The sequence below is a fragment of the Schistocerca gregaria genome, chromosome 10, assembly GCF_023897955.1.
Source record: "Schistocerca gregaria isolate iqSchGreg1 chromosome 10, iqSchGreg1.2, whole genome shotgun sequence".
NCBI lineage: Eukaryota > Metazoa > Arthropoda > Insecta > Orthoptera > Acrididae > Schistocerca > Schistocerca gregaria.
Genome location: NC_064929.1, coordinates 193,618,664 through 193,762,842, shown reverse-complemented (window position 1 = coordinate 193,762,842; position 144,179 = coordinate 193,618,664). Strand labels below are relative to the sequence as shown.

The following is a 144,179-nucleotide window of genomic DNA, read 5'->3' as shown; positions in this document are numbered from 1 at the left end:
TCCTCCTTACACGAGGCATCACAACAACGTTTCACCAGGCAACGCCGGTCAACTGCTGTTTGTGTATGAGAAATCGGTTGGAAACTTTCGTCATGTCAGCACATTGTAGGTGTCGCCACTGGCGCCAACCTTGTATGAATGCTTTGAAAAGCTAATCATTTACATATCACAGCATCATCTTCCTGTCGGTTAAATTTCGCGTCTGTAGCACGCCATCTTCGTGGTGTAGCAATTTTAATGGCCAGTAGTGTAACATTCCAGTAACATTTTTAGTCAATATTCTCACAAAATACCTACTTTTTTTTAAGTCAAAGCTTAAAAGCGACTAAATTTCAAATTTTGGTCAAGTGATCGAAAACGCTTCGCTATTGGCGGAAGCTCTGGTGACGTCACAGACTAAGACGAAGCTATATGTATCTTTTAGGACAATTAGCAGAAGTTACTAATGTTTTCCGATACTCTTTCTGCAAACAGTTTAGTTATTTAGTGATAGAAAACACATTTACAACCATTAAGTAACAATGGAAAGAAATTTTGTGGAGGCTGGTTGTTGAAACCTTCCGAAAGTTGATGCTTTTATGCTCTCTTCATTTCGGAAATAAGCTCACATTACATCTTAAATTCTTCTCGTGCATGTTAACCCCTTTTTGGCCCAGTTTTTATCACTGTAATAGCATTTTGGCCATATTTGCATAGGAGTGAGGTGAAGATTATATAGAGACAGCGTGTCGTAATGTTTTCTTGGTAGAAAAATGCTGACTAAAAACATAGTTTGGTGACCTCAGAATCCTTGCGATGTCTCTAGAACCCTTGCCATGTTTCCAGTATACCAGTAAATACTACGTTTCCGCCTCATACCGGATATTACGTGTATATTTTACATGCACAACTTTGAACATTCGGATATTGGTAACTGATAATGATGTCGAATAAAGTGTCGAAGATCCCCGAGAATATCTTCTTAGGAACATATGGTAAAAATTGCGACGCTCTGCCTTAAACAGATATGAAAGAAGCGGCTATTCCCACAATAGGTTCTTTCGGTACCAAAGAATCATGCTTTTTGGAGTTTTCTCAGGAACTGCCTACAAACAAGTGCTGCTTTTATAAGCTGCCTTAGGTCCACATAGACTCCCCCTAATTCAAAAGAAACAACCGAAATGCTGAATGTGTGTAAAGTTTAAACTTTGACCTTGCTCTGGTGCGACAGCTACAGCATGCCCGTTCTTCCGATTTTGGGTTGTTTGGGGGAAGAGACCAAACAGCTAGGTCATCGGTCTTATCGGATCAGGGAAGGACGGGGAAGGAAGTCGGCCGTGCCCTTCCAAAGGAACCATCCCGGAATTTGCCTGGAGCGATTTAGGGAAATCACGGAAAACCTAAATCAGGATGGCCGGACGCGGGATTGAATCGTCGTCCTCCCGAATGCGAGTCCAGTGTGCTAGCCACTGCGCCACCTCGCTCTGTTCGTTCTTCCGACCAGTATACAAATGATCAAGGGCTATCCGAAAAAGCTGACCCTTTACCTCTGTGATCAAAAGATCCTGACATGTGATACCCTGTATTGTGGACTGTCGTGAACACTACCGATAATGGGCATTTCCGTCTACTTATGCGCAAAATAATTTATTTGTTGATGTTGAGCGCCAATTGCCACTTCCTGCACCAAGCGAGGATCTTCCGCCAGTCTTCTTGCTTTTCGTAACAGTTTTCTAGTGTTGCGACACCTCTCTATACGCCGGCCGCGGTGGCCGAGCGGTTCTAGGCGCTTCAGTTCAGAACCGCGCAACTGCTACGGTCGCAGGCTCGAATCCTGCCTCGGGCGTGGATGTGTGTGGTGTCCTTAGGTTTAAGCAGTTCTAAGTTCTAGCGGACTGATGACCTCAGATGTTACGTCCCATAGTGATCAGAGCCATTTGAACCATTTTGAACCTCTCTATACAACAGCAACATTAGCTAACAATCATACAGAGTTTTTGTCTGCACGCTGTAAATTATTTTTACTTGTGAAGATTTCTCTCCGTTAAGAATGATGTGTTGCGTGCTACTTGTTACGAACTTTTCAGTCCACTCACACAATTCGTCTGACATTCGGTACGCTCGTATTTTGTTGATTAGGCGGCAGTGCGGAATTGTGTGGAATGCCTTCCGGAAATGAACACGGCTCTACCTGGCCTACGGTGTTCGCTGATTTCCGTGTCTCGTGGACGAACACGGCGATCTGGGTGACACACGATTGATGTTTGCTGAATCAAAAAAAAAAAAAAATGGTTCTCAGCAGTATGGGACTTAACTTCTGAGGTCATCAGTCCCCTAGAACTTAGAACTACTTAAACCTAACTAACCTATGGACGTCACGTACATCCATGCCCGAGGCAGGATTCGAACCTGCGACTGTAGTGGTCGCACGGTTCCAGACTGTAGCGCCTAGAACCGCTCGTCCACAGCGGGCGGCTGCTGAAATAATACTGGCCCCTACGAAATATAATTTCGATTTCCAGAAAGATCATAATACACGAGCATAAAAGATATAATGAAATGCTGCAACAGATTCACGTCATCCATTTAGTCCTGTGGTTCCGTTCGTCTGTAGGACGACTCTTCTTGAAAACGGGAATGAACTGTGCCTTCTCCAATCATCAGCACGCTGATGTCCTCCAGCGACCTACGGTACACTACTGATTCACTGTAAAAAAGAAAGAACGTACCACTTTTACACTGAAGCACCAGAGAAACTGGTATAGGCATGCGTTTTCCAATACAGAGATATGTAAACAGGCAGAACACGGCGCTGCGGTCGGCAACGCCTATATAAGTCAACAGGTGTCTGGCGCAGTTGTTAGACGGTTACTGCTGCTACAATGGCAGGTTATCAAGATTTAAGTGAGTTTGAACGTGGTGTCATAGTCGGCGCACGAGCGATGGGACACAGCATCTCCGAGGTATCTATGAAGTGGGGATTTTCCCGTACAGCAATCTTACGACTATTTCGTGATTATAAGGAATCCGGTAAAACATCAAATCTCTGACTAATCGCTGCGGCCGGAAAAAGATCCTGCACGAACGGGACCAACGGCGACTGAAGACAATCGTTAAAGGTGACGGAAGTTCAACCCTTCCACAGATTCCTGCAAATTTCAGTGCTGGGTCATCAACAAGTGTCAGCGTGCGAACCATTTAACAAAACATGACTGCACGACATGGGCCCGGCAACACAGACATTGGACTGTTGATGACAGATAATATTTTGCCTGGTCGGACGAGTCTCGTTTCAAATTGTATCGAGCGGATGGACGTCTATAAGTATGGATACAACCTCATGAATCCATGGACCCTGCATATCAGCAGAGGCTGTTCAAGCTGGTGGATGTTCTGTAATGGCGTGGGAATTGTGCTGTTGGAGTGATATGGGACCCCTGATACGCCTAGATACGACTCTGCCAAGTGACACGTACCTAAGCATCCTGTCTGATCACTTGCATCCGTTCATGTCCATTGTACATTCCGACGGACTTGGGCAGCTCTAGCAGGACAATGCGACACCCCACACGCCCCGAACTACTACAGAGTGGCTCGAGGAATATACGCTGACCACAAAACTCCCCAGACAAGAACATTATTGAGCATATCTGGGATGCCTTTCAACGTGCTGTTGAGATCTCCACCCCCGCATTGCCGACTTCCCTGTAGGATTCACGGTGTCAGCTCTGTCCATCACTACTTAGCCATTAGTCGAGTCCATGCCACGTCGTGCTGCGGCACTTCCGCGTGCTCGCGGAGGCCCTACACTATATAAGGCAGGTGTGCCAGTTTCTCTGGCTCTTCAGTCAGAAAACTCCGTAATTGTCTCCCACTGACACGCATAAGTATCAAATTAGGCTCAAAGGCGCCAACAACCCAATGGTGAAAAAGCGTGGCGCCCTGTGACGCCACTCTCGATCTAGGCAGAGAGGTGTCAACACCTGCTCAGAAGTTCATGTGACGTATAAGGTGGATTAGGGTTAATTATGTCACTTGGGCACCAGATTTCACCGCAATTCTGTCCAACGCCGCGCTTTTTACACCAAGCGAGGCATCGTTTGGCATTTACCGGCGTGATGTGTGGCTTATGAGCAGCCGCTCGACCATGAAATCCATATTTTCTGCCCTCCCGCCTAACTGTCATAGTACCTGCAGTGGATCCTGATGCAGTTTGGAATTCCTGCGTGATGGTCTGGATAGATGTCTGTCTATTACACATTACGACCCTCTTCAACTGTCGGCGGTCTCTGTCAATCAACAGACGAGGTCGGCCTGTACGCATTTGTGCTGTACGTGTCCCTTCACGTTTCCACTTCACTATCACATCGGAAACAGTGGGCCTATGGATGTTTACGAGAGTGAAAATCTCGGTTACAGACGTACGACACAAGTGACACCCAATCACCTGTCCACGATCGAAGTCTGTGAGTTCTGCAGAGCGCCCCATTCTGCTCTCTCGCGATGTGTAATGACTGCTGAGGTCGCTGATATGGACTACATGGCAGCAGGTGGCAGCACAATGCACCTAATATGAAAAACGTATGTTTTTGGAAGTGTCCGTATACTTTTGATCACAAATATTGTATGTTCTGCACCCCATCTGATAAAGCAAGTAAGTTAGGATCTACATTGTTGATAACTGTGCAGAGACTTGTTAAGGTTGCACTTTAGGTATAACTGAAGGTTATCACCGTATAAATGATAGTTGCAGTGGCAAGTAACAATCGACACATGATTAACATATAATGAGAAAAGTAGTGGGCCCAGCACTGGTCCTTGTGGTACCACTGATACTACATTCTTCCATTGTGGTCTCTTTGTTCCGATGATGACGCACTGTTGGCGGTTTATAATGTACGAGTGGAACCATTGTACAGCACTCGAAGAAACATTTCGACTTTTGACTGTAGCAAGTAGAATAATAAAGTCAACAGTGAATTTTGCGGAAGTCTGGAGGCCTATGGTCATTTAAATCATAAATAGAAACTAGGGGTTCAGCTTCAGACTGAGATTTCCCTATTCCTAGACGTCGCAAATGTTTGCACGAGACGGAGGGCCTATGGAAGCCCTCAATTAGTGAGTGGGTGTAACTGAGTTTTATATTTACCACTGACTGGTTACCTCGGTGGCGTAGTCGCTTGTAGGCGAGACAATCCTCGGTTGTGAGGTGACACTTATATTCCGTATGTGCTGCATGTCTGTTGCTCGTAACGTGTTTGGCTTGATCGGTAAGCGATGGTGCAGATTTGCTTCTCACTAATAAATTTAAAGATAAGCTACTAAAAGCAAATGAATGAACATGTTTAGATCTTGTAACAGGACCGAAAATGTCAACAGCAGCTAATTCTCTTTGTTTCACAGGAATGATCGGAAATAGTGGTGCTCAACGCATAATGCTAGGTGGTTTTGCCTTTTATCGGAGCGTGATATTGGATACTTCATAATTTATGTCAAAAGTTATCTCCTGCCAAGAGATACCATAGGCGCAGCTGTAAGTTCAGACGTGTTCAAGCGCTTAAAACCTCTGAAAGTGTCCACTTGCGGTTTGTTCTTTGGACACTGCAACGAATGTCATGAAAATTACGTGATCAACAGATACGCCAGGTGAAGAGATATGATCAGTGCGAGTTACTGTGTTTGGAGACTTGGTTACGGAAGTATCGTCAGGTAGAAGTGTCTGCTGTATGATGTTGGTCCAAGTGGAAGCAGTGTAAAATACAAGCAGAAAAGTACACGCTTGAATTATGAAACTGAAAAACTGTTGTTTAGAACATTTACAGGGTGATTATAATGGAAGTTAAACTTTCAAATCGCTAAAGGAATAACACCACTGGTCAGAATGACGTCAAATTGCAAATAAATATTATCGGAGAAAGGGGAAAACGTATGGCAGAAGAAAAATAAATAGTTACAAAATGTAGCAATAGAGAGCGCTGTAAGCATCGTAACTTTATAGTGGTCGACTACAATGACATATGAATCACACAACAATGCCTAGGGTGTACGTTTGACGTTAAACAAACTGTACTACTCAGTGTGCATAGGTGTACAGATGTGGTACTGCTAGTTACGTAAGCCCATCCCTCACGGCTAGGTCATATCACATTGGATGGAAAAAAATCAGTTTTTAATTGTCCTGAGGCCAAAGACTACATAAAAAGCATCAATCACATGGGTTTTCAATTGTCCTGAGGCCAAAAACCACATAAAACGCATTACTCACAATCAAATCGGATTATTAATACCCGTGTGACTGGCGCAAAACGTGTTCAATGTGCTGTCCACCGTTTTCTGCGACAAGTTGAAATCGAGAAACAAGCGATCGAAGTGCTCCCGGGGTCACGTCCAGAATGTGTTGCGCAATGCGTGCCTTCAATGCAGCTAAGTTCGCAATCGGAACACTGAACACAATATCTTTCAGATAGCCCGACAGCCAGAAGTCACACGGATTAAAATCAGGTGATTAGGACGGCCAGGCTAAAGGGAAATGGTGGTTGATAATTCTAACATTTCCGAAATGGCACTTCAGCAATGTGCGGAGGTGCGCCGTCTTGCATAAAAATGATCCCATCCACACATCCACGCTTTGCACAAAAGACACTCAAGCGCTTGCCAGTGACGGTACAGCTAACAGCACCGGAAACACCTGTCTCTTGGAAGAAATATGGCCCTATGATAAATGATGCCGTAAATCCGCACCACACAGTGACCTTTTCAGGCTGAAGTGGTACTGGCTGATTTGCGTGTGGATTTTCCGTTGCCCATATTCGACAATTCTATGTATTGACATATAGAAAATGTTGTGGGGAAGGCTAACCAAAGACTGCATTTCATTGGCAGGACACTTAGAAAATGTAACAGACCTACTAAGGAGACTGCCTACACTACGCTTGTCCGTCTTCTTTTAGAATACTGTTGCGAGGTGTGGGATCCTTACCAGATAGGACTGACTGAGTACATCGAAAAAGTTAAAAGAAAGTCAGCACGTTTTGTATTAGCGCGAAATGTGGGAGAGAGTGTCACAGAAATGATACAGGATTTGGGATGGACATCATTAAAAGAAAGGCGTTTTTCGTTGCGACGGAATCCTCTCACGAAATTCCAATCACCAACTTTCCCCTTCGAATGCGAAAATATTTTGTTGACACAGACTTACATAGGGAGGAACGATCACCAAGATAAAATAAGGGATAGCTCGTACGGAAAGATATAGGTGTTCATTCTTTCCGCGCGCTATACGAGATTGGAATAATGAGGAATTGTGAAGGTGGTTCGATGAACCCTCAGGCAGGCACTTAAATGTGATTTGCAGAGTATCCATGTAGATGTAGATGTAGATGGAGGTCCTGTCAGGTGGAACTGGGCTTTGTCCGTCCACAAAATCTTCCACGGCCAATCATTGTCCATTTCCATGAGAGCAAGAAATACTAAAGCGAAGGTTTGTCTTGCTGGCAGGTCAACAGGAAAATGCTCCCACTATCGTCGAATCAATTTGTTTCCTCCCTCTACTAGGTTGCACACCAAAAGAAGCAGTCTTCTCGAATTTCCGAATCATTTTCTCCAGACCCACGGCAGTCATCTGACCAACGCCTTTTTTTCAATCCCTTCAGTGTCCGGGAGCTCCTGCACAGCGACGTGCACACAGTCATCATTCTTGTAATACAGCTTTACAAGCAGAGCGCTATCCTGTATTCAGACAGTAGTCACGGCGAACGTCGCAGACGCGAAAGGAGGGAAAGCCATGTTTATAACAATGGCTCGTGCGCATGACAGGTGTTTTCATTTATACATTTTCTGACACATACAGCGCCATCTATTGATCAATTTTCACACTATTTTTTTTCTTCTGCCATACGTTTTCCCCCTTCTCCGATAATATTCAGTTGCAATTTGACGTCATTCCGACCAGAGATGTTATTTCTACAGCGTTTTGAAAGTTTAACTTTAATTATAATCACATCTCCGGATACAACTGTTATGTTCATACAGGGATTCAAGACCTCGGAGTGCGGATTCAAAGCTGTTGTTTGAAAATTTTGCTAGTATTATGTGCGTCTGATCCGCAAACTGATCACAGTTGTATTGTATTGTATGTTAACCGGGGACCTAGAAACGACGGAGAGGCTCCGTCCCCGCCGCAGCCGCAGTGGTCCACAACCCCACGACGGCTACCGCAGTCCACTTCACCACTCCACCGCCCCACACCGAACCCAAGGTTATTGTGCGGTTCGGCCCCCGGTGGACCCCCCCCCCCCCCCCCCCCCCCAGGGAACGTCTCATACCAGACGAGTGCAACCCCTATGTTTGCGTGGTAGAGTAATGGTTCAAATGGCTCTAAGCACTATGGGACTTAACATCTGAAGTCATCAGTCCCCTAGACTTAGAACTACTTAAACCTAACTAACATAAGGACAGCACAAACATCCATGCCCGAGGTAGGATTCGAACCTGCGTCCGTAGAAGCAGCGCGGTTCCGGACGGAAGGCCACAAGGACCGGCGGTTGAGTAATGGTGGCGCACACGTACGTGGAGAACTTGTTTGCGCAGCAATCGCCGACATAGTGTAGCTGAGGCCGAATAATGGGAACCAGCCCGCATTCGCCGAGGCAGATGGAAAACCGCTTAAAAACCATCCACAGACTGGCCGGCTCACCGCTCGACACAAGTCCGCCGGGAGGATTCGTGTCGGGGACCACGCGCTCCTTCCCACTCCGGAAAGCCGTGCGTTAGACCTCTTTTTTTCGTTGGTGATCGTTGCGTTTGGTCGTTGCGGACGTCACATGATATCCGTTCAAGTTCGTTTGTTGATTTTTCCACTCAGTTTTTTTGTTACAGAGGCCAACCGGCGCTGAGCTATCGTGCCGGCTTTTTTGTTCGCTTTTGTTCGTTGCATCTGCTCGCGGCAGACGTCGTAAGACATCCGTTTAAGTTAGTTGTTGATCGAATAGATCAGATTTTTTTTTTTTTAATATCAGAGGGCAGCTAACCCTCTGACCGAACACGCTGAGCTACCGTGCCGACATCTCTCGGCTAACTTGGCGGGCAACTGATCACAGTTAGTATACAGGGTTCCTGAGGGGCGGTTACGCACTATAAAGGAGACGGCACGAGCGTGGGGTCGGGGATTTGTCCGAAATTTTGTGTGGTGAAAGAGGACCCCTAACACCTCACCTGGTTAAATTATTAGGACGCACTACCCGGAAAATCCCGGGAAAAATCGATCCAATGTTTCTTAGTTGCCGTATGAGTATAAAATGCTAGTCCATTCCCGAGTCGCCGTTTGGCCTACATGTTTAAGCGCTCGGATCCTTACGCCAGAGATCTCGGGTTCGATTCTTCCTCCTGCGCCTTTTTTTTTCCTTCTGTTGCTTGCGAAATTGCAGCGCATTGTTACAGGAGAATTATGAAATTAATTTCCGGGAAGATTGTATAAAAATTCATTCTATAATTCACCAACAATTATCGTCACCAGTATTCTGAGACATGATTCGATATTTCTGGTTTGCCTCAAAAATTATCACAAACTCAAAACATTTTCGTAAATGTTAATGGGGCATGTTTTTGTACACATTTATTGCAAACGCCCTGTGACTGTAAAAAATCGGCTTTTATATGTTGCCCAAGATGTCGCAAAAAATATTACTTTGTTTGTTTTTACGATAATTACCACTGCAGTTCTTGTTTATAATTGTTATATGTATAAAATTAAATGTTTCCCAATCGACTTTCTTATTCTGATTAAAAACACAATGTTTTTTCGTCATATACGTTACAATGAAAAATGGAAAACCCACCGCAATGAATTGTGTTTCCAAAATGAGATTTTCACTCTGCAGCGGAGTGTGCGCTGATATTAAACTACCTGCCAGATTAAAACTGTGTGCCGGACCGAGACTCGAACTCGGAACCTTCGCCTTTCGCGGGCAAGTGCTCTACCAACTGAGCTACCCAAGCACGACTCACGCCCCCTCCTCACAGCTTTTGTTGTTGGACTTAAAGAAAATCATTATTATTCAATAATGTAACTAATTCGTTAAAGATAATGTAGGTTTGGGAAACTTTCTGAATAATCGGTGGAATAACAAAAGAAAATGAAACAGAAGAAAAAAAAGAAAGTGCCAGAGGAGGAATCGAACCCGAGACCTCTGGCGTAATAGTCCGAGCTCTAAACATCTAGGACAGACGGCGGCTCGGCAACTCACTAACATTTTACACTCATATGGCACCTAAGAAACTTTGGATCAATTTTTCCCGGGATTTTCCGGGTAGTGCGTCCTATTACTTTAACCACGTGAGGCGTCAGGGGTCCTCCTCCACCACACAAAATTTCGGACAAATCCCCGACCCCACGCTCGTGCCGTCTCCTTGTAAGACGAGATGACCTCCACATAGGACGGTGGTAGGACGCAGCGGCTCGCGGAGCCCCGATCACCGTGACAAGACGCTTGCATTTTTCGGTCACTGGGGACTGTCTACCGCGTCTTTTAAAAGTTGCGCGACAAGACGCGATAGCGCTTTGGCAGGGTTGTCACGGGTCAGCACTGGCGAGCTTTATCTCCGTCTGCGTCAGCAGTAAAATACATGTCATCCCTGTCACGCGCGATCTCTCGATACTCGAGACAAGGATTTCTCTAGATTGTCGCTCGTGATTCTTCACGTTCCAGACTACTAAAACTGCGTTAAAGGATGAAACCGGCTAATTATTTTACGCGCTTTGTCCACCGTTTGTCTCAGTTGGCAGCACCCCTTAATGAACTTCGGAAAAAAAAAGTAAACAGAGCTGCCACACACAGTGGTTACGGTTACTATAAGCCACACCACAAGTTGGGAAACGGGGCCAAATTTCTAGTAGTTTACTGTCCAGTTGTGATTTTCACAAATGTTTTATTCGTATCTTACAGAAACGAGCAGTACGGCAATAAACAGCCTTTTAAACACGCCGCTAACGGCAATCAAGTAATTTATAGCAATACAACAATTTTAAAAAAATTAAAAAAAGACACAGAAGCTAGCAGTACGGCAATAAACAACCTTTTAAAACACGCCGCTAACGCCAATCAAAGTAATTTATAGCAATACAACAATTTAAAAAAATTTAAAGAACATTAGTAAAAAGGCTACTAAAGTAAATACAGAACTTTGTTAATAAAGTACGGTGAAGTAGTGAAGCTACCAACACAGCCGTAAAAAAAAATTAAACAGATCTCAGCAAACACACGATTAATGGCAATAAAAGGAATTTACAAACTTGGAGGAATGAAAAAGAAATTAACAGAAGTGTCCTGGAATATCATTAGAACATAACAGATATGACGAACCCGTGTAAGGCGGCCACAAATCACCCACTCAGGGATGTTCAGGCTAGACGGAATACTGACCAATTTAAATACGCCCGTAAACAATTGCCACTTTCGGGCTGGTCACTGCACCGACTTTCAGCCAGCGAAAACTTGTTATAAGGTGGCGTAACTTGCTGACAGAATTAGAGCTAACATCGTGCAAGCAAACATTACACCACACAGTCCTGAATGAGCGACCACATGATCAACCAACAAGAAGCACGAATTTACTCATAGCCCAAGGCAGAATAGCGAAACAAACTGCCAAAACTACACCTCCCATCGGACAGTAACGAGAGGAGGAGGAAAGATCATTGTCTTCAATTACACCGGTGCCAGGGACAGGATACCCGGTCGCTGGAGGCCACACAGCTGAAGAGACGCTGGTTACTCAAAATTATTGCTTAATGATGAAACCTTCCACGAACTTAACTTGTAATTATGCACGAACCTCCGATGGCAAGGATCCACATCCGACCGCTCACGCGTCGCCAGCGTACCCAACACGCCACGGTCACGCGACATCACGCTCTGTCACCGGAATTCACGTCTTCTCTGCAACGTTGACGGGTAGTGATAGCTCCTTCATGTTAGGTGTCTCCTTTTAAACTCCAGTGTTGAAACGGAGGGTTTGAAGAAGCTTGTTAACGTCCCACCAAGGCGAAATGGACAGCAACTACTCGTGGGGCGATGCTGTATACAACCAACACGCGGGGAGCTCTTCCGTCAACTCGACCCGCTCGTTACACACAGCCGACATACATCACGTGGCGACTCGGTATAATCGACCATGCCTGGTCCGCGCTGGCGAGCCACACTGCCCTCCCGTGTCCACCACACTGTCTGCGTGCCAACCTCCTTATTACGCGCCACCACACGAGGTTACAACCGGTCAAAGATCTCACGTCCTCCGTAGCACTTTCACGGAAGCAAAAACGCAGATATCGACAGCAGAGGGAAAAAGACAACCAAGCAACCACTTAATGGCTGGTTCAACTGGCTCTGAGCACTATGGGACTTTACCGAGCGAGGTGGCGCAGTGGTTAGACACTGGACTCGCATTCGGGAGGACGACGGTTCAATCCCGCGTCCGGCCATCCTGATTTAGGTTTTCCGTGATTTCCCTAAATCACTCCGGGCAAATGCCGGGATGGTTCCTCTGAAAGGGCACGGCCGACGTCCTTCCCCGTCCTTCCCTAATCCGATGAGACCGATGACCGCGCTGTCTGGTCTCCTTCCCCAAACCAACCAACGAACCTAAGGACATCACACACATCCATGCCCGAGGCAGGATTCGAACCTGCGACCGTAGCGGTCGCTCGGTTCCAGACTGTACCGCCTAGAACCGCACGGCCACTCCGGCCGGCAGCCACTTAATGACAGACAACATATCAAACAAACATGTCAGGGGAAGAAAAGGAAAACCAATGCAATCTAAACACAAGGTGTAGCACGAGTCGATACACGGCTCACTTCCTTTCCGCAGTCTGCACGCCTTACAGGAGAACAATATACAGGGTGTTACAAAAAGGTAAGGCCAAACTTTCAGGAATCGTTCCTCACACACAAATAAAGAAAAGATGTTATGTGGACACGTGTCCGGAAACGCTTAATTTCCATGTTAGAGCTCATTTTAGCTTCGTCAGTATGTACTGCACTTCCTCGATTCACCGCCAGATGGCCCAATTGAAGGAAGGTAATGTTGACTTCGGTGCTTGTGTTGGCATGCGACTCATTGCTCTACAGTACTAGCATCAAGCACATCAGTACGTAGCATCAACAGGTTAGTGTTCCTCACGCTCAGTGGAGCACGTTATCATGATTTCATACGGGATACTCTACCTGTGCTGCTAGAACATGTGCCTTTGCAAGTACGACACAACATGTGGTTCATGCACGATGGAGCTCCTGCACATTTCAGTCGAAGTGTTCGTACGCCTCTCAACAACAGATTCGGTGACCGATGGATTGGTAGAGGCGGACTAATTCCATGGCCTCCACGCTCCCCTGACCTCAACCCTCTTGACTTCCATTTATGGGGGCATTTGAAAGCTCTTGTCTACGCAACCCCGGTACCAAATGTAGAGACTGTTCGCGCTCGTATTGTGGACGGCTGTGATACAATACGCCATTCTCCAGAGCTGCATCAGCGCATCAGGGATTCCATGGACTCATGGATGCCTGTATCCTCGCTAACAGAGGACATTTTGAACATTTCCTGTAACAAAGTGTTTGAAGTCACGCGGGTACGTTCTGTTGCCGCGTGTTTCCATTCCATGATTAATGTGATTTGAAGAGAAGTAATAAAATGAGCTCTAACATGGAAAGTAAGCGTTTCCGGACACATGTCCACATAACATGTGTGTGAGGAATGTTTCCTGAAAGTTTGGCCGTACCTTTTTGTAACACCCTGTATATATACATCCACATGTACATCTACGTAGATACTCCGCAAGCCACGTTACGGTGCGTGGCGGAGGCTGCCCTGTGTCGCTACTTGTCATTCCACTCTCAAACAGAGCGAGGGGAAACGACCGCCTTTGTGGCTCCGCGTGAACCCTGATTCTCGAATCTTATCTTTGTGGTCCTTACTTGCGATGTGTGTTATCGTTAGTAGAATAGTTCGTCTATCAGCTTCAAATCCCGGTTCTAAATTTTCTCAGTAATGTTTCTCTAAAAGAACGCCCATTTGAGTTCTCGAAGCATCTGCGTAACAATTACGTGTTGTTCCGACGTACCGGTAACAAATCTAGGAGCCCACCAATGAATTACTTCCATCGGACCTGGTCCGGATCCTAAACACTCAAGCAGTACTCAAGAAGGTCGCACCAACGTCCTATATGCGGCCTCCTTTACAGGTGAACCACTCTTTCCTAAAATTCTCCTAATAAACCGAAGTCGACCATTCCCTTTCCCTACCAAAGTACTCACATGCTCGTTCTACCTCATATCGCTAGATATTTACACGACTCGACTGTGTGAAACAGGAGACTAGTAATACTGTATACGAATATAACAGGTTTGTTCTTCCTACCCGTCTGCATTTTTCACACTTAGAGCTTGGTGCCATTCATCACACCGACTAGAATTTTTGTCTAAGTCGTCTTGTATGCTCCTTGCCGTATATCATGGCATTATCAGCAAACAACCGCGGATTTCTGGCCTCTCCCTCCGTCGAATTATTTATGTGTGTAGAGAACAAAAGTGGTCCTATCACATTGCCCTAGTGAACTCCTGACGATACCCTTGTGTCTCATGAACATTCGCAATCGACGACGACACACTGGGTTCTGTTACTTAAGAAGTCCTCTAGCCTCTCTCACATGTGTGAACTTATTTCATATGCTCGTACCTTCGCAGTACACAATAGTCATTAATTTTCTTAGGCCTCTCAGTTGTTAACGAACAACAGGAACACATCCTTTATATCTGCACCTTGCCATCCTACAATGATATCACAATACGCACAGTCCAGACACACACAGGGATAGAGCATTTTGGTTCATTTTGAAAAGGGAACGCACATTTCCTGTAAAACCGAAAGGGCTGAAACTAGAAATGGATACCATCAAAGCAGTTGCAATGAGTAGTGTAACTCAATAAAATCAATTGGCAAAATGTTCAGTAAAATACTAACCAACATTTGTAATAGAAACGCTATAGGAAAAACAACTTAAAATGTAATTCCATTAGGAAGTTTGTGCTCCACGACCACAAACAAGTATTGCCAACAACGGAAACTCCAGCATTGATCGTATATATTTGAAACAATTTTTTTACTTCGTATCGAATCATTTTGAATGCTAAAATGAAATGAAAACACACAAAGTCAAACTTAAAAGATCCATACACAAACACCTGTCATTTTACGATAGAGAAAATTAGCTTTTACAAGGTAAAATAGCCAAAGTAAAAGAGCCAAAGAAACTGGTGCACCTATCTAATGTCGGGTAGGGCCCCTGCTAGCACTCAGAAGTGCCGCGACACGATGTGCCATGGACTCGACTAATGTCTGAAGTACATCTTCCCCTACATCTACATGATTACTCTGCTATTCACAATAATGTGCCTGGCAGAGGTTTCAATGAACCACCATCAAAAAATGGTTCAAATGGCTCTGAGCACTATGGGACTTAACTTCTGAGGTCATCAGTCCCCTAGAACTTAGAACTACTTAAACCTAACTAATCTAAAGACATCACACACATCCATGCCCAAGGCAGGATTCAAACCTGCGACCGTAGCGGTCGCGCGGTTCCAGACTGTAGCGCCTAGAACGAACCACCTTAAAGCCGTCTCTCTACTGTTCCTCTCTCTAACGGCGTGCGGGAAAAAACGATCACTTAAATTTTTCTGTACGAGCCCTGATTTCTCTTGTTTTATCGTGATGATCATTTCTCCCTATGTAGGTGGGTGCCAACAGAATGTTTTCGCAATCGGAGGAGAAAACTGGTGATTTCATGAGAAGATCCCGTCGCAACGAAAAACGCTTTTGTTTTAATGATTGCCACTCCAATTCTCGCATCATGTCTGTGGCACTATCTCCCCTGTTTCGCAATAGTACAAAACGAACCGCCCTTCTTTGAACTTTTTCAGTATCATCCGTCAGTCCCACCTGATGCGGATTCCACACCGCACAGCAGTACTCCAGAACAGGGCGGACAAGTGTAGTGTGAGCAGTCTATTTGGTAGATGACTTGCACCTTATAAGTGTATTTGCTTTGCTCTACCCATAACATTATCTAGGTGATCGTTCCAAGTTAGGTTATTTGTAATTGTAATCCGTAAGTTTTTAGTTGAATTTACAGCCTTCACATTTGTGTGACTTATCGTGTAATTGAAATTTAGCGGATTTCTTTCAGTACTCATATGAATAACTTCACACTTTTCCTCATTCAGGGTCAATTGCCACATTTCGCACCATACAGATATCTTATCCAAATCATTTTGCAACACCTTTTGGTCTTCTGATGACTTTACAAGACGGTAAATGACAGTATCAGCTGCAAACAATCTAAGACGGGTACTCATATTGTCTCCTATATTGTTAATATAGATCAGGAACACTAGAGGTCCAATAACACTTCCTTGGGGAAAGCCGGATATTATTTCTGTTTCACTCGATGACTTTCCGGCTATTACTACGAACTGTGACTTTACTTACAGGAAATCACGAATCCAGTCGCACAGCTGAGGTGATATTCCATAGGCACGCAGTTCGGTTACAAGACGCTTGTGAGGAATGGTGTCGAAAGCCTTCTGGAAATCTAAAAATATGGAATCAATTTGACATCCCCTGTGGATACCACTCATTACTTCATGAGTATAAAGAGCTACTAGAGCTGGAGGGAACTCACACTATGAATGCTGCAACCCAGCAACATGTTTTCAGTCATCCACAGTCCAATGTCTGCGTTGACGGACCCAGGTGACGCGTAGAGCTTTCTGTCCTGCAATCATCAAGGGTACGCGAGTGGGCCTTCCGCACCGAAATCTCCTGTCGATGATGTTTCGTTGAATGGTTCGCGCACTGACACTTGTTGATGGCCCAGTATTGAAATCTGCAGCAATTTGCGGAAGGGCTGCACTTTGTCACGTAGCACTCTTCAGTCGATGTTGGTCCCGTTCTTGCAGGATCTTTTTGCGACCGTAGCGATGTCGGAGATTTGATGTTTCAGCGAATTCCTGATATTCACGGTAGACTCGTGAAATGGTCGTACGGAAATATCCCCACATCATCACTACCTCGGAGATACTGTGTCCCATCGCTAGTGAGACAAGTTAAATCTTGATAACCTGGCATTGTAGCAGCGATAACCGATCTAACAACTGCGCCAGACACATGTTATCTTATATAGGCGTTGCCGACCGCAGCGCCGTATTCTGCCTGTAGATAGTTCAGTATTTGAGTATGTATGCCTATACCAGTTTCTTTGGCGCTTCGGTGTACCATTGCAAGAAGAGTTGAGTGGTGGTGTACAAACACTCCCGAACGTTGGACATGTCTGCCATCACAGTGGGAAATTCTACAAAGCATCCTGCTTTGTTATCCAAGCAAAATAACCCATGTTCTGGAGTTGCTTCCTGCTGACCTGCCAACAATACAAGCGTTCGCTTTGGAATTTCTTGTTCACATGGAGGTGGACAATGAACGTCGACGGAACATTCTGTGGACAAATGAACCCCTTTTCCAAGGTCATGTCAATAACAAGAATTGCAGAATATAGGCAAAAGGAAATACGCACGCACATCAACCAGTACCACTTCATCCTGCAAACGTAATTGTGTAGCGCGGTTTAATGGCATCATTGATCTTAAGACCGATTTTTTCGAAGAGATGAATTCTGCAGGTCCTCTTTAGCTGTACCATCACAGGCAAACGCTATGAGAGTCTTCTGCGCGCCAACGTCATTCCAATACTTCAAAAGCCGGCCTTTGTGGCCGAACGGTTCTAGGCGCTACAGTCTGGAACCTCGCGACCGCTACGGCCGCAGGTTCGAATCCTGCCTCGAGCGTGGGTGTGTGTGATGTCCTTAGGTTAGTTAGGTTTAAGTAGTTCTAAGTTCTAGAGGACTGATGACCTCAGGAGTTAAGTCCCATAGTGCTCAGAGCCATTTGAACCAATACTTCAAAAGCTTGCGTGTGGGTAGGATCATTTTTATGCAAGGTGGTATTCCTCCGCACATTGCACGGACAATGAAGTTGCTGCTGCAGAGGCATTTCGGAAACGCTAGCATTATCGGCCGTCATTTCTCTACAACCTGGCCGTCCAGATCAGCTGATCTTAATCCGTGTGTCTTATGGCTCTGGTGTCATCTGTAAAATGCTGTGTCCAGTGTCCCAATTACAAAAGTAGCTGAACTGAATGCATGCATTGCGCAGTGCATTCTGAACGTGATCCCTGAGACACTCCCATCTGTTACAGAAAATGCTGTTTCTCGATTTTAACTTGTGACAGAAAACAGTGCATACCGTAATGAACCTGGCTTGCCCCAGTCTCACGACAATTGGAAACCGATGTTATTTTGCTTTTCATGCGAGTTTTGGCCCCAAGAAAAATAGAAACCGAGGTCATTTTGTCTTTTATGGGGGTTTTGGCGTTAGGACAACTAAAAACGGATTTTTTACCATCCGATATCGTACGTCCTTGTCGTGTGGGTTGGCTTACCCAACTAACAGCACCACATCTGTTGGCTGCAGTTTTATGCAGTTATGATCACTGAACAGTACAGGGTGATGTAATCTGCAACTCAAACCATAGCCGTCGTATTCCGAATCAGCTGTCATTTGTAGCCGACCTCATTTGCATTAACAGGCGACGTTCACGAAACACGAAAAACACGCACTATTTAAAAGATTCAGCAGATTAACAATTTTGAGTATAAGGCAATGACATGTTCTACCATAATTTACATGAAATTAGAACATTTGCTCTTATGCTCCTTGGATTATATATATTTAACTTTCTTCTGAAATTAAAAAAAATTTTTTTCACAAAATTATATATATATAAAGCAATCATAAAGGCCGGGAGAGCGGTGTGCTGACCACACGCCCCTCCTATCTGCATCCTCATCTGAGGATGACACGGCGGTCGGATGGTCCCGATGGGCCACTTGTGGCCTGAAGACTGGGTATTTTGTGAGAAACTATTTAAGAGATTTGTGAATAATTTTCTCTTTTTATCTCTCTCCACATAATAAGCTTCCCTCATGAGGTTTTTGATTATATCGAATAGCAGAATTTTAATAACTTTTTAATTATAATTCTATAATGTTAATATAAAATTCCAGCAAAATTTCAACCACTTTGACCCATATCTCAGCTTAGAATTTCAAACTTTTTGTTTTCAGAACATTTATTTGGTTTGTAGAAAAAAGTGTACAGAATTTCTTAATTCTAGCCTTCATAGATTCTGAATAACATTATTTTCAGGTTCACCATAAGGTTGTTTCTTATGTTACCTCTTCAGGAGGACTCGGATTTGCGCTCAGGATCCTCTTTCCCTTTAAGGCTTCTCTTGCAGTTGATAGTTTCGTGCCTTCTGTCCTTTACCACGTCTTCAGCTGACATTTCAGCTGCAGAGCGGCACTTTATTTCTATTTTTCTTCAGATGTCTTGGGTGAAATTTCCAACCTTAAAGCACATTTCCTCGAATACCTTGTTCCTCCCTACGTTCGCTGGTTTGTTTTGTTTGTAAGATACGGACCAGAGTCACAGCTTGTCTATAAAACCAAAGGGTATGTATCACAACCTTGTTGCAAGTTTGCTTGAATGTAATCCACGGAATCATTGTTCACCGAGTTAGTATTGATGTGTTGCTTCAAATAGTGGTCATGGCAGGAAGGTTGCATCACACATTTAATTATTTTTCAGGCACTTCGGTTGCGAATTCATTACTGAAACTTTGGGAACTTATTGTCCATGAGTTCTATCAATAAATAAAAAAGAAATTGAAAACTGACATTTTCGGTTAATTTCAGCTTACAGCGCCAGCTATTGGTAAAATTTTTGTTGTTTTTCTTTTTTGTTCCATGACGTTTATCTATCGTCAGGAATATGCCCTTCAAATTTGACGTCATTCTGAGCAGTGCCTCTCTTTCTACAGCGTTATCAAACTGGAAATTTAATTATGGGCTACCTGTATATGAAAACGTTTGTTTTTATTTAAAAAGCTTTAAGAGTTTTCACATTAGGAAAATCTTGGGCATTATTTTCCACCATGTCCTCGTAGATGTACCCTCCACCACACACCGTGATGGCGGATAGGGATGGCATAAACCGACCGTTTAAAACCCAAACCGGTATTTTAGTTCTGAATAACAGGTATTTTCCGGCATTTGTTTGGTCTCAGTTACAACAGAAGTTTTTTCTTATTTTTTGCTAATAACCGCGTAAAAAACCGAAATAGGAATTAGCCATCTCATCAGCGTTAAATTTTTTCGTTTTTAAATCAACCTTTTCTAGAAAAGGAGTAATTTTTATTCGTAAAATTTACATTGGTTTGGAATATTGCGTTGCTATGGAAAATGGGAAAAGGGATTAATTCTGTTTTGTTAACAATGTCGACAGAAACGAGCAACAGTAAAAAAAACGAAATAGCGATTAGCCATCTCATCAGTGCTAAAATTTTTCGTTTTAAGAAAAGGAGTAAATTTCATTCGTAAAGTTTGCATTGGTTTGAAATATTGTGTTGTTGTGGGAAATGAGAAAAGCGATTATTGCAGTTTTATTAACAATGTCGACAGTATAGCATAAGAATAGGTACAGCACTGCTGAGACAATAATGTGCCCGTTGCTGTGTGTCGTGGCTTGAGGCATGCGTATAAGCTCTGTGTGTAGAACTTGACCCCTACGTGCTCTATGCGGTAGTTTCTCACTATCGTCGCCGGGCACCCGTTGTACTGCAGAATGGCATCAACCCTAGCTTAGAAATATTGTTAGAAAGTGACGTAGTAATGAAGAACAATGCTTCATTTGCTATAAAAGATGAAACATTTGTTTCCATTTCTATGACATAATAAAAGAGGGACGAAATAATGGTGACAGTAATAATTTAAAAACATAACAATTCATTCATGCTATTGGCTTATAGTAAAAATAGAAAGTAGAGATCTGTTTTCTTTGTGTACATAAGTTGGCTTTGAGTACACAATATGCCTTTATCTGCCTATAGCCCTTGAACAAACAACAAGAAAAATAGGGTCCTTCAACCTTTGTTGTTACCCTTTAGCACTGACCAAACTGTAGCGTGGCCCCTGATTATAACATGATTTTTAGACAGAGTTTCAAAAAATGAGAATTAGTAGGAGAATATCGGCGATTTTTTTTTTGCTGTATTCAAGCGCTTATCACTTTTTGAGAAAAGAAGCGAATGATGAATGGACTAGTTTTCTTGTCTTTGGCTATTTAATATAATATTTTGGTTGTTTGTATCTTGAACCGGAGAGAGTCAAATTTTATCAACCTTTGTGCAATTTCTACGTTTCTTTCAGGAAATAGTAGGAAAAACCTGACATCGGTTATTTTAGAAATCGTTTATTTTGAGCGGCTTTAACAGTCAGGTTGAATTGGCTTGGAGAAAAATTGGTAGAACCGCTAACCGGTTGTTTCAGCGATATCTGTCATCCCTAATGTCGGAGTACAGATGTAAATGTAGCTTTAAATCGGCTAGGAAGTTTCTGAAACTGATTAACACTTGTGACTGTGTAACCGCTCTTTAGAGAGTGGGTATTCAGAAATGAATAGTAGGTTAAATTCTGTAATACGAAATGACCCAAGAGCCAAAAAACGGTAGTTGTATTTCGAAGTAATAGTTAGTTAAAACTTTAAAAAGAGTAGATGTTTGAAATAGAGTAACGCCAAGTAGTACAAAGGGAATCCAAGGAAGAGCTCCGTTTTGTTTTGAATTTAATATACAAACCAATGCGCAGCACTGTTGGATCTTTTGAGTCTGTTTTCAGTGGTGCATGCTCACAGTCTTCCGTGGTACTTGGAAGTTAGGGATTATAAGCCTAATTATATATCACTCTGATAAATGGATCGGACATTGGAGTGGTAGGTAATAGATGATTTTGAGATATTGGGACAGAAAATAGTTGGACATTATCATACTAATATCTTTGACAATCGTTGTCAATTTCCCCACCATGTTATAGTACTGGGTGGAGATTTTAATTTGCCGGATATCGACTGGGAGGCTCAAACGTTCATAAAGGATGGCAGGGACAAAGAATCCGGTGAAATTTTTTAAGTGCTTTATCTGAAAACTACCTAGAGCAGTTAAACAGAGAACCGACTCGTGGCGATAACATATTAGACCTTCTGGTGACAAACAGACCCGAACTATTTGAAACAGTTAACGCAGAACAGGGAATCAGCGATCATAAAGCGGTTACTGCATCGATGATTTCAGCAGTAAATAGAAATATTAAGAAAGGTAGGAAGATTTTTCTGTTTAGCAAAAGTGACAAAAAGCAGATTACAGAGTACCTGACGGCTCAACACAAAAGTTTTGTCTCGAGTATAGACAGTGTTGAGATCAGTGGACAAAGTTCAAAACCATCGTTCAATATGCGTTAGATGAGTATGTGCCAAGCAAGATCGTAAGAGATGGCAAAGAGCCACCGTGGTACAACAACCGAGTTAGAAAACTGCTGCGGAAGCAAAGGGAATTTCACAGCAAACATAAACATAGCCAAAGCCTTGCAGACAAACAAAAATTACGCGAAGCGAAATGTAGTGTGAGGAGGGCTATCCGAGAGGCGGTCAATGATTTCGAAAGTAATGTTCTATATACTGACTTGGCAGAAAATCCTAAGAAATTTTGGTCTTATGTCAAATCAGTAGGTGGATCAAAACAAAATGTCCAGACACTCTGTAACCAAAATGGTACTGAAACAGAGGATGACAGACTAAAGGCGGAAATACCAAATGTCTTTTTCCAAAGCTATTTCAAAGAGGAAGACTACATAGTAGTTCCTTCTCTAGGTTGTCGCACAGATGACAAAATGGTAGATATCGAAATAGACGACAGAGGGATAGAGAAACAATTAAAATCGCTCAAAAGAGGAAAGGCCGCTGGACCTGATGGGATACCACTTCGATTTTACACTGAGTAAGCGAAGGAACTTGCCCCCCCCCCCCCCCCCCCCCCCCTTCTTGCAGCGGTGTACCGTAGGTCTCTAGAAGAGCGAAGCGTAACAAAGGACTGGAAAAGGGCACAGGTCATCCCCGTTTTCAAGAAGGGACGTCGAACAGCGGTCTATAACCTGTATCTCTAACGTCGATCAGTTGTAGAATTTTGGAACACGTATTATGTTAGAGTATAATGACTTTTCTGGAGATTAGAAATCTACTCTGTAGGAATCAGCATGGGTTTCGGAAAAGACGGTCGTGTGAAACCCAGCTCGCGCTATTCGTCCACGAGACTCAGAGGGCCATGACACGGGTTCACAAGTAGATGCCGTGTTTCTTGGCTTCCGCAAGGCGTTCGGTACAGTTCCCCACAGTCGTTTAATGAACAAAGTAAGAGCATATGGACTATCAGACCAATTGTGTGATTGGATTGAAGAGTCCCTAGATAACAGAACGCAGCATGTCATTCTCAATGGAGAGAAGCCTTCCGAAGTAAGAGTGATTTCAGGTGTACCGCAGGGGAGTGTCATAGGACCGTTGCTATTCACAATATACATAAATGACCTTGGGGATGACATAGAAAGTTCACTGAGGCTTTTTGCAGATGATGCTGTGGTGTATCGAGAGGTTGTAACAATGGAAAATTGTACTGAAATGCAGGAGGATCTGCAGCGAATTGACGCATGGTGCAGGGAATGGCAGTTGAATCTCAATGTAGACAAGTGTAATGTGCTGCGAATGCATAGAAAGATTGATCCCTTATCGTTTAGCTACAAAATAGCAGGTCAGCAACTGGAAGCAGTTAATTCCATAAATTATCTGGGAGTACGCATGAGGAGTGATTTAAAATGTAATGATCATATAAAGTTGACCGTCGGTAATGCAGATGCCAGACAGAGATTCATTGGAAGAATCTTAAGGAAATGCAATCCGAAAACAAAGGAAGTAGGTTACACTACGCTTGTTCGCCTACTGCTTGAATACTGCTCAGCAGTGTGGGATCCGTACCAGATAGGGTTGGTAGAAAAGATCCAACGGAGAGCAGCGCGCTTCGTTACAGGATCATTTAGTAATCGCGAAAGCGTTACGGAGATGATAGATAAACTCCAGTGGAAGACTCTGCAGGAGAGACGCTCAGTAGCTCGGTACGGGCTTTTGTTAATGTTTCGAGAACATACCTTCACCGATGAGTCAAGCAGTATATTGCTCCCTCCTACGCATATCTCGCGAAGAGACCATGAGGATAAAATCAGAGAGATTAGAGCCCACACAGAAACATACCGACAATCCTTCTTTCCACGAACAATACGAGACTGGAATAGAAGGCAGAACCGATAGAGGTACTCAAGGTACCCTCCGCCACACACCGTCAGGTGGCTTGCGGAGTATGGATGTAAATGTAGATGTAGATGTCGATGTAGAAGGCGATTCTGCTAATAAACCTGAGATATATAGTGGCCGTGAAAACTCTAAATTTGTGCGGAACAGACATTGAAAGAACTCTTATGAGTAAAATCGTGTCGTGAGAATTAAGAAGCTTAGACATTATAAAGCCAGGGACATATTTATGATTTATCAGATATTAATGGTAAAGGACAGTTTCGTGGGAAATCATGTCTTTGGTGATAGGAACGCGAAGGAATGTGGCACGGACTAACTGTTATTATGCCGAAACAATACACACTAGGATCAACTCCTTCTTCATTAATTCCCTAGTGCAATCTCTCATTAATTTAAGAAGTGAATTTGTCAATAAAAAAGAATAATACGAGACTTTCTCCGAGTTTTCTAAATCCCAAAAATCAGCTAGTACATAGACAATTATATCTGTGAACATTCAAGGATTATTGAGAAAAGCTGATCAACCTGTTACGAACAGATAGTAGGATTTAACGAAGGTACATTGGCTACAAAAGTTGTTGTTGTGGTCTTCATTCCAGAGACTGGTTTGATGCAGCTCTCCATGCTACTCTATCCTGTGCAAGGTTCTTCATCTGCCAATACCTACTGCAACCTACATCCTTCTGAATCTGTCTAATGTATTCATCTCTTGGTGTCCCTCTACGATTTTTACCCTCCACTCTGCCCTCCAATACTAAATTGATGATCCCTTGATGCCTCAGAACATGCCCTACCAATCGATCCCTTCTTCTAGTCAAGTTGTGCCACAAATTTCTTTTCTCCCCAATTCTATTCAATACCTCCTCATCAGTTATGTGATCTACCCATCTAATCTTCAGCATTCTTCTGTAGCACCACATTGTGAAAGCTTCAATTCTCTTCTTGTCCAAACTATTTATCGCCTACGTTTCACTTCCATAAATGGCTACACTCCATACAAATACTTTCAGAAAAGACTCCCTGACACTTAAATCCATACTCGATGTTAACAAATTTCTCTTCTTCAGAAACGCCTTCCTTGCCATTGCGTCTACATTTTATATCCTCTCTACTTCGACCATCATCAGTTGTTTTGCTACCCAAATAGCAAAATTCCTTTACTACTTTAAGTGTCTCATTTATTAATCTAATTCACGCAGGATCACTCGATTTAATTCGACTACATTCCATTATCCTCGTTTTGCTTTTGTTGATGCTCATTTTATATCCTCCTTTCAAAGCACTGTCCATTTCGTTCAGCTGCACTTCCATGTCCTTTGCTGTCTCTGACAGAATTACAATGTCATCAGCGAACCTCAAAGTTTTTATTTCTTGTCCATAGATTTTAATTCCTATTCCGGATTTTATTTTGTTTCCTTCATCGCTTGCTCAAATCAACTTATATGGGGAACAAACATTAGAAAAATTCCCGAGTAATAAACAAAATCACTGTCTTTGGACACGTCGTGGTCGAAAGTGTATGAAATATCTCTGGAAATAGAAAACGAGATCAATTTTCAACTGCTAGTTCACACAATTAGATTCACAACGTAATTCAAAGATCTTTTATGCCCGATCCACACGGCAGGGAATGGTACTTAACTAGCCGAGACAATATACAGGGTGAAAAGTATTTAAACTGACAAACTCTGGGAAGTTGTAGGGGACATCAAAACAAATATTTTTCCCTAATGTCATTTTTTTCCTATGAGGATTATTTAAACCGATTGAGGTCGTATTACGCTCTTCAGTTGTTAGAGGGCGTATTACGCTCTTCAGTTGTAGGCAACTGCTATCCACCAATGTAGTAGTGCACTGTCTCTGTTTACTAATGGAGCGATACAGTTGGAGTGAGTACACTGATATGGTTGGTGCGTACTACGTAGCGCACCACAACGGCCGAGCTGCACAGCGGGTTTATCAACAACAATATCCTAATCGCCGTATCCCGCATCATACGACCTTTTCTGCTGTGTACCAATGTCTGCGTGAGATCGGGTTAGTTTAGCAGATTACCTGGTCAGGGACGCCGTTGCACGGTAAGAACGCTGCGATTTGAGGAAGCTGTGGAGTGGGATCCTTCAATCAACGCTCGTGCAATTGCACTTGACATGGGGACGAAGCAGACGAATGTAAGAACAGCCCTCCGAGAGGAATTGTTACATCCATTTAACTTACAGCGTGTCCACAACGTGGAACCATTTGATTATCCACCCAGAACACAGTTTTCGCAGTAGTACCTGGAACAGTGTGAAATGCATCCTACATTTTCATTCTCTGTGTTGTTTACCGATGCAGCAACGTTCGGGCGTGATGGAATCTTCGGCATGCACAATTCGCATGTTTTGAGTGAGGATAACTCACATGCCACAGTTACTACCGCTCACAAAGTTCGGCTCTTCGTTAATGTGTGGGTCGGTGTGGTTGGGGACTGTTTAATTGGGCCGTATCTGCTACCTAGGCCATTAAGTGGCAGGCACTATTACAATTTTCTCGCCAGAGCATTGCGAGAATTGCTGGAAGACGTCCCGCTCCCTACGAGACAACACATGTGGTTCCAACATGACGGGGCGCCGGAACATTTCAGTCGTCGTGTGCGTCGATTCTTGGACCGACGGTTCCCAGAAATTCGGATTGGCAGAGGTGGTCCTGTACTATGGCCTGCTCGATCACCAGATATGTCCCCTCTGGACTTTTTTTTTGTGTGGAGAGGGATGCGCAACCTTGTTTACGCAACTCCTGTTGCATCAGAAGAGGATCTGGTTGCCCGGATAGTAGCAGCAGCAGAAAACAATTCAGGATACTCCTGGGGTTTTTGCCCATGTCAGACAGAACATTATCTGACGGCCGATGTGACTGAGCGGCTCTCGGCGCTTCAATCTGGAACCGCGAGACCGCTACGGTCGCAGGTTCGAATCCTGCCTTGGGCATGGACGTGAGTGATGTCCTTAGGTTAGTTAGGTTTACGTAGTTCTAAGTTCTAGGGGACTGATGACCTTAGCTGTTGTGTCCCATAGTTCTCAGAGCCATTTGAACTATTTGGTGTAACCTTTGTTTACGTGTCAATAGAGGCATTTCTGAAAATCCACTGTAATTTAAATTGGGTTGCGTTAATGGAAAAGCGCTTGTTGGTTTAATTAATTTGCCGCCAGAGAAATCTTCCTCTGCCGGTTTAGATACTCCTCGTAGGAAAAAATGACATTAGGGACAAATATTTGTTTTGATGTCCCCTGTAACCTCCCGGAGTTTGTCGGTTTAAATACTTTTCACTCTGTATACACAAACTTGTGAGTTCAGCTCCGCTGCCGAAGGGGGTTCAAATGGCTCTGAGCACTATGGGACTAAACATCTGAGGTCATCAGTCCCCTAGAACTTAGAACTACTTAAACGTAACCAACCTAAGGACATCATACACATCCATGTCCGAGGCAGGATTCGAACCTGCGACCGTAGCAGTCACAAGGTTCCGGACTGAGCGCCTTAACCGCGAGACCACCGCGCCCGGCGCCGAAGAGGCGAACGTCGAAGCATCAGGGCAGTTGCGACGACGGTGGGTCGCAAGCAGTTTGTTGTCAACACAAAGTATTTTGGTGACAGGAATGTTAGTGTTATGGCTATGACGGTGTCGCGCTGGCCCAGAGGCCAGGAGTCAGTGGGACGTCACGCGACGTCTCAATTTCGCAGTGGTGTCGCGGAGAGCTGTTTTGATTTGCGCATCATCTGCGCTGTCGTTCGTAATCACGTGGCGCGCCAGGCGCTGGGGGGGACGCTGCGGCCTGTTTAAAATGTGCCGGGAGCTGTGCAGTCCCGAAGTCGCCGTCATGGTGTGTGCGGAGCTTCTGCTGGCCGGCGTTGCCGTGGCGCTTCTGTTGTACCTGGTCAAGGCGGCCTACTCGAGGCCGCACAACTTCCCTCCAGGTGAGCTACGGCGGCCGTGGTCGAGCGACCAGGGTTGCCAAGTTAGCAGAACTTCCGGTAATTTGCCTATCGAAGTCGCGGTGTGCAATCGGCACATATCGAACGTGCGATTGTAAATCGATCATGCGACTCTCTCTTCGCGGGCGTTATGAGTACGTTTACGGTGGTCACTACAGCAACGACAAAAGCAGAGCGTTAAAAAAAAATAATTGTAATTGCAAAGGAGACGACTTACCTCCAGGAAACGTTAGCGACAGCCCCGGACATTTGCACAAGCCCCGCCCATTTACCCCCTCCACGCCTACCCCCTCGCCACATCAACCAAACGCGCATCAATATGATCTTTGGTAGTCCTCATTGCTGTCGTGTTTTCGATCGTCGTTTTTTGTTTTACCGCGGTTGTTCATACTAGCAGTGTTGTGCTGTTAGTACTTCCTAGCAGTTTGTGTAATACTGTCAAAATGAAACATAGGTATGCACTCTCAATAAAGTTATCGTACACAAGGTACCTAATTTTGACTGTTGCGGCCAACTGCTGTCAGAACTGATATCTAACAGACATTAAAGTGCGATAAGATGTGTTGGAGTGACACTGGCGAAATTATGTACATATGTTTAACAATAGTCAGCTCTAAAGCTCTCAAACACTGAAGAAGAACTCAAAGTAATTTTGTGTCTGCTATAAGCAAGCAGGCATAAGAGTTCACAAGTAAAAATACACCCATTACACAGGCAAATATTAATGAAGAAATCTTCAACTTTTGTAGTCCTGTCTTCGTTAAAAATTATCAATATACCGTAATATTAATGAAGAATGTCACTGTATAAGTATCTGACTGCTTGCATTACGAATTTCTACATTATCCAAATCTTATATTCTTAAGTATTAATGAGGTAATCAGAAACAAACCAAGACATCGACTTTGCCTTGTTTATGCACAACATTGACATTAGACAATCGAGATAATGGACAGCATCCTTGGCGATACTACCAATTAATATTTCCCAACAGAATTTCTTACACTACCCGGGTACTGAAATGTAGACATTCACGGCCGGAAAAATCATGTCCATTATAATTATCCGGACTGTTATGCCGTGGTCGGTTGATGAATTCTGTGTCAATTCCCAACGTTTCGTCTCCGACTGCGGGAGACATCTTCAAGGGGGTCCGTAGCTCGATGGAAGGTCCAACGCACCCACTGGCTCGCTACTGACCCCCTTGAAGATGTCTCCCGCAGTCGGAGACGAAACGTTGGGAATTGACACAGAATTCATCAACCGACCACGGCATAACAGCCCGGATAATTATAATGGACATGACTACGCGAGGTGACGGAAATTTGCGCTCACTGCATTTAACAAATATCAGATGTTTTGATATAGTGCAGATGAAAGCTCATGAAATAAAAAAGACAGTGTGGGTACCATTTTCATTTTTCTTTCTTACTGATGATTTTTCAACTCGCATATTCTATGAACATATTTCTGATTCTTTTCACAATGGTACCAGAAAAACTGTATTTCGTGCTAACTACTGATTTTCTCCCTTGTTATGACTGGCATATCTGTGATACGAACAACTTTGACGTTGGAACATGCGGCACACCATGGGCGGAGCTTAGGATATGGATTGGTGTGGAGGGGGGTGAATGGGTGGGACTTGTGCACCGTCCGGGGCTGTCGCTGACGTTACCTTACCTTACTTGTTGTCGGTGTTGTCCTCATGCGAAAGGCCATGTGACGTGTGCGCTACAGGGACAGTTCCCTTTTTGCCATAGGCTGGGTAAACTCTGCCAATATCACGCAAACGCAAGTTGTGTAAATAGAGAATCTGAAACAAATACAGTTCGTCCCTTTGTCCTGGACGCCTTTCTATTTTAATGGAAGACTTTACAAATTTCTTTAGCCGCTCGACATTCTGCGTGTTCACTTTGGGGTCATCCGAAGACACGAACTCTACAGAGTGGTTCACGAATTCGTGGTCGAATCCTTCAACTTTCAGAGTCTTGTAGGACTGATTTCCGTCTGTAACGACTTTAGTACTAGGCAGCATGAAGTGCTTTTCAGATCCACTAATGTGACCTTGTCTCGGGACAATACTCTCACAACGAAACACTTCCTGGACTCTCTCTCTATTCCACTGAATACCCAAATATGATCTATTTCACTCTTTGAAGGTCGTCCTCTCTGGTTCTTCTTCCTTCTATGAGATTCCCCTACTTCCACAATTCTACTCACTCCACCAATTGATACACTGTCACTACCACATAACAGTCTTCTCTGGAAAACCCGAGTTCGTCACACATGGTATTAGCAGATAATTCAGTTTCCGATGCTGCTGCATGCAACGCGTAGTCTCGAATCCAGCAAGACAGAAGAAAATTAGATTAGATTAGATTAGTTTTTCGTTCCATAGATCCGTGCTGAGGAGATCCTCGTGGACGTGTTGTTTATTTTTAAGCTGAAATAACAATACTAATAGTATGAATATATACATCATTTGTTTCTATCAAAACATTCGTCAGTGGAGTAAAAGGAGTTGGCCACTAGTAAGTCTTTCAGGCTTCTTTTAAACTGATCTTTATTTGCAACTAAATTTTTTATGTTTGCTGTCAAATTATTGAAGATGAGTGTTCCTGAGTAGTGGACCCCTTTTGAACTAAAGTAAGTGCTTTTAAGTCCTTGTGCAGATCATTTTTATTCCTGGTATTGTATGTATGAACTGAGCTGTTTGTTGGAAAAAGAGATATATTATTTAGGACAAATTTCATTAAGGAGTAAATATACTGAGAGGCAGTAGTTGGTATACCCAGTTCTTTGAAGAGGTTTTTACAGGACCTCCGTGAATTTACCCCTCAAATAATATGTATTAAACGCTTTTGGACTCTGAAAACTTTTGTTTGACTTGTTACCCCAAAATATTATGCCATATGACATTATGGAATGAAAGCAGGCAAAGTATGCAAGCTTTTTCATTTTTATGTCGCCTATGTCAGCTAACACTCTAATTGCAACTACAGATTTGTTAAGGTATTTCTGGAGTTCTGTGGTGTGCTCCACCCAACTGAATTTATTATCAAGTTGTAATCCCAGGAATTTAAGACTGTCGACCTCTTCTATCTGCTCTTCTTCATACTTTATGCATATGCTGGTGGAAACCTCATACAGGTTCTGAATCGCATATAGTGAGACTTTTCAAGGTTTAATGTCAGTGAGTTGGCTTTAAACCATATATTAATAACCGTGAAAATATCATTAGCAGATCTTTGCAGAACTACATTCAACATACTATTTATTGCAATACTTGTGTCATCTGCAAACAAAACGAACTCTGCTTCTGGCAGTGTAACTGATGAGAGATCATTAATGTACACAAGAAAAAGCTATGGCCCTAAGATGGATCCTTGTGGCACACCACATGTAATTTCTTCCCATTCTGATGATGGCTGATGACTAGTCGTTTGCATTTTGTTTCCTGTTAGTGAGGAATGACTTCAACCATTTTGCAGCACTGCCCGTGAGACCATAGAATTCTAATTTATTGAAAGAAACGTCACGAACACCAGACAGCACACTCGCTATCGACTGAAATCGTCTGGGTTTCCCAAGTGTGGAGGAATCTAATTTAGAGCAACTAAAGGAACGAAGGAAAACAGATGAAAATGACGATCACAAATAATTGATCATAATGTCCGCAATATGACGTGCATGAGCGATTTGCAATCACACGTTCGATATGTGTGGTTTGGACCCTGCGAGTTCGATAGGCAATCATTCTTGTAAATTACCGAGTTTCCGCTAAATTTTACGGATTTTACACTCTGTCAGAGGGTGAAATTTTGCATTTAGCGCTCGACGAATTTGTGGATTTATGTCTGCAACAATATTTTCCAGCCTTCTTTTTTTTTCAATCATATCAACCAACTAGGATCATGTTAACAACTTCAGTTCCTCTTCTTCCTTTGTTGTTGTTTCCTATTTTTGCAGTATTCCCTCATTCTCTCCCCATGAAGTCTCTTCCTTTCTTCTGTCCACGTTGTTCCTGATTTATATTTCTCTTGGTATGAAAGCATTCCAAATTCCGTATTTTATTTTTAAACGGTTTCTGTCTGCTAATTCTGATTCTTTGAAGCTGTTTCTTTCTAGATCTTTCCTTACTTTTGTAATCCCTGCTATTGTTGATTTCTTCTTCCAGAAATGTAGGAGTATTTGTTTCGTTAGTCTATTTCCATCCATTCGGCAGAGGTGTCCGCAAAAGGTTAATCTTCGTTTGGCCATTATTTCAGATTTTTTCTCTATATTTTTGTAGATCTCCTCATTACTTCTTATTTTCCAACCATATTCAGTATTTATTGCACCCATTATTTTTCTAATAATCCCTCTTTCCAGTACCTCTAGTCTGTCCATCTTACAGTTCATCGTTAGGCATGCAGATCCATATAAACATTCTGGTTGTACCAATGTGGTGTAGTTAAATTTTGTTTTTCTATGTATACATTTTCTGTTGTAAATATTTTTGGTCAAACCATATGCTCTTTCCATTTTGTTAATTCTTACAAGTACTGCAGATTTTTTCTTGTCCATTCTGTTGTATAGTCTCTCCAAGATCTTTAATAAATTTATTTACTCTCTCTATGTGACCTATTTGTGTTTCTATGAATTTTGGCGCATTTTTTAAATATATGTCATGAATTTTGTTTTTTCAGCTGAAATTTTGTGACCAATTCTGTTTGCTGTGTTTTCCAGAAGGTTTATCTGAATAACTGCCAGTGTCAGGTTTTCTGAAAGTACTGCAAAATCATCCGCAAAAGCCAAGCAGTTTACCTTAATTCCATTTGTTTTCCTTCCCAAAGTTATTGGTTCAATTTTGTGAATTTTTAGCTCCAAATTCCAGATCCTTACAATTTTTGCTAGAACACAATTAAACAGTAAAGGAGATAAACTGTCACCTTGTCTAACACCACTTTTTATTTCAAATGGCTGAAATTCTTCTGCCATAAATTTGGCTTTATATATTGTACCTGTTAGTGTGTCACAAATTATATTTGCAATTTTGGTTTACCACCAAATTCTCTAATCATCTTATCTCTTGTTTCTCTGCCTATACAATCAAGTGCTTTTTTGGAATCAATAAATGACACTATTATTGTTTTGCTCGTTAATATTCTATGGCGAATTATTGACTTTAAGTTAAAAATTTGTTCTGCACAGTATCTTTCCTTTCGAAAACCACGCTGACATTCTCCCAATGTTTGTCTAAAGTATGTACCACCCTGTTCAGGAGAATTTTTTATAATATTTTGTATGACACTGGCAGAAGTGACACTCCTCTGTAACTATTGACATTTTGTTTGTCTCCCTTTTTATGTAGCGAGTGAATTGTTGCTGTTTTCCATTCAACTGGAATCTTTTCGATTTTCCAAATGTTCTCAAGAAGCAGTTGTAGATTATTTATGATTTTTGGTTCTGACCACTTCAATAATTCTGCAGTAATGGAGTCTTCACCACTTACTTTATTGTTTTTGAGTGTTTTGATAGCCTCGTGAATTTCTGGTTCTGTTGGTGGGAAATCTCCTCTGGGTTTTCAGGTATCACTGGAAATTATAATTGATCTCTTGGAACTGGAAAGCTTAACAGCTCTTCAAAAAAATTTGCTAAAATTTCACAATTTTCTTTGTTGTTTAATCCCATTTTCCCATTTTCATCTTTGAAACAAGTAATTGGTGCCTGATATCCTTTAAATATGTGTTTAAGAGCTTGGTAAACATTTCTAGCATTATTTTCGGTGAAATTTTCTTTTATTTCAATAACATGAGAAATTTCTAATTTTCTTTTGCTTTTCCAGTTTATTTTTGATTTTTAATTTCTTTGTTGTGTGAATCGTTCACGGTCTTCCTCTTTTTTTGAACATCTCCATTTCCTTCATTTTTGAGTCTTTGTATTACTGCTTCTTCACACTCCTCATTCCACCATATTTTTGGCCAATCCTAAGGTTTTCTCTGCTGCTTGAGTTATTTGCATCTGGAGTTCACGCCAATCACCTTCTTCACTTGTCTCAATTTCTTATTTAAATTTTTCTACGTTTTCTTCTGTAATATTAGCTGTAGTGGTGTTGTATTTGATCACTTTCTTGGTCGCATTTTTTGTTTTAGATGGGAGACATTTTATTTTAATCTTAGATAGATAATTATCAGAGTCGAATTCCCCATTTGTGACTATTTTAACATTTTTTAGATATGGATACATGATCCTGTTTAAATTATCCTAGGTTTGGATTAGGATGTCACCAAGTTTTGGTTTTTCTTGGTAGTTTGCAGAAATCTGAAGACATGAGTTTCAACTGGAACATTTTATACATATTCCATTGTACAATTTGAAATTATGTTTAGTGTGAAAAATCCTAAAGTGGCGACAATATGGCTCCAGCTAACTCTTAAAAATCAGATTTTGATATAGTGTTTCTCCTGCCTCAACACAACAAAGCAATCTTTCCCAGTCTTAGTTCATTGCTTTTAGCATTGCAGTTACTGTGGTCCGAAGTCGGTACAGTGCATAGTGTTGAATTGTTAATGTTTATTGTGCAATTAATCGCGTTGTAATCAGTGATTTTCTCTACTTTTTTATTAGTTGTCTCATCAAAATGTGGAAGAAGAAGGACAAAAAACACACCCAAAAGTTTAGAAACAGTGGCTTAACAACAGACAATTGAAAGACTGGCTTGTTCAGATCCCCGTCGATCCTTCTAGTGTGCGGTTTCAATTTTGCCAGTGCAATTTCAATTAGCGCCTTTGGATTTACTGAATCATTCAAAAAGCGTGTAAAAGCTGCGGCACCCTTTCCTGCACTGGGGCAGTTGAAACTAGATACACATGTAGTTAGGCAGTCCAATGAGGTTTCTGTTGCAGAAGCTGCGTTACCGTTATTTGTGGCTAACCATTCCACAGTAAGATCTGTGTCTCACCTCTGCAGCCCTTCAAAAGGTGTTTTATAGGTGCTGGCCATGTCTCTCAGATGTTTTTGCATAGAAGCATGTGTAGTGGTATGATTAAAAACATTATATACCCACATTTCAAGGCCAGTCTGAAAATGGACATAGGAGACGGATATTTCAGTGTAATTTTGGATGAATCTACAGTAATTTGTTAGCTGCGTGTGTGATATACTTTTCTGAGGCCCAAGGTCGCATTGCTTCCACATCCTTGGGAATGTTAGAGTTAGAGGAAGGCAACGCAGTGCCAGTAACAGGTGGTTTGAAATCTTTGCTTAAATTAGTAGGGCTTGAACATTCATTTAATGACAATGAAGCAGTTATGGTAGGCATCAATAATAGTGTGTGTATCAGAATTTGGAAAGAGAAGTTCCCCGTCTTAAATCCTTGCGCCCGCTGGCGGTATCTTCTGCCCCAGCTGAAAATTTGCCTCGGAAATTGGAATTTTTTTTGTCAGAAACGTGTTCTTGGTTTTCCGAGTATTCATCTCGTCAATTTGCTCATACAAAGTTATTCAGTGCAATACATTACGGAGCTAATCCATTGAGAATAGTTCAGAAGTGCAATACACGTTGGATGTCTGTTACAGAGGCTGTTTCTCATGATTTGTCGCAGTGGCTTGAACTAAAAACCAACTTTGAGATATCAGTGCTTCACGAGAAGTGTTATACTGCCCAAGTCCTCCATAATATGTACAGTGATGACGTAAACAAAATTTATCTTACATTTCTGAAACCTTATTTGGAAGAATGTCAGCTGGTAAATAACGAATTTCAGTCAAATTCTGCAGACCAATCACGCCTCCTAAACGATGTTGTTTTACTAATCCGTGGGCTCGTAAGGAGAATTGTTGCGCCAGGGTATAGGGGCGAACTTTAAACAGTAGACGTTCGCAAATATAAGTCGCCAAGACCATACTTAGGTCACGAAGTCGAAGTCTTACTGCAGGATATGAATACTTCCAACAAAATTCGATATTATGTTGAGAATTCCATGAGGAAAAGATGTGAAAAATTGTTTCCTTTGCTTCTGAGCTGCAACGCCGTTTGCCCAAAAATGTAAAAGTGTTGCAAAAAGTATACTTAATTGTTCTAAGATAATGCTTGAAAGTGATAAAAGAACCTATAGCATCGCTGGCTAAGGAAATGGGCTTATCAGACAGTACAGTAACAAAAATTGATGTTCAGTGGTGCAAACTCACTACTGTCCAATGGAAACAAATCAACGGTACTGCGGTGTTCTGAAATGAAATTAGGTCATACAGAGATGCCAGCGGCTTAAATTCTTCCCAAGAACTCTCTGATCTGGCTATTGGCACGGTCCAGAGGTGGAAAGGACTTTGAGCCAACTAAATTTGATAAAAACGTCTCTCCGGAACAGAATAAATACTTTTATGGCTAAAGCCATACTTACAATAGGAGCTGGTCTTAATCGTGTTGGTTAAGTGCTGTCACGAATACGACTGCCAGAGAATGTTCTACAAGAAATCGGCACTATGAGAGCATATGCCCCAGGGACACCTTCACTCAGTCCAGTGCCAGTACTTCAGCAGTCAACCAAATGCAGGGTGAGGAGGGAAATGAAACACTGTGGCTTGAACTACAGTAATGTGGTGAGTGGAATGTGGACTTAGTAAACTTCTTTTTAGTAGTAGTATTAGTAGTAATAATAGTAACAATAATAGCAACAATAATAATAAAATGCCATGACAAGGACAAAAAATTTCTTTGTAAGTTATCAGTGCATTGAAATTTCGTTTTCAGGAGAGTAAATAATAATAATAAGCAGTTAGCGGAATTTTAACTTCAGTTTAGCGGAATAAATTTTTATGTGTTTCCAATGCTGCAAGGGACCCTCACACGTCACTAATATTGTCTGTCCGTCAATTTATTGACCGTCTGAGGGTGTGTATTTGCAGTTCCAGAAATTATTGCAGTAGATGCACCATATGGCTGCTTATAATAAGCAATCTTTATTCACGACAGACTGTTTCGGCTTTATCGCCATTTTCAAGTTCGTCTAGACTGATGTGACATCCATATTACTGTCGTTAGTGGACTGTCTTATAACTGTCACTGTTTTAATAAGATGGTAAATGCTGTCAGTATGTTGAAAATAAACACAGAACGTCGTAAGTGTGGAAATGTCAAACTACTGTCACATCGGAATTAAGGTTATATTTTCAATATATTTACATCATTTACCATCTTAATAAAACAGTGACAGTTACAAGACTGTCTCCTAACGACATAATATGCACGTCACATCAATCTAGACGTACTTGGAAATTTGTGGTAAGTTCCTATGGGACCAAATTGCTGAGGTCATCCAACCCTAGGCTTACAAACTACTTAAACTAACTTACGCTAAGGACAACACACACCCCCTTGTCCGAGAGAGGACTCGAACCTCCGACCTAGACGTACCTGAAAATGACGATAAAGCCAGAACATCCTGTCGTGAATAAAGATTACTTATTATAAGCAGCTCTTTGGTGAATCTACTATAATAATCATGTGCTTATCAGGCATATACACTACTGGCCATTAAAATTGCTGCATCAAGAAGAAATGCAGATGATAAACGGGTATTCATTGGACAAATATATTATAAGAGAACTGTCATGTGATTACATTTTCACGCAATTTGGGTGCATACATCCTGAGAAATCGGTACCGAGAACAACCACCTCTGGCCGAAATAACGGCCTTGATACGCCTTGGCTCGGAGTCAAACAGAGCTTGGATGGCATGTACAGGTACAGCTGCCAATGCAGTTTCAACACGATACCACAGTTCATCAAGGGTAGTGACTGGCGTATTGTGACGAGCCAGTTGCTTGGCCACCATTGACCAGAGGTTTTCAGTTGGTGAGAGATTTGGAGAACGTGCTGGCCAGAGCAGCAGTCGAACATTTTCTGTATCCAGAAAGGCCCGTACAGGACCTGCAACATGCGTGCATTATCCTGCTGAAATGTAGGGTTTCGCAGGGATCGAATGAAGGGTAGAGACACGGGTCGTAACACATCTAAAATGTAACGACCACTGTCCAAAGTGCCGTCAATGCGAACAAGAGGTTACCGAGACGTGTAACCGATGGCACCCCATACCATCACCCCGGGTGATACGCCAGTATGGCGATGACGAATACACGCTTCCAATTTGCGTTCACCGCGATGTCGCCAAACACGGATGCGACCATCATGATGCTGTAAACAGAACCTGCATTCATCCGAAAAAATGACGTTTTGCCATTCGTGCACCCAGGTTCGTCGTCGAGTACACCATCGCAGGCGCACCTGTCTATGATGCAGCGTCAAGGGTAACCGCAGCCACGGTCTCCGAGCTGATAGTCCACGCTGCCGCAAACGTCATCGAACTGTTCGTGCAGATGGTTGTTGTCTTGCAAACGTCCGCATCTGTTGACCCAGGGATCGAGACGTGGCTGCACGATCCGTTACAGCCATGGGGATAAGATGCCTATCAACTCGATTGCTAGTGATGCGAGGCCGTTGAGATCCTGAACCCATCACTTCCATATTCTGCTAACAGTCATTAGATCTCGACTAACGCGAGCAGCAATGTCGCGATACGATAATCCGCAATCGCGATAGGCTACAATCCGACCTTTACCAAAGTCGGAAAGGTGATGGTACGCATTTCTCCTCCGTACACGAGGCATCACAACGTTTCACCAGGCAACGCCGATCAACTGCTGTTTGTGGATGAGAAACCGGTTGTAAACTTCCCTCATGTCAGCACGTTGTAGGTCTCGCCACCGGCCCCAACCTTGTGTGAATGCTCTGAAAAGCTGATCATCTGCATATCACAGCATCTTCTTCCTGTCGGTTAAATTTCACGTCTGTAGCACGTCATCTTCGTTCGTGGTGTAGCAATTGTAATGGCCAATAGTGTATTAAGCTGCTAGCACTAAAACAATGAAATTTTTAAAATGTTACTTAACTAGTTTCGACGCACTGACTCGTTATTTTCAAATGTAATCACAAACCTAGAAGACTGCATTAGTAAATGTAACCATACTTGTTTCAAATATTACGAAAAATACGCTAAAACCATCGTTCTCTTTAGGTTTGTGATTACATTTCAAAACGACGACTGAGTGCGTCGAAACTAGTTAGGTAACCTTTCAAAAATGTAATTGTTCTAGTCACTGTGCCTGGACGTCTGGAATGTCGAATAAACTTTTTAAATGTTGGTTCTGGTAACGAAATCCTAAAATATTTAAACTGGCGGAGATTGAAGCCAACTGAAAAACTGCATCGACGGCTGATGGCCCTCGGAATATTCTCGACATTGGCAGTAAGTACTGAACGTGTGATTTCGAGTATTGACGGTTTGACAGGATTCTTCATGCAGATTCATTTATTCAAGTAGTCATTTACCACAAAAGAATTTTAATAACATGAAACTATATGGATTCAGAAACCTTTTCAAGTCTCAAATATGTACGATGTGTATGCAAACTGAATCGACGAATGAAAATTTGTACCAAAGCCAAGATTCCAACCCGTCTCTCTTTCTCATTAGACAGATGTGCTGACTACTACACCACAGTGGTTTTGCACAAATTGGAATATGAATTTGTATTAAGGAGGGACACGCGCTAGGGTAGTTCGTGCAGTTGCGCAAAGCCACTATACCAGGTGATGTAGTGGCCAGGAGGCACGAGATCGAATCCCGGCCTTGGTAAAAGTTCTTCGCTTCAATCTGCTTATATACAAAATTTTAATAGGCCTGTGCAAGGACAATCTCTGTACACAAAAGGCAATGTCGTGGGTGGCTGACTGACTCGAAGGATAGAAACTCAACATGTGGAGAGGGTGTTGATCTTATACTGTAGGCATCGTCTAAGAAGGAATTCCTCGAAACTCCACTCCTAAGGGACTGAAAAAGGAGATGAAGGGTTTTCCGAAATTATATCGTTATTAAGGCAATTTTGAAGCCAGAACTACGAAGATTGGTATTTGATTTCTCGGTCAGAAATAAAGAAAAAATTTTTTCAAAATTTTTGGCGGTTTAAATACTAAGGGTGTAAAGTAGTGAGTGAAAGTTATTTTTTATTTTTATTTTTTAAAATCATTTTTAAAGTAGTATTTCAGTTCGCTTCAATCTCCGCCAGTTTAAATATTTTAGGATTTCGTTACCACAACCAACATTTAAAAAGGTTGACACTCCAGTCGCCCAGGCACAGTCACTAAAACAATGAAATTTTTAAAAGGTTACATAACTAGTTTCGACGCACTGAGTCGTCGTTTTCAAATGTAATCACAAACTTTGAAAGCTATGGTTTTTGGGTGTTTTTCGTAATATTTGAAAGAAGTATGGTTGCAATTACTAATGCAATTTTCGAGGTTTGTGACTACATGACTATCATTTTCAATTGTAATCACAAACCCAGAAAACTGCATTAATATTTGCAACTACACTTCTTTAAAATATTACGAAAAATATACTGGTTTTAATGTTTTTTTCGTAATATTTGGAAGAAGTGTGCTTGCAATTACTATGCAGTTTGCTAGGTCTGTGATTATATTTGAAAATGACGAGTCAATGCGTCGAAACTAGTTATGTAACATTTTCAAAATTTCATTGTTTTTGTGACTGTGGCTTGATGAGCGTTTGTGGTGTCAAATAAACATTTTAAATTTCGTTCAGTCACACTCCTTGCTGGCAGTTATGTCGAAATACAGAACCAACATTGTTATCCCAGGTTGATGTGGGGGGAGGGGGGGTGGGGGGACAGTGCAACAGGTCATATGGATCGACTGAATTTTAGAATTTCTTAGTCGCTCTATGCAGCTTGATTGACAAAAATAGCGCAACTTCTTTTCTGAATGACTACAGGTTCCACACATACACAATGAGTGATGAAATCACGCCAATGGCGGATCGGTACCACATCGAAATGTTGCGTCTTCCCTGCTTAGAAACGCTGAAAGATAAAACACATGGTAACAATGAATAATGAAATTAAACATGTGGACTGGAGGATGTATCGTAGAACAGGATTTAACTTTCTCAAAATAAGCTAGTATATTCTGAAATCAATAGAACTACAGCTCACAACGCTTACATAAAGGGGGCTGAGAGCAATAAGACAAGTGCGCACACACTAACTTCCACAGATTTTCTAAAAAATTTGAAGGGTGCATCTTCTTTTATTACACAGATGATAGAAATGTTAACTTCGACTCTCTGGTCGGAAAATGTTTCGACAAATTTTTACATAAAATGTAGGTTTCAGAAAAGGCTTATTAGAAGACCTTTCTGCCAGTAATCCTTACTTTCTAATGTGAAAGCTTGCTTAATTTAGTTTCGAGAAAGCAACAGAAACAGTAATGCCTATTTCGGTTGGTCCAAGAATGATTGCCTATCGAAGTCACGGAGTCCAAACGATACATATCGAACTTTCGATCGTAAATCGATATTGCGACTCTGGTGTCGGGCGTTCTGAGTATGTTTACGGTTGGCGCTACAGCGAAGTCAAAAGAAGAGCGTTACAAAAATACTTGTAATTGGAAAGGAGATGACTTAGCTTACTCGGCATCGGTGTTATCATCATGCGAAAGTCCATTACGGTGGTCTGGATGGATAATTTGGAAGAGTCGAACCATGTATTCTTCCTGAAACTCGTTCATTTTCAGCACTACCGCAATGAAATTGTAAACGGTATTTCAGCATCGAAAATATTCCTACGAAGTTTTACACACTTCGCACCACCGTATTCTACATAGTCTCTTCTTTCCTCGTCTCGTGCTACTGCATATCTGCGAAAAAAAAGGTCGAACAATTTTCTTCGCTGGATAAATATGGAATTAGATTTTTGCATGTGAGAGAATCCGCCGAACAAACGTCAAGAACACCAGACATCCTCCGAGCGGTCTAAGGCGCTGCAGTCATAGACTGTGCGGCTGGTCCCGGCGGAGGTTCGAGTCCTCACATACCGCTCACTAACGACATAAATCTTCTGGGATTCCCTAGAAACTCACAAATAATTCGTGGAGGTGTGTAATTTTGAGCAAAACAGATAAAAACGACGATGACAAATAATTGATTACAACGCCCGCCACCAGAGTTGCATAATCGATTTACGATCGCTCGTACGATATGTATCGTTTGGTCCCCGAATTCGATGTCCAATCATTCTAGGAAATTACTCCTATTTCAAATGTCAAAAAATGAATCATACAAAAAAAGACGTAATCGACCATACCTTCGAAAAAGCTGACGATTTTACTCTCCTCAAGTTTCTGAAATGCTGTGAAGTGCGATGGAAGCATGTTAGCTTCTCCACTGTCACAAAAATCTCGGAATGTCGTATGCTTAGAAGAACTTGGGTGAAACGAGCTTTATTACACAAGTAAACAAATACATCACTGTCGGTACCTGTTTTATTACCGCGATCGACAGTTTAACATCTGCGCGTGCTTGTAGGCTGAATAAGGGAAGTAAGCTTGTCTCAGCTTGATGTAATAATTTATTAACGAAACCCTGCGGTCGGAACAGACAATAATGCACTGCAATCGATTACTCGTGCGAAGGCGTGAGAAAATTTCAGTGCGGTAAATTATTGCGTATCTAAAAGACTTGGATTCACGCTTTCGCCAAGGAGTAGAACGTGGAACAGCAATCAACAATCAAAGAGTAAATCACAGAACTAATGTCGCTTGTGTATAGCGTCTCTCGCGTCCAGCGGAAAAGTTTCGCGGCGCGGAGCTGTACTTTCAAACACCCGCGCATGTCACAGCGCTGGACGATGGCAGAAGACGCAACAACCACTGTACACAAAACACGGCATAGTTACAGAACATTATATGCAAAAATATATACACCGATCTTCAGTTTTTTTCTACATACGTGCGTACATTTACCGGGTGATCGAAAAGTCAGTATGAATTTGAAAACTTAATAAACCACAGAATAATGCAGATAGAGATGTAAAAATTGACACACATGCTTGGAAGGACATGGGTTTTATTAAAACAAAACAAAAAAAAAAACAAAGTTCACAAAATGTACGACAGATGGCTCTGGACAGCAAAACGTCAGTGACTGCGCATGACAATCGTGTATAAAAGGAGCTGTAATGAGAGAGAGAATCAAATGCGCCAGCAGTCGCAGCATGTTGACGTTACCTAAAAAGGCGCTTTTAGTGAAGCTATATTATCAGAATGGGGAATGTGCTAGTTCAGCAGGGATATAATCGCTAATGTGTGGCAAATTCGGTGTTTTTTCGGACACTTGCAAAAGTACTAGCGTACTGTCGAGTCGTTTTGCAAGACTATCACTGCAAAAATGTACGTCAGGCTCTGTAATACTATAAAGTGCCTTATCATACAGAAAACTACCAAAAATCGAGTGCATCTGAACTGTGACACCTATCGCAAAGAAGCAGAATGCAGTATCACTTGCCCTTAAAACTTACATAGCTGGTTTATTCCCGCTATCAAATGGATACTGTTAAAATGTCTGCCCACTATAAATAAATAACCCACGACACGTACGAAAAGAATCGGCCTGTACTAGGGATGTAGGGAAATTCGAAATAAAGAGGGCGCTATATCGGCAAACACACGACGTCCCGAGAACACGTGACCAGGTCGGCAGTGTATGTTGACAACATAAAATCGGTTCAGCGCATGTGATGTTCACTCCAGAGATATTTACTCTGTGGTTGTGCCATTGTTAGATAAATCTCATGACTAGCTCTATATAACCTAATAATTTACAGTAGGAGTGACTAACAAGGTATACATTGATACCTCTTTTGGTTCAGAAAGGTTTCGAAATTTTTTGATACAAATCTATGAGTAGCTTGATACCGAAACGATATTCTAAACAAAACTATCTTACACACACACACACACACACACACACACACACACACACACGCGCGCGCGCGCGCGCACAGAAACTATGAGACGAATGCTTTCACAGGTAGGTAACACTATAGTCCGGCAAAACTCACACAACCTACACAGAAAACACAAGAATAATTGTAAAAAATGTGCTGGATTTTTAAACATGGAGGTATAATAAATAACCGGTTAAGAAACCCCTTTATCAGTTGTCATAGCAGCGGTGGTGAAATTTTGGGTCTTTAGGTAAAACCCTTTAAACGCATAATGTTGGTTTGTAAAATTCCCATTTATGAACAGACTGGACAATAAATGTTGGCCATTGTACTGATTCATTACTGAAATTCTATTGTCATGTAATTGTTGCTTGTAAATGTCCGATTTCGACTAGTATGTAAACTGTTTACTAGAATTTTGTGAAAGTGCACTTTTACTGTCGTTGGCAAAAAATCAATCGTAATCAAACTCCTGTTAAAAAGTTAACAAATACGTAGGACTACAAAACGACGTTTTCATTTGAAGTACTTACAGAAAAAGAACGCTTTAGATGTTACACAAAGGCACCATAAAATGAAATAACGAAAAAGAAAGGAATTTAAGGGTTATTATTCTCCTTTCAAAAGACAGCCTCGTTTCTGCACAAAGAGAGTATCTGACAGAAGAATCTTTCTTTCTTTTGCTACTGTCTTTATCCTGTATTGTGCGCAGGGTCGGTAGGGTTAAGTACGGAGGTGGCATGGTTAATTTTAAGGGGTGGTCGGATGCCCTTCCTGCCGCCACCCCATACCCCCCAGGACGGAAGTAGTATACCCCAGCTGTCTGCATCTAGCGTAAATCGTGAAATAGTGTGAATGTGGTTCAAATGTCTGCGAGTCGTGTAACTGAGGCGGGACCTGAGGACCACCCCATGTTTGTTTTACTGCCTTTCTGTTTACTGTATGTATTCTCTATGGCCGAAGAGCGGTGTAGATAGTCCGCTGCCGGCCTTTCTTTTTTTTGTAAAGGTATCAAAATAACAATGAAGAAGAAAAACAGTCTCAGCTAGCAGTGGTTTTACTCCTGACAACGGTGGTTGAGATGGCCGTCGCCACGTGGGATTAGCTCAGCGGTATAAGACGCTGCAGTCATGGACTGTGCTGCTGGTCCCGGCGGAGGTTCGAGTCCTCCCTCGGGCATGTGTGTGTGTGTTTGTCCTTAGGATAATTTAGGTTAAGTAGCGTGTAAGCTTAGGGACTGATGACCTTAGCAGTTAAGTCCCATAAGGTTTCAGAAGATTTGAGATGGCCATCGAAAACGCGAGAATTCCGTTCGAACTGATGCAACTTGAGAACTGTGCACATTTTATTCGGATGTTGATTGAAGTAGTAAGGCAGAAATGAAGAGACTTGTATGGAATAGCCTTTTGTTGAGAACCGATAAATGCAACAACAACAAAATTACAGTGGCTGTGCTACTATGTTGTAGGTCCGCCTGCCCTTCCGATATGGGGCAGCTACCCCCTGCTGCTCCTGGAGAACTACAAGTTCCCTTACCGCGTGCTGGACGCCATGACGCATCGCTACAAGTCCAAGGTGATCGGCTTCTACTTCGGCAGCTACCCGATGGTCGCCGCCTGCGACCGCCACAGCGTCAAGGAGGTGCTCAGCAACCCGCACATGCAGGGCCGGGTGATCAATGTAGTGGGCGACGTGAGGAACTACCACAAGGACCTCGGTACGTACTGTACTTTCTTATAGACAACTGCATCACCTGCGAACACTTCTAAAGAACTTCCAACCCTTTATGATTTATGGAGTGTCCTCGTGGCCACTGTAGAGTATTGTACCGTAGCAATCATAGGAGTGGAGTTTGTTTGGTGGCCAGTATCCTCTTTCTACAATGTAATTGCACATGCGGATTAATGGAGTTTTTTATTTACATGAACAGGAAGATGGATTGTCACCATTGTTGTTCAGTATAACACTAGATGAAGTGATCAGGCAGTGGAGAGCAATAAACGAGCAAATGGGAATACCAAAGACCCATGGGGGGACAAAAAGGACCAAGTGGACTGCCTAGCCTTTGCAGATGACGTGGCAATAGTGAGACGGAAAAAGACGCTAAGACACAACTCGACAACTTAAGTAAGGTAGCCAGAAAGATGGGATTGAGGATCGCCTATAACAAGACAAAGACATTAAATACCACTGCAGACTGGGAAACACTGGAAGGCACTGTGCAAATGGTGGATAAATTTAAGTACCTGGGAGAATTTATAACAGGAAGGAGGGAATAACGGAGAGGATAAAGAAAATGATGTCTGCATCACAAGAGAGATATACAATAAAAAGAATATATCCATAGAGGCAAAGATAAGCGACTACAAGGCAACGGTAAGGGATGCAGTATTATATGCTGCTGAGACGATGACACTAGGGAGAAATGGGACAGAACAACTAGAGAAAAAAAGAGAGAAAAATACTGAGAAAAATACTAGGTCCCAAGAGAGGTGGATGCGAAGATCTACAGAAAAATTGTACCGGAACATGAGAACAATATCCGGGGAAATCTGACTCAAAAGGGCAAGGTTTGCTGGGCATAGGATTAGTATGGACAGAATGATGAAGAGAGTGTGGGAAACAACAGGGAGGACATGGGGAAAGACAGGAACCATGTGAATTGTTGAACTTCACAAGGACTGGTTGGAATTGGGGATCAAGGTCGAGGGAAAGGAAAATTGGAGGAACAAATATACACCGACCAATATGCCAGAGATCAATGACAGAGAGGAATACAAGAAAAGATTAGAGTGTCACCAGTGGAGCCGACAGGAGAAACGGAAGATCTCGGAAGAAGAGTGGGAGAGGAGAAAGAATGAAGAGGTCCTGGGAGAAGAAGAGGAGAATGCACGGCTACCCTTGGTCCTACAGAGGCCATAACGCAAGAAGAAGAAGAAGAAGAAGAAGAAGAAGAAGATGAGTAGGAAGCTACTTATCTTCAATACAGTCCATGTGCTGTGGTACCAGCTATTCCATAATAGTCCTGTTACAGATCCTGCTACAGACAATATCGGTAATCTTGCTATAATCTGACGATACATACTGTTGTAGCCTAAGACCGCTCTGCAAATGAATGAAAGACGTCAGCTAGAATGAGTCAGTGCGAGTGACAGGGAGACTGACAGTGAGCTAGTGACTGGGGGACTGAGCTAGTCGTGATGCCCTCTAGTCAGTGGTGGCGATCTAAATGTTTGCTGTCGAGTGGGTGTTGGCAGCGTGATGCCTGCAAGTCTGTCTTTGGCCTCTCTCCTGATAGGTGCGCTCCATCCAGCGCCTACTATCGATCTTCTTGCTTCATCTTTGCCGAATGGTGTTCTGGCGGCAGCTTACACCAAAACAATTAATAAATATGGCTCTCTAAACATTTTTGGCTAAGGCCACACTGGCTCTTCCAAATAAGTCCCAAGGCCTAAGACATAGCTATAGTCTCTCTTTGTTATTTGATGCTCTAGTACTGTTGGGAACTCCTCGGTGCAGTGCAGAAGTTTTTGTGATGGTTACCACTGCTGCCAGTCTTTACAAATTGACACAGTGGTACTGCAGCAGTTGTTATGTAGTGACCTGCTCTTCGTTTGACCTTGAGCAGTGGCCTTAGTTTCATGTCATGTACGAGTACATTGCTACAAATGCACTGATAAGCCAAAACATTGGGACTACTGCCAATGCGACGTTGGATGCCGCCTGGTGGAGCTGCCGACGTGTGACATTGTAGCAAAAGTATGTAAGCGGAGTGGACATGGATGGGGGATCACCCTAGCGAAGATATGGGCTGCAGATGGGGAAATCCTCTGAGATAAGCGACACTGATAAAGGATAGATTATTATTCCGCAGAGGCAGTGAACGGCGAAGTTGGCCGAATGTTTACGTGCTACTGTCGTGAGCATCTATAGAAAGAAGTAGAAGGACAGTGAAACTACCATTAGGCGCTAAATGTCTGGAAGTCCACGACTCTTCACAGAACGTGGGATTCGGAATCTTGTTTGCTCTGTAAAGTAGGATAGATTGTGATCTATGGCATATCTGCGAAAAGAGCACAATGCTAGTGCACAGACAATTGTTTTGGAGCACACCGTTCATTGTACAGTGTCGAACATGGAGCTCCACAGCAGACCACCCCAATGTCTTCACATGTTGACCCAACGACATCATCAATTACTACTGCAATAGCACGGGACCATCGGGATTCGACCGTCGATCAATGGAAACGTGTCGGGTCTTCGAGGGAATCACATTTTTGCTGCACTAGGTCGATGGTCGTCTCTACAAACGCCGTCATCGAGGTGAACTGCGGCTCGAAACGTACAGCGTGCTATAGATGCAGGCTGGTGGGAGCAGTGTTATATTATGGGAGACATTTTCTCTGTTTGGTATACCTAGCTTTCCAAAACTCGTTTACGACAAATGACTGCAGCATCATTCCCCCTTTCAATTATCGAACAAACGAAAGGATGGCTGACATAGTGTTTAGTGTACCTGGGATTGTAAAACAGTTAAGATCCTTAGACGCCAGAAAGGCATCTGGCCCAGACGGTATCCCCATACGACTTGATGTTGACTGTGCTACAAATATAGCACCACTCTTATCCATCATTGAAACGGCGGAAAGTTCCACGGGACTGGAAGAAGGCCCAGGTCAAAACAATCTATAAAAAAGGGAAGAAAATCGGCTAACTTCAGTGACATCGATTTGTTGTAGAATCATGGAACATGTTTTGTGTACAGCCATAACAACCTTTCTAGACTCTGAGAAGCTCATCTCCAGAAACCAGAACGGTTTTAGGAAACAGCGGTCATGCGAGACACAGCTGGCCCTCTTTGTGCATGATATACAACAAGCTCTAGATATCGGCTCCCAGGTTGATGCCATATTTCTCGACTTTCGAAAGGCGTTCGACTCAGTTCCACACTGTCGCTTGCTACAAAACGTGCGCGCTTACGGTCTATCCAATGACATATGTGGTTGGATAGAAAGTTTTCTGACAGACATGGAGCAGTATGTCGTCCTGAACGGTCCTCTGCTTTTTACGATTTACATAAAGGATCTGATTGATAGTATTGACAGCGCCATTAGACTATTTGCCGATGATGCTGTAGTCTGCAGGAATGTAGTATCACACGAAAGTTGTGAGCAAATCAATGAGGATTTGCAGAAAATAAATGCGTGGTGTAATGACCGGCAGTTATCTCTCAATATTAGTAAGTGTAACCTACTGCGTATAACAAAGCGAAAATCCCCATTAATGTATGAGTACAAAATAAATGATCAGTCTTTGGAAGCGGTAACATACGTCAAGTGTCGGGGTGTGGCTATTCGAAATGATTTCAAGTGGAATGATCAGATTACACAAGTAACGGGTAAGGCGAAATCTAGATTGCGGTTTATTGGTAGAATCCTGAAGCGATGCAGTCTTTCAACAGAGGAAATTACTTACAATACATTAGTGCGTCCAGTCTTAGAGTATTGTTCGTCTGCATGGGACCCTTACGAGTTGGGTCTGATTCAAGAGATTGAGAAGGTCCAAAGAAGAGTGGCAAGATTCGTGACTGGTACATTTGGCAATCGCGAGAGCGTTACAAATCTCATAGAAAGTTTGAAGTGGGACACACTTGCAGATAGTCGACGCGCTAAACAGAAGGATCTGCTCACTAAATTCCGAAATCCAATATTCACCGAGGATGTATATACACTCCTGGAAATGGAAAAAAGAACACATTGTCACCGGTGTGTCAGACCCACCATACTTGCTCCGGACACTGCGAGAGGGCTGTACAAGCAATGATCACACGTACGGCACAGCGGACACACCAGGAACCGCGGTGTTGGCCGTCGAATGGCGCTAGCTGCGCAGCATTTGTGCACCGCCACCGTCAGTGTCAGCCAGTTTGCCGTGGCATACGCAGCTCCATCGCAGTCTTTAACACTGGTAGCATGCCGCGACAGCGTGGACGTGAACCGTATGTGCAGTTGACGGACTTTGAGCGAGGGCGTATAGTGGGCATGCGGGAGGCCGGCTGGACGTACCGCCGAATTGCTCAACACGTGGGGCGTGAGGTCTCCACGGTACATCGATGTTGACGCCAGTGGTCGGCGGAAGGTGCACGTGCCCGTCGACCTGGGACCGGACCGCAGCGACGCACGGATGCACGCCAACACCGTAGGATCCTACGCAGTGCCGTAGGGGACCGCACCGCCACTTCCCAGCAAATTAGGGGCACTGTTGCTCCTGGGGTATCGGCGAGGACCATTCGCAACCGTCTCCATGAAGCTGGGCTACGGTCACGCACACCGTTAGGCCATCTTCCGCTCACGCCCCAACATCGTGCAGCCCGCCTCCAGTGGTGTCGCGACAGGCGTGAATGGAGGGACGAATGGAGACGTGTCGTCTTCAGCGATGAGAGTCGCTTCTGCCATGGTGCCAATGATGGTCGTATGCGTGTTTGGCGCCGTGCAGGTGAGCGCCACAATCAGGGCTGTATACGACCGAGGCACACAGGGCCAACACCCGGCATCGTGGTGTGGGGAGCGATCTCCTACACTGACCGTACACCTCTGGTGATCGTCGAGGGGACACTGAATAGTGCACGGTACATCCAAACCGTCATCGAACCCATTGTTCTACCATTCCTAGACCGGCAAGGGAACTTGCTGTTCCAACAGGACAATGCACGTGCGCATGTATCCCGTGCCACCCAACGTGCTCTAGAAGGTGTAAGTCAACTACCCTGGCCAGCAAGATCTCCGGATCTGTCCCCCATTGAGCATGTTTGGGACTGGATGAAGCGTCGTCTCACGCGGTGTGCACGTCCAGCACGAACGCTGGTCCAACTGAGGCGCCAGGTGGAAATGGCATGGCAAGCCGTTCCATAGGACTACATCCAGCATCTCTAAGATCGTCTCCATGGGAGAATAGCAGCCTGCATTGCTGCGAAAGGTGGATATACACTGTACTAGTGCCGACATTGTGCATGCTCTGTTGCCTGTGTCTATGTGCCTGTGGTTCTGTCAGTGTGATCATGTGATGTATCTGACCCCAGGAATGTGTCAATAAAGTTTCCCCTTCCTGGGACAATGAATTCACGGTGTTGTTATTTCAATTTCCAGGAGTGTATTATTACCACCAACTTTCAAATCGCGTAATGGTCATCATTCAAAGATAAAGGAAATAAGAGCTCGTACTGAGGCGTTCAGACAGTCGTTTTTCCCTCGCGCGATCGGCGAGTGGAACAGTGTGGTAGGGGGGGGGGGGGGGGGAATATGACATTGGCGCGAATTTTGCCCTCCGTCACACACCGCTTGGTGGCTAGCGGAGCATATATATGTAGATGTAGATGTACCTGCGGTAGTAATCGAAGACACGCTGACGGTTGCGAACCACCTGCATCCCTTCATGCTTGATGTCTTCCCCGATGGCGATGTCATCCTTCAGCAGTCAGACTGTCCGTGTCTAGGAGGCAGAGCCGTGCCACAGTGGTTTGAGGGGCAATATAGTGAACTCACGTTGATGTCTCGGCGATCAAACTCGCCTCGAATGGAACCCATCTTGGTCGCTATCGGGCGCCATCACCGCTCACGCAAATCATAATCCCTTTATTTACGCGAATTACATGACCTCCAAAAACCTACCAACAAACTGTCGGATTCATTATACCCAGAATCAGTGATGTATTTCGTTCTAAAGACGCATAAACAAGCTATTAAGCAGGTGTTCTTACTGCTTCGGCTTATCAGCGCAAATACCACTCGTGAAGGTCGTTGTAACGGGCTTTCACAAATCCTTGCTCCCTCCATACGCCATTACCATCACAGGAAAGTGGTTATAATGTAGTGTGAGCAGCATATGGTATCAGCACTGCAGGATATCTTCCAACCGCAACATTCCTCGCCACTCGGCGGCAGTAGTGGTAACCTCTTCGACCCTGCGGTTACTGCTTGTACGGTAGAAGAAAAGTTGGACAAAGCATATTCCATCGTGCCAACTAAGTGCAGTGTTCAATTACGAGCTAATTTTCGTTTCCGGACTAGTCGGTGATTGAAATTCGAGGGTTGGAACTTTAATAGTGGCAACTATTTATTTACACCTCGTACAAAATAAATATGTGTTTCAAAGTTTTACAGACCTTCAAAGTCGCGAGCATTGTGTATAACCCGTTGCCAGCGATGTGGAAGTCGTAGGATACTCTTAGCAGTGCCAGTTGTGTTGACAGTTGTAGCGGCGCGGTCTATTGCCCGACGAATTTGTAGCAGTTCTGAAGCGAATGCCGTGAATCCTTCAGTTTAGAAATCGAGTTGAACTTACGAGGGCTTTAGTCAGGGGAGTGCAGTAGGTGGTATGGCACTTAGCAGTCACATCAGTCAAACAAATCTGTAACAGCTTGCACTGTACGTGCTTGAGCATTGTCCTGCAAAATGATGGTCAGGTCCTGCAGAAAGTGTCATCACTTCTGTATCTATGCTGTTCATTTTTGGAACATATTACGACCAGCTATGTTCTTCTCTACAACCTACATCCTTCAGAATCTGCTTAGTGTATTCATCTCTTGGTCTCCCTCTACGATTTTTACCCTCTACGCTGCCCTCCAATGCTAAATTTGTGATCCCTTGATGCCTGAAAACATGTCCTACCAACCGATCCCTTCTTATAGTCAAGTTGTGCCACAAACTTCTCTTCTCCCCAATCCTGTTCAATACCTCCTCATTAGTTATGTGATCTACCCATCTAATCTTCAGCATTCTTCTATAGCACCACATTTCGAAAGCTTCTATTCTCTTCTTGTCCGAACTAGTTATGGTCCATGTTTCACTTTCATACATGGCTACACTCCAAACAAATACTTTCAGAAACGACTTCCTGATACATAAATCTATATTCGATGTTAACAAATATCTCTTCTTCAGAAACGCTTTCCTTGCCATTGCCAGTCTACATTTTTTCTTCGTCATCTGCAGCAGAGCTAGTTGGCATATAAACTTGTACTACTGTAGTAGGAATGGGCTTTGTGTCTATCTTAGCCACAATAATGCGTTCACTATGCTGTATGTAGTAGCTTACCCGCACTCCTATTTTTTTATTCATTATTAAACCTACTCCTGCATTACCCCTATTTGATTTTGTATTTATAACCCTTTATTCACCTGACCAAAAGTCTTGTTCCTCCTGCCACCGAACTTCACTAATTCCTACTATATCTAACTTTAACCTATCCATTTTCCTTTTAAAATTTTCTAACCTACCTGCCCGATTAAGGGATCTGACATTCCACGCCCCGATCCGTAGAACGCCAGTTTTCTTTCTCCTGATAACGACATCCTCCTGAGTAGTCCCCGCCCGGAGATCCGAATGGGGTACTATTTTACCTCCGGAATATTTTCCCCCAGAGGACGCCATCACCATTTAATCATACAGTAAATCTGTCCTCGGGAAAAATTACGGCTGTAGTTTCCCCTTGCTTTCAGCCGTTCGCAGTACCAGCACAGCAAGGCCGTTTTGGTTAATGTTGCAAGGCCAGATCAGTCAATCATCCAGACTGTTGCCCCTGCAACTACTGAAAAGGCTGCTGCCCGTCTTCAGGAACCACACGTTTGTCTGGCCTCTCAACAGATACCCGTCCGTTGTGGTTGCACCTACGGTACGGCCATCTGTATCGCTGAGGCACGCAAGCCTCCCCACCAACGGCAAGGTCATGGGGGGGCGGGGGGGGGGGGGGTAGCTGAGCTTCAGGTCAGCACATGTGTGAATGTTCCCCTGGTAAACCCAGCCCTCCAGGTAGCCCCACAACCAGAAATCGCAGGAATTGAGCTCAGGTGATCGTGCCGGCCAAGCATTTGGAAACGACCGGCTGATAACTCGTTCGTCTCCAAACTTGTTTTGGAGAAGCACGTGAACTACACGAGTGATGTGTGGTGCGGCCCCATCTTGTACGAAAACTGTCGATTTCAATGCGTCTCTCTCCTGTAGAGCGAGTATGAAATGCTGGCGAAGCATATCGTAGTAACGATACACGTCATTGTTCCTCGAGCGCCACTCTGTTAAAAAAAAAAAAAATGGGCCAGTGATTAACGTAGCCGTGAAGCCTCACCGTATGGTGATACGTTCACCATACAGGGTAACTTCATGCACAGTGACTGGAGGTGAAGATACCCACACTCGGCAATTATGTGTGTTCACCTCACCAGTCAGAGAAAAACGAGCTTCATCTGTCCATAGGTTGGTCCAGTGCCAGCTCTCGTCAACTTCAATCCTCGCGAGAAAGTGGAGAGCGAAGTCAACATGCCGTTATGCGTCCTGTGGTGCAAACTTCTGTTCAAAATGGTTCAAATGGCTTTGGGCACTATGGGACTTAACATCTATGGTCACCAGTCCCCTAGAACTCAGTACTACTTAAACCTAACTAACCTAAGGACATCACACACATCCATGCCCGAGGCAGGATTCGAACCTGCGACCGTAGCGGTCACGCGGTTCCAGACTGAAGCGCCTAGAACCGCACGGCCACATTGGCCGGCAAATTGCTGTATGATATGGATCTTGTACAGATACAGTTTGGGAATGGTTCGAAGCACCTTCCGTACAGTGGACCACGTGATGTTCAACTGTCGCGACACAGCACGCACAATGCATGAGGATCGGGAATTGCGCGCAGCACTGTCTGCCACAGCAACAATGATTTCGTCAACCACCCAACCACCTGTGGTGCAACCGGTCGTCGGCCTCTTCCCGGAGTGATGCACAGTTCTCCAATTGATTCGAACTTCTTCATCAAGCTACCCACAGCAGGTGGAAAAGAGAACCCTTCTGTATTCCTTTCAGCAGGCGACAGTCTCGTAGTGCAGCTGAAGCTTTACTTTTGGTTTGATAATAGAGCTTCATCAGTTATGCCCTGCTCTTCCTGTCCGACCTCATTCTGATGTGTCAGCAAGTGCACTGTGACTGGTCAGCTGTGTTAGACTATGAATGATGGTGACTGATCACGGCACCTGGTGCCCATAGTTGGAACTGGACGGTGGCACTGTGATGCGTGGAAATCATGCACCCGATACTCTGAACATTATTGATAATGCGCGATAAAGCGAAAAAATTGGTCCATCTATAACATTCATATTTCTTTATCAACTACACGAATATGTAAGAAAAAAATGTGGGTTTCTATTTAAAAATACGCAGTCCATATCGGTTTGACCTATGGCAGCGCCATATAGCGGGCCAACCATAGCGCCATCTGGTTTCCCCCTTCAAGCTAGACAAGTTTCCTTCTTTGTAGTTTTTTCGTTTGGCTCTTATTTCGTGAGGTATTTGGTTCGCTCACTATCAGTGGACCACCCTGTATTATATATATACACTCCTGGAAATTGAAATAAGAACACCGTGAATTCATTGCCCCAGGAAGGGGAAACTTTATTGACACATTCCTGGGGTCAGATACATCACATGATCACACTGACAGAACCACAGGCACATAGACACAGGCAACAGAGCATGCACAATGTCGGCACTAGTACAGTGTATATCCACCTTTCGCAGCAATGCAGGCTGCCATTCTCCCGTGGAGACGATCGTAGAGATGCTGGATGTAGTCCTGTGGAACGGCTTGCCATGCCATTTCCACCTGGCGCCTCAGTTGGAGCAGCGTCCGTGCTGGACGTGCAGACCCCATGAGACGACGCTTTATCCAGTCCCAAACATGCTCAATGGGGGACAGATCCGGAGATCTTGCTGGCCAGGGTAGTTGACTTACACCTTCTAGAGCACGTTGGGTGGCACGGGATACATGCGGACGTGCATTGTCCTATTGGAACAGCAAGTTCCCTTGCCGGTCTAGGAATGGTAGAACGATGGGTTCGATGACGGTTTCGATGTACCGTGCACTATTCAGTGTCCCCTCGACGATCACCAGAGGTGTACGGCCAGTGTAGGAGATCGCTCCCCACACCATGATGCCGAGTGTTGGCCCTGTGTGCCTCAGTCGTATGCAGTCCTGATTGTGGCGCTCACCTGCACGGCGCCAAACACGCATACGACCATCATTGGCACCAAGGCAGAAGCGACTCTCATCGCTGAAGACGACACGTCTCCATTCGTCCCTCCATTCACGCCTGTCGCGACACCACTGGAGGCGGGCTGCACGATGTTGGGGCGTGAGCGGAAGACGGCCTAACGGTGTGCGGGACCGTAGCCCAGCTTCATGGAGACGGTTGCGAATGGTCCTCGCCGATACCCCAGGAGCAACAGTGTCCCTAATTTGCTGGGAAGTGGCGGTGCGGTCCCCTACGGCACTGCGTAGGATCCTACGGTCTTGGCGTGCATCCGTGCGTCGCTGCGGTCCGGTCCCAGGACGACGGGCACGTGCACCTCCCGCCGACCACTGGCGACAACATCGATGTACTGTGGAGACCTCACGCCCCACGTGTTGAGCAATTCGCCAGTACGTCCACACGGCCTCCCGCATGCCCACTATACGCCCTCGCTCAAAGTCCGTCAACTGCACATACGGTTCACGTCGACCTGTCGCGGCATGCTACCAGTGTTAAAGACTGCGATGGAGCTCCGTATGCCACGGCAAACTGGCTGACACTAACGGCGGCGGTGCACAAATGCTGCGCAGCTAGCGCCATTCGACGGCCAACACCGCGGTTCCTGGTGTGTCCGCTGTGCCGTGCGTGTGATCATTGCTTGTACAGCCCTCTCGCAGTGTCCGGAGCAAGTATGGTGGGTCTGACACACCGGTGTCAATGTGTTCTTTTTTCCATTTCCAGGAGTGTATATATCTGTGGAATTTGTGGCCCAAAAACACAAAAACAGATCATTACCGTGTGACCACCTTGACGGCTCTGCTCTTACGATGCGATACGTCATCTGTCTTCCCGCAGGCATCTTCCTGGCAGAGGGCCCGCAGTGGCTGGAGCAGCGGCGCCTCACTCTGAGGCATATGCGAGACTTCGGCTTCGGCCGCCGCTCTGGACGGCTGGAGGCGGAGATCCAGGCGGAGCTGAGGGACCTGTTGGAGCTCATCCAAGGCGATCGGAAGGACGAGGTGAGCCTGCGGCTGACGACCCCTCTTGGTCAGCACCGCCACCCAACCGTCATACACTATCCTCAATGGCAAAATGGATCCGAGCACTATGGGACTTCATTTCTGAGGCCATCAGTCCCCTAGAACTTAGAACTACTTAAACCTAACTAGCCTAAGGACATCACCCACACACACACCCTAGGCAGGATTCCAACCTGCGACCGTAGCGGTCGCGCGGTTCCAGACTGTGGCGCCTAGAACCGCTCGGCCACCCCAGCCGGCCCTCAATGGCAACCAGCATGGATTCCGAATAGATGAATCAAGCAATACCCAATTCGGGCTTCCCTCACATGAGAGGCAGAAAGTCACCGGTCTATACCTATTTATGTACTCCACTACTCACTGTATCTTCCATGATGGAGGGTACTTGACACCACTTCCATTTTCTGTTCCAGAATTCGCAAGTGGTGTTAGGGAAAGACGACTGTCTACCTGGTGTCCATCCTAAGACTCGTAAGACGCATTTTCTCTGGTGTTTCGGCAGGTATTTACAAATTCGTTTTTGCAACGTGCAGCTGGAGTGAGCTAAAACAAATATTGCTCATGTGGCTCCCAGTGTGCACGGAAAGCCTCAGTTTGTTTACTATTCTAAACAAAATTATTATTAACACGAAATTTTACTTACCCATTCGACAGAGATCTATCATATTAGTCTACCGCGATATTCGTTTTATCTACCCGGTGATCAAAAAGTCAGTATAAATTTGAAAACTGAATAAATCACGGAATAGTGTATATAGAGAGGTACAAATTGACACACATGCTTGGAATGACATGGGGTTTTATTAGAACAAAAAAAAAAAAAAAAAATACAACAGTTCAAGAAATGTCCGGCAGATGGCGTTTCATCTGATCAGAATAGCAATAATTAGCATAACAAAATAAGACAAAGCAAAGATGATGTTCTTTACAGGAAATGCTCAATATGTCCACCATCATTCCTCAACAATAGCTGTAGTCGAGGAATAATGTTGTGAACAACACTGTAAAGCATGTCCGGAGTTATGGTGAGGCATTGGCGTCGGTCGATCACGATACACTTGCGACTTCAGGTAACCCCAAAGCCAATAATCGCACGGACTGAGGTCTGGGGACCTGGGAGGCTAAGCATGACGAAAGTGTCGGCTGAGCACACGATCATCATCAAACAACGCGCGCAAGAAATCTTTCACGCGTCTAGCAGTGTGGGATGGAGCGCCATTGTGCATAAACATCGTACGTTCCAGCAGGTGTTTATCAGCCAGGCTGGGAATGATGCGATTCTGTAACATATCGGCTTACCTCTCACCCGTCACGGTAGCAGTTACTGACGTTTTGCTGTCCAGCGCCATCTGTCTGATATTTTGTGAACTCCGTTTCTTTTTTTTCCCCTAATAAAACCCTATGTCATTCCAAGCACGTGTGTCAATTTGTACCTCTCTATCTACATTATTCCGTCATTTATTCAGTTTTCAAATTTATACTGACTTTTTGATCACCCGATATATGCATTAACAGGGACAGTAAAACAGGAAGAATAACCAGTACTGTAGCACTGCCCTGGCTTGCTCGCTCTCTTCTAGCCCCATGCAGCAGCGCTGCTCAGTCGTTGCTGTAGTACTGGTTATTTTTCCTGTTTTATTGTCCCTGTTAATGCAAGTAGATAAAACGAATATCGCACTGGACTAATTTTTCACCGCACTGTCTAATGAGGATGTAAAACAGAGCTTCGGAATAATTTTGTTGGTAACGGCAAACAAACCGACGCTTTCCGTCGACACTAGGCATCGTATCACGGACGTGATCATCCTATTTGTTTGGGCTGACACCACCTGCACTTTCCAAAACCGAATTTGCAAATACACTACTGGCCATTAAAATTGCTACACCACGAAGATGACGTGCTACAGACGCGAAATTTAACCGACAGGAAGAAGATGCTATGATAAGCAAATTATTAGCTTTTCAGAGCACTCACACAAGGTTGGCGCCGGTGGCGACACCTGCAACGTGCTGACATGAGAAAAGTTTCCAACCGATTACTCATACACAAACAGCAGTTGACCGGCGTTGCCTGGTGAAACGTTGTTGTGATGCCTCGTATATGGAGCAGAAATGTGTACCATCACATTTACGATTTTGATAAAGGTCGGATTGTAGCCTATCGCGATTGCGGTTTATCGTATCGCGACATTGCTGCTCGCGTTGGTCGAGATCCAATGATTGTTAGCAGAATATGGAATGGGTGCGTTCAGGGGGGTAATCCGGAACGCCGTGCTGGATCCCAACGGCTTCGTATCACTAACAGTCGAGATGACAGGCACCTTATCCGCATGGCTGTAACCGTGCAGCCGCGTCTCGATCCCTGAGTCAACAGATGGGGAGGTTTGCAAGACAACAACCATCTGCACGAACAGTTCGACGGCGTTTGCAGCAGCACGGACTATCAGCTCGGAGACCGTGCCTACTGTGTCCAGACTATGCGCCTGCATTCTCGCTTCCCGCGAAGCAGACCGGTGCAGCGGGCCCCGGACCGAGTAGGGATCAGCCTGGCAGTTCGTCCCGGAAACAAGGACGCTTCCCAGAGACCACCAGGAGGCGTCCACGGCGCCGCTAGAGGTAGCTACAGCCGCGGACCTCTTTCCTTCCGCTCGACACGTGACTGCAAATAGAGCCAGCCATATCCATGCGCCAAGCAATATTTAGGCTGGCGCAGGAGACTGGAGAGGCGGTTCACGCCGAGCGAGCCCACTGGTGTCATCATAGCTGCCGCGTCATCGTTCACCGCCGCAAACGTACCGGATCCATCCTCGCAGAGCCTCTACTCGTCCTCGGACCCAGGTGACGGCATCGTGGACTCCGGGCCGCTCTTCACGAGACGCCTGGGGCTTGGTTTGGTGCAGTTGTGTGGTTACTACAGACAATTTGTGTTTGGAAGAATCTCTGATTTAGTTATTGGTGGGCTTGAAGGATCAGTCCTACTTCACGAATATTGTTTTCTAGATTTTGAAGAAAGACTTTAGTTTAAATAAAAACGCTATAACTCACACTCTGAGATTTTCCTATAAGCGGACGGCGGATATATTAGTGGCTGCGGTTACCCTTGACGCTGCATCACAGACAGGAGCGCGTGCGATGGTGTACTCAACGACGAACCTGGTTGCACGAATGGCAAAAAGTCATTTTTTCGGATGAATCTAGGTTCTGTTTACAGCATCACGATGGTCGCATCCGTGTTTGGCGACATCGCGGTGAACGCACATTGGAAGCGTGTATTCGTCGTCGCCATACTGGCGTACCACCCGGCGTGATGGTATGTTTGACTAAATGCCCAGGCGTATCAAGGCCGTTATTACGGCCAGAGGCGGTTGTTCTGGGTACTGATTTCTCAGGATCCATGCACCCAAATTGCGTGAAAATGTAATCACATGTCAGTTCTAGTATAATATATTTGTCCAATGAATACCCGTTTATCATCTGCATGTCTCCTTGGTGTGGCAATTTTCATGGCTAGCAGTGTATCTACGGAAACAATGGAAAAAATGCCACTGACGACCATAGGAGAGATACCCAGTATGTGCCTTCATAGGTGCCATAATTTCTATTATTTTCTCTTTACCGTTCCTATGCCATATGTGTATTGCTGGCAGTGGAATCGTTCTGCAGTCTGCCGCAAGTGACACTTCTCTAAACTTCCTCAATAGCGTTACATGAGAAGAATGTAATCTTGCTCTATTTGCGAATAGAACAGGAAAGGGATTGACAATTTCGGGACAATAATTTCTTATTTGAAAATGTTTTGCTTAGGATCATCTCCCAGTTGCAGGATTGACACCAAAGGTGTGGAGACACGTCTGACATACAATATTCGCCCAGAGGAGTACGTGGAGTGTTGATGTCCTGACTGATCGCTCTGCGCCGGCCGGAGTGACCGAGCGGTCCTAGGAGCTACAGTCTGAAACCGTGCAGGTTCGAATCCTGTCTCGGGCATGGATGTGTGCGATGTACTTAGGTTAGTTAGGTTTAAGTATTTCTAAGTTCTAGGGGGCTGATGACCTCAGCAGTCAAGTCCCTTAGTGCTGAGAGCCATCTGAACCATTTTTTGATCGCTCTGCATGTGTCTTCTCACAAAACGTACAGCTCCAGCGCAGCTCGTGAGCTTCGTGACATTTCGGCAGGCGGTGGCCCGGCAGTCACCAGGAGGGGACGGCTCGCGTCGTGTTCTGCTGCCCGAAGCGCTGTTCCCCACGTTCATCAACTCCATCTTGGCGGTGTACACGGGGGCCAGGCTTCCACGCTCTGCAGACGAGACGGCTCGTCGCCTGGGCAAGGCGGGCATCAGGTTCCAGCGGCACGGAGACACGACGGGGGGCTTCCTTACCATCCACTCGTGGCTGTCCAGAGTGGCGCCAGTGCTGTCCGGATACCGGGACGGACTGGAGAGCTCTCTCCAGATGAGGACCTTTATGGAGGTGAGTCTACTGTAACAAGTGTCAGAGAAGGTAGCCCCAGTGACAAAGCTTTCTTAGCATACACTCGTGGCTGGCCTGGCTCTCTGCATACTGGGATGGACTGGAGGGTTCTCTCCAGATGAGGACCTTCCCTGGAGGTGAGTCTGCTGCTGACACAAGTCTTGAGAAGTTAGCTCGAGTGACAAAGCTTCCTCAGCACACACTCATGTGGACAGAGTGACAGACTGGAAGACTCTCTCCAAATGACAGCCTGCATGGAGGTGAGTCCCCTGGCTTCAGGTACAGGGTGCCCCACATAAAACCGTCACTCCTCATACCTAATATTCAAATAACAATGACCTAACTAAAAAGAAAAGATAATACTAACACTGAAGTTACCTATTTATACGAGTGTCTGGAAGTGGTGCCCATGGCCATCCAGTTGTCGATGACTTTGTTTGATGATGTTATCAGCATAACGCTGTAATACTGAAAGTGTGATGTTGCTAATTTATCTAGTAATGTTTTAAGATCGTCTATTGTGTGAAAATTGTCAATATACACTTTGCTGTTTAATTTGTCCCACAAATAAAAACTACGTGATGTTAAGTCCGTGGTATTTGTGTGCCAGAGGCCTGTACTGACAATTCTGTCTCCAGGGGAGACGTTGGTGATACGCCCCATACTTTGGCTTGATATCTGAGCAGTAGGTCAATCTTGTTCGAATACTACATACTGCTTCTTTGCATCTGTTAATTGAACATACCCTCCCCTCATGAACCATGGACCTTGCCGTTGGTGGGGAGGCTTGCGTGCGTCAGCGATACAGATAGCCATATCGTAGGTGCAACCACAACGGAAGGGTATCTGTTGAGAGGCCACACAAACGTGTGGTTCCTGAAGAGGGGCAGCAGCATTTCAGTAGTTGCAGGGGCAACAGTTTGGATGATAGACGGATCTGGCCTTGTAACAATAACCGAAACGGCCTTGCTGTGCTGGTACTGCGAACGGCTGAAAGCAAGGGGAAACTACGGCCGTAATTTTTCCCGAGGGCATGCAGCTTTACTGTATGATTAAATGTACACTGGCAATGGCAAGGAAAGCGTTTCTGAAGAAGAGAAATTTGTTAACATCGAGTATAGTTTTAAGTGTCAGGAAGTCATTTCTGAAAGCATTTGTATGGAGTGTAGCCATGTATGGAAGTGACTCATGGACGATAAATAGTTTGGACAAGAAGAGAATAGAAGCTTTCGAAATGTGGTGCTACAGAAGAATGCTGAAGATTAGATGGGTAGATCACATAACTAATGGGGAGAAGAGACGTTTGTGGCACAACTTGACCAGAAGAAGGGATCGGTTGGTAGGACATGTTCTGAGGCATCAAGGGATCACCAAGTTAGTATTGGAGGGCAGCGTGGAGGGTAAAAATCGTGGAGGGACACCAAGAGATGAATACATTAAACAGATTCAGAAGGATGTAGGTTGCAGTAGGTACTGGGAGATGAAGAACCTTGCACAGGATAGAGTAGCATGGGGAGCTGCATCAAACCAGTCTCAGGACTGAAGACCACAACAACAATTGCACATACAAAGAGTCAAAGATCTCTAGATTTCTGGCAGTGTTTAGGACGGAAATATGGGGCCAACAAACCACATGCCGGACAATGTGCACCAAACCTCTATCTGCTCTGAGTGGAGAGGTTATTCGTTCAGAATACGTGGGTTGTCCTGCGACCAGGGTCTGCAATTCTGATAGTTTACCTAACCGGACAAATGACAATTTCAACTCTTGTACCTCACTCACACGATAGGCTTTTAATGTCGTATCTTTTAGCATCCGATGAGGTGGTGTACAAGATACACCAACCTGATGCAATAACGTCCTTACTGACTTGCAAGGATTTCTCATAAAGTCAGTGCGAATTCTGTCTGTAGTTACAGGGGTCGTCACTTACGTTCGCCTATCCCTCTGCACATTCTGAACGGATCCTACAGTCTTCCACTTCTTGCACAGGTCTTGAATAGTGTCTACCAGTATACCTCGCTTGGAAAATTTCTTTACAGTACCTGATGGAACTTGTCTCTAACAAGGGAACCTCCCCATCGCACCCCCCTCAGATTTAGTTATAATTTGGCATAGTGGATAGGCCTTGAAAAGGTGAGCACAGATCAATCGAGAAAACGGGAAGAAGTTGTGTGGAACTATGAAAAAAATAAGCAAAATATACAAACTGAGTAGTCCGAGCGCAAGATAGGCAATATCAAGGATAATGTGAGCTCGGGAGCGCCGTGGTCCCGTTGTTAGCGTGAGCAGCTGCGGAACGAGAGGTCTTTTGTTCAAGTCTTTCCTCGTGTGAAAAGTTTCCTTTCTTTATTTTCGCGAAATTATGATCTATCCGTTCGATCATTGACGTCTTTGTTCACGGAAAAATTTGAAAACGTTAAAAACATATGTTTTGACAGAGCACAGGGAAAACTGTGCGACTGTGAAACTGTTGCATTCATTTTTTGCAGTTTGTCACAAACTCTTATGTTTTCATCACTTTTTTGGGAGTGATTGTCACATCCACAAGAAAACGTGAATCAGACAAGGTAGAAGAATCTTTTTACCCATTCGCCGAGTGTACAAGTTAGGTGGGTCGACAACATATTCCTGTCATGTGACGCACATGACGTCACCAGTGTCGTAGAGAATATATCAGACGTGTTTTCCTGTGGAGGAATCGGTTGACCTATGACCTTGCGATCAAATGTTTTCGGTTCCGATTGGAGAGGCACATCCTTTCGTCTACTAATCGCACGGTTTTGGGGTGCGGTCGCAAAACACAGACACTAAACTTATTGCAGTGAACAGAGACGTCAATGAACGAACGGACAGATCATAATTTTGCGAAAATGAAGAGAGTAAATTTTTCACTCAGGGGAAGACTTCAACCAACGACCTCTCCTGCAGCTGCTCACGCTAACCACGGGACAACGGCGCTCCTGAGCTCGCACAGTCCTTGATATTGCATATCTTGCGCATGGACTACTCAGTTTGTATATTTTGCTTATTTTTTTTTTTCATAGTTCCACACAACTTCTTCCTGTTTTCTCGATTGATCTGTCTTCAGTTTTTCAAGGCCTATCCACCATGCGAATTTATAACTAAATCAGAGGGGGGTGCGATGGGGAGGTTCCCTTGTAAGCAACACTCCACAATATCGATTCGCTGTTCTACTGTCCAACAACTCAACAATACCCACTTCTCGCAATTACTAACACACGAACACACAGCTGCACTCGACATTCCAATAAAATGTAGTGAGACCACTTTCGAGACAGTGTTGCCACTTCACAAGCAATACTACTGGAGATTATTAACCAGCACATAAGGCATACCTGATTTATGTTGTATACCTGGTATAATGGAGTTCTACCATCACTTAAATACCACGGTGGTGGTGGTGGTGGTGGGGGGGGGGGGTCGAGAGTTCCTCACCATTGACTCGTGGCTCTCAGCATTGTCCTTCAGGTATCCTGCTACTTTCATGGACTGGAGGGCGCTCTCCAGATGACGACCATCATAGAGGTGAGTCTGCTGCAGCGAGTCATATGTGAGAGACAGGTCTTGTAGTGGGCAGTCACCACCATTGAGCGGTGCTTACTCCCCATCCCTGTCTGGCTAGCCAGAATGGTGTGTGGCTAACGAGGGTCTGCATGGAGGCGAATCTGCTGGGACGAGTCTTGTTCAAGGTAGGTCCATTTGCACTCATTGTGAAAGTAAAGCTAAAAATGAAACAGTAAAATACGCTGATCAGCCAGAAAATTATGATCACCCATCTACTATCGATATAAACATATCCAGGTAATAGCCGCGTCATCTGATGACTGCGTCACCTGGCGAGGGATGACTGCTAGTCACACACACATGCACAGGGCATGCACAGGGCATGTCTCTGGACTCGCATTCGGGAGGACGACGGTTCAATCCCGCGTCCGACCATTCTGATTTAGGTTTTCCGTGATTTCCCTAAATCGCTCGAGGCAAATGCCAGGATGGTTCCTTTCAAATGGCACGGCCGACTTCCTTCCGTAGTCCGATGAGGCCGATGACCTCGCTGTCTGGTCTTCCCCAATACAACCCAACCCACCCCACAGTGCATGTACGAGGTGCATTCAAGTTCTAAGGCCTCCGATTTTTTTTTTCTGGTTAACTACTCACCCGAAATCGATGAAACTGGCGTTACTTCTCGACGTAATCGCCCTGCAGACGTACACATTTTTCACAACGATGACGCCATGATTCCATGGCAGCGGCGAAGGCTTCTTTAGGAGTGTGTTTTGACCACTGGAAAATCGCAGTAGTAGCACGGCTGGTGAATGTGAGGCCACGGAGAGTGTCTTTCATTGTTGGAAAAAGCCAAAAGTCACTAGGAGCCAGGTCAGGTGAATAGGGAGCATGAGGAATCACTTCAAAGTTGTTATCACGAAAAAACTGTTGCGTAACGTTATCTCGATGTGCGAGTGCGTTGTCTTGGTGAAACAGCACACGCGCAGCCCTTCCCGGACGTTTTTGTTGCAGTGCAGGAAGGAATTTGTTCTTCAAAACATTTTCGTAGGATGCACATGTTACCGTAGTGTCCTTTGGAACGCAATGGGTAAGGATTACGCCCTCGCTGTCCCAGAACATGAACACCATCATTTTTTCAGTACTGGCGGTTACCCGAAATTTTTTTTGGTGGCGGTGAATCTGTGTGCTTCCATTGAGCTGACTGGCGCTTTGTTTCTGGATTTAAAAATGGCATCCACGTCTCATCCATTGTCACAACCGACGAAAAGAAAGTACCATTCATGCTGTCGTTGCGCGTCAACATTGCTTGGCAACATGCCACATGGGCAGCCATGTGGTCGTCCGTCAGCATTCGTGGCACCCACCTGGATGACACTTTTCGCATTTTCAGGTCATCATGCAGGATTGTGTGCACAGAACCCACAGAAATGCCAACTCTGGAGGCGATCTGTTCACCAGTCATTCTTCGATCCCCCAAAACAATTCTCTCCACTTTCTCGTTCATGTCGTCAGACCGGCTTGTGCGAGCCCGAGGTTGTTTCGGTTTGTTGTCACACGATGTTCTGCCTTCATTAAACTGTTGCACCCACGAACGCACTTTCGACATATGCATAACTCCATCACCACATGTCTCCTTCAACTGTCGATGAATTTCAATTGGTTTCACACCACGAAAATTCAGAAAACGAATGATTGTACACTGTTCAAGTAAGGAAAACGTCGCCATTTTAAGTATTCAAAACAGTTCTCATTCTCGCCGCTGGCGGTAAAATTCCATCTGCCTTACGGTGCTGCCATCTCTGGGACGTATTGACAATGAACGCGGTGTCATTTTAAAACAATGCGCATGTTTCAGTCTCTTTCCAGTCCGGAGAAAAAAAATCGGAGGCCTTAGAACTTGTAGTATCAGTGAACGTGATATCCTTGTGTGGAATGGGAAGGCGTGCGATCTATTTTGAGTTTGAGCGAGGACAGGTTGTCATGGTCCACAGCCCATAGCTCCAGCATCTCGCTAACTGCACGACTTGTCAGGTGTTGGAGGAGTGCCTTCAACACGTGGCGAAACTTAGGTGAAACCACATCCAGACATCGTGGGGTTGGGCGGCCACCCCTCACTACAGATATCGTATGTCGTAGACTGGGAAGTCTGTGGCGGAACTAACATCAGACTTTAATGCTGGGCAGAGTACAAGTGTATCTGAACACACATTGAACCGAACGTTCCTAACAATGTGCCTCCGCAGGCGACAACCTATGCATGTACCAGTGTTAACACCATGACCAAAACTGGAAAGGGCATGTGTAGTGTTGCACGGTCTGATGAATTCCGATAAGTTCGTCATGCTCATGGGAGGGCGCAAATCCGTCGTCTTCCAGGGCAACATCTCCTGCACACTTGTACTATGGGATGGAGACGAGCTGCCGGCGGCGCCATATTCTCTAGAGAACATTCATGTGGGTATCCGTGGCTCCAGTAGAGCTTGTGCACGGTACGATGATGGCCAAGGAGTACCATATACTGGTTCCAGACCACGTACACCAATTCATGACGATCATGTTTTCCAAAGACAGTGGCATTTTCCCCAAGATAAAGCTCCATATCACAAGGCCAGGGGCATGACGGAGTGATTCGAGGAACAGAGTGGCGAGTTCCAGTTGATGTGCTTGTCCCCAAACTCGCCAGATCTGAACCCGATCGAACACACCTGGGATGTGATTCAATGTCCTCGCCCCCCGGAATTTACGGGTATTAGGTGACTTTGTGCAGATGTGGTGCCATCTCACTCCAGCGACCTACCAGTGTCTCATAGCTTCCATGCCACGAGGCGTCGCCACTGTTACCTCTGTCAAAGGTGGACATGCCGGCTATTAGGCAGGTGGTCATAATGTTCTGGCTGATCGTTGTAGATGACTGCAGAAAGAAGACCTGAAGGCAGCAGGAATAAAGCTAACTAGATATATCTGTAAGAAAAATTTTCAAGCAGAAATTCTCAAAAAGACAGGAACAGTTTGACTGGACGATAGGATAGTAGATCATTTTGAAAGCAATTTAAATCACAAAACAAACTTAAAAGAAAACCACCAAATGCCCTCTGTTCTCAATTTATATGCCAGCCATCTACATCCTCTTTTTCTTTTGCACGTTTCGATGTCTGTCAGTTGTCTACTCCAGTATGCTTATCACACTCTCTTGTTGCCCACAGAAACTGATCGAGGAACACAATAATACCTACGAAGACGGCTACGAGCGTGGCTTCATTGACGCCTACCTCAGGGAGATCAAGCAACGAGAGCACACAGGAGAACAGACACCGTTCACCAGTAAGTGCGTGTTACTTTACCCGAATTATAATTACGCTCAGTGTGATATTGTACTCTTTGATAACCTTCTAGTCCAAGGAAACTTAATCGCAAATCTTCATTTCTTCTTTAAAACGGGCAACAGATAACCAAAGCTGCTGAAACTAATTTTCTTCTGCAGCCGGCGACCTCGACCCACACTAAGAACGGAACATTCCCAACTGTCAACACGCGATCCTGATGAAACTTTACGTGTGTACAGAGGGGGCAAAATACTGCAATACATATTTTTTCTTCTCAATTTTACTTTTAAGGAGTAAAACTCATCCAGAAAGGTAATTTACAGTATTAGGTTCAGAGGGAATATTTCGTAACGATAATATATAAAATCATTTTACATATAAAAGTTGTATGCAATTAAAGTTATATCCATCATCCTCCATGTAGTCCCGACTTCGCCCCCTTAGTATTTTCATCTGTTTCTAAAACTTAAAGAACACGTTCGAGGACTTCAGTTTGATAGTGATGAAACGGTGCAAGCAGAGGCGAGGTTGCTGCTCTGTCAACAATGTGGAACATTCAACAGTGACGGTGTAAGCAAATTGGTCTCTCGTTGTAAGAAATGTGTTCGCTGCCAGGGTGACCATGTCGAGAAATAAATTCGTAGACATGAGGAGCAAAGATGTAGAATGTTAATAAAGTTTGTTTTATTTTAAAAGTTTTAAGAGCTTTCCAATAAAAGTTGGGAGTCATTACTTTTCATAATGCCCTTGTAGAATATGTCAAAGCTAGGACAATAAATACCCAATTCAAATTGACATTGGTGTTACGGATGTGGAATAAATACAGAAAATCTTAAACACTTTCTTCGTGTAAGAGACAGTGACAAAACTGGCACGAAACATGTAAATGTACAATGTATTGAGGTGCGGATGATAATTCTTAGGCTTTTGTTGCATCGCAGCTTGTAGAAAATGTTACCGAGATTTATTTCCATTGATGTCCGCCCCCGGTAGCTGAGTGGTCAGCGCGACAGAATGTCAGTCCTAAGGGCCCGGGTTCGATTCCCGGCTTGGTCGGAGATTTCCTCCGCTCAGGGACTGGGTGTTGTGTTGTCCTAACCATTATCATTCTATCCCCATCGACGCGCACGTCGCCGAAGTGGCGTCAAGTCGAAAGACTTGCACCAGGCGAACGGTCTACCCCACGGGAGGCCCTAGTCACACGACATTTATCATAATTTACATTGATTACATTACTGCACTGAAAATGTGAAGAACGTCAGATTTTTAAATATTAATGATAATCCACAGATATTAATAGGGTCTGCTGTGAAAGTCATCAATTAAATCTTTTAGGCTGTTCTTAAACTGAACCGCATTTGTAGTTCAGCTTTTTATGAGTGCTGGCAAGTTATTGAATGACAGGCACGTTGCTGGACCAAAATGAGTGACTTTAAATATTCGTGAAGATTGTTCTTATTTCTATCGTTAACTTCATAAACTGAGCTGTTGATCTGAAGAGAGATATTTACTGAGGAAGCAATTCCTTGAACACGCGTCTGCTGGCGTCCTTCATCTCGGGAAACAAGCTTGGCTTGATTAATTGTTCCAAAAATACGACCCCATGTGAGATCATGTGATAAACAGTAAATGAAGTTTTTTAGTATTTTATTTTTATATTACCTCTGTCTGACAACAGTCACATCGAAAATTAATATTTGTTTTAGGCACATGAGCAGTTCAGTGGTTGCTCTCACATTATACTGATACCCATAAGCTGAGGGATCTACAAGATCCAGGAAACAACACATGGCATGGAGATAATTGTGTTTAATGATAACCGCTTGGCTGGTCTTGTAAATAACATATTTAGCGACCTGTTTCGTAGCCTATAAGCAACATCAGGTTTGATCTGTTAAATCATGACATCAATGTTGCAACATGGATAGAACCGAACATTCGTTATCTACGAATGAATGACACAATTAGTGGATCGTCAGGTAAGGAGAAAGCACGGGTCTACGATTCCGCAAGCTCGCCACGAATCCATAACAGACGACCAGTTATATTCCGCCTACTGTCGTTCTTACTGTCCATTTGAAAGTTTAACGTCATGATTTAACAAATCTAACACCTGATGATGTGGTTCTAGGCTACGAAACAGATCGCTAAATGAGTTATTTACAAGATCTTATATGTAAATTGAAGGGGGAGGGGAAGAAAAGGAGTAAATCACTGCTGTCAGCTGCGTCAGGACATTGCGTGGAATCGGCAGCGACGAATAAAAACGTGTGCCACAGCAGGATTCGAACCTGGGATCTCCTGCTTACTAGGCAAGTGCGTTAACCACTGCGCCATCCAGCGTTAGAGCTAATGGGGGCTCTCTCATGGTCTATTCACACTCCTATCGAGAGCCACGCATTCATATAATTTACAAGATCAGCCAAGTGGTTGATTCTCAAGATATTTACTTATGGCTGCTGTCGTCTTTCATACAAGGTAGTGGGCAATAATTGAGTTAAAAGGTGCCCTGCCATCATTGTAACACACGATAAAGTGGTAAAAATACGAGGCATATTACAGAACGAGCCATGCTACTTGGGGGTGACACGTGATTTATGTGGTATCTCTTCAGTGGCGACACACATGACATCAGTACAAGATATGAACTCTTGCAATACAGTAGCCACGATGGTATACATACTTTTTATTGGGCCACGCACCGTAGCTTGTGGCAACAGCTGTCGCTGTTGGATAAACGTGCTCTGTGGTGATTGGGTTACGGCTGCAGTCTCCGTTCCAGGTACACTGAATCAGATTTAAACCCAGCGAACGAGCTGACCTATCCACAAGGGTAATCCGAAAATTAAGGTCTCCTATTTTTTTATATAAGTACAGAACTCTGTTTGTATGGCAGTTGGTCACAGTGTTATAAAGAGTGATTCACGCGCTGTGTGTAAACATACGCACGCCGGCTGAGGCGCTCAGTCTTGGCTTGGCAGCCGTTGAGAATGGAGCTCCCGTTGGATGTTACCGCCAAGTGCGAACTGCGCGCAGTTATTCATTCGGTTTTTGAACGCAAAGGGCAGTGCGCCGATTGAAATCCATCGCCAATTGACGGAAGTGTATGGTGAAACGGGCATAGATGTCAAAAATGTTCGTAAGTGCTGTAGAGCTTGCAGTTGGTCGGACCAAAATTCACGACGAACAAAGGAGCAGGAGACCGTCAGTTTCTGAGGAGACAGTGTTGAAGGTTGAGGAAAGCATGCGTGAAGATCGGCGGATCACTCTGGATGATCTCTGTTTCCTGAGGTTTCCCGAAGCACCGATCACAGAATTTTAACGGAGACATTGAACTACCGGATGGTGTGCGCGTGCTGGCTGAGGACCAAATGGGGCAACGAGTTAATGCTTCCCGCGCATTTCTTCACCGCCTTGCAGCCGAACAGGAAAACTTTCTTGACTCAATTGTCATGGGTGGCGAAACTTGAGCATACCACTTTACACCTGACATCAAGCAATAGTCACGCCAGTGGAGGCATCCTTCTTCTCAAAAGCCGCGAAAACTTAAACACAGTCTGCCGGTAAAGTCATGACAACCGTTTTTTGGGATCGAAAAGGGGTATTATTGTTGGTCGACTTTATGCCCACTGGGACCACAATTAACGCTGTGAGACTCGGAGAAGAGGAATGTTGAGCAAGGGCATACTCACTCTCCATGACAACGCTCGCCCACACATCGCTCATCAAACCGTTGCTCTTCTGCAACAGTTTCAGTTGAACATTATCACCCACTCACCCTATAGTCCTGAACTGGCGCCCAGTGACTATCACCTGTTCCCTAGGTTAAAAGAACATTTGGCCGGAAAGCGATTCAGCTCCGACGACGAGGTGAAAGAAGAGGTGCATAACTTTCTGAATAGCACGACGGCGAACTGGTATGACATGGGCATACAAAAACTGCCACGGCGTCTACAAAAATGTATCGACAGAAATGGCGATTAAGTAGAAAAATATCTAAATGTTCAAGTTGTAAACTGATGTAAACGATTGCAGAAATAAACAGGTCTATGTACTTATAAAAAAAAAAGAGACCTTACTTTTGGGGCCGGCCGCGGTGGTCGTGCGGTTCTAGGCGCTTCAGTCCGGAACCGCGGGACTGCTACGGTCGCAGGTTCGAATCCTGCCTCGGGCATGGATGTGTGTGATGTCGTTTGGTTGGTTAGGTTTAAGCAGTTCTAAGTTCTAGGGGACTGATGACCTAAGATGTTAAGTTCCATAGTGCTCAGAGCCATTTGAACCTTGCTTTTGGGATTACCCTCGTAGATTCGTGATGCCCTCTTGTCACGTAATCTCGTCCACCATCCCTGTGAGGTTGGACATTATCATCCATCTGAGGGTCCACGTCTTTTGGGTCATCAATCTAGTCACTGGTATGGTGCGACGTACCAGTAATTCCCCTCCCGTGCCAACCTCATAGTCTCAGAATGGCACTTGCCCCCTACGTCATGTTCCAATCTCTTCTCTTTCCCTACAGTTTATACCCTCTACAGCTCCCTTAAGTTCCACGGACGTTATTCCCTGATGTCTTCACACATGTTCTATCATCCTACCCCTTCTTCTTAGCAGTGTTTTCCATATCTCCCTTTCTTCTCCGATTCTGCCGAGAATCTTCTATCCCTTGCCTTTCGTGTCACCTAATTCTCAACATTATTCTATAGCACTACAACTCAGACGCTTACATTTCCTTTATTTTATGGTTTTCCCACAATCCACGTTTCTCTGCCACGCAATGCCGTGGTCCAAATGTTCATTCTTTGAAGTTTCTTTCTTAAATTAAGCTCGATGTTTGATGCTAGTAGACTTCTTTTGGTCAACAATGCTCTCTTTGTCTGTGCTACTCTACTTTTTATGTCTTCCTTGCTTCGCCTGTCATGGATTATTTCGCTCCCAAGGTAGCAGAATTCCATCGTCTAATTCATGATCACCAATTTTGATATTAAGCTTCTGCTATTCTTGTTTCTACTGCTTCCCATACTCTCGTGTTTTTGCGATTTATTCCCAGTCCATACTCTGTATTCATTAAACTGTTCATTATATTTAACACATCCTGTAATTATTCTTCACTTTCACTGAGGATAGCAATGACATCAGTGAATCTTACCACTGATATCCTCAAACCCTGAACTTTGATCCCATTCTTGAACCTTTGTTTTATTTCTGCTTTTCCCCCTTTGATATTCACACTGAATGGTACACTTTCTAATCTGAGCACTTAGTTCTCGATCTACTATTTCCCCTCTTAGTTAGTGTACATATTGTATTCTACCTGTCTTTCCCTGCAGTGGACACTAATGTTCCTGAGAATTCAGAACATCGTGCACCATTTTATACTGTTGAACGCTTTACCTAGGTTCACAAATCCTAGGTGATTATGACCCATAAATAAGGTGCACATAACTGTTGCAAAATGTAACTCTGGTCTTTGGAATCACTGTAGAGGTATATGTTCTCCTAACATGATGCTGGTCAAGAAAGCGATATTGGCGCTGACGTACACTTCTCGAAATGGAAAAAAGAACACATTGACACCGGTGTGTCAGACCCACCATACGTGCTCCGGACACTGCGAGAGGGCTGTACAAGCAATGATCACACGCAGGGCACAGCGGACACACCAGGAACCGCGGTGTTGGTCGTCGAATGGCGCTAGCTGCGCAGCATTTGTGCACCGCCGCCGTCAGTGTCAGCCAGTTTGCTGTGGCATACGGAGCTCCATCGCAGTCTTTAACACTGGTAGCATGCCGCGACAGCGTGGACGTGAACCGTATGTGCAGTTGACGGACTTTGAGCGAGGGCGTATAGTGGGCATGCGGGAGGCCGGCTGGACGTACCGCCGAATTGCTCAACACGTGGGGCGTGAGGTCTCCACAGTACATCGATGTTGTCGCCAGTGGTCGGCGGAAGGTGCACGTGCCCGTCGACCTGGGACCGGACCGCAGCGACGCACGGATGCACGCCAACACCGTAGGATCCTACGCAGTGCCGTAGGGGACCGCACCGCCACTTCCCAGCAAATTAGGGGCACTGTTGCTCCTGGGGTATCGGCGACGACCATTCGCAACCGTCTCCATGAAGCTTGGCTACGGTCCCGCACACCGTTAGGCCGTCTTCCGCTCACGCCCCAACATCGTGCAGCCCGCCTTCAGTGGTGTCGCGACAGGCGTGAATGGAGGGACGAATGGAGACGTGTCGTCTTCAGCGATGAGAGTCGCTTCTGCCTTGGTGCCAATGATGGTCGTATGCGTGTTTGGCGCCGTGCAGGTGAGCGCCACAATCAGGACTGCATACGACCGAGGCACACAGGGCCAACACCCGGCATCATGGTGTGGGGAGCGATCTCCTACACTGGCCGTACACCTCTGGTGATCGTCGAGGGGACACTGAATAGTGCACGGTACATCCAAACCGTCATCGAACCCATCGTTCTACCATTCCTAGACCGGCAAGGGAACTTGCTGTTCCAACAGGACAATGCACGTTCGCATGTATCCCATGCCACCCAAACGTGCTCTAGGAGATGTAAGTCAACTACCCTGGCCAGCAAGATCTCCGGATCTGTCCCCCATTGAGCATGTTTGGGACTGGATGAAGCGTCGTCTCACGCGGTCTGCACGTCCAGCACGAACGCTGGTCCAACTGAGGCGCCAGGTGGAAATGGCATGGCAAGCCGTTCCACAGGACTACATCCAGCATCTCTACGATCGTCTCCATGGGAGAATAGCAGCCTGCATTGCTGCGAAAGGTGGATATACACTGTAGTAGTGCCGACATTGTGCATGCTCTGTTGCCTGTGTCTATGTGCCTGTGGTTCTGTCAGTGTAATCATGTGATGTATCTGACCCCAGGAATGTGTCAATAAAGTTTCCCCTTCCTGGGACAATGAATTCACGGTGTTCTTATTTCAATTTCCAGGAGTGTATTAGTTTCTTTGCACAGTACTGTCAGATTCAAATTGAAATGGCTCTAGGCACTATGGGACTTAACAAGTGAGGTCAGCAGTCCCCTAGACTTAGTACTACTTAAACCTTACTAACCTAAGGACATGACACACATCCATGCCCGAGGCAGGATTCGAACTTGCGACCATAGCAGCAGAGCGGTTCCGGACTGAAGCGCCTAGAACCGCTCGGCCACAGAGATCAGCTGCACTGTCAGGACTGGAACGATAACCAGGGTGACGGCCAGATTAAAAAATGTCAGAAATCAGTCTCCAAGCTAAACAGCGACTCATCAGTGGGCAGAATACCATTCTATACTTTTTGGGTCCACTCACGGCAGACTGAAGAATTGCCCCAAAATATGATACCGCAGGAGATAATACAGTTAAAAGTAAGCAAAGTAAACAATCCTTCACGTTTCATTGTCAGAAATAGTGGGAATTAATCGCATGGTGAAGATGACAGCATTCAGTTTCATGACGATATCTTGAATGTGATAGTCGGAGAAAGCTTTCTACCTCCCCTAAGAATTTTAAATGTTCGCTTTCATAGACAGTTTGACCACCTTTGGACAATATAATTTTGCTTTTACAAGAGTTATGTGTAAAAATTGTATGGATTGCGTCTGTAGTCTGAAAGCCGCCTACTAATGTTATTGAGTGCTCTATTAGCTAGATAATTTGCATTGTATTACACATATTTCCCGATAGCAAATAGGTCTGTATCTGCAAAGAGAAAAATTTTTGAATGATGTGTCATGTTTACCGGGATATCGTTCATACATATGGCAGGCCGGGATGGCCGAGCGGTTCTAGGCGCTACAGTCTGGAACCGCGCGACCGCTACGGTCGCAGGTTCAAATCCTGCCTCGGGCATGGATGTGTGTGATGTCCTTAGGTTAGTTAGGTTTAAGTAGTTTTAAGTTCTAGGAGACTGATGATCTCAGAAGTTAAGTCCCATAGTGCTCAGAGCCATTTGAACCATTTGATATATATGAAAAGGAGTGGACCCTGAACGTACCCTGTGGCACCCCCTACCTTTCATGGCCCAGTCGGATTCTAATATTTTCCTGATTTTTGACACTGGAGGACAGCATTTTGCTTCGTAGTTTCCATATTTCAATTATCGTGGAGATTTTTCCCTAATTATGTAACATTTAAATTGTGTATTTAGTCATCTAAATATGGAAATAATTTATTGTCCAAAGCTGTTACAATAATTTTAAATCAATCTACCAGTAGGCTGGCATAGGCCACCCTCATATAGTTAAAATATATACTTTGGTTCAATCCAGTCACAGCAGAGATCATGTTGCTTCATCAAAATATCTTTGTTGTGCTGTCCCAAATAGGCACGCCATGGAGTCAGAATTTTTATACTTAAGAGACTACTGCCTACACGAACTGTTTTGGTCACACTAAGCCGTGTGGTAATGTCACTCAACGCAAGCCATGTGCCACTGTTAGGTCTGTATCTTTTTTTTCGTGACATTCTTCTTATACTTAATATGGAATGTTCCATTGATGTCATTAAATATGATTTGACATGTAAATGAACTGTGACACTTTCAAATAAACAAAAGCACAGTATTCACTGTAATCAACTTGGGAAGACCACAGATACCTAGCTGTCGTGGTGGTCTAGTTAGTCGCCGGCACGGTAACTCAGCGTCTGAGGGTTAGCTGCCCTCTGAAAAAAAGAAAAAAAAATTACGGATCAACGACAAACTGAAACGGGTGTCTTGCGACGTCCGCACCGAACAGATGCAACGAACGAAAACGAACAAAATGAGACTAAAAAAAAAGTGAGTAGAGCACTAGACTGTGGCTTTGGTGGTCTTGGGTTCAGGCCTAGATCGGGTCAGGGATTTTTTTCTCGTTCCAAACCCTTCATGATAGCTCCAGCTCCACTCAGTCCGAGCCCAAAATAGTTGCAGGTGCCTTTCACAGGGGTAAAAGGCGGCTGTGGAGCTGGACTCACCACCTGATCCCTCCTAACAGAGGAGTAAGGTTGTGCTCTAACCGCAGTCAGGGCAATAGCCAGCTCACGAGGTGCATGCCTCGGGCAGACAGTTACAGAATACCTTCATCCGGGTGGCCAAATTCGGATTTGGAATCTACTCCCTACATTGCCCAAGACTGCGCCTCGCTTGGGTTGTGAACAAGAGTGTACAAGAGGGCAACAGGAAGTGGTTGTCGTAACCGCGGCTCTCGTCTTTCCAGCGGAGCAGCTGGCCATAATCCTGTTGGACATCTTCTTCCCGAGCGCGACCGCCCTCACCTCTGCAGTGACCTGGGCTCTGATCTACGTGGCCCACCACCCGTCTGTGATGAGGCGAGTGCAGCAGGAGCTGGACGCCGTGGTGGGGCGCGGCAGGGCGCCCAGTCTCGATGACAGGCCACAGTGAGTATACCTTCTTCTTGGCCACCGCGTCTCTTAGGTAAACGTTGCCAGACAGTACCCAAATATGAACTAAAACTTTCCACACACAACAAATATAGCATATGGTGTTAGCTCGTGACACATTAATACCTAGATGAAGTATAAACTCCACGTTAACTACCATGTTCCTAGCACTCAAGCTAGTGTGGATTAGGTGGTTTTCCAGTTGACATACACTACTGGCCATTAAAATTGCTACACCACGAAGATGATGTGCTACAGACGCGAAATTTAACCGACAAGAAAAAGATGCTGTGATATGTAAATGATTAGCTTTTCAGAACATTCACACAAGGTTGGCGCCGGTGGCGACGCCTACAACGTGCTGACATGAGAAAAGTTTCCAACCGATTTCTCGTACACAAACAGCAGTTGACCGCCGTTGCCTGGTGAAACGTTGTTGTGATGCCTCGTGTAAGGAGGAGAAATGCGTACCATCACGTTTCCGACTTTGATAAACGTCGGATTGTAGACTATCGCGATTGAAGTTTATCGTATAGCGACATTGCTGCTCCCGTTGGTCGAGATCCAATGACTGTTAGCAGAATATGGAATCGGTGGGTTCAGGGGGGTAATACGGAACACCGTTTTGGATCCCAACGGCCTCGTATGACTAGCAGTCGAGATGACAGGCATCTTATCCGTATGACTGTAACGGATCGTGCAGCCACGTCTCGATCCCTGAATCAACAGATGGGGACGTTTGCAAGACAACAACCATCTGCACGAACAGTTCGACGACGTTTGCAGCAGCACGGGCTATCAGCTCGGAGACTGTGGCTACGGTTACCCTTGAGGCTGCATCACAGACAAGAGCGCCTGCGATGGTGTACTCAACGACGAACCTGGGTGCACGAATGGCAACACGTCATTTTTTCGGATGAATCCAGGTTCTTTTTACAGTACATGATGGTCGCATCCGTGTTTGGCCACATCGGGGTGAACGCACATTGGAAGCGTGTATTCGTTATCGCCATACTGACGTATCACCCGGCGTGATGGTATGCGGTGCATTTGGTTACACGTCTCGGTCACCTCTTGTTCGCATTGACGGCACTTTGAACAGTGGACGTTACATTCGAGATGTGATACGACCCGTGCCTTTTTGGATACAGAAAATGTTCGACTGCTGCCCTGGCCAGCACATTCTCTAGATCTCTCACCAATTGAAAACGTCTGGTCAATGGTGGCCGAGCTCATCACAATACGCCAGTCACTACTCTCGATGAACTGTGGTATCGTGTTGAAGCTGCATGGCCAGAGGTAGTTCTTGTGGGTACTGATTTCTCAGGATCTATGCACCCAAACTGCGTGAAAATGTAATCACATGTCAGTTCTAGTATAATATATTTGCCCGATGAATACCCGTTTATCATCTGCATTTCTTCTTGGTCCAGCAATTTTAATGGTCAGTAGTGAAGGTTAAAAACGCACTGCTTCCAGGACTCGAAGAGGTGAGCCTGATACGGATCGAATCTACTTTCAAGATTAACGTCGATGGCTGGTGCGCTAACAAGCTTGGGGTGTGGTTTCTCCTCATCTGGGCTGTTATCTATGTCCCACGCTACACAGACATTCAGAAAACGCTCTCATAGTTGGACATCAGCTTAGGTCTACATGCTCACAGATACGATTAACAGATTCTGATCTGACTGGGGGTGTAAGAGACCGGTGGTCTTACTCGTTTAGTCTCGTCAAACTCTTAATCAGCATCAGCACCTCGTGCCACCTTCCAAAACACAGCACTGAAACAGTTAAAATTTGAGATGTGTGCTCCCAGCAGTACCCAGCGGTTTAGTCATGGGTCCATCACTTTCCTGTATGAGTAGCATCGACAGTTCCCCACAGATACTTTCTGTCTTTTATCAGTGACATCTAACTATGCTTACGACGAAAATCACAAAACCAAGAACGAGTTTTGCGACATAAATGAAAATTGGTACGGTTGTTTCTACATCTGAAAGATGACGTCTACTCAAATTTCGCGCCAGTCGCGTATGAGGATGCAAATAAGGTCACCTTTAGTGCCACTATCAGGAAGCAAATCAGGTTTGCTTCAGTTACACGCTTTAACGGTCGCGGCGGTTAGTTACCTTTGAGATTGAAAGTGGTGACTTGATGTTAGTCAAGAATGTCTTTAAGGCTACAAAGACGCCATTATCAACACCTTACTGAGTTTGTACGAGGTCGTGTAATAGAGCAATGACAAGTGAATGTTCCTTTTGCGAGGATGTACGGTCTCATGGTGACCAAGCTCTGGACAGTCACATGGCGCTGTTGAGAGGGAAGACCGTCGTGTTCGGTGTACGACTCTGGCGAATCGTACTGCATCTGCGGCAGCAATTTGAGCAGCTATTGGCACCACAGTGACACAACGAAGTGTTGTATATCGGTTACTCTCTCACTTGCTCCTTTTTCTCCCATTGAATTACAGTATATCCCACTGCCACTGTCTCCTCTCTCAATTATACTCTCTCCTTTTGTCTTTCATTTCCAGTGCCATTGTTTCCACCATACCTCAGCAGCTCAAAAATACTAGGACTGTCTAAATAGCGCCTTCCTCTAGACCTGTGTGTTAACGTTCGCCAGTCCGGAAGGATGCAGACCCTCCAAAGCCTATGTATGGTGTCCATCCATCTGACTTTTTCGTTTCCAATGTCTCCTCTCTCTTTTACTCCCACTCCTTCTGTCTCAACCCATCTCTTTCTCTTTTACTGGCACTGCCTCTCTCCACCAATATCTCCTCTCTCTTTGGCCCCCACTGCTATTGTCTTCATTCATCTCTCTTTCTCTTTCACTGCCACTTCCTCTCTCCTACCATCACCGTCTCCTCTCTCTTCCATCGTCACTGTCTCTCTGCTACTCTCACTCAGTATAAGCACAAATGTTCGCATGGCAAATTGTTTGGTGAGGAGGGACGGAATGAGGATTGAGGCAGCTGGTCCTCCACTCTTCTGTCAGGGTCTTTCAGAGACGAACGTATTCGCATCTTGTGTAATCTGACAGGAGCATTTTTTCTTTGGTTTCCTGTTTTTCCCTGTTGCATATGTAAAACGAATTTTATAGTGTTCTGCAGTTGGCAGGAAAGAACTAACGATCAAGTTTTGAACACGCTTCATTTAAACGCCTTCTGGCATGCACTAAGTTCCAAACGCAAGAACAAGAAACACAACAATTCTTGTTATGGAAAAAGCCAGATAAGAGTACAAGACAATGAAAAAAATAATAACCAAAATACTACTCCACACAGCTACGAAGTGGCGTTACGCCCAACAAAATACAATTTTCTGCTGAAGGCAACAGCGAGTGTCTCCTAGGCCACAGCCAGTGTAGGTACTGGCCAGTGCTGTCCTAGCTGTAGGTATGCACACCAGTCTGACCTTGCCGGCGTGCTTATAACACCGATTCTGCGGAGTGCTACACCTAATCACATTAGTTCCAATTGGTGGATCTCTGTCACATTACTTTTCCCGAAGTACTGTCACGTTTATGCAGAAAGTCTGTTGATGTTTACATCCACTGGTGATGTTTTAATATGAGCTCTTGAAAGGAGATAGGCAGCCCACCTTGCTTGTCTGTTGTGCGGGCCTTCTAAATTATAAGGGAGCACTATGACAGATCACATATACCTATAAAGCTTTGATACTTCATTTATATACAGGGTGATTATAATTAAAGTTATACTTTCGAAACGCCGTAAAAATAAATCACTGGTCAGAATGTCGTCAAATTGGAACGAAATATTATTGGAGAAGGCGGGAAAGAGTATGGCAGAAGAAAAAAAAATTGTACGAAAATTCCAGAATGAGATTTTCACTCTGCAGCGGAGTGTGCGCTGATATGAAACTTCCTGACAGATTAAAACTGTGTGCCAGACCGAGACTCGAACTCAGGACCTTTGCCTATCGTGGGCAAGTGCTCTACCAACCTTTTTTTTTTTCGGTATTGCTCGTTGCGTTTGGTCTGGGCGGACGTCACAAGACATCCATTGAAGTTGATCGTTGATTCTGTTACTCAGTTCTTTTATTGCAGAGAGCAAATAGCCCTTTGACCGAACACGCTGAGCGACCATGTCGGCTCCAACTGAGCTACCCAAGCACGACTCAGGCCCCGTCCTCACAGCTTTACTTCTGCCAGTACCTCGCCTCCTACCTTCCAAACTGTACAGAAGCTCTCCTACGCAGGAGAGCTTCTGTACAGTTTGGAAGGTAGGAGGTGAGGTACTGGCAGAAGTAAAGCTGTGAGGACGGGGCCTGAGTCGTGCTTGGGTAGCTCAGTTGGTAGAACACTTGCCCGCGAAAGGCAAAGGCCCCGAGTTCGAGTCTCGGTCCGGCATTCAGTTTTAATCTGTCAGGAAGTTTCAGTACGAGAATTGATCAATAGATGGCGCTGTAAGTGTCACAATACATAAATGAAAACACCTGTCTTGCGCACGACCCGTTGAAGTTGGTATAATCACGCCAGTCTTTCCCTCCTTTCGCGTCTGTGACATTCGCCGTCATTGTTTCAATGCAGGATCGCTCTCTGCTTGTAAAGCTTTATTACAAGTATGATGACTGCACACGCTCCGCAGAAGTTTCGGTCACTGAAGGGTTTGAAAAAAGGCATTGGTCCGATGACTGTCATGGGTTTGGAGAAAATGATTCGGAAATTCGAAAAGACGGGATCTTTTGGTGTTCAACCTGGTAGAGGGAGGAAACGAATTGATTTGTCAGTGGAAACAGTGGCCACAGCAATGCAGGAGGAGGCGAGTGGTGGCGTGCAAACGTGTAGTGCACGGAGAAGTGCCTGAACATAGGACATACACGTGAGCACGGCGCGTAAAATCCAATGAAACATCCTTCTTTGCTATCCATTGAAAATTACCCATGTGCACAAGTTCCTTCCTGTTGATTTGCCAGCAAGAGAGACCTGTGCTTCAGAATTTCTTGCTCGCATGGAAGTTGGCAATGATGGCCGCGGAAGATTTTGTGAACCGAGGAAGGAAGCCCACTTCCATCTGACAGGATATGTCAATACACAGAATTGTGGAATATGGGCAATGGAAAATCCACACGCAAATCAACTTTCGCGTCCGTCGGCCGTCGTAATTTAATGTATCATTTATTGGTAACGTTGATTGTTGCCGACTTACGTGGTGGGCCTTAATCAAAATGATACTTCATTTTAATTTTGATTTACAATTAAACGCTTTTGTGACGTTCTCTTTTTTTAACATATTGATATTCAGTGGAATTAGACTCACTGAATCTTAAAACATGAGTATGTAAGTTGAACAATGGAATAAGCTTTTCATATTAATTTCCTCGGCTAGTCAGTTCACTTCAAAGCAAAAAATCTGTAGTTATTAATTACAATTGCGACCCACACACGTGCGACAGTATTTCTTCCTACCTCTGTTAACCATTGCATTGTAGTCGGAGTCCTGGGTCTGGCTCTCGGCTATGATACTGAAAATAAGAAACTTAAAGCTACGTATTTCTGCAACTTTGTGCGGCTGTGGAGAAAAATAAATATTATGTTAATAGCGGGCGAGTTTTTCGCTTCCGCTAAATTTTTTATAAGTTAATACCGCCACTTAATGGCGTCGTTGGCTGCATCGGCCGCTGCGATTGTTGAACTGTAAATTACTCGAATGCAGGTTAATTAAAGGAAGGCGGACATGAAATCGGGATCACCTCTTACAAATTAAAAGTGCACAATAATATTAAATCAATATATTATCTGCTTAATTAGTACAAATATGTTTACATTTGCCAGCACTCGCAAGATGTCCGTCTACACACAACCAAGACAAGAGAAGAAGTGAAGACGACTAAAAAATTAACAAAAGAGCGTATCTTGTCGTCTCTTTAGATCATTTTGTTATATTTCTTTGCCCTCGAAACTTACACAGGAAAATAATTATTTTACGAGTACATGAGAAAAATGTATATTATTCAATTTTTAAATGTCTGTTCTTTATAAATACTGTTTTTTTAAGTCTTTTCTTATTAATTCGCTGGGGATGCTATACGAGTACAACCAGTACCACTTTATCCTGAAAAGATCGCTGTGTGGTGCGGGTTTACGACATCATTTATCATAAGCTCGTATTTTTTGGAAGATACAGGTGCTTTCGGTCCTGTTACCTGTACCGTCACGGATAAGCGCTATGGTTGTCTTCTACGCAACCACGTCATTTCCAGCTCTCCAACAGCGTTGGTGTGTGGATGGGATTATTTTTATGCGAGATGGAGCACCTCCACACATTGCAAATCCAGTTAAGCAGCTACTGAAGGGCCATTTCGGAAATGGTAGAATTATCAGCTACTATTTCCCTGCAGCCTGGCCGTTACGATCACCTGATATTAATCCGTGTGACTTCTCGCTGTGGGGGCTATCTGAAGGATGTGTTCAGTGTAACGATTGCAAACTTAAGCTGCATTGAAGGCAAGCAGGGCGCAACACATTCTGAACGTGACCCAGAACACTTTGATCAGTTACGGAACATGCTGTTTCTCGATTTCAACTTGTTGGCCTCAGGACAATAATAAAAACAGATTTTTCCCATCCAATGTAATATGACCTTGCCGTGGTGGATGGGCTTACGTAAACAACAGTATCACACCTGTACACCCATGCTCACTTGAGGAGTACAGTTTGTTTAACGTCAGACGTACACCTTAGATATTGTTATATGATTCATTTGCCATTTTCACTCCACCACTATTAAGTTATGATGCTCAAAGCGCCATCTATTGCTACATTTTGTAACTATTTATTTTTCTTGTGCCACACGTTTCCCCTTTCTCCGATAATATTTGCAATTTGCAATTTGACGTCATTCTGACCAGTGGCGTTATTTCTGCAGCGGTTTGAAAGTTTAACTTTAATTATAATCACCCAGTACTTCGACACATTCATATACCTTGACACATATAGGCGGCCTCGGTGGCCGAAAGGTTCTAGGCGCTTCAGTCCGGAACCACGCGGCTGCTACGGTCGCAGGTTCGAATCCTGCCTCGGGCATGGATGTGTGTGATGTCCTTAGGTTAGTTAGGTTTAATTTATTCGAAGTTTAGGGGACTCATGACCTCATCTGTTAAGTCCCATAGTGCTTAGAACCATTTGAACCATATGAACAACAATAAGTGCTCATGACATAAGGTTAACACAAAATCGTTTGCTTTACATTTTCTTTGATGTCTTTGCTTATCGACTGCAATTCATTAGAAACGCCCGGCTTATGATTTGTATCTCAAAAGAGTAAAAATGTTATTAGAAATATTTTACTAAATTTGTCATAGTTCCCAGTTATACATAATTTGTCATTTATTTTATGTTTTTGTCAGGCATATTAAGACGATTTTCAACCCTTTTTTCTCACTGCAGTACCAGTTTGGGCTTATTTGTGTAGGCGTGAAGTGCCCATTACATAGAGGCAGCGCGTTATGAAGTTTTACTGTTAAAAAAATACTGAATTAAACTTAGTTTGGTCGCCTCATAACTCTTGTGATGACCCTGTAACTAGTAACATGTGCTTCAATTAAAACTACATTTACGCCTCGGACCGTATATTATGTGCGTATGTGCAGTAACTTTGAACCTCTGGATCTCAGTAGCGAATAACGATATCGAGTTTTGACGTTCCACGAGAATATCATATTAACAACATATGCCAAAAATTTCGGCAATCTACCATGAATAGAAACGATACGAATGGCTATCCCCACGATTGGTATATTTCGTATCCAAAAGTTATGGTTTTTCGAAGTTTTCTAAGAAGCCGTCCTGAGGTAAACACTACTCCACGCCTAGTGCGAAAGAACCAACCTATTCGCTCAATTTGCCTGGGCTCCAGGAAGTGTGTAATGTTTAAATTTTGATCCTGAACCACAGGATAGCTGCATTATGTCCATTTTTCTGATAGGTACATAGATGGTAACTAGACGATGGGCTATCCAAAACACTTGACCCCATATGTCTGTGATCAACTGAAGCAGAGATATGCTCCCCTGAAAAATCGCATTTTCGCACACTGCTTTTTTGGAGCGTATTGCTAACGTGCACGGATCGTCGAAAGCATCAGGCAGCACTTTAAAGAAGCGAAATTTCTGATTGATCAGGAGAAGCCAGATACGTTGTTGTTTACAACGGCAGAGGAAACCGAATACCATGGTATCATGACAGTAATCAAAAATGCCTATTTTCCTTGTAGCAGTTCTCACAATTGGCAAATAAGACCAGTGAGCACAAAAATTTATTTTTCTTGAAACACTTGTAACAGACAGAGTACCGTGTAGGCTATCGATCAGCATAATATTTTATTTTGTTTGCAACATTAGTCAGAGTGCAGTATCACGCAGAAAACAGTACATGTACGCGGAAAGTTATGCAGCTGACTTGTTTAATTTCTAATTAGTTGAAGTTGTTGTTTACGAATATACACTCCTGGAAATGGAAAAAAGAACACATTGACACCGGTGTGTCAGACCCACCATACTTGCTCCGGACACTGCGAGAGGGCTGTACAAGCAATGATCACACGCACGGCACAGCGGACACACCAGGAACCGCGGTGTTGGCCGTCGAATGGCGCTAGCTGCGCAGCATTTGTGCACCGCCGCCGTCAGTGTCAGCCAGTTTGCCGTGGCATACGCAGCTCCATCGCAGTCTTTAATACTGGTAGCATGCCGCGATAGCGTGTACGTGAACCGTATGTGCAGTTGACGGACTTTGAAGCGAGGGCGTATAGTGGGCATGCGGGAGGCCGGCTGGACGTACCGCCGAATTGCTCAACACGTGGGGCGTGAGGTCTCCACAGTACATCGATGTTGTCGCCAGTGGTCGGCGGAAGGTGCACGTGCCCGTCGACCTGGGACCGGACCGCAGCGACGCACGGATGCACGCCAAGACCGTAGGATCCTACGCAGTGCCGTAGGGGACCGCACCGCCACTTCCCAGCAAATTAGGGACACTGTTGCTCCTGGGGTATCGGCGATGACCATTCGCAACCGTCTCCATGAAGCTGGGCTACGGTCCCGCACACCGTTAGGCCGTCTTCCGCTCACGCCCCAACATCGTGCAGTCCGCCTCCAGTGGTGTCGCGACAGGCGTGAATGGAGGGACGAATGGAGACGTGTCGTCTTCAGCGATGAGAGTCGCTTCTGCCTTGGTGCCAATGACGGTCGTATGCGTGTTTGGCGCCGTGCAGGTGAGCGCCACAATCAGGACTGCATACGACCGAGGCACACAGGGCCAACACCCGGCATCATGGTGTGGGGAGCGATCTCCTACACTGGCCGTACACCTCTGGTGATCGTCGAGGGGACACTGAATACTGCACGGTACATCCAAACCGTCATCGAACCCATCGTTCTACCATTCCTAGACCGGCAAGGGAACTTGCTGTTCCAACAGGACAATGCACGTCCGCATGTATCCCGTGCTCTAGAAGGTGTAAGTCAACTACCCTGGCCAGCAAGATCTCCGGATCTGTCCCCCATTGAGCATGTTTGGGACTGGATGAAGCGTCGTCTCACGCGGTCTGCACGTCCAGCACGAACGCTGGTCCAACTGAGGCGCCAGGTGGAAATGGCATGGCAAGCCGTTCCACAGGACTACATCCAGCATCTCTACGATCGTCTCCATGGGAGAATAGCAGCCTGCATTGCTGCGAAAGGTGGATATACACTGTAGTAGTGCCGACATTGTGCATGCTCTGTTGCCTGTGTCTATGTGCCTGTGGTTCTGTCAGTGTGATCATGTGATGTATCTGACCCCAGGAATGTGTCAAAGTTTCCCTTTCCTGGGACAATGAATTCACGTTGTTCTTATTTCAATTTCCAGGAGTGTATGCTGCTGTGAAAGAAAGCCTGGTTCATTGAAATGTTTACAAAAAGCTTCTTGGACGTATTTCGATAGTTGTGCATAATCTATGTTTGTGTTTTGAAAGGTAAGCAAGTAAGTCGCAATACACATCCTCATCGGCGAGCGCACACTTGTTTGCTACGAAGGCAGAGTTCTAAGTGACGTGTCCCAAATATACAGGGTGATTACGACCGAAGTCCAAGTTTCGAAACGTTGTAAACAAAAATTGCTCATAATGACGTCAAATTCGTGCTGAATATTATTGAAGTGGGAGAAAACGTTATGACAACAACAAAATTATCGAAACTTGTGCCACTAAATAGCTCTGTAAACGACACAAACTGCAAAATAAGACTTGGAGTACATAGATGGTCCTTAGCTTGCAACTGAGACGTCCAACATGGCTGTTTCCGTGAAGGATCGCGCGCTGCTGGTAAAGCTCTATGGCAAGAACTGTGACTGCGCCAGCAGCTCTGCAGAAGTTGCGGATGCTGAATGGTATGAAAAAAGGCATTGGTCCGGTGTCTGCCAAGGGTCTGGAGAAAACGATTACGAAATTCGGAACAACTTCTACATCTGCTTCTATACTCTGCAAACCACCGTGAGATATGTGGCAGAGGGTACGTCCCATTGTACTAGTTATTAGGGCTTCTTCCTGTCCCATCCACGCATGGATGGTGGGAGGAACGATTGTTTGAATGCCTCACGACCCCTGTGTGAAGTGGTAGAGCACTTGCCCGCGAAATGTAACAATCCCGAGATCGAGTCTCGGTCCGGCACAAAGTTTTAATCTTCCAGGAAATTTCATATCAGCGCACACTCCGCTGCAGAGTGAAAATCTCCTTCTGGAAACATCCCCCAGGCTGTAGCTAAGCCATGTCTCCGCAATATCCTTCCTTTCAGGAGTGCTAGTTCTGCAAGGTTCCTGGAGAGCTTCTTAAAGTTTGGAAGGCAGGAGACGAGAAATAAAGCCGTGAAGACGGGGCGTGAGTCGTGCTTGGGTTGCTCAGATGGTAGAACACTTGCCCGCGAAATGCAAAGGTCCCGAGTTCGAGTCTCATTCCGGCACACAGTTTTAGTCTGCCAGGAAGTTTCCTTCAGTATGTCTGTAACACTGCTCCCATGGATTGAAAAGCCTATGACCATTCGGTATGCCTTTTTCTGTACACGTTCAATATCACCTGTTAGTCGAATCTGCTATGGGTCCCATACACTTGAGCAATATTCTAGGATGGGGCGCATAAGTGATTTGCTGGCAATCTCTTTTGTAGACTGATTGCACTTCCCCAGTATTCTACCAGTTGATCCGATGTCTGTAGAAGATGTGGCAACAGTATTGCAGGAGAGGGCGAGCGGTCGTGTGCAATCATCCACTGTCCGGGAATTGCCCGAACAGTGAATATGCCTGCGAGCACGATGCATAAAATCATATGAGTCATCCTTCGTTGCTATCTATACAAAACCATCCATGTTCAGGACTTGGTCCCTGCTGTCCTGCCAGTAAGACAAACTCTTGCTGTCGAATTTCTAGCTGGCATGGAAATCGACGTGTAATGACCATGGGACATTACTTCTATATCTACATCCATACTCCGCAAGCCACCGGACGGTGTGTGGCGGAGGGTACCTTGAGTACCTACATCGGTTGTACCTTCTATTCCAGTCTCGTATTGTTCGTTGTCGGTATGCCTCTGTGTGTGCTCTAATCTCTCTGATTTTATCCTCATGGTCTCTTCGCGAGATATACGTAGGAGGGAGCAATATACTGCTTGACTCCTCGGAGCAGGTATGTTCTCGAAACTTCAACAAAAGCCCGTACCGAGCTACTGAGCGTCTCTCCTGCAGAGTCTTCCACTGGAGTTTATCTATCATCTCCGTAACGCTTTCGCGATTACTAAATGATCCTGTAACGAAGCGCGCTGCTCTCCGTTGGATCTTCTCTATCTCTTCTATCAACCCTATCTGGTACGGATCCCACACTGATAAGCAATATTCAAGCAGTGGGCGAACAAGCGTACTGTAAACTACTTCCTTTGTTTTCGGATTGCATTTCCTTAGGATTCTTCCAATGAATCTCAGTCTGGCATCTGCTTTTCCGACGATCAACTTTATATGATCATTCCATTTTAAATCACTCCTAACGCGTAGTCCCAGATAATTTATGGAATTAACTGCTTACAGTTGCTGACCTGCTATTTTGTAGCTAAATGATAAGGGACCTATCTTTCTATGTATTCGCATCACATTACACTTGTCTACATTGGGATTCAATTGCCATTCCGTGCACCATGCGTTAATTCGCTGCAGATCCTCCTGCATTTCAGTACAATTTTCCATTGTTGCAACCTCTCGATACACCACAGCATCATGCGCAAAAAGCCTCAGTGAACTTCCGATGTCATCCACAAGGTCATTTATGTATAATGTGAATAGCAACGGTCCTACGACACTCCCCTGCGGCACACCTGAAATCACTCTTACTTCGGAAGACTTCTCTCCATTGAGAATGACATGCTGCGTTCTGTTATCTTCAATCTAATCACACAATTGGTCTGATAGTCCATATGCTCTTATTTTGTTCATTAAACGACTGTGGGGAACTGTATCTGTGGTGTCACCGCCAGACACCACACTTGCTAGGTGGTAGCCTTTAAATCGGCCGCGGTCCGGTAGTATACGTCGGACCCGCGTGTCGCCACTATCAGTGATGCAGACCGAGCGCCGCCACACGGCAGGTCTATAGAGACTTCCTAGCACTCGCCCCAGTTGTACAGCCGACTTTGCTAGCGATGGTTCATTGACTTCTACGCTCTCAATTGCCGAGACGATAGTTAGCATAGCCTTCAGCTACGTTATTTGCTACGACCTAGCAAGGCGCCAGTATCCGTACTATTGATGTTGTGAATCATGTACCATAAAGAGCGACGTTCGTCATTAATGGATTAAAGTTAAGTATTCAACCAGCTACGTCCGTTTTCTCAATTCTAATTCCCTCGTCATGTTCCAGACCTCACGCCGGCCTGCGTGAGCTAAAACGCGTGCATTTCGGCCTCCTTGAGGTATACGGGGTGGCTCTCCTGCAAACCACAACAGTATCGAACGCCTTGCGGAAGTCAAGAAACACGGCATCTACCTGGGAACCCGTGTCTATGGCCGTCTGAGTCTCGTGGACGAATAGCGCGAGCTGGGTTTCACACGATCGTCTTTTTCGAAACCCAAGCTGATTCCTACAGAGTAGATTTCTAGTCTCCAGAAATAATACGTGTTCCAAAATTCTACAACTGATAGACGTTAGAGGTATAGGTCTATAGTTCTGCACATCTGTCAGACGTCCATTCTTGAAAACGGGGATGACCTGTGCCGTTGTCCATTACGTGGACAGACGAAGCCCATTTCCATCTCCAAGGACATCTCGGTACACAGAACTGCGGAATGCGGGCAAGGGAAAATCCTCATGCACATCAGAGGGTACCACTTCATTCTGCAAAGGTGATTGTGTGGTGCGGTTTGACGGCATCGTTTATCGTAGGGCCATGTTTTTTCAAGGTGATGAATCTTGCTGGTCCGATTACCTGTAGATCTCTGGAAAACGTTACGACAGTCCTTTGCGCACCAACGTCATTACAACCCTTCAACAACTTGGACGTGTGGGTAGGACCATTTACGATGCAAGATTGCGCTCCTCTGCACATTGTACAGCCAGTGAAGCAGCTGTTGCAGAGGCATTTCGGAAATGCTAGAATTATCAGCCGTCGCTTCCCTTCAGCCAGGCCATCCAGATAAACTGTTCTTAATCCGTGTGACTTCTGGCTGTGAGGTTCTCCGAGAGACGCTGTGTTGAGTGCTGCAACTGCAAAAGCAGCTGTATTGGAGGTACGCACTGCGCACCGCATTCTGAACCTGACCCCTGACACACTCCGATCTGTTGTGGAACATGCTGTCATTCGATTTGAACTTTTGTTAGAAAATGGTGGAAAGCATAATGAACTTGTCTTGCACCAGCCTCAGGTTGGTTAAAAACTGATTTCATTTTGCATTTTATGTGATTTTTGTCCTCCGGAAAATAAAATCGATCTCATTGTTGCTTTTTATGCGCTTTTTGGCCTCAGAACAATTACAAACCGATTCTTCCCATCGGATGTGGTGCGACCTTACCTAACTAGCAGTATCACAACTGTTCATTGTCAGACTTCTGCAGTCAGATGGTTCAAATGGCTCTGAGCACTATGTGACTAAACTGCTGAGGTCATCAGTCTCCTAGAACTTAAAACTACTTAAACCTAACAAACCTACGGACATCACACACATCCATGCCCGAGGCAGGATTCGAACCTGCGACCGTAGCGGTCGCGCGGTTCGACACTGTAGCACCTAGAGCCGCTCGGCACTCCGGCCGACTTCTGCAGTCAAGAACATTGCACAGTACGGTTGGTTTAGTATGCAACTCACACTATACCCGTGGTACTGCGAATCTTCTATCATTTGTAGCCGAACACATTTACGTCATGACGCTTACAGTGCCATCTAGGGGGAAAATTTTGTTTCCACAACATTTCCCCTTCTTCGATAATATTCCGCGCATATTTGACGTCTCTCTGAGTAGAAGTTCTTTTTTACATCGTTTTGAAACTGGAACTTCAATTACAATCACCCTGCATATAGTGCACAATAATAGTGTCCCGTTCTTGGCCTCGATTTTTGCTCTATATATTCACACAATGCTATTCTGTCAATAATATTGAGTGTGTGATACCCGTTTTATTCGCTCAGGGCGTTGTGAACAAACTATAGTGCTCTGGTCCAAAGTAGGGCAAGTATTAACAACATTAGTTGCCACATATGATAATTCATTTCTGGAATACCTTCTCAGTTACGCCACTGGATCCGCGATTTCCTGTCAGAGAAGTCACAGTTCGTAGTAACTGACGGAAAGTCATCGAGTAAAACGGATGTGATTTTTGGCGTTCCCCAAGGTAGTGTTATAGGCCCTTTGCTGTTTCTCACCTGTATAAACGATTTAGGAGACAATCTGAGCAGCCGTCTTCGGTTGTTTGCAGATGACACTGTCGTTTATCAGCTAATAAAGTCATCAAGAGATCAAAACAAACTGCAAAATATTTAGAAAAGATACCCGTATGGCGCAAACATTAGCAATTGACTCTAAATAATGAAAAGTGTGAGGTCATCCACATGAACGCTAAAACGAATCCATTAAACTTAGATTTCAAGATAAATCAGTCAAATGTGAAGGCCGTAAACTCAACGAAATACCTAGGAATTACAATTACGAACAATTTAAATTGCAAGGACCACACAGAAAATGTTCTGGGGAAGGCTAACCAAAGGTTGTGTTTTGTTGGCGGGACACTTAGAAAATGTAACAGGTCTACTAAAGAGACTGCCTCACTATGTTTGTCCATCCTCTTTTAGAATAATGCTGCCCGGTGTGGGATCTTGACCAGGTAGGATTGACAGAGTACATCGAAAGAGTTCAAAGAAGGACAGCACGTTTTGTATTATCGCGATATAGTGGAGCGAGTGTTACTAAAATGATATAGGATTTGGGATGGACATCATTAAAACAAAGGCGTTTTTCGTTATGACAGAATCTTCTCACGAAATTTCAATCACAAGTTTTCTCCTTCGAATGCGAATATATTTTGTTTGCGCCGACCTACATTGGGAGAAACGATAGTCATAATAAAATAAGGGAAATGAGAGTTCGCACAGAGAGATACAGATGTTCTTTTTTCCGGGCGCTGTACGAGATTTGAATAATACAGAATTATTGTGAAGGTGGTTCAATGAACCCTCTGCCAGGCACTTGAATGTGATTTGAAGAGTATCCATGTAGATGCAGCTTGCTGGTTAGTCGATTGTTTGATTTGTGGGAGGGGACCAAACAGCGAGGTCATCGGTTTCATCGGATTAGGGAAGGATGGGGAAGGAAGTCGGCCGTGCCTGTTCACAGGCATTTGCCTGAAGCGATTTAGGGAAATCACGGGAAACCTAAATCAGGATGGCTAGGCGCGGGTTGAAACCGTCGTCTTCCCGAATGCGAGACCAGCGTGCTAACCACTACGTCACCTCGTTCGGTACTCCATTGTGTTGGAGCTAAATGAATTCGAACGTGGGAAAAATGTTGTTACTCATATGATGGGTGCTTTCTAAATCAAATTAACCAAAGCGGTTAGTGTTTCAAGAGGCACCGGTTCGAAGATTTATACTGCACAACAGGGAAAGCGAAAAAGCATCGTACACTAAACCACACGCAAACGAAAGTGTATGTTGACTGACTGTGATGGGCTGTTATTGAAGACGATTTTGACGAAAAATCAGAGGACAACGCAAAGGGAGCTCATAAGTTGAGAACTGCAGGGCGAGGTGGAATTCATCAGTGGTATAAATGCCTGTAACAAGAAAACATGGTGCTGAAATTTAAAACCTAGACTATGGAGCAATGGAAAGAAGTCATTTGGTCGATGAGTCCTGTTCCACGCTGTTTCCAACTTCTGCCCGAGCTGACGTCTGGAGTAAGCCATCCAAAGCTTTCTTGCTACCAAGAGTGAAACATGGTAGGGGTAAGTAATGATTTGTTCAGCCATAATGTGGTATTCCTTGGGTCTCATGGTTACTCTGCGAGGTTGCATTACTACCAAGGATTATGTGACCATTTGGCCTTCCAGGTCCATCCCCTAGTACAATGTGTTCCTCAGTTGTGAAGCTGTGTAACAGATGACAGAACCTGTTCACACAGCTCGCATTGTCCAGGACTTGTTTAGTGAGAACAAGTATGAACTGTCACATTTCCCCTGGCCCCTGGCCACTACATCTCAATATTATTGACCTGTTGGCATGAATTTTGGAGAGATGGGTGTGTGATTGCATCCAACTTCATCATCATTACCGGACCTTGTCCCTATATTGTAGGAAGAATGGTAGAAGACTCGCTTGAAAACCATACAGGACCTTTATCTATTACATTCTGAAAAGACTGGAAGCTGTTTTGGATGCCAATGGTTTTCCTGTGTTTTTGGTATTTCCACTTCCTGTAAATACTTCCATACAATGCACGGTGGAGGGTACTCTCTACCACTGTTGGTCATCATTCCCTGTTCCACTTGCAAGTGAAGCGAGGGAAAAATGACTGTCTAAATACTTCTGTAAGAGCCCTGATTTCTCTTGTCTTTGCAATCCTTATGTGAGATCTTAGTGGCAGCAGTCGAAAATGCCGATTTTTTGAACTTCCTCAATAGCGTTTCATAAAAAGAATGTCTTCTCCCATCCAGAGATTCTATTTGATTTCACAGAGGATTTCCACAATACTCGCATGTCGACTGAACCTACTGGTAACAAATCTAGCAGTGTGCTTCATAGTTGTTTCGATGTCTTGCTTTAATCAAACCTGGTGTGGATCCCAAACATTTGAGCAGTACTCAGTAGTGGTGCAGAAAACTGTTCTGTTTAATGTCTCCTTTAAATAAACTAGCCTTTTCCCCATGGCTTCGCTCACATATGTATTCGACACATATGTTAAAGACACCTCCTCCTTCTCCTCCCCTCTCCATCCACTTCTTCCTTCCTCTGTCTTCCACTTCACCTCTGTCCATTTCCTCATCCTTTCACTCTCCCCGTCCCCTCCTCTATTCATCTCGACCTGTTCCAAGCCATGCTCATCAGTCTTGTAGCACATGAAGTACAGTTCAATAAAGCTGACTCATACTACTACCACAACACACTTGTTGTACAGGGCAGACTACACATCGTGGTCTTGAAACTCGTTTGTTTGCCCCAGCTGTTCAGGACGTTATGCAGCACAGATCGATAAAGCAGGCCGATACTACTCTAACACAACACATCTGTGATGCAGGGCAGTGTATATGTCAGGCTCTGGAAAACCGTTTCTTGCCCCTGATATGCAGGCTGCCCTGCAAAGCAGGTTGAATTGGCACGTCGTTCCTGTTTCCACACAACATGTCATGAAAGGCAGTCCAGATGCAAAGGGCTGGAAAATATTCGTTTTGGCCATATCTCCGCTCCTGTTAGAACTAGGAGGTTACAAACTGACAGTACTGACATTACTGAGTTCTGACGTTTCAGCAACAAATTTGGTTGAAATCTATCCAGGTGTTTGGTAGGAGATCGTCGACTCTGTTTTTTACATGTGACATATAGTAGATAACCTATAAACTTCCTAGAATTCTCCCAATAAACTGAAATCGACAATTTGCATACCCTACAACTGGCACCGTATACTCATTCCATTTCATATTGTTTTGCAACATTACACCTAGATAGTAATTTGATGCAACTGTGTCACGCAGCACACGACTAATACTGAATTTGAACACTATAGAACATTTTTTTCGTACTCATCTTCTTTAACTTACATTGTCCCACATTTAAATCAAGCTACCATTTATCACATCAGATAGAAATCCTATCTAACAGTATATCATCTTGTCTCCTCCTGTATTTACTCCAAAATTACACTTACTATACACTACAGCACATCAGCAAATAGCCACAGATTTTTGCTCATCACACCCATAAAATCGTTTATGTCTAAAAACACAAGAGGAGTCCTATCAAGACTTCCATTGGGCACTCATGGGGTGAACACTCACCATTCAGGAAAGACAGTAGGTTCTAATATAAGGGGTGATCAAAAAGTTTCTATTCGAAGGCTGCAAACCCCATGATCGGCATGCCAATCAGGCAAAATTGCCATGAGAATTGAGGCAATCATTCCGTCGATGCACCAGACAGGAAATATCCGTTTGGTAAAACACCATGTCCTGTTGCTTGAGGAAGTCCATAAACTGCCTGCTGCACATGATCGTCCGACAGAAATCGTCGCCCCTTCAAGGCAAAACTTTTAAGGGATCGAAGGCACAATGATCGCATGGAGAGAGATCAGGACTATAGAACAGGTGCTCGACTGTCTTCCACTTAAATCGGTAAACTTTTGCTGGCCTCCTATATCTACCAGCGTCTTGTGTCGAAATGGACCAGCACGGATCTTTGTGTACCATTCCACAGCAGTTGCTTTCTACAAATGTGCTGCCCATATCCGTCTTCATTCCCTGATAGATGTTTAGCGGTAGTCAAGAAAGAATAATGGAACGTTGGTCTTATTTGGACGTTTGTGGCAATAATGTCCCCGTAGTTCCCCTTTCTGCACTTACTTCTTACACATCGGAAAGACCAATGCCACATCAGTCTCTTGCCCATATGTTGATGCTTAAATACGTGCATCAGAGTCGCACTATGTTGCATGTAGGGTGCAGCAATGCCGTCAAATGGAAATTTTTTGAGTCTCCATGTACCCATACTTGAAAAGTCTTTGAGCCACTCACGTATCTGAGAACCTACTCTGTATGCTCAAAGCTTCATCAACAGTCCACAGAGTGGTATTATGTCAAATATGTAGGAAAATGACATCTACCGGTTCCCTAGCTCATGGGATACCGTCCTGGTTTGTGGATGTGAGCTTTGGTTCCCCAAGAAAATTTATTGACGAATTTCTACATCTACATCCATACTCCGCAAGCCACCTGACGGTGTGTGGCGGAGGGTACCCTGAGTACCTCTATCAGTTCTCCCTTCTATTCCAGTCTCGTATTGTTCGTGGAAAGGATTGTCGCTATGCCTCAGTGTGGGCTCTAATCTCTCTGATTTTATCCTCATGGTAGATATACGTAGGAGGGAGCAATATACTGCTTCACTCCTTGGTGAAGATATGTTCTCGAAACTTCAACAAAAGCCCGTACCGAGCTACTGTGCGTCTCTCCCGCAGTGTCTTCCACTGGAGTTTATCTATCATCTCCGTAACGCTTTCGCGATTACTAAATGATCCTGTAACGAAGCGCGCTGCTCTCCGTTGGATCTTCTCTATCTCTTCTATCAATCCTATCTGGCACGGATCCCACACTGCTAGGCAGTATTCAAGCAGTGGGCGAACAAGCGTACTGCAACCTACTTCCATTGTTTTCGGATTGCCTTTCCTTAGGATTCTTTCAGTGAATCTCAGTCTGGTATCTGCTATACCGACGATCAACTTTATATGATCATTCCACTTTAAATCACTCCTAATGCGTACTCTCAGATAATTTATGGAATTAACTGCTTCCAGTTACTAACCTGCTATATTGTAGCTAAATGATAAGGGATAATTTAGAATATTTTCAAGAATTCTGCTGCATTAATGATGTTGGTCTGTGAGTTTATAGGTTTTTTGAGGTACCCTTCTGGTAAACAGCAGCTAGCTGCACTTACTTCCAGTCGCTTAGGAATTTTAGCAGGGCGAGTAATTACCGCTAAATGTAAGCTAAGTATGGGGCCAATGCTGAAGAGTACTCTTTGTAAACCTTAATGTGGAGTCCATCTGACCTGGCAACTTATTTGTTTTCAATCCTTTCAGTTGCCTTTCAGTGGCATAGATGCCTATCTCTGTGTCCTCCGTATGTGAGTTTGCACGTCAGTCAAAAGCCATTACACCACACATAGAAGCAAAGTTGCCCATTGATAATGACACACAAGTGAAAAAACACATGCTCGATTGTTACAGCCTGCCGTACACTGAGGCCACGCTGAAGGAAGTGATGAGGATCAACACCCCCGCACCCATCAGCGTCCCGCACAAGGTGACAGAGGACACCTCGCTGCAGGGCTACTCCCTGCCAAAGGTGAGCATCTGGCGTATCTCTTATTCTGAGTGGAAATTTTCGCTTTCATACTGTCTTGATTAACAGTTCATACTTCATTTACGAGGGATATTCTGAAAGTAAGTCGTTGTTTCTCATACAGAAACTTTATTGCCAAAAACAAATACACCATGGCATCATGAACACCCACGTTGCATACTTTTCAACATAGTCTCAACTGACATTGAGACATTTGTTGTAGAGTGGAATCAATTTAAAGAAACCACTCTAGTAAAACCAGGTGCCCTGCAATGTAATGAATTGTCGCACAGTCTGCTCCTCCTCAACACTGGTTTGGGAGTGATATTCGAAGAGTGCAGTTTTCAATGCAGGGGGCAGGTGAAAGACCAATGGGGAAAGACTGGGGCCGTACATTAGGTAGTTCAGTCTTTTAAATCCGAATTAAGCCGTCTGATTCTGTGTGAGCATTGCCTGTGTGGTTTTGCGTTCTTGTCCAAGAGCACAAAACCTGCATTCAAGATCCTGGTTCATGGCAAGAGTTTGGTGAGGATGTCGCAGTAGTGTGCCACATTGATAGTCCCTTCCCTTTGCGTTCCAGAGCACTGTAGCCATAACATTTCTGGCAGAGAGTGACTCATTAAATTTTTTCTCCGCTGGTGAACTGCAGTGAGGTAGTCTTGGATTCTGGGGAAAAGTGGTGCACCCATGTCTCATTACCTGTGTCCATTCTGAACACGAGCTCATCTATATAATAAAATGGAACATCTACAGGTTACAATGTTATGTATTATATGGGTACCAGTTTCAGTGCTCCAGTATACCATCTTCAGGTCTTAACCGATGCTGAGGTGGTAACTCCATTCGTATACATCGTTCATCAGTAGCCAATATTATGTTGTTGATGGTTGGAGACACATCATCATTGTTACAGGTTTTTGTATCGTCTCGCCACTGTAGAGTTTTGTAGCAGGGGAAGCAAGATAAAGGATGTTGTTTGGTGGCCGGTGTCCTCTTTATGCAGCACAACTGCACACATGTATTAACAGGGTTCTTTATTCATAAGAACAGGAAACTACTTACCTTTAAGCAAGTTGTTGTGTTACAAGCTCTTCTGTAATAGTCCACATTAGCCTCACTGCTAGTGAAGCAGCTCTATAAACACTAAAGTCTTGTAGCCAGTGACGTGACCTGACAACTAGAATAGCGACTGAGCAAGTAACTGAGCTAACTGTGGCTGCGACTCTGGCTCACTGACTGACCGTCTAACTGCGCTGACTGTCAGCGGCGGTGGTCTAAATACTGGTGGTCGAGAGGGCATCGGCGGCGAGTTGCTTGCGAGTGTCTTTGGCCTCTCTCCTGAAAGGCGCGCTTGACTCAGCGCCTATTATCGATCTTTTCGCAACCTCTTTGTCGACCGGCGTTCTGGCGACAGCTTACGCCAGCACATGGGTAGTCTGAGAAAAGCAGTTTATAGATATTCACTATTGATGAATTGTGTATACGATTGGAGTTAACCCGCTCATAGACAGTTAATGCCAGAAGATGGTGTACAGAAGCATCGAAACTAATATGCACATAATAAATAAAATTTAAAGGACGACTGAAGACCCCCAAACCTTCAATGAGAAGAATGGACATACAAAAGCGAACTAATTTAGCTGTTGCACATACTGCATCATGTGATTGAGGCTTATTCCATCTCGTGCACTCTTGTGATTCGGGATCAGGTTTCTCAGCACCCATCTTTCACCAGGTGTAGAAGTATGAAACCGTTGCAATAATTACACATCTGTTGTTTAAAACTTATAAACAATATTTTATTCAAAATAATCCCCATTGCTATTTATAATTTCTCCCACCTCTCTGGCAGAATATGAATGCCACACCAAAAAAACAGTTCATCTTTTGAAGCGAAATGGCTAGCGAGCCATTTTCGTACATTTTCATACGAATTGAAGCGTTATTCAGTGAGAGCGTGTCCCAGTGATGCAAATAGATAATAATCGGAAGGAGCCAAGTCTGAAGAATAAGCCGCATGCCTTAGGATTTCCCAACCGAACGTCTCGATCGTTTCCCTGACCCGTTTTGCTGTGTGTGATAGGGTGTTACCATGGAGCAATATGACTTTGTGTTGCCTTTCTCCATATTTCGGTCGCTTTTCACGTAATATTCGATTTAAATCGATGATTTGCTGTTGGTAGCGATCAGAGTTAATGGTTTCACCAGGTTTTAGCAGTTCACGACAGATGACACCGTTCTGATGCCATCAAACACAGAGATTTGGTCTTGCAGTGGATGTCGATGGTTTGCCTGGATTCACCCACCATTTACGACGCTTAGGATTCTCAAAATACGCGGATACGTCAATTATTATCTGCAAAGTGATTATAAAATTTTATTGTAATCAAATAGGAAACTTACAAGAACATCATTTTTCGACATAGTCTCCTTGCGTTCCAACGCACTTGGTAGATCGTTTACAAGCTTCCTGATGCCCTCATAAAAGAAGTTTCTCGGTTGAGATGCGAGCTAGGAATAAACAGCTTCTTTCACTGCTTCCTCCAAGGCAAGTCGACGGCCTCTTAATGCCTGTTTGAGTTGACCAAACAAGTGATAGTCAGAAGGGGCAAGATCAGGAATATATGGAGGATGATCCAGTACTTCAAATTTGAGTTTCTGGAGCGTTTCAGCAGTGTGGGCAACAGTATGCGGACGGGCATTGTCGTTCATTTGGATGTTGGATGTTTCCATTCCACACTCTGCCGTTTACTCTCCGGCTCGTAGCGATGCATCCATGTTTCGTCACCAGTAATGATCCTGTCTAAGGAGTTGTCTCCTTCGTTACCATAGCGATCCAAATGTTTTTTGCAGATGTCCAAACGCGTTTATTTATGCAACTGTGTGAGTTGTTTTGGGACCCATCTTGCTCAAACTTTATGAAACCCAAGTCTGTTGTGGATGATGTCGTAGGCAGAACCGTGACTAATTTGCAGACGATGTGCCACTTCGTCAATAGTTAATGGTGTCTTTAAGAGAATCATTTCACTTGAACGCTAAACGGTTTCTTCATTTTTGGCAGTAAACCCAAACGGTCGTCCGGCTCCTTCATCGTGCGTAACACTTCTGCGACCATTTCGGAATTTTTCAATCCATCCGTAGACACTCCGTTGTGGCAAAACACTGTTCCGGTACTGTACCGAAAGTCATAGATGAATTTCTGCCCCTGATGCGCTTCCGACCACAAAAAACGGATCACTGAACGTTGCTCTTCTTTGATGGAAATATACAACGGAGCAGCCATGATTAACAGCACGGCAGCGATAACGAAACTAACCTAGCAGCTTGAAAGTTGCAAAGATATAACAACAAATAAACAAAGCATGCGTCATCAACGTAAAACGACAGTACTACCAAAATAAACAAATATAGAACTAAACTGCGGATAATAATTGACTTACCCTCCTATATCCATTTTTCATCTCTTGCCACTATTCGATGGGGAAACGACTTCCTGTTGTATCTGGCGAGCAGCATTTCACAAGTGGTCTTTCGATTTGCTTGCTGTCTTTCATTCAGTTAGTGCGCAACCCGTTTTCCCACTTTCTGCACCTTTCCCATAGCTTTCAACGGAAGAGAAGCGGCTTTCTACGTCACATTCAGTTGTTCCACGAGTTCCTGTTGAGTCTGAGTATCATCTTCATCCAATAAGACCTGCAATTCGTTGTCTTCGAACTTTTTCGATGGTTTTCCGCGATCGTCGTTTCTCACGTCAAAATCACCACTTTTGATTTTTGTTCTTTTGGAACCACTCGAAACAGTGCGTTTTCCAAAGAGCATGTTCACCGAAAGCTTCGACAAGCATTCCATGCTATTCTGCAGCAGAATAGTAACAGAAAATCAATGCTGTCCGCAAACTGTAGTTCGTAGGCACAAAACTCGATATGTTTATGGATTTGAAGCAGTGCCGATGTATGGAACTTGTGTTACTGCGTGTTGACATTCGTCGTCAGCCGTTACAGGAAGCAGATGGTGGTACAGATGCAGTCCCACGGGCCCTACATTGACGGCTAGCACCATCTATAAGGAAATTCCTGTTTCATACTTCCGCACCTGGCATATGATTATTTCTAATGAACGTTTTCAGGAACAGGCGCAATCTTCAAAACTCTCATATCAAAACGATGTATCGTATTATTTTGGAAATCGGTAATTGTAAACTGCACTTGTACAATCATTTGTGAGTCGTGAGTTACCACTTTTTCAGAGGCTCATTACCTGTTCAAACTTGCTTTTTTCGGAAGTGATAAATTTAAACTAGGTGAGCAGCTGTTAACCAAACGAATAACACATTTGGCTACATTGTCTCTGGCATGCAGCTCTAATTTGTTCGGCCGACGCCCTGGTTGGCTAACTTCAGTACTAATTACATCGGAAACGGCGCAACGTATCGATTTTTTTACTAACAATTATTTCTCAGCACAACTTACTGTGAAAGCTTTTCAGACTGTTTCTGACCGCCTTGTATGGTTGTTTCTCTTTGTTGCAGGTTTTCTAAATTTTATCCTCATTTGAAGAGATTTGCCACTTATAATACTAAGTGGAAATTTTGTCCAAGACTTCTTATATTTCCTTAGAATCGTCCAACTATGGTACTTCCCTGAACAACTGCCGTTCCGGTAAAAAATCTTGTAGCGCTATTGATCCTGTCTGTTAAATCATTTGCGTATGTTGAAAACATCAGAGGTCTTATTACACTACTTTGGGACACACCAGATGTTACTTTCCCTTCTACGGAACAGCTGCTTCCAGTATAACGTACTGGTTACTATTAGTCAAATATTCTTCGAGCCAGGCACATATTTGTGAAAATAGTCCATATGATCGTACCTTGCACAGTTTTCGACAACCTGGTACAATTTTGAATGCCTTTCGCAAATCTACGAAAATGGAATATAGTTGTTCACAGGCATCTGTCATTTGCAAGATGTTACAGCCAGTTCCGCAAGAGAGTGTACGCCATTGTCTGTATGAAATAAAAGATATTATTATAAATGTATGTGTACATGAAAATACATGTTATTACTAATCTCACAATTACCTAATAGTTAATCCAATCGTCACCATCATCGAGTATAGCTTGGCACCTTAGCCCTCTCACCGGTAAATCAAACAAGTTTCCAACCTCTAAATATCGTCTGACACACGTCGCTACGAGTGACTTTGGCTTTCCACGAATTTTAGCTGCAGCTTCATATGAAAGCTTTGGTCTATTCGGATGATTTACGAGGAAGACTGCCTCGTGACGCTTCAGATATTTTTTACTCATTTTAAACAGCAACCGACAAAACAAAACATTATCTGTATACTGTGCAAAAGCGCATTGATTACAGATTTGAGATCGATAACAGAGATTTCGCTGCTGCGGACGTTACATTTAAAATTATGGCGTACACTTACTTGTGAAACTGACTGTATATAGACTATGTGATCAAAAGGACCTGGACACCCAGAAAAAACATACGTTTTTCATATTAGGTGCATTGTACAGCCACCTATTGCCAGTTGCTCCATATAAGCGACCTCAGTAGTCATTAGACACCGTCAGAGAGCAGAATGGGGCGCTCCGCGGAACTCGTGGACATCGAATGTAGTCAGGTGATTGGGTGTCACTTGTGTCGTACGTCTGTAATCGAGATTTTCACACTCGTAAACATCCATAGGTCCACTGTTTCCGATGTGATAGTGAAGTGGAAACGTGAAGGGACACGTAGAGCACAAAAGCATACGGGCCGACCTCGTCTGTTGACTGAGAGACTGCCGACAGTTTCAGAGGGTCATATGTAAAATAGGCAGACATCTATCCAGACCATCACACAGGTATTCAAATCTGCATCGAGATCCACTGCAAGTACTGTGACAGTTAGGCTGGAGCTGAGAAAACTTGGATTTCATGATCAAGCGGCTGCTCATAAACCACACATCACGCCGGCAAATGCCAAACGACGCATCGCTTCGTGTAAAGAGCGTAAACATTCGACGATTGAACAGTGTAAAAACGTTGTGTAGAGTGACGAATCACGGTACACTATGTGGCGAGCCGATGGCAGGATGTGGGTATGGCGAATGCCCGGTGCACGTCATCTGCCAGTGTGTGATGTGCCAACAGTAAAATTTGAAGGAGGTGGTGTTATGGTGTGGTCATATTTTCCATGGAGGGGGCTTGCACCCCTTATTTTGCGTGGCAATATCACAACACAGGCCTAAATTGATGTTTTAAGCACCTTCTTACTTCTCACTGTTGAAGAGCTATTCGGGGATGGTGATTGCATCTGTCAACACTATCAAGCACCTGTTCATAATGCGTGGCCTGTGGCTGAGTTGTTCATTGACAATAACATCCCTGTAGTGGACTGACCTGCACAGAGTCCTGACCTGAATACTGTAGAACGCCTTTGGGATGTTTTGGAACGCCGACTTCGTGCCAGGCCTCACCACCCCACATCGATGCCTCTTCTCAGTGCAGCACTCTGTGAAGAATGGTGTGCCATTCCCCAAGAAACCTTCCAGCGCCTGATTGAACATACGGCTGCGAGAGTGGGATAAGTCTTCAAGGCTAAGGGTGTGCCAACACCTTACTGAATTCCAGCACTACCGGTAGAGGGCACCACGAAGTTGTAAGTCATTTTCAGCCAGGTGTCCGGATACATTTGATCACACACACACAAACTATATATATATATATATATATATATATATATTTATATATATATATATATATATATATATATACGGAAGCGCCAAAGAAGCTGTTATAGGCATGCATATTCAAATACAGAGATATGTAAACGGGCAGAATACGGCGCTGCGGTCAGCAACGCCTGTATAAGACAACAAGAGTCTGGCGCAGTTGTTAGATCGGTTACCGCTACTACAATGGCAGGTTATCAAGATTTAAGTCAGTTTGAACGTGGTATTATATTCGGCGCACGAGAGATGGGAAGCAGCATCTCCAAGGTATCGTTGGAGTCGGGATTTTCCCGTACGATCAGTTCGCGGGTATACTGTGAACATCAGGAATCTGGTAAAACATCAAATCTCCGACATCGCTGTGACTGAGGAAAGATCCTGTAAGAACGAGACCAGCGACGAGTGAAAAGAATCGTTCAGCATGATAAAAGTGCAACCCTTCACCAAATTGCTGCAGATTTCAATACTGCGCCATTAATAAGTGTCAGCATGCGAACCACTGAACGAAACATCATTAAAATGGGCTCTCGGAGCCGAAGGCCCACTCGCATACCCTTGATGGCTGTGTAACACAAAGATTTACAACTCGCCTGGGCCCGTCAACACCGACATTGGACTGTGAACGTCTTGCCAGATCGGACGAGTCTCGTTTCAAATTGCATCAAGCAGATGAATGTGTACGGGAGACATCCTCATGAATCCATGGACCCTGCGTCTAAGCAGAAGATTGTTCAAGCTGGTGAAGGCACTGTAATGCTGTGGGGCGTGTGCAATTTGAGTGATATGGAACCCCTGATATGTCTAGATATGACTCTTAACAGGTGACACATATGTAAGCATCCTATCTGATCACCTGCATCCATTCATGTCTCTTGTGCATTCTTACGGATTTGGGCACTTCCAGCAGGACAATGCGACACCCCACACGTCCAGAATTGGTACAGAGTGTCTCCAAGAGCACTCTTCTGAGTTTAAACACTTCCGCTCGCCGCGAAACTCCCCTGACATGAACATTATATGAGGAGGTGCCTTGCAATGTGCTGTTCAGAAGAGATCTCCTCCCATTCGTACTCTTATGGATTCATGGATAGCCCTTCAGCATTCATGGTATCAATTCCCTCCATGGCACCTCGTGTTGCGGCAGTTATGCGTGCTCGCGGGGGCCCTACCCGATATTAGGCAGGTGTACTACTTTCTTTGGCTCTTCAAAGTATACGTAGAAAGTAAGCTGTTCCTTTGAGACTCTTGTTTTCCTCCAGCAACATTGTATTGAGAAGGGTGGTTGTCGTGTTGCAGGGCAGTGTGGTCGTAACGTGCCTGTGGAGCATGCACATGGACAAGGATCTGTGGGGCGACCCGGAGAACTTCAGACCAGAGAGGTTTCTGGACGAGAACGGGCAGCTCAGCAGGAAAGACTTCAGCTTGCCGTTTGGTGCTGGTAAGTGTTACTGTCCCCTGCATCGGTCCCTTTCCTTGTTACCTCCTACCCCTTCAGAGTTGCACAGAATACAGCAACCATCTTTCTACGAGAGCTACTGACTATTGCAGGCTTAAGCTTTGTTCGAAAAAGCCATTCTGCTGACAGACTTTTCAGGGTCATAAGAATAAACCAAATTCATCACCAGTAACGATGTTATAAATGCAGCCTTGGACTTATTCCAGAGTTTTTCTGCCCTGATCAGTCCATTGTTGTTTTTTAACGGCAGTCAGTTTATGTAGAATCCATGGACGACAAAGGTTTCTCGTGTCTAAATGTCGTAAAATGTTGCGGATTGACTCATACCAATGTCCAATATGGTCCGATTAAATTCATAGGATGTTCGTCGATCTTCAAGCATTGGTCCGACAGTAGTAATAACAGCTGTTCCTTGGCGTTCTGCACGAAATCCGCGTCCTTTGAATTCGCTGTAGTAATCGTACACTGTTCTAAGCTTGTCTTCACATGACGAGTTTCACTACTGGCCATTAAATTTGCTACATTACGAAGATAACGTGCTACAGACGCGAAATTTTACCGACAGAAAGAAGATACTGTGATGTGCAAATGATTAGCTTTTCAGAGCATTCACACAAGGTCCTGACATTAGGAAAGTTTACAACCAATTACTCATACACAAACAGCAGTTGACCATCGTTGCCTGGTGAAACATTGTTCTGATGACTCGTGTAAGGAGGAGAAATGCCTACCATCACGTTTCCGACTTTGATAAAGGTCGGATTGTAGCCTATCGCGATTGCGGTTTATCGTATCGCGCCATTGCTGCTTGCGTTGGTCGAGATGCAATGACTGTTAGCAGAATATGGAATCGGTGAGTTCAGGAGGGTAATACGGCACGCCGTGCTGGACCCCAACGGCCTCATATCACTAGCAGTCGAGATGAAAGGCATCTTATCCGCATTGTTCAAAATGGTTCAAATGGCTCTGAGCACTTCTGAGGTCATCAATCGCCTAGAACTTAGAACTAATTAAACCTAACTAACCTAAGGACATCATACACATCCATGCCCGAGGCAGGATTCGAAACTGCGACCGTAGCGGTCGCTCGGTTCCAGGCTGTAGCGCCTAGAACCAAACGGCCACTACGGCCGGCTATCACCATAGCTGTAACGGATAGTGCAGACGTTTGCAAGACAACACCCATCTGCACGAACAGTTAGATGACGTTTGCTGCAGCATGGACGATCAGCTCGGAGACCATGGCTGCAGTTACCCTTGACGCTGCATCACAGATAGAAGCGCCTGTGATGGTGTACTCAACGACGAACCTGGGTACACGAGTGGCAAAACGTCATTTTTTCGTATGAATCCAGGTTCTGTTTACAGCATCATGATGGTCGCATTCGTGTTGGCGACATGACGGTGTACGCACATTGGAAGCGTGAATTCATCATCGCCATACTCGTGTATCACCCGGCGTGTTGGTATGGGCTGCCATTGGTTACACAGCTCGGTCACCTCTCATTCGCATTGATGGCACTTTGAACAGTGGACGTTACATTTCAGATGTGTTACGACCCGTGGCTCTACCCTTGATTCGATCCCTGCGAAACTATACATTTCAGCAGGATAATGCACGACCGCGTGGATACAGAAAATGTTAGAGTGCTGTCCTGCCCAGCAGATTCTCCAGATCTCTCACCAATGGAAAACGTCTGGTCAACGGTGGCCGAGCAATTGGCTCGTCACAATACGCCTGTCAATACTCTTGATGAACTGTGGTATCGTGTTGAAGCTGCATGGGCAGCTGTACCTGTACACGCCATCCAAGCGCTGTTTGACTCAACGCCCAAGCGTATCAAGGCCGTTATTACGGCCAGAGGTGGTTGTTCTGGATGCCGATTTCTCAGGTCCAATGCACCCAAATTGCGTGAAAATGTAATTACATGTCAGTTCTACTATAATATATTTGGCCAATGAATACCCGTTTATCATCTGCATTTCTTCTTGGTGTAGCAACCTTAATGGCCAGTAGAGTAAAATTAAAAAAAAAAAAAAAGACCATGGGCCGATCATGTCTTCGACTCCAATTCATTTTTCAGCGCACGCAAAATCTATAAATGATGATAGCTAATAAACCATTAGAGCAACTTTAACAAACCTCATGGCAATCAACTGGCTACACATTAGAGAGTACAGGTTGACTATTATGGAAGTATAGGTGAAAAACGTAAATTACATGCAAACTACAGCGTGCACACACTTTATTCAACATGTAAACGTCGCTACAGATTTTCGCATTTAGGTTATAACGTGTTGTATATGCCAGCCGTCATTGGTGACGACGTGGCGCAGAGGAACAGCGAAATTCTTCCGCATGACCCGCTGAAGTGTCGGAACATCGATCCTGTCAATGACCTCCTGAATGGCTGTTTTCAGTTCATCAGTGGTTTCGGGGTTATTGCTGTACACCTTGTTTTTAATGTATCCCTACAGAAAAGGAGTCGCATGCGTTTAGTTCCGGAGAATATGGCGGTCAATCGAGGCCCATGCCAGTGGCCTCTGGGTACCCCAGAGCCAGAATTCGGTCCGAAAAGTGCTCCTCCAGGACATCAAACACTCTCGTGCTTCTATGGAGTCGAGCTCCGTCTTGCACAAGCCACAAATCTTGTCGAAATCAGTCACTTTAGATAATGGGGATGAACTGATCTTCCAAAACCTTCACGTATCGTTCGGTAGTCACCGTGCCATCAATGAATATCGCACCTATTATTCCATGACCGGACACTGCACACCCGTTGAGTGTGAAGAGACTTCTCGATTGCGAAATGCGGATTCTCAGTCCCCCAAACGCGCCAATTTTTGGTTATTGACGAACCCATCTAAATGAAAGTGGTCTTCGCCACTAAACCAAACTATACTGCGGATACTAATTCCCATCATGCACCGCGGCAACTGTGCAGTTTGAACGCCCTAACGCAAACTGTTCAGAAGTTATGACGATCTTATTTCATATAGTTCAGCAATTGTCACCCTGCAGCTGTCGTTCGGTATATGTCTAACATTCTGCGTGGTGTGTGTTTGTTCTGAGTCGTGTCTCCCTACCACTTTCGCGCAACGACGCTCTGAGCGCGTTTTTTAGGGAATTGACTAGTTTGAACCTGGGACCTGTTGTGGTAAGGAGACTCCAGACCACACATGACATGTAGAATTCAGAAGAGTTCAGTGAGACTATCGATGATATAATCAAATACTTAACGATTTCAGCGTCAGCTCCACTGCACTCCATGTAAAAGAATCTTAATACTAACTAAATTTAGTGGGAGGTGTTAAAGGCTTTCCTATTTTTTAGTTAGCTGGTAAAATAACGTCGAAAAAGCAGTTAAGTTCACCATTGGAATTTTTATTCTACTCACAAAACATTGTTTATAAATTGCGCTATTGACAAAAGGAAATGTGTTAATGTAGGATGATAAAAACCAACTGTGTTCAACAAAAATGTGAATGAATATTCCCTGAATGGGTTTCCAAGTTCTACAATGCATCGAAGGATGACCTATGCCATATCACATCTATAATCTAGGTTTAAATTAAGTTTCATAGAAGAGAAAACTGTCAAAAATGGTCTAAGTGACCCTCAATTATCTTTAATTACTTATTTGTCATAAATTACAGTGGCTGATGTGGCTTCTCAATAATTATACAACAGAAAAATCATCGCGTTTCAGATTTTTACTTCACATTGCAAATGTGAACACCATGAAGTTTAACTGACGATGGACACTAGTATTACGCAAAAAGGGGGTGTAGCAGATGAGACTTCTGCAGTTCTGAGTGAAGCCTTACGCGCTGTTATGCGGCATCGCGGTCGTTCATTACCTTGTCGGTGGTTCGTCAGCGTCGGGGGGCGGCGGGTGGCGCAGCTCCACACACCTCGCCGTCTCTCGCAACTCTCTCTAACCTCTCCTTACTACAATTTACCGAAATGGGTTTAAGACAAAGGTATCTGGCTGGGTTTTCAACTAACCAGTCAAGGTCTCAAAGTTAACCTTAAGCTCCACCTACAAAAATTCTGTCTATCCAATGACAAACGTTATACTTTTCGGGGTGGGGCAATGTTTTTAATGTGTGCTACATAACAGAGACGCGAAAAAGTCTCACGCTAAAACTTGCGGGCTGGGGTGGCCCTTTTTGTGTTATCGTAAGATCTATACTGTTCTTCTGGAGGGCTCTATCTTTTAACATGGGCTGGGGTGTGGTCCTGACGTAACAGAGACGCGAAAAAGTCTCACGCTAAAACTTGCAGCTGGTGTGGCCCTTTTAGTGCTATCGTAAGATCTATACTGTTCTCCTGGAGAGCTCTATCTTTTAACATGGGCTGGGGGCTGCTCTTCGCGATCAGCCGGCAATGTGGGTGTCCGTCCCTTATCGTAGGGCCTTATAGCTTGCACGGCTCTGCTCTCGGTGCTTTGCTTTATCCAAGGAGCATCCCACTGTACAGCAGTTTCTGCAGGGTTGCCAGCTCGACAGGCGGAAACAATGTAACCACATCAAACTGTAATTCCGTTCAGGTCGACTGATGCCACCAACTTTGCCAGAGGGCACAAAAGTGGCCGCGCTACTTTACAGTGACAGACACATGCATATAAATACATACACTCCTGAAAATTGAAATAAGAACACCGTGAATTCAGTGTCCCAGGAAGGGGAAACTTTATTGACACATGGGGTCAGATACATCACACGATCACACTGACAGAACCACAGGCACATAGACACAGGCAACAGAGCATGCACAATGTCGGCACTAGTACAGTGTATATCCACCTTTGGCAGCAATGCAGGCTGCTATTCTCCCATGGAGACGATCGTAGAGATGCTGGATGTAGTCCTGTGGAACGGCTTGCCATGCCATTTCCACCTGGCGCCTCAGCTGGACCAGCGTTCGTGCTGGACGTGCACACCGCGTGAGACGACGCTTCATCCAGTCCCAAACATGCTCAATGGGGGACAGATCCGGAGATCTTGCTGGCCAGGGTAGTTGACTTACACCTTCTAGAGCACGTTGGGTGGCACGGGATACATGCGGACGTGCATTGTCCTGATGGAACAGCAAGTTCCCTTGCCGGTCTAGCAATGGTAGAACGATGGGTTCGATGACGGTTTGGATGTACCGTGCACTATTCAGTGTCCCCTCGACGATCACCAGAGGTGTACGGCCAGTGTAAGAGATCGCTCCCCACACCATGATGCCGGGTGTTGGCCCTGTGTGCCTCGGTCGTATGCAGTCCTGATTGTGGCGCTCACGTGCACGGCGCCAAACACGCATACGACCATCGTTGGCACCAAGGCAGAAGCGACTCTGATCGCTGAAGACGACACGTCTCCATTCGTCCCTCCATGCACGCCTGTCGCGACACCACTGGAGGCGGGCTGCACGATGTTGGGGCGTGAGCGGAAGACGGCCTAACGGTGTGCGGGACCGTAGCCCAGCTTCATGGAGACGGTTGCGAATGGTCCTCGCCGATACCCCAGGAGCAAAGTGTCCCTAATTTGCCGGGAAGTGGCGGTGCGGTCCCCTACGGCACTGCGTAGGATCCTACGGTGTTGGCGTGCATCCGTGCGTCGCTGCGGTCCGGTCCCAGGTCGACGGGCACGTGCACCTTCCGCCGACCACTGGCGACAACATCGATGTACTGTGGAGACCTCACGCCCCACGTGTTGAGCAATTCGGCGGTACGTCCAGCCGGCCTCCCGCATGCCCACTATACGCCCTCGCTCAAAGTCCGTCAACTGCACATACGGTTCACGTCCACGCTGTCGCGGCATGCTACCAGTGTTAAAGACTGCGATGGAGCTCCGTATGCCACGGCAAACTGGCTGACACTGACGGCGGCGGTGCACAAATGCTGCGCAGCTAGCGCCTTTCGACGGCCAACACCGCGGTTCCTGGTGTGTCCGCTGTGCCGTGCGTGTGATCATTGCTTGTACAGCCATCTCGCAGTGTCCGGAGCAAGTATGGTGGGTCTGACACACCGGTGTCAATGTGTTCTTTTTTCCATTTCCAGGAGTGTATATTCTCCCCTCGGAACTGCGTCTGTTTCAGGGAAGGAAGGTATGACATGCATTTAGGCGTTCTTGTGTTAGTCTGTGGTATTCCGTTTGCTCACTCGTGGATGTATTGTAATTTAATGTCAGGATTTATTCGGAGCTATGTGACATACTGCCGGATTTGCTATCATGTCAGGGTTTTCATGGAAGTTGTTGGATTTGCCTGACACCTTACATATGAAACATTTCCTTTCTTTTCCTTAGACACGTGGTGTTCTAAAAGTTTCCGGTGTGCTCCTTGTACTATATGCATGCCCTCCCCTGTGTGTTGCAGGCAAGCGGCTGTGCGTGGGCGAGACGTTCGCCCGCCAGAACATGTTCCTCGCGTTTAGTGCACTACTGCAGAGCTTCACCCTCACGGCGGACGGCGTGCCGCCTCTGGGCTGCAACATCCCAGGGAACGTGGAGACTCAGCCCTCCTTCTGGGCGCGCTTTGAAGCTCGCTGAAGGACAAATCAAGTATACGGCTCTACACGGCGGGTTCTAATCGCGTTGGAACACGCGGTCGAATGCGGGGAAAATATTACAAAACCTTTACACTCGATGTAATATATTAAAGTTGAATAGTGTTGGAGACCACGATTCCCCATTAGTGAATAACCCGATATCGTGCTTTACTGTAAGATTACATTAATTTACTAACAAAAGAGGGACTCTGCTTTATCACTTTGAGCGACAAATGAATGATTTCTGTAGGAAAACGATTTGTCATTACTGAATAACCCAATACTATGTGTATTTTTTCGCATTTACATCAGTGCGCTAACGAAAGCTGCTTCAGTTTATCATACTGAGCTATAATTAAAAGATTAATGACGATCTGCATTTATTTTGTGCTAATACCAGTTCTCATTACTTTTTACATTTCGTTAATAGTTCCACATGAAAATATTGCAGTGATTGACAAAAAGTAATAGTGGAAATGTTTATACTAATTTTGGAATGAATTCTTATGTAAAATTACCAATTTAAAATTGACAAACCTTTATTCATTTCATTAGTTATTTTTCGATATTTACAGACAGTTGTACTATCAAATATGAAAATGAAGATTTAATAGCTCATAACACAACAACAAGTTAATAGTTCTGTATATTAAGAGCTTTAATTGTATTCAAGCTCGTTAAGAATGGAATACATTATCATATTACTGAAAATGTTATAAATAGCTCATGCAACAAAATTTGATTGTCAGAAATGGATGAGCTATTTACTGTGTTAACATAGTGCTGAAGGTTGTAGAAGTTGGTATGTGAGTAGAAAATGCTGGCTGGGAAGATATTAATAACTATATTTTATGCCTGTAAAATAATAAGAGATGTAATCAGAAAAGAGTGCCTGGTTACTAATTTGTGATAACAACCTTGGACGAGGGTGTCCTGTGTCAATACTAAATAAAATATACTTTTATTCTTATTCTGACAATATGCATTTCATTATTACCATGTGGTCATACATTTAGGTTCTTTTGCCAAGGAAATCAACTGCAGAGGTAGTTCTACCACTATACAATGATCATATTATTATATGCACTTATTGCACATTTGTCTTCGTTACAGTCTTTATCTTTATGTGCTACTAACACATATACCATGAATTATATACGTAACAGTGTCACTCAGTTAAAGTTATCTTGTTCTTACAAGAGCAGACTGAAGCATAATCACTTTGGTGCAAAGATGGCTGTAAAATTTTGCTTTGTTATCTTTGTAAATGTTGAATAACATAAAGCATGAGTCTACCTGATATGTGGAATAGATATCTTCATACATCTTTTTAAAGTGACGTGCCTCATGCAAACAGATAAAATGCAGTATCAGTTTTTCTACAGAAGGATGACGAAAATTAATCCAAAGTTAGTAAAATCTTATAAAATGTGTCGTTCTTAATTTTCAACCGTTAAGAAGTGGGCAGCTGAAGTCAAATATGACTGCCTTTCTCTAGATTATGATCAGCATGGAGGTCATCCTGAAACAGCGACCACAGAGGAACACGTCCAGACAGGACTGCACAGGTAAGGTTTAATTGATGATATACTGAAGGAAACTTCACGAGTTACAGTAACACTACTACACAACAAAGCCGAAAAGAGATGTAACTCCGCTGAATCCTATATGTGGTGCGGCCAAAACATTTCCTAGCCAACCAAGAGACAGGCAGAATGGGCCAATAGACAAGCGGAGTTTCAGCAAGGAAGGACCACGGATAGTACAGTGAATGCGGAACGATTGCTACACACCATATGAGCTGGATGTCCAAGCCAGTAACGCAGCAGAAGATAACGGTGACAGAGAGATGCTGTCAAATGATAACTGTGCAAGATGGCATGAGAGAGTATAAGTCAGAACTATTCAGTACAGGGTAAGGTCGCCATCCGTGGAACAGTGCCATGGATGGACCAGTGCATTGGATGGATCGTCGCTATATTCGGGCTGGTCGATAGCTGCTGGCATCTAGCTATGGTGAACTAACAGTTGAGAAATATATCACCATCTTTGAAAGTTGAAGGTTACAGTGAAGAACTGATGTAAATGCATGAAGAAAACTGTGTTATTTGATGTGGTGTTGGGTTCAAATTGGATTGTGTATGTTGATAACATAGATTATTCCAGCTCTACTAGGTGTACACTATTGGCAAATGAATCTGATCTACTTTCCATGGATATATTTAGATTTATACTGTTTGCTGCAACTTCCTATCTAATGACGTGCATAGCAGACATTATGGTGTTGCCACCATTGAAGCACTGTTCGCTTTCTTGAATGGATCACTGGTCCGTTCATGGAAGCACTATAAAATTACACTCCTGGAAATGGAAATAAGAACACATTGACACCGGTGTGTCAGACCCACCATACTTGCTCCGGACACTGCGAGAGGGCTGTACAAGCAATGATCACACGCACGGCACAGCGGACACACCAGGAACCGCGGTGTTGGCCGTCGAATGGTGCTAGCTGCGCAGCATTTGTGCACCGCCGCCGTCAGTGTCAGCCAGATTGCCGTGGCATACGGAGCTCCATCGCAGTCTGTAACACTGGTAGCATGCCGCGACAGCGTGGACGTGAACCGTATGTGCAGTTGACGGACTTTGAGCGAGGGCGTATAGTGGGCATGCGGGAGGCCGGGTGGACGTACCGGCGAATTGCTCAACACGTGGGGCGTGAGGTCTCCACAGTACATCGATGTTGTCGCCAGTGGTCGGCGGGAGGTGCAGGTGCCCGTCGACCTGGGACCGGACCGCAGCGACGCACGGATGCACGCCAACACCGTAGGATCCTACGCAGTGCCGTAGGGGACCGCACCGCCACTTCCCGGCAAATTAGGGACACTGTTGCTCCTGGGGTATCGGCGAGGACCATTCGCAACCGTCTCCATGAAGCTGGGCTACGGTCCCGCACACCGTTAGGCCGTCTTCCGCTCACGCCCCAACATCGTGCAGCCCGCCTCCAGTGGTGTCGCGACAGGCGTGAATGGAGGGACGAATGGAGACGTGTCGTCTTCAGCGACGAGAGTCGCTTCTGCCTTGGTGCCAATGATGGTCGTATGCGTGTTTGGCGCCGTGCAGGTGAGCGCCACAATCAGGACTGCATACGAACGAGGCACACAGGGCCAACACCCGGCATCATAGTGTGGGGAGCGATCTCCTACACTGGCCGTACACCTCTGGTGATCGTCGAGGGGACACTGAATAGTGCACGGTACATCCAAACCGTCATCGAACCCATCGTTCTACCATTCCTAGACCGGCAAGGGAACTTGCTGTTCCAACAGGACAATGCACGTCCGCATGTATCCCGTGCCACCCAACGTGCTCTAGAAGGTGTAAGTCAACTACCCTGGCCAGCAAGATCTCCGGATCTGTCCCCCATTGAGCATGTTTGGGACTGGATGAAGCGTCGTCTCACGCGGTGTGCACGTCCAGCACGAACGCTGGTCCAACTGAGGCGCCAAGTGGAAATGGCATGGCAAGCCGGTCCACAGGACTATATCCATCATCTCTACGATCGTCTCCATGGGAGAATAGCAGCCTGCATTTGCTGCGAAAGGTGGATATACACTGTACTAGTGCCGACATTGTGCATGCTCTGTTGCCTGTGTCTATGTGCCTGTGGTTCTGTCAGTGTGATCATGTGATGTATCTGACCCCAGGAATGTGTCAATAAAGTTTCCCCTTCCTGGGACAATGAATTCACGGTGTTGTTATTTCAATTTCCAGCAGTGTATTTATGAGTTTTATCTGCACAAAAAGTATTTAGATTTAATACACAATGGAACTGCAGACATTGGCTGCTAGTAGGCACCGATTTAAATCCATGGGGAAGGTTGAAAATTTTTTGCCAGACCGGGGTTCAGATCCAAGCCTCGTGCTTACTAGGCAGATGTGCCATCCGGACACGGTGGCAGTTGATTTACGTCAATACCCACTCGTAGCCTTTCTCTGTAATTCCTTTGTGTCTAAATTCTTAATTCATGTCATTCAGTAGTACTGAATTATATTCCACCGTGTTATTTAGCTAAATGAGCTACATAAAAATAACAATTTATGCCAAAAAAGTCTCGCTTATTTGGCGTGTGTTACAATATTGTATGTGCAATATTAGGAAGGCCTGTTTCGTTTTATCTAGCGCATAGTGACAAAATCAGGTAATCAGATCGAGAAACCGCAACAGTCTTGCGTACTATTCGTATTACCAGCTTTTTCAGTATCGGACAGCGAAATTTTGGTTTTCCATGTAGCAAAACGATTGACGAACTTTGATGAGGTAACAGATTCTTTGGTAGAAAGGAAAGCACGCCGTGTACTGCTGCAAGAAGGTTAGAGAAAAAGTTCGGACCGAAGGATTGAAGAAATGTGTACTCTCTTGCTTGTCTCTTGCCTTTATTGATTTTATGTTTCCTATATTTAATTTTATGTCACACACAAGAGAACGTTACTAGCTATTAGGCAATAAAGAATGCAAACTTTCTGGAGTATTCTTCTTATGCCAGTCACAAATAATCCAATCGATTATTAATTCTCTTGTTTTAACGGGGGTAGGGTATCAAGCGGCCGACTGGGAGAGGGAGAGGCATTACAGGATATTTTAATTTCCGATGTCCTGAATGTAGATTTGATGGCATCCATTACAAAATATACAAGTTTGAATTCCACAGGGCGAAATACATTGACGTGCGATAGAAGAATGCTGCGTGTAGAGGAGTGGAAACTGCACTTTGGCACACTTAAGATCCAATAACATTCTTACATTTCCTCGAACAACTACAAACATCAAAAAAAGTTTTGCGTCACCCCAGTTCCCAGAACTCCTGAAGATAGACGTTCACTGTGGATATTGTATCCCACAGTCCCTTCGACTGTTCAGAGATGTCACAAAACCCCCCAAAGAAGTAAACAAACATGCAAAGCAGCGCCAATTAGATGGAGGGGGTCCGATAGCCGATCACTTCCAGTCATCCTAACAGGAAGGAGGAAGACGGCTCGTGTTTTCTGTAGTTCAACCTTGCCTAGACGGTCAATACCGCGGTTCGATCGCTTCCACATTGTTACTCTGTGCCAGGAAGGACTCTCAAGAAGGAAAGTGTCCAGGCGTCTTAGAGTGAACCAAAGTGATGTTGTTCGGACATGGAGGAGGTACAGAGAGCCAGGAACTGTCGATGACATGCCTCGCTTAGGCTGCCCAAGAGCTACTACTGCAGTGGATGACCGCTATCTACGGATTATGGCTCGGAGGAGCCCTGACAGCAACGCCACCATGTTGAATAATTGTTTTCGTGCAGCCACAGGGCGTCATGTTACAACTCAAGCTGTGTGCAATAGGCTCCATGATGTGCAACTTCACTCCCAACATTCACAGCGAGGTCCATCCTTGCAACCACGACACCATGCAGTGCGGTACAGATGGGCCCAGCAACATGCCGAATGGATCGCTCAGGATTGGCATCACGTTCTCTTCACCAATGAGTGTCGCATATGCCTCCAACCAGACAATCGTCAGAGACGTGTTTGGAGGCAATCCACTCAGGCTGAACGCCTTTGACACATTGACCACCGAGTGCCTCAAGGTAGAGGTTCTCTGCTATTTTGGGGTGGCATTATGTGGGGCCGCTGGTGATCATGGAAGGAGCCGTGACGGTCATATGATACGTGAATGTCATCCTCCGACCGATAGTGCAAACATATCGACAGCACATTGGTGAGGCATTCGCCCCCCCCCCCCCCCCCCCCGCTTGTGAATGACTTTCTTCAGGATAACGACATCGCACGACTAGAGTGGCCAGCATGTTCTCCAGACATGAACCCCATCGAACATGCCTGGGAGAGATTGAAAAGGGCTGTTTATGGAAGACGTGACCCACCAACCACTCTGAGGGATCTACACCGAATCGCCGTTGAGGAGTGGGAAAATCTGAACCAACAGTGCCTTGATGAACTTGTGGATAGTATGTCATGACGAGTAAAGGTGTGCATCAATGCAGAAGGACGTGCTGCTAGGAATTAGAGGTATCGGTGTGTACGGCAATCTGGGCCACCAGGAGGTCTCTCGCTGGATGTGTGGTTCTCATGGGTAATAAAAAGGGCGGAAATGATTTTTTATTCCAATTTTCTGTACAGTTTTACATATCAAACGCTTCAGAAAGATGTGCGCCACAGAATGAACATATGTTTGAAATATCGATTTGCCCCCATTCGGAAATATCGTAGATCGTGGGGTGCGCTGTACTTTGTATATGTTTAGATTTGCTGTGTTAGCTGACAGTCTGTTGCTTTCTTGGCGCGTAAGAAGTCAGTTGCATTCATGTTACTGAAGATACATGGCTTTGTCTTGATTGATGCATTAAGCCTTTTACATTTGTGGAACAATACCTTTTGTTACTCAAGAATAAACAGTGTTTGCAGTTATGGTGTAGGTTAGCTATCAGTATTACGATGAAATATCAACAAAGTTAATTAAGGTATTTTCTTGTGAGTTTAGTACAGTTCTAAGTTACTTGTGCAGCCAGTCAATTATAACTGGGACATTTCCTGACTGGTTAAAATATGCAGATGTTAAGCCTCTATTTAAGAAACGGGATAAAGAGATGCCATCAAACTACAGACCGATTTCACTTTTGCCAACATTCTCAAAAATTTTAGAAAAAGTAATCTACAGGCAGCTTCTCAACTATCTGACCACAAATAACATTTTATCAAGAACACATTTTGGGTTTCTGAAGGATTCTGATATCGAGAAGGCTATTTGCACCTACAGTAAAAATGTACTTAATTCATTAAATAACAAATTACAAGCAGCAGGTATTTTCTGTGATTTGTCAAAGGCATTTGATTGTGTGAACCACAACATCCTTTTAAATAAATTAGAATACTTTGGTGTCACGGGTAGTGCTGCAAAATGGTTAAAGTCATACCTCCCTAACAGGAAACAAAGTCAGTGCAAGGGACTAGTGAATTAAGTCATCAGTCATCATCAGAATGGGAAGAAATTACATGTGGTGTCCCACAAGGATCCATCTTAGGGCCATTGCTTTTTCTTGTGTACATTAATGATCTCTCATCAGTTACACTGCCAGAAGCATAGTTCGTTTTGTTTGCAGATGACACAAGTATTGCAATAAATAGTATGCTGAGTGTAGTTCTAGAAAGATTTGCTAATGATGTTTTTGTGGATATTAATAAATGGTGTAAAGCCAACTCACTGACATTAAACTTCGAAAAGACTCACTATATGCAATTCAGAACCTGTAAGAAGTTTAACCGAGCGAGGTGGCGCAGTGGTAGCACATTGGACTCGCATTCGGGAGGACGACGGTTCAATCCCGTCTCCAGCGATCCTGATTTAGGTTTTCCATGATTTCCCTAAATCGTTTCAGGCAAATGCCGGGATGGTTCCTTTGAAAGGGCACGGCCGATTTCCTTCCCAATCCTTCCCTAACCGGAGTTTGCGATCCGTCTCTAATGACCTCGTTGTCGACGGGACGTTAAAACACTTACCTAACCTAACCTAACCTATAAGAGGTTTCCACACAGCATATGCATAAAGTGTGAAGAAGAGCAGATACAACAGGTTGACAGTCTTAAATTCCTGGGATTACAACTTGATACTAAATTCAGTTGGGAGGAGCACACCACAGAACTACAGAAACGACTTAACAAATCTGTATTTGCAATTCGAGTGTTAGCTGACATAGGCGACATAAAATGAAAAAGCTTGCATACTTTGCCTACTTTCATTCCATAATGTCATATGGCATAATATTTTGGGGTAACTCTTCAAGTCAAACAAAAGTTTTCGGAGTCCAAAAGCATGTAATACGTATTATTTGTGGAGTAAACTCACGGACGTCCTGTAGAAACCTTTTCAAAGAACTGGGTATACTAACTACTGCCTCTCAGTATATTTACTCCTTAATGAAATTTGTCCTAAATAATGTATTTCTTTTTCCAACAAATAGCTCAGATCATACATACAATACCAGGAACGAAAATGACTTCAATCATTTGCCAGAACACATAAAAAATTTAGTTACGAATAAAGATCACTTTAAAAGGAGCCTGAATCACTTACTGCCGGCCGCAGTGGCCGAGCGTTTCTAGGCGCTACAGTCTGGAACCGCGTGACCGCTGCGGTCGCAGGTTCGAATCCTGCCTCGGGCATGGATGTATGTGATCTACTTAGGTTAGTTAGGTTTAAATAGTTCTAAGTTCTAGGGGACTGATGACCTCAGAAGTTAAGTCCCATAGCGCTCAGAGCCATTCGAACCATTCGAATGACTTACTAGTGGCCAACTCCTTCTACTCCACTGACGAATTTTTTAATAGAAACAAATAATGTATTGTATATATTCATGGAATTAGTATTGTTATTTCAGCTTTAAGAAAACTGACTTGTTCCACATTCACGACAATCTCCTTAGCACGGATCTATGGAACGAAAAACTAATCTAATATAATCTAATCTAATCTAGACGTTCTCCTGTGCTCAATGAGCTTTTGCAGGAGAACATTTATTACTCAAACTTGCGTATTATTTCCCTTCATTCTTCAGCTTTTTCCTCACAGCTGCCGCAGTACCTTCTTCTTTAACTCTCCGTTTCACATCACTCAAACTCTTACTAACTTCTAATGCCTCCGCCATTTTATCTAACACTGAAGAGAAATCGTGCCGAACATAGCCGGCAGTGACCGTTAAATCGCGTGCCATCTGTTGATTGCATTTGGTATTCCATTTTCATTCCTTGCAGTTAGGGCCTTCTATACTTTGTTAGGTTTCGCATATAGGTCCCATTTCACACAAAACTTCAAAATTTGTTATGGCGCTTAATATTCTTTTTTATTTCAAGTCTTCAATTATAAGTGATGCTTTGCTTTGTTTCTCTCAGCCAGTTTTAAGAGAAAACATGTAAACGGCAAGACATTTAAAACAGTATACAGATTATTTCCGTAAACTGATCATGAATTTACGGATATCATATCCTGTGCTGCTGACACTGACCTAAGGCAACAGATTTACTCCAGAATGGGATTTTCACTCTGCAGCGGAGTGTGCGCTGATATGGAACTTCCTGGCAGATTAAAACTGTGTGCCCGACCGAGACTCGAACTCGGGACCTTTGCCTTTGGCGGGCAACTGAGCTACCGAAGCACGACTCACGGCCGGTACCCACAGCTTTACTTCTGCCAGTACCTCGTCTACTAGCTTCCAAACTTTACAGAAGCTCTCCTGCAAACCTTGCAGAACTAGCACTCCTGAAAGAAAGGATATTGCGGAGACATGGCTTAGCCACAGCCTGGGGGATGTTTCCAGAATGAGATTTTCACTCTGCAGCGGAGTGTGCGCTGATATGAAACTTCCTGGCAGATTAAAACTGTGTGCTCGACCGAGACTCGAACTCCGGACCTATCGCAGGAGAGCTTCTGTAAAGTTTGGTAGGTAGGAGACGAGATACTGGCAGAAGTAAAGCTGTGGGTACCGAGCTTGAGTCGTGATTCGGTAGCTCAGATGGTAGAGCACTTGCCCGCGAAAGGCAAAGTTCCCGAGTTCGAGTCTCGGTCGGGCACACAGTGTTAATCTGCCAGGAAGTTTCAAGAGATTTACTATTGCTGTAGAAGTCCGGAAAGTTTCCACACGTGTCATAAAGAAAGAATGTGTGAACGTGAGGAACGCCGAAATGCCCTCTTGAGTGATTGTATGTACGATCTAGTATGTTACTGTAAGTTTCTGGTGATGCTCCATGGTAGTCTGTTCACCTCATTTGCCATTGTTAACCATTAGGGAAATATTAACCTCTACAGGAATAAGGCACACTACTGGTCAGCAACATAAATCATCAACGACACTCTTCTGCCTTTCGTGGACAGCTACGTTTTTCTTCCTTCTTTTTATTCGTCATTGGTCTCATCATTGGCAGGGGTGAACATCACATGACAACGCTTCAAGTGCATCTCTGGATGCTCCACTCAAAACGACGTTTTTCAGAGGATAAGAAATTCATTTGTTTACTTCATTCTGTTGCTAAAACTGCTGCTCGTTGTGTGGTTGTGCAGAATGATTCACAAAGCTAACAGGTATGTTACCCACACCTAGATGTCAATATTAACAGGATAACTGCAAATCGTTTCAAGTTCCCCACTGTTTCAAGTAACCACATTTTACGGCAGTATTTTTTTACCTCATGTTCGAAAGAAGGAAAAAACTACCATCATACGATATAATACTACAACAAAATCTAAAGTCAACTGTGGATGATCGCCGGCCATTGTGGCCGTGCGGTTCTAGGCGCTTCAGTCTGGAACCGCTTGACCGCTACTGTCACAGGTTCGAATCCTGCGTCGGGCATGAATGTGTGTGATGTCCTTAGGTTAGTTAGGTTTAAGTAGTTCTAAGTTCTACGGGACTGATGACCACATATGTTAAGTCCCATAGTGCTCAGAGCCATTTTTTGTGGATGATCTGCAAACTTGTACACCTGTACTAATAGTAAATCTCTTGTCAACGTGTCAGATGGCAGAAGACGCGAAGTCCGAAAATTCATTATCAGTATAAGCAGTGCTGTTTTTCTGGGGGATCGTTGGGGGATGCGTACTCCTAAACTTTATCGTCGACAAAGTAATTTTTTTACGATGTTGAGAACATGGAAGAGTGCCAAAGATTTATTTCATGGACGTAAATTTATTATTTCATTTTTTCGTGTTGGTAATTGCAATACGAATGACACTAGTACAGTTTTTGGTGGGAAAATCGATGTCATTGACTATTTCAAGCATTTCGAAGCTGCGGCAACCATTCTCGACAACTGAATCGCTGGCAGCCAGTTCGACAAGCATGTAGTGCCCTCGCCGACTAATAGTGGGCGTTGGTAGTGCTAAACGTATATGCGTACGCTCAGTCGCATGCTTCATTTGAGGTGATGTAAACTGAAGTGTTCGATACCACATTCTCTTGTATGTTTTTCTCGGTATCTCCTGCTTCATTTGAGCAAAGTCAACTGCAGAGTCCGATACCATTTTCTTTTTAGTTCGACATGTTGATGACATCATGGCTAAAAGCAGACGAGTGGTATCCCATGCCTCAGTTATAACTAATTTTTGCAGCATTATATCCCATGTACCCTCCCTTTTTTTCTTTTTTTAGAAAAAAAGCACTGAGTGTAAGTACCCTCGTTCTGATCAGTATATGTCGGGAAAATTCTCTAAATTCTTGCATTTGTCGTTTACAGTTTTTTCTGTTAAAAATGAATGCGAGGAAGCAGGCTAAACATTATATCTTCGTAATTTTATAATTATTGATTTTTTAATGAATTTTTTCAAACTCGTCACATCATATAAAGCCTACGTATTGCCCAGTATTTTTGAATACACAAAACAGTGTAGCTTCTCCACGATTATTTCTGAACTATTAAATATAACTAACCGGTCTCAGTGACCGAGCATGGACACAGAGTGGAAATAACCATGTAACACTGTTGCCACTCGAGTTGCAATATTAGCTGCCTATGCATAACGATGGTCTAAGGTTTTTTGTTATGATTTCCTGGCATGTTTGTATTGCAGCAGCTGAGAAAAGAGTTGTGGCACTAACAAAGCACAAATAATACACACGCAAGACTAGTAATATAGTACTATTGGTCAAAAATTCCGAAAAATAGCTGATGAAGTTACTTGCCACACAACTCCACTGGCGCAAAGTAACCCCAATGAAACCTAAATATTGACATGCACTTTTACTTTCTTGAACTTTGAGCGCGCCGAATCTCTATTGTACTGCTTGTGATCATGGAACATAAATAACCCTTGCGAAGGTGTACTGACGTATTGAATGGAGTTCGTATTTATACTTGTATCTTATGAATGGTTGTATTTTACATGAAACATCGCTTTAAAGACATCTCCAAACCGCGTCGTTTTTTTAAAAGGTGTGTTGTTGTTAAGTGCCGGGAAGTGCTAAAACTGTATATAAAACATGTACCAGAATGATGCTAGAAGACCGCATTGACAGTGATGTGATGTGTGTGCAGCCGACATTAGTGGAGGACGAGAAGAAAATAAAGAGGATATACCACTCCAATGTGACTCCTGTGTTGCTTACTAGCAATAGTAGGTACCAGTATTGTAATTGCACAATACATATGGAAAACATTTTCATCGATCATTATTGCTTATTGTTTTTTCCTGGTGTTTTGTTTTGAGTTTTACACGAGGCTACTGAGAGATCTGCGCTGGAATGGATGTAGTTGTAGAAGCGAAAAGGTAGCAGTTCACGCAAATCAGTTTCTCCTCTTATGGTTAAACTATTTTCACAATGAAATCATAATCTGAACGTCACCGCCTGAAACGTGCGGCAGAATGGCTTGCTTGGGGGTATACCTAGATGACAAATTGTCCTGGGAGCAACACACAAACTACACCACTGTTAAATTATCCTGAGTAATTCACTTATGAAGATGGCTTATAAAATGTGTATCAGAAGCTTATGTTAAAACAGCTTATATGGCATTTTTCAAAGTACCATGTAATATGGAATTATTCCCTGGGGAAACTCTAGCAATGTTCAAAACATATTACTTTTGCAGACGAAAGCAGAGACGTTGCATGTTCTCAGTATAAATAACATTGTAAGCCTTTGTTCTCTGAATATAAAATAATGACTTACAAATCTGTATAATTACATGAAGTTAAACGCAGAAATAATATTCATGGCCGAAATACAAGAAATAAAAATTCGATACGTATGTCATACCATATGTTTTCAAAGTCAATCAATAGCTATGAGCTAGTGGGCCACAAACTATTTAATGAGCTTCCGCAGAGGGTACAAGACCTTCTAGAGTGTGAATTTAGGAAAACATTAAATAAATGGCTTGTTGTCAACCCCTTCTATGAATTAAAAGAATTTTTTGACTGCAACATGGAATTGTAAGCTAACAACTGACATGTTCAAACAGTTTTATTTGCTGATGCAATTATTATCTTATATGTATAAAAAACTGGCTATTGCTGTAAAGCTCAAATGATAATAAAATTATCGAGTCAACGGAGTCGTCCGATCCCAGTGTTCATCCCACCCGTCGGCTTTGACCCGTGACGTAAGGGTGTCGTGATGTGTGTCGTGATGACGGAGCGGAGTTTAGTTTTTGAGTGTGTTGTGTTTGTAGATGTCGTCTTGTTGCGGTTGGTGGTGTCCTCTGGTGTGGTGTGTGTGTGTGGTTCGCGTGTTATGTGGTGTACTGGGCTCATTTGGGTATCGCTGCTTGACCTGTGCACTTCTCGGTTGTGACTGTTATAGAACAACAGAAATTGGTCTCACTGAGTTAAGAATTAACTTTGTGTTTTGTTTATGTTATTGCGTTGTCGTTTTCTGTTTGGCGCGTGGTAAGTCGTTTAATTTAATTTGTGGCTGCTTTTGTTAGGTATGGATATGACTTCTAAGTACAATAGCGCACGTCGGAGATACGGAAGCGTCCGATCCCGCCCGTCTGATTTGACTCATGACGTCACAAATATGGCGGAAACGACCATAAACCACGATTCCAATATGGCGCATATAAAGTCGTTACGTACACATAATGAGGACGAAAATACATCGAAAAACAAACACACACACGTTCCACAAAAAGCCTAATGACACTAACGGGACAAGCGCGGGAAATAGGGTTTTTTTGGGTGGGGACAAGCTAAATATAAACACATTTAGACACCCATCCCCATACAAAACCATGCAAAACGACGAGAAAAACCGACACCACAAAAGTCTCCAAATACCACTAAACACAATATCATCTGGAATCGCACACTTCCCTTGACCTATATAGCTCAACAGCAAGCAGCTCCCGATCCCATAAATTGGGATCGAACACTTCCCTTGACCTATGTAGCTCAACAGCAGCTTCCGATCTCATAAATTGGGATCGAACACTTCCCTTGAATTATATAGCTCAACAGCAGCTCCTGATCCCATAAATTAGGACCTAACATTTCCCTTGACCTATATAGCTCAAAAACATCTCCGATACCAACATTGACAGCCACACATTGGTATCGGACACTTCCCTTGACCTGTTGTGCTTACGACATGTCCACATACAGTCGTCCCTGGTCTGGACGCCGGAACTTTAATTAAACCTCATTTCTTCACGAGGGTCGACCGAAGCGTCCGATCCCATCCTTCGGCTTTGACCCGTGACGTGAGGCTGTTGTGGTGTGTGAGGTCACGACGACGCGGAATTTAGTTTGTGAGAGTGGCGTGTTTGTAGGTGTCGTTTTGATGCGATCGGTGGTGCTCTCTGGTGGTGTGTTAGGTGATGTTTTTGGTTTAGTTTGCGAGTGTGGCGTCGTGTGTGAATTTTGGGACATTTCTTTTTTTATTTCTTTGGTAGGTATGGATATGACTGACAGGGTCAACAGTTTTCGGTTGTCGGCTATGGTGGGGGACAGTGCATTGTCTCTAATAAAATTTCTTCAACTATTCGGATTTTTGGATGAATTCGTGAAGTGTTCAGTATGTCGTGAAGAGGTCAAGGGAAGTGTCCTATTCCAAATTTTCGTCGTAGCTATGTGTATTTTGGTATCGTGAGCTGCTGTTGACCTATATTGGCCAGATGAAGTGTCCGAAATTCATCATCCAACAATGCTGATTATTAATGAAAATTTAAGTGCTGGTGGCTTTCGAACCCTGGACCGAGGATGTTTTGATTACTAAACAAAGATGCTAACCCTAGACCATGGGTGCACAGCAAGACCTTGTTATGGATTGTGTTGTAGCGCTGGGAAATCTTGATGTGCTTTTTGAACAACAACAGGAATACTTTACTCATAAAAGGCCGTGCCTCTGGAATTGTGCATGAGAAACTGACTGATAATAATGCGTTGGGCCTCTGAACTCATGCACGGGGGATGGGTATTCTCCAGATTCAACATTTGTAATGTAGTATTAATATTGCTATCAAAGGCAGAGTTGTAAAATTGTGAAGAGTATGGTATATGTTCAGTTGTGGGATGACAAAGTTCCTCCTCACCCCTCCCTTTTCTGTAAGGTTTAGATCCACAGATTTGTTCACAGAAGACTTAATGCTAGAGTCTAATACGAATTACTATTTCTTGTGAGTAACCAACACTGACAAATATATATGAAGCATATTAGATACACTGTGCTTTTAATGTTGGATGCTGATCTGTGGATGAAAGTTTTCAGCTGTTTCTCTTCCGTCTCCCATATCTCCCCCTTTTCCTCGCCCAAGTTTTCCTTAATGAAGTAGTGTTTCATTTGTATCACATTAAAACTATTACTGACACAGTTCATGGAATGAAGGATCAGGAAAGTGGTGGAGCCATGGAATCTATACAGGTGGTGAGAAATATGCTACTTGTGATTAGGCTAGGGATGTAGCTAGGATGGTAGAGGAACTTCACTATCAATTTGTCAGAGAAGAAAGACCCAGCATGAGAGAAATGACTTTTTGTGCTCTGTGGCACAACTGAGTGAAGGAAGTCATAACAACTGAATGATCCACAGAACAGACCCAAGCTGAAAAGCATTCAACTTCCAGTTTGGTTTTCACATGTTTCCAAGTCAAGTACGATTTTTTTAAAAGCTGCATGCGATGCAAATCAATCTGTTTGCTTACCGCAAGGTGGGGTTACTTTGGCCCAGTGTTTGGAAAAAGTTTTAATTTTTTTTCTCGCTGAAATTACATTATTAGAATGGAGTAAACAGGTCAGTATGCATTCACAATGTTCAATGCACAATTGACAAGTTTGTGAGTTACATGGAGTAAAGTTTCAATGGCAGCAGGAGTCTCAATGTTGACTGTAAATATTTTAACAGCTATTACTCCCCAGTCATTTGTGCCTAGAGGGTTCACATCAGTTAAGTTCAAACTACAGTGATTATAACTTTGCATTCCCTCAATATTAGATCGTAAAGTGAGAAATTGTTTTTGTGAAATACAAATTAGATAATATATTAAACAGTTCTGTAAAATGAAACACATTTTCGCAAAATATGGCATTAGCTACTTTAGCCTGGGCTAAAGTAATCACAAAGTGAGGATCAAGTGATGCTAGAATATGATGGTGATAGTGAAAGTTTCTTTGATGTGCAGCACCACAAAATATTAAAAATTATATTAGCAGTAATGCAACATGCTACAGTTTTGTGAAGAATAGCCTATTCTGGAATTTGGACTGAGTACAGTGATGAGGATGCTACAGTTAACTATATGGGAAAGATAATGTGCTAATGCAAATGACCAGAAAAAAAGGCAAACTATTTTATCACAGGGAGTACTTGATAAGAATGTAACTAAATTTATTTGTCAATTTGTGAAATACATTACCCTTGTATATTCATTGTGTCACTTTCTGAGTTGTTCAATATTTCCTGTTGTTGCCTTCAGAATTTAGTGTTTTATTTGTTCCTCACGCCCTTGAATATCTACACTAGAGGTGTTCATTGAGTTTAATTTGTCCCAACATTATACTATCACTTTTGCATGGAGAAATGACTTAGTGGATCAGAGTAGCCCGCAGTGCAAATAACACTTTTTTTGATGGCACCACAGCAACAGATGTGATGTATTTTATTTCATATCATTTTTAATTTATGGTAGAAGTCTTTAACAATATTAGAGAAATATATTTGCAATTATCTTTCTGCCACTATCCTTTGTTTTCCTGCTATCTAAAAAAAAGCGGCTAAAACATCTGTTAACAGTACCTGTATGTTTTTTCACCCTACCGTGTGCACACAGTATGTTTCAGGAATTTTGGTGCCATGTCTTACTAAATTTGTTTTGTTATTGAAAGTTTGTGATGCACAGTAACAGTAAAGTGACAAAATATTTTAATAAATAGTGTGTGAATTTATACCTCTGAAAGATTACACGCTGACAACATAAAAACTCTTGTCCTTATGCAAAATGCATAACAACAGCTACCAACATGTAAAACCCGTGCTTTAAATGATGTATCTTCAGAAATGAGAGGGATTCATGGCCAGTGATAGAGATATCAAAACATGTGGGGGTAAAGATTAAGAGAGACAAAACATTATTTTGCAGAGGGTGGAAATCTCGAGGGAAAAAATTGTAAGAGCATTGTTACACATTTTTAAGACCACTAGAGCTTGTGTTGCAGCTAAGCTAAAGTGATGATTATAAATAAGTAGCAGCTCCTATTTGTCACTAAGTACATATCTGTAAAGCAACTGGAGAACACAAGTTACACTACTGTTATTTTACGAAAATTATGTAGCGAAAGTAGGATAAGTAGGATGGTCATCACTAATAAGTAGCTGATCAGTGTAAACTGCAATGCAAATGCGAGGGTAAGTCAATTATTATGCTCAAAGTAGTTATAAAATTTTATTGCAATAAAATAGGAGACTTAAAAGTACAGCATTTTTTGACAAGTCTCATTGCGTTATAACGCACTTGGTCCATCGTTGTACAAGCTTCCTGATGCACTCATAAAAGAAGGTTCTTGGTTGAGCTGTGAACCAGGAACCGACGCAAATTGAATGCCCCTTAAAGCCTGTTTGAGTGAACCAAAGTCAGAAGGAGTAAGATCGGGACTATATGGAGGCTGATCCAGAGCTTCAAATTTGAGTTTCTGAAGCGTTCCAGCAGTGTGGGCAGCAGTATGCAGACGGGCATTGTCGTGCAACAACACAACGCCTTTTGACAGCAATCCTCAGCATTTGCTTCCAATCGCAGGCTTTAGCCTGGCAGTAGGCACCTCACTGCAATGTCCACTGTTTATTGTTGTGCTCCTTTCCCCATACTGTTCGAGTACTGGACCTTGTGCGTCTCAAGAAAACCATAAGCATCAGTTTTCCTGCGGACGGTCTCCTTCCACGGCGAATTTGGATGTTTCCATTCCATACTCTGCCATTTACTCTCTGGCTCGTAATGATGGGTCCATGTTTCGTCACCCGTAATGATCCTGTCTGAGAAGTTGTCCCCTTTGTTACCATAGAGATGAAAATGTTTTTTGCAGATGTCCAAGCGCGTTTGTTTATGCAACTGTGTGAGTTGTTTTGGAACCCATCTTGCACAAAATTTATGAAACCCAAGTCTGTTGTGGATGATTTCATAGGCAGAATTGTGACTAATTTGCAAACGGTGTGCTACTTCCTCAGTAGTTAATGATCTGTCTAAGACAGCGGTCTCCAAACTACGGCCCGCGGGCCGAAAACGACCCGCGAGGGCCGGCAAACCGACCCGCGTTAGCTGGCCGGACATCCCCGGTATCCGGCCCGCCAAATATTTGAGGTGGTACCTATACTGCCAACAATTGAGTTTCGAGGCCTATCGCGACCAATACACCGCGACATTGGCTCTGCTACTCGCTACGAGACTACATAACTAAACTTATTGTTGCGCCGCTTGAAATAACAATGCGTTGACATACTCTACCTCTGTTACGTCTTGCAGTAATAGTGTTGCTAACAATGATTTTAAGATTTCGTTAACTTTGCAGGACGCTTTCGTGAAGAATGTGCAGTGACATACTTTTTTTGTCGGTGATATTCGCTAGAATAAAATACGCCAGAATTTCGCTCAGGTACATCCACCAATCAAAATTATGTAATTAAATAAAAATCGTAGTTCGTTTCAGTGCTAGCTATTCCCACAACTTTAGATTTTTGCGATTTCATCTTTCCTTTAGCCTTACATTACGGTGACCATGGAGTGATAGGGTGCTTTAATTCCACTAGGTAGATCTTGGCCCTTATGAAATCGTGGTGGAGTCGATGTGGCCCGTGGACTAAAAAGTTCGGAGACCCCTGGTCTGAGAGAATAATTTCACGTGACGTAACACTTGTGAGACCATTTAAGAATTTTTCAATCCATTCGTAGACACTCTGTTGTGGCAAAACACTGTTTCCATACTGTACCGAAAGTCTTCGATGAATTTAAAAAAAAAAAAAAAAGGTACCGGGCCCTCCCAGGGGGCTCATGGTCCTTTCGTGAGTTTGTGCATGGTGAGCACGGGGCCCTGAGCTATTGCAGCCATCCTTCTTTCACGGGCTGCATTTCCTTGCCTTTACCCTCCTTTCCTGTCCTTGCTCCTTCCCCTTCGGTCTCTCCTCTCCCTCTATCGCCCTTTTGGCATTCTCTGGTCTCCCTCCGGGATTTGACCTCCATTACTAAATTTCTATTCCGTAGTGTGAGCCATTTGGGCAAGAGCACCTTACCTAATGTCTCCGACATGTGCCCTCCTAGTTCCTTCCACATTTTTCTTTACATCGTTGTCTGATACTAGGGTGCATAGCCAGCACGGTAGCCAGCCCGTGTGGTGGGGTCACTATGCCCCCTTTTGGTTGAGCCCCATCAAAACACAGGAATCACACTTCTGATACCTGAGCTGTGGGCTCCTCATCTAAGCCTAGGAGTGGTTGCTTGACGTCCTGGAGCATCGGAACTCCTGAGAAGGGCCACCATGCCAGATGGCCCTTGCTGTGGGTAGGGGGCATGCAAGGGGAGAGCCCCTGATCGGAGTGGGTGGTATCAGGGTGGACACTACGCAAATGAAACACATACAGTTCCTGTCCATTCTTCTACAGCCGTCTCTTTACATGGAAATAATTCTTTTAGTGCTGCTTCTTCTGCCCCTTCGGCCTTCCCTCCCATGGCTAACCCCTGGGTCAGGCTCACTGACAAGGGGCAAAACCTTTCCCCCACTATCTGGTTTGCACCAGGATTGATGGGGATACTTTAACCAACACCAAAACTTTATTTATTGTGGAACACATTGAAGACAAGTTTGGCGAAGTGGAGTCTCTGAGCAAGATGCGGTTGGGTTCGTTGTTTGTCAAAACTGTTTCAGCTGCCCAGTCCGCTGCCCTTTGTACCTGTAACCATCTTGGCACTATTCCTGTGTCCATTACCCCCCCATCAGTCTTTGAATATGGTTCAAAGTGTAATTTTTCACAGACCTCATCCTTCAAACTGCTGAGGAACTTCGGGAAAATCTCGGACGGCGGGGTGTTCACTTTGTTCGGTGTGTTCAGAAGGGTTCGAAGGACAATCACATTGATACTGGTGCCTTTATCCTTGCCTTTGAAGGGGATATCCTCCCTGAGAAGGTCAGGATTATGGTTTATCAATGTGACGTGAAGCCGCACATCCCACCACCTACGAGATGTTTTAAGTGTTTGCGTTTTGGACACATCTTCCTACTGTTCGCAGGCCCCTCTCTGTGGCGACTGTGGACATCCACTCCGTGAGGGGAGTTCCTGCGTTCCCCCTCCTGTGTGTGTTAATTGTCATGGCTATCATTCTCCACGTTCACTGGATCTCCCAGTTTGTAATTGTTGCCTTAACAGGAGAATGTTGTAAAAGTTCACAAGTCCTTCCTTGCGAGCATGTGTGTTTACCATAAATTAACTGGCAAACTGGCAGAAATTTGTAAAATTTGTTCTTTTATGTATTTTGGAAATATTAATTACATTAATAACATTAACTGTAACTGTGAGTGTCGTCGTAGTCACCCCCCCCCTCCCCCCCCCCCCCCTGTGTGCATGACTCATGGGTTTTGGTTTTTTTCTATTTTGAGAACTTTTGTAAACAGGATTGTCTTTACATGTTGCAGACAAGTTAGATTCTGCGCCATTTCATGAGCCTGAGTGAGTCTGTTGTGGGTGGCTGTAGCTACGGCTGATGTAACCAAATAGGAAATTTGTCTGCCCAAAAGTGAAGTCATGTATTCAAATTGTATACATTTATTAATGGAGTGAAACTCACCTGTAATTTAGCTGAGCTTGAAATATTATACTGCGTCGTGTTGTATACGTTAAATTGCTTGCCTGTGCTTGCCTTTACTGGCGTGAAATATTTAATAATAATTTAATAATTTAAAAGTCCTTTCCTATCGTAAGTTGTGACTTATTCGTTAAGTGATTGTTGTTGTTTTTTTAAAAAAAATATAGTTAAGTCTTGCACCAAATTTGAATAAAGAGTGTTACTGAAAATTGTGTGTAATTTCACAAATTATTCCTTGGCACCTACTTCCACTTTACGTTTTGTGTATTAATTGTGATTAATAACCTTTGGTGAACCAGAACTAATTTTACGGTTCATTACTGGTAGCAGAGCATGGTTACGTTGTCGCTACTACCCCCTGAGTAACTGGAGAAATTTTAGTTGTATTTATTAACAATCCTGTGGTATTTTGTTTTGGCCAAGTTACTTTTTAGTTGTATGTTTCAGGTCGTGATGGCGGCGAGAGAATGCCTATGATTAGTGCTGCTGCACGAACACCAGCTACTGTACGAATTGCGCATTCGTAACATAAATAAGAAAGGCACTGTTCCCAAGTTGCTAGCATATTTAAAGGATGCCTTACTGAAGCCGGAACAAATTACACCGCAAGTTATTGGTCACTTTCCAACAATCATGGCAGCGGCGGCAGAAGTCAGTGAGTTCCAACAACATTTAGACTGGTTTTTTATTTATCTATACGTAAAGTTCCGTAGGACCAAATTTAGGAGCAAATCTCCAAAGTCATGGAACGTTTCAGTACATGAACTTACAACATAAAAGTAACAACAGATAAAAATAAATGTTCATGATCTTGAAAAAAAAGTCAGTCCCTAAATTTAAGTAAACACTATCAGCAATACAATAAGAATCAGCTTAATTTTTCAAGGAACTCCTCGACAGAATAGAATGAGTGACCTATGAGGAAACTCTTCAGTTTCCATTTGAAACCGCGTGGATTACTGCTAAGATTTTTGAATTAGAGTGGCAGCTTATTGAAAATGGATGCAGCAGTATACTGCACACCTTTTTGCACAAGAGTTAAGGAAGTCCGATCCAAAAGGAGGTTTGATTTCTGCCGAGTATTAACCGAATGAAAGCTGCTTATTCTTGGGAATAAACTAATATTGGTAACAAGAAATGACAATAAGGAATATACATATTGAGAGGCCAACGTCAACATACCCAGACTCGTGAACAGAGGTCGACAAGAGGTTCGTGAACTCACACCACTTATTACCCGAACCGCCCGTTTCTGAGCCAAAAATATCCTTCTAGAATGGGAAGAGTTACCCCAAAATATATAATACCATACGACATAAGTGGATGAAAATAAGCAAAGTAGACTAATTTACGTGTCGAAGTATCACTCACTTTTGAAGTTGGGTTGGCAGAAGAGCCAATACCGGGTTACTAGAGGAGGTCGAAATGCACCCGTTTTAGCTCACACAGGCTGGCGTGAGGAGGGAAGAACTATACTGACGTGAGGTCTGGAACATGGCAAGGAATGAGTATTCAGAAAGCGGACGTAACTAGTTGATACTTAACTTTAATCCATTAATGATGAACTTCGCTCTTGACGATACATGATTCACAATATTGTCTGTTCAGAATTCATTCTAATTACTGAATATGGCGCCTTCCTAGGTCGTAGCAAATGACGTAGCTGAAGGCTATGCTAAACTATCGTCTCGGCAAATGAGAGCGTATGTAGTCAGTGAACTATCGCTAGTAAAGTCGGCTGTACAACTGGGGCGAGTGCTAGGGAGTCTCTCTAGACTAGACCTGCCGTGTGGCGGCGCTAGGTCTGCAAAATCTGATAGTGGTGATAGTGGCGACACGCGGGTCCGACGTATACTAACGGACCGCGGCCGATTTAAACACTACCACCTAGCAAGTGTGGTGTCTGGCGGTGACACCACATTTGATACCGTTCGAATATTAAAAATGGCAGTATTAAGTCTTTCTACAAGATCCTGAACGTGGGATTTCCACGACAGCTTACTATCTATCTGAACACCTAGAAATTTGAACTGTTCAGTTTCACTAATCATATGCCCGTTCTGAGACATTAAAACGTCAGGTCATGTTGAATTGTGTGTCAGAAACTGTATAAACTGAGTCTTACTGTGATTTAGCATTAGTTTATTTTCTACATGCCATGAACTGAGGTCATGTACTGCACAATTTGAAACCGAATCAATGTTGCACACAACATCCTTTACTACCAAGCTAGTGTCATCAGCAAACAGAAATATTTTAGAGTTACCCATAATACTAGAGGGCATATCATTTATATAAATAAGGAACAGGAGCGGCCCCAACACTGATCCCTGGGGCACCCCCCATTTGACAGTACCCCACTCAGATCCCACATCACAGCCTTTATCAACATTGTGAATAATGACCTTTTGCTGCCTGTTACTAAAGTAAGAGGTGAACCAGTTGTGAGCTGCTCCCCTTATTCCGTAATGGTCCAACTTCTGGAGCAATATTTTGTGATCAACACAGCCAAATGCCTTAGTTAAATCACAAAAGTACGCCAAGCGTTCGAAACTTTTTATTTTGCCCATCCAGTACCTCACAGAAAAAAGAGATTATAGTATTTTCAGTTGTTAAACTACTTCTAAAGCCGAACTGTACATTTGTGTTAATATTTGCCGTAAAAGTAACTTAATAGTGGATTTTCATTAATCTCAGTCTTTCTTCCTGTGTTATTGACTCGAGTGGTCTATTATTTGTGAGTGTGCTTTCGTCGTTCGTGTAAGCCTCGCGCCTCAGTAGTGTGTTTACATTTTGCGGCGTGCACTGCAGCTGTAGCGATTATAAGTTAAGTACTGACAAACTTATCTGTGCTCTGTAACACAGTTGTTAAATTAATAGATTTCAGCGGTGTTGCGTGCCGTTTGTGGCGAAGTATCGACTTAATGAACTTTTGTAATCGTTCGCTCGCTGTGTTTTTTTGAGTTTTCAGTGTGTTGAAGTCCTTTAGTAAATTTTGTGCTTTAGTTTCCAACTGACGTTTATTATTCTTTCTAGTGAAGTATTTCAGTAAAATTTTCATTCAGAGTTTTAACTTAGTTTAGTCTTACAGTGGCTGTTTTAATTTTTTGGTTTTAGCTAATAATTTTCTGAAGTTTTGCTGGTATTGGTATTGGCTGTGTTGTTGTAGTATTAATTAAGTAGCTACTTTCTTAGTAGGCAGAGAATTTCGAGACCATTATTGTTAGTTCTTAAATAGTTCTACTGATGTAACTGAACTTTGGTAACGTAGATGTATAGTTTTTTTTTCAGTAACTGTAAAATTTTACCATGAGTGAGAAGTGTAGGCTCAGTCGTAGGTTTGTGAGTAGTGGATTAAGGTATGGGATTTGTTCAAAGTATTTGCATTGGGGGAAATGCAGTGGGGAAGCCAGTAGTCATTTTAGGGAGATCCTCTCCTGCGAATGTAGAATCTGTAGTAGAAACAAGTTAATAGAGGAGCAGGAGCGTAAGATCAGGTGCAGTTACAATGCGCAAAGGAGGAAATAGATAGGTTGAGGAGGGTGATGGGTGGTGGGGAATGGGAACTGGCAGTTGGCAAGAAGGTATCTAGGAAGAGGAGGTATTCATACAGTTTTACTTTGCATACATGGAATAGATACGACCAACTGTCAGAGTTGAGTGGAGGTGAGCCTCTTGTAGCTGTAGATGTAGGGAACCTGCAGCAGTCTTCAGCAGTTAGGAGGCCTAGGTTAGCTGCAAAGTCTAGCAGTAAGAAGGTTCTGCTGCTAGGTAGATCCCACCGTAGAGGTGTGGGCCAGCAGTTGCACGAAGTGTTGGGGAGTGAGTACCAGGTCACCAGTGTTGTGAAGCCTAGTGCAGGGTTGGCTCAGGTGCCTGAAAGCATAGGGGAGTTATTTAGGAATTTTACAAAGGACAATCAGGTGGTGATAGTGGGTGGAGCAGGGAACAATCTTGAGAGGGACGGGAAATATGATGTAGATGGTGCCTCTGGTAAAGATATCTACTCAAACTGTGGCACTAACGTGCATTTCGTGCAACTGTTTCAGCGTCATGATCGGCCTCACCTTAATGCAGCTGTTAGGTGCGTTAATGTGGGGCTGGGGAGGGCACTGATGGTGAGGGCATAGATCACATTTCAGTGGTGCCAGTTGGGTCTATCAGTAGATGGGATTTCACTAGGCATGGCCTGCACCTCAATAGGTATGGGATGGGGACGCTGGCTAAGCTTATACGTGACAATCCAGTGGGTGGTGGTGGTGGTGGTGGTTGTTGTTGTTGTGGTGTCACTCATGGAAAAATTCCTGTAGTAGTTGGTGTTAGAGCTACACCTTTTTTAGATTGAAGTCAGCTGATAGGTATACCTGCTTAAAGGAAGTCCCTCTAACTAAGGACTCGCCTTCAGAGTATATAATGGTTCCAAGTAGAGAAGGAATTAGCATATTTCACCAAAAATAAGCGGTATTAAAGTTAGTGAACTGCTAATAGATGTTAACTCTGAAATTATGGGTATATCAGAGCACCACTTAAATAATTTGATAATTCAGAGGCTTCCTTTACCAGGCTACAGATTAGCTGGCTGTTTCTCAGAGTTCCTTGCAAGGGTGGGGGAATGACTCTGTACGTAAAAAACAGTATTTCATTTGAGTCCATAGACATATCACAACAGTGCAATGAACAGATATTTGAAAGTTGTGCAGCATTAGTTGAATTTAGTGAAACTAAACTTCTGATTGTTGTTGTTTATAGGACCCCTAACTCAGACTTAAGAGTATTTCTGCTTAAGCAAGAGAGGGTTCTTCATTCACTTTGTAGGAAGTACCAGAAAGTAGTTACATGTGGTGACTTCAATATTAATTTTGTATATCACTGTGCAAGAAAAAGGTTGTTGGTAGAGCTTCTAAATTCATATGATCTGATGAACTGTGTTTTTTTCCAACTAGGGTGCAGGGGAACAGTAGCACAGTCATAGATAATATTTTTATTCAATCTTCATCACTAGATGGGCATTCGTATAGTAAGAGTGAATGGCCTTTCAGACCATGATGCACAAATTTTAACACTAAAAGGCTGTTTTACTTGAACCAATATCACATTTAATTACAAACTACTAAGGAAAGTTAATCCAACAGCAGTAGTTTTTTAAAACTTGTCAAGGAACAAGAGCTGCAAGATGTTTATAGTGCCAATAATAGAGATGATAAATACAATGATTTCCATAACACATTTCTCATGCTCTTCGAGAGCTGCTTTCCATTAGAATGTTCTAAACGGGGTGCTAGCAGTAATGGACAGCCCGGGTGGCTGACTAGTGGGATAAGGATATCATGTAGAACAAAGCAGGAATTATATGAAAATGTTAGAAGTAGTTACAATCAAGCTACAGTAGCCCATTATAAACAGTATTGTAAGGTGCCTAAAAAGGTTATTAGCAAGGTAAAGAGTATGCGGTATGCAAATAAAATAGCTAATTCACAGGATAAAATTAAAGCCATATGGTCAGTTGTGAAGGAAGTGTCTGGCCTGCAGAACAAGGTCAATGATATTAAGTCAGTTTGCAGTAATGATATTTCTGTTACTGATAAATTATATATATGTACAGTATTTAACAATCATTTTTTGAACATTGCTGATGAATTAAATAAAAATTTAGTTTCTAAGGAAATCATATAAATTTCTTAGCAAATGCCTTTCCAAGATTGATGTCTGAAATACTTCTCTGCGATACAGACAAGAGGAAGATTGAGTCAATAATTAAATCACTGAAGACTAAGAACTCTCATGGTTATGATGGAGTGTCTAGCAGAATATTAAAATACTGTGCTGCACATGTTAGCCCTGTATTTAGCCATATTTGTAATTTTTCCTTTAGGAATGGTCAGTTTCCTGAGCGATTAAAGTACCCAATAGTAAAGCCGCTTTATAAAAAGGAGAAAGGGATAACGTAGATAATTTTAGACCTATTTCTATGCCATCGGTGTTTGCAAAAGTTACCGAAAAAGCTGTGTATGTAAGATTAATTGATCATTTTATATCACACGATTTGCTATCACAGGATAAAATCAAAGCCATATGATCAGTTGTGCAGGAAGTGTCTTGCCAACTGAGTCACAAACAGTTAGCTAGGTTACTTGCACATTTGGTGCATGTTTTTAACTGGGTCTGTGATTTAGAACAAGTTATTGTAAATGAGGTGGATCGTAAGGAAGTAATAAAATTGCAGCGGTAGGTGTCTGCGTTACAGATTAGGTTAACTGGGTTAGAATCTAGTTCCAAAGAATCTAGTGGGCACGTCCGATTGGATCCGGTGTGAGCGGGAATCAAACCAAGTAACCAAAACTGCAGAATTGAACATAACTCGGAGTTTTTCACAAAGTTGCCTAACCCGATTGCACTTTTGTTAAAAGATGTAGGAGAAATAACAGTAGAATCGTTAGTGAATATACAGGAAATTCTTTGGTTACTGGTTTATTTTGAGCAGCATTCTTTGGCTTTTGGAATACCACATTCCACCCTGTTAGCTCTGCTTTACCCGTTAGCAAGAGGGGAGATGCAAAGAATTAATTTCTAGAGCTCTTTCGGAGAGGTTCTCCTTGCGTCAACTTAGACAACTAGTAATCACTGAAAGACTTATGGAGGGTTTTAGGAAACATCTTGAATTTCAGTATATTTGGAAGGTGCATGCAGCAAGTGAAGATTTATTGACGTATGTGGAAAGGGTAAGGATAGCTTCGCCGGCCTTGCTAAGTGATTTGACAGGAGAGCAATTAATTGGAGTAATCCTTGAAGGGATGGCAGCTGCTGATAAATAAATTTTATTTTGAAATCATCCCCGAAGACATGGGAAGAACTCTGTTACTATTAGTTCTGCTTCTGCATTAAAGTTGAGTGAGGACTTAGTGTTAATGTGTTGGGGCGAGAGAAGGAAAATTTTTAAGTGGAAAGACACAATCCAAGCAGAAGTTAACAGGGCATACCTAGGAAATGTTTTCAATGTGGTGCTATTAAGAATTTAGTTGGGGGTTGTCCAGTTTCAGGTGGAGCAAGAAATACTAAATGACATAAGGACAGAGGGCACATTTAGGTAGTAACTTATTGTTTAGTGAGGGGCGTACCATAGTTGCCCATTCCTGGTTCTGCCTACCTTATATTTGTCTTAATTTGAATCAGGAACCTCAGTGCGCTTTATTAGATACGGGTAGTACATATTCTTTGCTTAATGAGGCTTGGTTTCTGGAATTTGGCAATCTTACCAAACTAAACCTGAAAAAATCCCTCTTCGGAGATGTTGTGTGGCCAATGGTAAGGTGTTACCTGTGGCGGGGTGGGTTAAAGGTAGTGTTTCAGTAGGACAATTTTCATGGCCAATGACCTTTCAATCATTGCTAACTTGCCGGTAAATATGGTGCTGGGTTGTGATTTCATTTCTAAAACTCAACTCGTTTTGGATTATTCCAGGGGAAAGTTTTCTTTCAAATTTGCGCCAAATCAGAAGTTTGGATTTTGTGAATGTTGAGTGGTGTTAACATCCACACCTCCTTCCTCGTCAGTGACTCCTAATAATGATATTGATCTCTGTCATCTTTCGCCGCGACAGGGCCAACACATCCATGAGTTGTTAGATGCAGTTCCTGGCTTATTTTGTGATAAACTTGGGATAACGAATAAATTAGAATATGATATTCGTTTGACTGACAATATTCTGGTTAGACAGTCCCCATATCATCTCTCAACATCTAAGATGAAAATATTGGGGGGTAAAGGTACAGAAGATGTTAGATCAAGAGGTAATCAGTCCCTTGACTTCTCCGTATGCCTGTCCGATATTCTTGGTACCGAAGGATCAGGGTAGTGATTTCAGGGCAGTGGTAGATTACCGTCATTCAAATGAAAATGTGGTTTTGGAATCAGTCCCATTGCCTGATCTACCAACCCCTGCCCCGGACTCCCCCCTGTGGGTTCGGGGGTAAGAATAGGCCCACGGTATTCCTGCCTGTCGTAAGAGGCGACTAAAAGGAGTCTCAAACTTTTTGGCCTTGTGAGATGGTCCCCTAACAGGTTTCACCTCCATCCTTCTAAATTTTCCGAAGAGCGAGCCGATTGGGGAAGGGCGCCTTACAAGGAGCGATGTGTCCATCATGCATTACCATCTCTAGCCAGGGTTGTCGTCATCGCTTAGCAGTCCCGCTCACCTACCATCTCTTGGGCGTGGATTTGTTCTTGGGTGCAGTTTATTGCAGTCTGCTATGCTGTGTCGCTTTATGCGCCAATGACGATATTGGACTACATCACCTGAAATCCAGCACGGTAGCCAGTCCGTTGTGGTGGGGCCGCCATGTACCCTGTTGGTTGTAGCCCCCTGACTACACAGGGATCGCTCTGCTGATGCCAGCGCCGTTAACTCCCCACGTATGCCAAGGAGTAGATGCCTATCTCCTTGGGGCATTGGGACTCCCGGCAATGGCCATCCTGCCAGGTGGTCGTTGCTGAGGCTGGGTGGCGCCCGTGGGGAGGGCCCTTGGTCGGAGTAGGTGGCATCAGGGCGGATGACCCGCAATGAAGCGTGGTACATCATCTCTTACTGGCGGCCAGCCGCCAGCAGTCTCTAAGCGTTCCAGGGCTCAATACAACGCAACTACATATGACCCCAAATCGTTCCCCTCCCTGGCTACACCATGGGAGGAACGAAAGACTAAGGATGCCAGCGAACCATACTCGCCCCGCTACCTGGTGTGTACGAGAGCTGATGGTGAATCCTTTACATCCATGAAGCCTCAGTTCTTCGTCGAGCACTTAGAGGACAAGTTCGGGGAGGTGGAGGGCTTGTCCAAAATGCGCTCGGGCTCGGTTTTGATCAAATCGGCGTCCTCCGCCCAGTCCCGCCGGTTACTCGATTGTAACAAGCTGGGGGATGTTCCGGTTACAATCAAGCCCCATAAGAGTCTTAATATGGTCCAGGGCATAATATTCCATCGGGACCTTCTATTGCAGTCCGATGACGAGCTTCGCGCCAATTTAGAGCGGCGAGGTGTTCACTTCGTCCGGCGCGTACATCGTGGTCCGAGGGATAAGCAGGTTGCCACCGGTGCCTTCATCTTGGCCTTCGAGGGTGATACCTTACCTGAGAAGGTCAAGGTGATGGTCTATCGTTGTGACATCAAGCCATATATCCCTCCCCCGATGCAGTGCTTTAAGTGCTGGAAGTTCGGGCATATGTCTTCCCGCTGTACTTCCAGCCTCACATGTCGAGATTGTGGACGCCCATCACATCCCGATACTCCATGTGCTCCGCCTCCCATCTGTGTAAACTGCGTAGAGCACCACTCGCCTTGCTCGCCAGACTGCAGGATCTTCCAGAAAGAGCGCAAAATCATGGAGTATAAGACCCTGGACCGCCTGACATACACTGAGGCCAGGCGGAAGTTCGAACGCCTCCATCCTTTTCGAATGACTGCCTCTTACGCCGCGGCTACTATTGTTATGGCCCCGTTAGCTCTCCCTCAGACTGCCACCTCTCAGAGCCGGAATGCTACACCTGCCCCCTTGATGGTGGGGGGCACTTCACTCCCTGCTGCTCCTGCACTACCTGCCTCAGGAGCAGCAACCCCCCAACCATCGGGGACATCAGTCCCCACTTCTAAGCTGGGGAAGCCTCAAACTTCCCCGGCTCTAATAGCACAGAAAGGGTCCCTTGGGTCCCTTCCTTCCCAGGTTTCCGCCACTGGGAAGGGTGACGTCAGCCAATGGAAGAAAGCAGACCAGCGGCTGGTCGCAGGGCTTCCCGCTCCTCCTCCGTCCCGGAGACTGACTCGCTGGAGCCCTCCCAGCCAATGAAACCCAAGGACCAGAGAGACAAGACGAAGAAGAAGACCTCTAAGGCTAAGGACCACGCGGTGGCATCCACCCCACTGCTCCCTACAGGCTCTGCGTCCGAGGATAAGGTAGAGATCTGGGCGTCCGCTGAGGACCTGGATCTCGCCGGACCCTCAGACACCATGGAAGCAGATTGTACTGGTCCTCCATTGGTGGCAGCAGGTGACCCAGTGGCGTGATCTGCCTCCTCGGCCCCTTCATGCCTTTTTCGGACGTGGACAAAGCGATAC

The 144,179-nt window shown here is 44.2% G+C and overlaps 1 protein-coding gene across 1 annotated transcript; it reads left to right on the top strand.

Moving 5' to 3' along the window:
• The first annotated feature begins 28,171 nt into the window (after positions 1-28,171).
• Positions 28,172-114,691, top strand: LOC126293721 (probable cytochrome P450 304a1). The gene is made up of 9 exons (XM_049987032.1): positions 28,172-28,295; positions 45,629-45,877; positions 57,069-57,232; positions 61,429-61,722; positions 68,458-68,575; positions 77,780-77,960; positions 98,422-98,539; positions 106,562-106,703; positions 113,089-114,691. Exons 1-9 carry the CDS (start codon positions 28,199-28,201, stop codon positions 113,259-113,261), a joined length of 1,536 nt encoding a protein of 511 aa, XP_049842989.1. The 5' UTR covers positions 28,172-28,198; the 3' UTR covers positions 113,262-114,691.
• The last annotated feature ends 29,488 nt before the right edge of the window (positions 114,692-144,179 follow it).

What these genes read in the sequence shown, in the direction of transcription:
- LOC126293721 (XM_049987032.1), top strand. Translation starts at nt 28,199, where the DNA reads ATGGTGTGTGCGGAGCTTCTGCTGGCCGGCGTTGCCGTGGCGCTTCTG. An exon ending in GCCGCACAACTTCCCTCCAG is followed by an intron (nt 28,296 to 45,628) that starts GTGAGCTACGGC and finishes ACTATGTTGTAG; the next exon opens with GTCCGCCTGCCCTTCCGATA. An exon ending in CAGCTTGCCGTTTGGTGCTG is followed by an intron (nt 106,704 to 113,088) that starts GTAAGTGTTACT and finishes TGTGTGTTGCAG; the next exon opens with GCAAGCGGCTGTGCGTGGGC.